Source organism: Schistocerca americana, chromosome 5 (genome assembly GCF_021461395.2).
Source record: "Schistocerca americana isolate TAMUIC-IGC-003095 chromosome 5, iqSchAmer2.1, whole genome shotgun sequence".
Classification (NCBI taxonomy): domain Eukaryota; kingdom Metazoa; phylum Arthropoda; class Insecta; order Orthoptera; family Acrididae; genus Schistocerca; species Schistocerca americana.
The window spans coordinates 559,485,025-559,629,203 of record NC_060123.1 but is presented as its reverse complement, the minus strand read 5'-3'; the positions used below and the strand labels follow the sequence as shown (position 1 = coordinate 559,629,203).

Genomic DNA, 144,179 nt, shown 5'->3' with positions numbered 1-144,179 from the left:
GATTGGAGAGTTACCCAGACGTTTCTTAACTACTCTATGCCTGATTAGAGGTTGACGAAAACCAGACTTTCTGACGGAAAGACAAAGATCAAATCCCTCCGCCTTTGAGTCTGTATCTTATGCTTCTTGTATACAGATTCTCACTGCAAACTGAAATTGATGAAGTTCCTCAGACGGATTCTAAGTAGACAATTTTAAAAGGAAAAGTGCAGTTAAACCAAGCTGTTAATTTTTTTTTTTTTTTTTTTTTGCTTTATGCATCACCCAACTCGAAACCCAGACCATTCAAAAGCCTTATACTGCCTGTTCAGAATATTTATGATAAAAGCGTAAAGTGGCCGAAAGTAACAGCATAATGACATTCCAATGAAAGTATTCTGCAAAACGGGCACTAATATATGATGCCCACTAAATTCAAAGCAGTTTAACACGTCGCAAAACAGAAAACGGAGAGAGAGAAACAAAAACATAACAACTTCCTTAGAGATTCAAACCATGTGCTGGAGTGGGAATCGAATCCGCGAAATTGATCTTATTACCAACCACAAAGCATAAAGCCTAGAAAACGGAACAAAAATTAGAAAATAGGTCCGTAGATGTAGATGAAGAATAGAAGCTTGTTAACATATTTAGTACCTTAATCGTTTCCGTTATGCAACTTTCCAGTGTGGCTAAAACAGGGAAGGGCTTTGACTCTCCTAACGACTGGTACCGCAGAAGATGTAGTAAACTATAGGCATTTATGGAAGACAATTTAAAATGATTTATCTCAATAAACACACCCTTCTAAGTGGGTCGCCGCTCATGTTCAGTACACAGTAAGCAAATCAGGATTTACAAAAGTGATACGTGACGCTCTTGACAAGGAACGAGGTGTCACAACGCTTTTGATAGTCACGACCGTAAGATGACCGCCCCGGGTAGCTCAGTTGTCAGCGTGACAGAATGTCAATCCTAAGCGCCCGGGTTCGATTCCCGGCTGGGTTGGAGATTTTTCTCCGCTCAGGGACAGGGTGTTCTGTTGCCCTAATCAACATCATTTCATCCGCATCGACGCGCAAGTCGCCGAACTGGCGTCAAATCGAGAGACTTCACCCGGCGAACGGTTTACCCGACGGGAGGCCCTAGTCACACGACCTTTCACCCCAAGATGTTACGAAAAGGCTAGGATCATAAAGAACTGAATCCGATCACACCTAGCAGATAGGGATAAATATAAGCGGTGATCAAAAAGTTTTCTTTCGAAGCCATTACAGTCCAGAATCAGTATGCCAATGAGACAAAATAGTCGTGAGCACTGAGATAATCATCCTACCGACGCACCAGATTGAAGAGAGCTGTTTGGTAAAACACTGTGTCCTGCTGCGTGAAGAACTCCGAAACTGCCTCGTCCAAGACGAATCGTCGACGGCGTCTTGTGTCGAATCACAATCAGTGTGGAACTTGGCGCACGATTCCACAACGGTGGTTTTGGACAGACATACGCCCTACACACATTCTTCATTCTCTGATGGATGTCTCCGATGTTTGTCCCTTGGAAGCCAAGAAAATAATAACAGCATGTTGCTCCTTTTTGGATGTATATGTTAGTAACATCACCTTATTTTGTGTTTCCACATTTACTGCATGCACTTCGGAAAAACACGAATGCCACACTAATCTCTTGGCTACATGTCGGTGCTTATATATCCGCATCGGACTCGTACTAAGTTGCATATACATTGTGTGATCAAAAGTATCCGGACACCCGGCTGAAAATGACTCATAAGTTCGTGGTGCCCTCCATCGGTAATGCTGGAATTCAGTGCGGTGTTGGCTCACGCTTAGCCTTGACGACAGCTTCCACTCTCGCAGACATACTTTCAGTCAGGTGCTGGAAGGCTTCTTGGGGAACGGCAGCCCCTTCTTCACGGAGTGCTGCACTGAGGAGAGGTACTGATGTCGATAGGTGAGGCCTGGCACCAAGTCGGCTTTCCAAAACATCCCAAAGGTGTTCTATAGGATTCAGGTCAGGACTCTGTGCAGTCCAGTCCACTACAGGGATGTTATTGTCGTGTAACCACTCCGCCGCAGGCCGTGCACTATCAACAGGAGTTAGATCATGTTGAAAGATGCAAACGCCATCCCCGAATTGCTCTTCAACAGTGGGAAGCAAGAAGCTGCTTAAAACATCAATGTAGGCCGGCGCTGTGGTAGTGTCACGCAAAACACCAAGGGTTACAAGTGCCCTCCATGGAAAACACGACCACACCACAACACCACCGCCTCCGAATTTTACTGTTGACACTACACACGGTGGCAGATGACGTTCACAGGGCATTCGCCATACCCACACCCTGGCATCGGATCGCCACATTGTGTACCATGATTCGTCACTCCACACAACGTTTTTACACTGTTCAATCGTCCAATGTTTACGCTCCTTACACCAAGCGAGGCGTCGTTTGGCATTTATCGGCTTGATGTGTGGCTTATGAGCAGCCGCTCGACCATGAAATCTAAGTTTTCTCACCTCCCGCCTAACTGTCATAGTACTTGCAGTGGATCCTCATGCAGTTTGAAATTGCTGTGTGATGGTTTGGATAGATGTCTGCCTAATCCACATTACGACCCTCTTTAACCGTTGGCAGTCTCCTGTCAGTCAACAGACGAGGTCGGCCTGTACTCTTTTGTGCTGTACGTGTCCCTTCACGTTTCCACTTCGCTATCACAACGGAAACGGTGAACCTAGGAATGTTTTGTGGAAATCTCGCGTACAGACGTATGACACAAGCGACATCCAATCACCTGACCACGTTCGAAGTTCGTCAGTTCTGCGGAGCTCCCCATGTTGCTCTCTCACGATGTCTAATGACTACTGAGGTCGCTGATATGGAGTACCTGGCAGTAGGTCGCAGCACAATGCACCTAAGATGAAAAACGTATGTTTTTGGGTGTGTCCGGATACTTTTGATCACATAGTGTACGTGCAGCAACCCCCTCTAACGGAAACTTTTTGATCGTCCCTTATGCAGCAGAAAGCTCAAATAAGGCTAAAGCCTCAGTGAAACATTTATCAGAAGCAAAATACATTAATTTAGAAATTCCTTAGGACAGAATATTAGGACCAAAACTGTTCCTGATGTATGTCAAGCTATTCCAGATGGTAATAGTCATAGGCAAAAAAATTCTTTTTGTGGATGACAGCAATATTATGCTCACTAAATACACGTACACACCCACCCACCCACCCACCCACCCCCCACCCACCCACACACACACACACACACGCACACACACACACACACACACACACACACACACACACACACACACACAAAAAGCAAATGAAACTTTCTAGAAAGTTTATGGTTGGTCAATCTGCAGTATCGGTGTCATTTAGTTACATACTATTAACACATGAACACAACTTTTAGCTTGCACAGATTGTCACCACAGTTGTCAAATTAGTGAAAAGAGTGGTAGAAATAAAAACCAAAAATAGTAATCGGATTCATTGCGAAGACGTGTTGAAGGCATTCGAGATTGTAACTACCCCATGTGACCGATCCAGGCTGCACTACGAGTGCATTTGCCAAGAAAAAATAAACAAAAAGCTCGAAACAGGATTCACAGTCAGGGAATATGTCGTACAATAACCTGCCAAAGAACATGGCGGAGAGCGCCCAAACCAACGTATTTACAAAGACACTTAAGCAATACAGTCTATACAGTGAAGGGCTGTTTACTTATCATAGAGGAAGTGTGTTGTAAAAAAATTTAACATAGGTAGATGATAATAAAACATATGTCACGTCACAGCTCTGTTTTAGGTTACTTTTTAAAATATCTTACACCAAATCTGCTAAAATGTTATCCTCTTGACAGCTCAACAATTCCTGTATTGTGGAAGAATCCTCGCTCAGTTTTCACCCGAGCTGCTGTATAAAAAATGGAAAGTAAACGTTATCGTCGCAGCTCCCACGCCTAACGATAGCGAGTGCTCATTGCCTGCATTAGATTTCAACATTATGAAATAAGCTCTTTGTAAGGATGTATAAACAATGCTGCATTTAGTACCAGAGACAAGCCGAACGACGTTGTGCTGTTGTTCACAAATTCTCCTTGTATTAACACCTGTAAGTATATAAACACCTGAACGTATTCTGAATTACATATCTTTTTATAATCTGTAATATTAGGAAGTGTCTAGTATCCTTGTAAACGTTTACATTAGTAGACAGTGCTCCAAACAGAAAAGCCGCCTTAGTGAACCAAATTGAAAAACTCGTCCTGATGGTGATGTTTATATTTAATTTATTTACTCTATTCAGTCTTTCGGTCTGCTATTTCCATCTCTTTTACACACGAATTAACTTTTCCTTTATTCATTTGCAATTCAGATTTACAGTCTTTATTGGAACAGCAAAATATGTACGTAAATGTATAAGTATGTGCTTGAACCAAAGTTATATTTGGATGTCAGTATTTATAGACATTACGTACGGTATGCTTATCACATTCAAGCAATCTTTTTATCTGTAAGCCTTAATTCACTTCCTTGCATTGTGTTATATGTTGTCTTATCTACCGCCATCCCAGTCGCACTTGTTATCTTGCCTGATACGATAAACGACTTCCTGTGGGGATTCATCAAGATTACGGGATCCCTCTCCAAGGAGACTACCCAGAAATATTTCTCCACACTTCTTTTGACTGTTTATGTTAAACAGTTTTCCGTCCAGTACCATTAATTTTATCGTCTGGTTCTAATATATATAGTTTGTTCGTGCTCGTGGTACTGATGTTATGAAACCAGAAATTGGAACTGATACATCAACACGAACGGTTAACAGATGTTTGCTGTACAGCAAAATCATCTCTTTAACGTAACTGTGTTACTCGGTTACTTAGTCATCATAATTTCTCAGAACATGAGGGTAACGGAAAAAATTTTTCTTCTCCTAGAACCTTAAAGATAGCTGGAATCGTACTTTCAGATTAGACTTGGACTTAAATGTCGGTCTAGCCAGCAAACTGACCTTAGATTAGATTATAAGAACGATCGTTTTCTGTTATTTTTGTATGTCACATCCTTCTCAGTTGCAATCACCCCTGTAGTAATGCAAGGATATTTTCCAGTAATAAGCTGCAGGTGTAGCAGTTTTGGTTGAGACTATTCCATGGGTTCCACACAATTTCGTATTTTTACCTCCCACCTCCGCTCCCACTACTACAAGTGTGTATTATATTCACGCTACACAATGAGGTGACAGAGGTCAAGGGATAGTGACATGCAAATATACAGGCGGCGGTAGTATCACGTACACAAGATAAAAGGGCAAAGCATTTGAGGAGCTGTCATTTTTACTCAGTTGATTTATGTGGAAAGGTTTCCGACGTGATTATGACCGCACGACGCGGAATGGTACTTCAGGCTAGACGCATGGGACATTCTATTTCGGAAAACGTTAGGGAATGCAATATTTCGAGGTCTACAGATGTGCCGGGAATACAAAATTTCAGGCATTACCTCTCACCATGAAAAAAGCAGTGACCGATGGCATTAACTTAACGACCGAGAGCAACAGTATTTGTGTAAAGTTGTCATTGCTAACAGTGAAGCAACAACGCGTGAAATAACGGCAGAACTCAATGTGGGACGTACGACGGACATTTCTGTTACGACAGTGAGGCGAAATCTGGTGTTAATGGACTATGGCAGCAGACGGCCGACGCGAGTGCCTTTGTTAACAGCATGATATCGCCAGCAGCACCTCCCATGGGCGCGTGACCATATCGGTTGGACCCTAGACGAATGAAAAACCGTGGCCTGGTCAGATTAGTTCCGATTCCAGTTGGTAACGCTGATGATAAGGTTATACTGTGCGCGGACCTCACGAAGCAATTTGTCAACAAGTTACTGTACAAGCTGGTGGTGGTACCATAATAGTATGGGCTGTATTTAAATGGAACGAACTGAGGTCTCTGTCCAATTGAACTCATCACTGACTAAAAATGGTTATTTTCGGCTACCTGAAGAGCATTTTCAGCCATTCATGGACTTCACGTTCCGAAACAAAAATGTCATGCCACCGGGCCACAATTGTTCATGATTGGTTAGAAGAATGTTCTGGATAACTCGAGCGAATGATTTGGCCACCCAATCGTCCGACATGATTCCAATCAAAGATTTATGAGACATAATCGAGAGGTCAGTTCATGCACAACATCCTGCACCGGCAAGACATTCACAGTTATGGACGGCTATAGAGGCAGCGTGGCTCCAACGACTTGTTGAGTCCATGCCACGTCTAGTTGCTGCTCTACGTCAGGTAAAAGGTAGCCCAACACCATATTTGGAGGTCTCCCATGACTTTTGTCACCTCAGTGCATAGTTATTATCCTATTGACATATCTGCAGTCCTGTTTGTTGATGTTGTTGTTGTTGTGTTCTTCAGGCCGAACACTGGTTTGATGCAGCTCTCCATGCTGCTCTATCCCGTGCAAACCTCTTCATATCTGAATAACTACTGTAACCTGCATCCATTTGAATCTGCTCACTGTATTCATGCCTTAGTCTCCATCTATAATTTTAGCTCCCACAAACAGCAGAACTCATCTACTACTTTTAATGTTTCATTTTCTAATCTAATTTCTTCATCATCACCCAGTTAATACGACTACATTCCATTACCCATTTTTTAACGTAGTTGACATTCTTCTCCTAAAATCTTTTCAAGCCACTATCCATTCCACACAACTGTCTCGCTTCCTTCTCAACCACTGTTTCCTTTTCATACACACCAACTCTTATAATTGCAGTCTGCTCTCTGCACAACTTTCAAATAACCTTCCACTCCCTCTATTTTATCACTGCTACTTTCAGAGTTTCAAAGCGTGTATTTCGATTAATATTGTCAAAAGTTATCTCTAAAGGTATAAATGCTGTAAATGTCGGTTTCACTTTCTTTATAGTATCTTCCAAGATAAAGTACTAATCAAAAGTATCATGACACGACTATGTAATTCAGAAATGACCTCTAGAAATTACGGGAGGCGGACCCGCCAGTGTAAATCTCGTGTTATCAGTAGAGATGCACTAACATCAGAATGTGTCCATCAGGAGAGCTCAGTGACTTTGAACGTGCACCACGTCACCTGAGTAGCAAATCCATCAGGAAAATTTCAACCTAAGTTGCCCAAGTCCCCTGCTGGTGATGTGATTGTGAAGTGGAAACGTGAAGGAACAACTACAGCTAAACCAAGACCAGAGAGACTTTATGTACCGACGTAGAGGGATCATTTTTCATTGAGAGAGTGATTCCAAAAAATAGCGTGGAATAAGCAGAAGGAATCACTCCTGCTACCAGCAGTCCAATTAGCACAGTACTGTTGGTAGGGAGTTAAAAGGAATGGGGTCCAGTGATCGAGCAGCCACATGTTTCTTAAGTCACTGTTAAACGAAACTTGAGGTGGTAGTACGGAAATTTGTTGTAAGATCTTATGGGACCTAACTGCTGAGGTCATCAGTCACTAAGCTTAAGCACTTCTCAATCTAAAAGTAACTTACGCTAAGGACAACACACACACCCATGCCCGAGAGAGGACTCGAACCTCCGACTGGGGGAACCGCGCGGAGCGTGACAAGGTGCCTTAGACCGCGCGGCTGCCCCGCGTGGCCTTGAGGTAGTCTTAAAGCGACGCTAGTGAACAATGGATGATGGAAAACCAGTGATTTTCAGTGATGAGTAACGCTATACCTTGTAGCAGTCCGTGTCTAGGTTTGGCGAAAGTCTGGAAACGTTGCCTGTAATCACGCAAAAAATATAGTAATCTCACAAAAGCCGGCCGTTGTGGCCGAGCGGTTCTAGGCGCTTCAGTGTGGAACAGCGCGACCGCTACGGTCGCAGGCTCGAATCCTGCCTCGGGCATGGATGTGTGTGATGTCCTTGGGTTACTTAGGTTTAAGTAGTTTTAAGTTCTAAGTTAAGTCCCATAGTGCTCAGAGCCATTTTGAATCTCACAAAAACGTGCAACAAACTGTACTTACTTTGCTTCATTTCGAGTCCTCAAATCCATATATTGATCTGTCTGTGTGAAAAAAGCTGTATATTTGGAAAGGTGCTGCGCCTTAATCTCCTTTCTTTGGCCATAAACATTCGAGACCGAGCACCTTGTGTGATGGTATGCGATGCCGTTCAGTGTTTGGCAGGATCACCTTTGGCTCTCATAGCCGGTAATTTGGACCACATCCGTTACATTTCTGACTTGTTAGTATCTGTGGCTGAGGCCTACGTTACAAGATACGTAAGATCACAAGTTTAAGGATAGCAGTTAACCAGTGAAATGGCTGACAGTTTTGAAATAAACAGTAAAAAGTGAAAAGATAATTAAGAGAGGTGTTTAGTAAGTAATGCAACACATTTATTTCTGAAAGCAGGTTGGTTTTATGCAGGATTCCAATACACAATATCATGCCCTACTCTTTTGGCTACAAACCCCCCTATTTCCTTAACATAATCTCCTTTCAATATGGCGGGCTTACACCACCTTTCTGGGGGTGCCCGTACGCCCGCCTTGTACCATTCTACTGTTCGGCGTTTTCCAGGACCCGGACCTCCGGCTGGTGAACCCGTCTTCTAACATAGAACACATCTTCGGACGTAATGCGTGGTTGGTCCACCTGCGAGCCCTATCCAGATGTGACTGTGGTGGGTCCGCCTCAGAAAATCGCTCTGGATGTATAAAGCGCGGCAGATCCACACTCGAACGCTAACTTTGATGTGGTATATTGTGGATCTGCAGCCCAACATCGCTCCGGATATAACGCGCGTCCAATCCACACTCTAATGCTAACTCGGGTCTACTGTGGATACTGGGAGCCATCCGCGACACATGCACAGACACAGACATACAGAAAACAGAGTAAACGCACTGCAAATGTAGAATATGTGAGTGGAGGTGACTGGATGCAATCGAGTTCAGCCGTCTGATCAGAAAAATAGTGCATTTGTGCTAGGTGTTGGCAGGTGTACTACATTTACGAGCAATTTCAGAACACGGAACGAGACGTGATGTCATGATCGCATGGATAAAAGTTACATAAAACCGATAAAGTTACAAAAAATGACGGAAAATCGTACAAATTGAGGAAAAATACACCGAAATGTGGAGAAATTGAGGACGTACTTGCGTGTCTGCTGGTCAGTGCAAAACAATTCTTGTACTTGCAAACGAGTATGCGACAGCAAGAGGAAAACAAATAAACGTTGACATGGAAGCTTCGGGAACCAGGGAAACAGTCATTTTTTTTCGTCGAGGCAGCATTCTACTGTATGTCTATTGAGGTAATAGTGATACATATGACTTGACTGCTGTCTTTGATGCTGTCCAGGAAAAACAGATCTGTCTCTAAACTTACTTGCACCTGCATTAAAGGATGACAGAGTGCGGGTGGAGAGATCAGTGGAGATGGAGTTGTAACAAGATACGATTTAATGGCAGACTCACGATGCATTCTAGAGAGAGAGATATTGCTGCAGGTCATTTGACCATTTTTTCCCGATGTTCTGTTGAGATGCCTCAATTGTGTGACAAAGCCTGCGGTCGACTCGTATACAACCACGTGTTCTGTGTGTGTCTTAGAGCACTGTCTACTTGCGATCGTTAACAGCAAACCTCTCGGTCATTAGAGGACTTCCATCTCATGTGTGATGAAACGTGACCATACTGTTTCGACACATTCCTCTAAACGAACGAAGACTTATGCGATGTACTCTGTTCCCCTGTCGCATCTTAGGTATAAAATCGAGACTTCAGTTTCATAACTAAGAAGATTCTAAGTTAGCGATCCGTGTTTGTGAGGCACTGCAATCCCCATGGTTGGTTCACATGGCTCTGAGCACTATGGGACTCAACTTCTGAGGTCATCAGTCCCCTAGAACTTAGAATTACTTAAACCTAACTAACCTAAGGACATCACACACATCCATGCCCGAGGTAGGATTCGAACCTGCGACCGTAGCGGTCTCGCGGTTCCAGACTGTAGCGCCTAGAACCGCACGGCCACTCCGGCCGGCCTGCAATCCCCATGTGTACATCTGCTTGGCAGATGTCCTGTTTACAGAGTTAGTGGCGGCATGACGTGTAATTTTACATGTCAAATGCCTCTGCTATGCGTTTATCTGTTTTCTTGTAAGAGGTATTCTCCGTTACTAACGATCCTTTTGCATAGGACTAATGTGGTTATAGTACAATTTCTTAACCGTGATCGGCTGTGAACAGTGGACGCTACACATTCCTGGGAAGCTATACTGTGAATGTATCACACAGAGCCGATGTTTTAAGCAAGTAGTTTTTTCATTTTACACGTTGTTACCATAGTTTATCGTAGAGAAACCTGCAAGAAGGATGTATGTCATGCGCTGGAAATATATTTCTTACACAGGAATATTGATAGCGCTGTATTCCATACAACTGGTAGGTTGCAAACTGAAGCGATCGAATATTATAGCCTGTTTTAAGTGCAGAATCGTGTAGCCTTAGGAGTGTGTTTATGTTGTCTCTTATCAGTACCTTCCCGGTACTGTTCCCAGACACTAGGACAATACTTTAGAATTGATAGCGTAGTTCATTTACATAAAAATGCTTTGAATTCCATCCGCCTGGAGTTCCATCACTCATAAAAATCTCCCGTTTCTTGTTCTTCTTAACCGCCTACTATTACATCACAACACGCTCAAATCTACTAATATACACTGATAAGGGGTTCTAACCTCCTCGACATGTGCGCATCTGTAGAAATCTTGTGCACTTGGATAGGTTCGGAACACCAGTTACAGACTTGGCGAGCTCCATTCATTCATGAGACGCGAAAGGTAGCGGTCTACTTCTGGTCAGCTGCAGATTAAATCGGTAACGGTGCTGCAAGGTGGGTTGATCAAAGACAGTGCAAGGGGGTCTTTCAGTCTCTAACTTTATCCTACGAACGCGAGAATGCCCTCTGACTCCCATCTGCATAGCGAATGACCGTAAATTACACACTATGCTCGAGGTGCTAGAAGTATGTAGATCGCTGTCTGGTATACTTTTGTGATGTATACGATCGAAAATTAACAATGAATGGAGTACTGCACAGTCATCTGACTACGTTCGCAATGGTACTCTCAAGTAGAGGAGGGGGCGGTTTAGCGATGATACTGAAACTGGGAAGCATGCTGTCGCATCATTGGTCAATGCTTAAATTACTGTAAAATTGCTAAAATTGTTTGCTCTATCAACTGTGATGCTTATTATTACATTACATCAACGGTGTCTTTTTCATCCCATCTGTCCACTGTTACGCTATTGGTTACCACATAATGATTGACTGACATCGCTTGTTTGAGATGAAAAAAGAGTTTTGTTGGAGGAGCAACATTTTCTGGGGATGGCTTGCACCGAAACAGCCATCGTGTACATGAATGGAATAGGAGGATTCAGTCGAAACGGAACACAGAGACATCAGCTATCCCATCACTGTGACAGATGAGTTTAAATGTAGAGGTCGTTAATCATTTACGAAGAGTAGTTTGGAAACGCTCCACAAAGCCGCCAGTCTCATCCAGTTTCCTTATGTTGTAACTGTCTTATTTAAAATCACCCAGTGTGCATGTGTCATGGTGGCAGCAGCAGCAGCAACAACATGAGTTACACCGTGTGACGTCTAGTTTTCTGTGAGAGGAAATGGATCAGAATATGTTAAAGTCAGTTTGGGACCTGACACAGACCTCGAAGTTGTAGCGGAAAAAACAAAATGTAGGGCAGTGTACAAAGCGTGTTACAGCAGAAAAAAAGAATGTTTCAAACAACAACAGAGGGTCACAGGGAGCATGTCTTGCGACTTATAGTACGGTTTGTGGGACACGGTCATCCTCCTAGAATACAGGCAATGGAACTTTACACTGGTTCGTGCAATGGATCAATACCTGTATATTTAATAGGATCGCCACATGTGCACGATGCTGGTACACAGATGGTATTTGTTTTTTATATATGTGGGAGGAGAGAGATGTGGTAAAAATCTTATCGAGTTTTCTATCGGATGAAGTTGGTGGAGCTTTTATAGTTCGTAATTTTTCTTTGTTGGATGACACAGAAAAACAATGATATGTTGGGGTGATGGACGTGAAAGGGCCCTGAAGGACACAGTTCTGCTTCGCACTGCAGTACCTGTAGGTACTTTGGAGATGCACCACAATGCAGTAGCAAAATCCTCGTCCTACTCTCAGTTCCCATACTGTCTTTTATACTACCTCGTGTTGCAGGAGTGGGTTTCGTTTGGCGCCGACCTTACACATCGTGAATGGTTAGTGGAGCTACGACAACATGTTTCCATTTCCATCGTTAGTTCTGTCACGCTAACTCAGCTTAGCCTGTTTCTACACAGACTGCAGAATGTGGCAGATATAGCTTGCTCTGACTTCTACTCAGTTCCGATTTAAATTGGAACGATCACCTGCGCAAGGCCGCAGGGACGGTTGTGGAGAGTCTGAGTGGCAGTTGCAAGATGCATAGGGACTACCTAAAACCATGTTGGAATTTTACTGTAGCAGATACGTTCGAAAAAGGTGGCTCGTTTCGAGATATGAGAGTGCCAGACATATGATTAACTAGTGGCTGTAATCGTTAAAAGACTTCTCCATAGGATCCAACACAGGTATGTGGTTGAATGGAAAGATAAATGGTTCAAATGGCTCTGAGCACTATGGGACTTAACATCTGTGGTCATCAGCCCCATAGAACTTAGAACTATTTAAACCTAACTAACCTAAGGACATCACACATCCATGCCCGAGGCAGGATTCGAATCTGCGACCGTAGCGGTCACGCGATTTCAGACTGAAGCGCCTAGAAGCGCACGGCCACACCGGCCGGCTGAATGGAAAGACTTTACCCAAATCGCAGACAGCATTTCTACTGGAAAGCGTGGCACTAGCGATCTGAAAAGCCTGTGTGCATTTCTTACAACCTCAATCAGCACACCATAAGCTCTTTGTGATCATTCTCAATCAACCATCGCCTATAACCCAGTTTATATATCGCAGAACCTCTGACGTGGCATCGAGACAGAATACTGGAGGAATATTTAGGGGCAGCATGAGGGAACTGCAAATACCGGCCGGCTAGGGTGGCCGAGCGGTTCTAGGCGCTACAGTCTGGAACTGCGCGACCACTACGGTCGCAGGTTCGAATCCTGCCTCGGGTATGGATGTATGTGATGTCCTTAGGTTAGTTAGGTTTAAGTAGTTCTAGGGGACTGATGACCTCAGAAGTTAAGTCCCATAGTGCTCAGAGCTATTTAAACGATTTTTTTTTTTTTTTTTACAAATACCGGCTTCAGACCATGTTCCTTAGCCCAGTCACTTTCTTAGTTTGGTGATTTTATTACTAGCTTGTATCGTTGGCGACGCGTAACCGCACTTTCGGTCTGTTAATATACACTCCAGCGATCATCGTCTATATTCGGCATCGCGGTATTTGTGTGGAAAAACCACTTCATTCGGAGGTAATGCCATACCATGATTTGTAAGGCTTCTTCAGTTGTTAACATGGATATCGTTAGTGATACTTGTGAGCAACTGTAGAACCAAGAACGCTTGTGACAGTAACATAGTCGTTGCGATTGTATTTTTAACATCTGGCGGCTTGTGAGATTATATTAAGTCTCTCTCTCTAACACACTGTGGTGCCACTCGCAAGAAAAACTTAAGAGACATGTCGACCCATCGCCGATTTTCGCTCAGTATTTTCTCGAATCGCCAGAAATCAGTTATTGGCGAAGTATTATACTTAGTAGTAGGGGATGTGTGATAGGTTTGCCTTGAGCGTCAGGCTTATAAAGTGTGTGTGTGTGTGTGTGTTCTGGTATGTACAAATAAAATGATTATGTCCTGTCGTAAGGGAAGATATGGATTTGACGTGGAATACTGCGATAGCCACAAAGCGAATAAAGCTTTTTTTTTTTTACTTCGAAAAGTATGTCAAGTCATATGAATGGTACAGATATCTCTATTTCCGGAGCCACAGTTGTCAGCAGGGAATGTCGCCCAATTGTGAACCGCAATTGTAATATTTAATTGTAAGTATAGCTATCAAACATGTGTGTGGCCGGTTTCCTAGGACGATTCTGTCTGGGAGCGCGTGGCACGCAGAGTCAGTCAGTGGCCTGTGGCGGGAATGATTCACGTTTCCAGCTAACGGCAGGAGCTGTCCGAATGGAAAGGCCTGTTAGGTACAAGAATCTACCTGACCTATCCACGTCGTCCTCTAGACGGCTGAATAGCGAACTAATACTCAGTATGTGTTGGGCAGCCTTCGTAATCGTGTGTGTTCTACGTGGAAATTTGAGAAGATTCAATATAGATGTGTGTTTGCACTGGACCCTTATTCCCTCCCATGTAAATCGTCCGGTTGACTGCATCTGCACATTTCCTGTCCTTATTTGGTTGCGAGAACGTTGATTGTGGTGTGTGTTGTGTGCATCTACCAGGTGAAAGATGGATGGAAGACACGTTTCCTGGTTCTCTAAACATGAGAAGCAGCTTAGTTTACTTTGTAAATTATAAGAATGATTTGGAATTTGTTACGTCACCTATTCGTAAGTGGAAATATCAGTTTACTCTTTTTTTTTTTTCATGTGAAGGTCTTCGCAGATGATATAAGTTTCTAGTTACTCAGTAGTTTACAGCACACACCACCTCGCAAAAGTTTTGGGTTTATAGAAAAATAATTTCCAGTCAATATCTTTGGAATCAAAGTGTGCAAGCTATAGGGAGCATACTGCTAAGTGCTTGATATCGAGACTTATAGCGAAACTGGTATGATATTATGGAAACCAATGCGAAAATAAATTTGTTGTTGTAATCCCAGAATCTGGAGATCGCTGCAGAAAGCAAACAAGCAAGCAGGTAGGGGCCAGAAACAGTAACACCATTGTGCCGAGGGGAACTGACCCGGCCTTTGTACAACAGTTTGGAGAGTAACCTCGGTCCGCTGAGGGCGCTCTGGTCACACGTCGGGCTAGTGTGTATGCAGGGCGGATGACTTGTGACTGTCGACTGCGATGCATGACGCCCGACCTCACAGGAAATATCTAGCGCTGCGAGGAGTATATACGGTGCAGGTGCTTATGCTGTCTGCCTTTGCGGTATATGTACGAGTGTCTGGGGGTCGATAGCTGTATGCAGGATGCAGAAGTGGCGATTCTGTATGGCGCAGGATACGAATTGTATTTTTACTACATCGATATGGTACGTGGAGATAGGTTTCACGCCGAAATATTCAAGCTTGCGTCGTCAGGGGCAGAGCAGTGTAAATGAGGAAGTGTCTTTCCGTATTTGACGATCTGTAGACCACATTTTCAGGGTTTAATTGTCAGTGCAATATGGCGATCTGTACAAAATAAGTTTTGCTGCTGCAAGTCTCGTCTGCAGAAAAGATTGCGGACACTGATCCCACACCGGCAGCAGTAACAGTTTAGCAGGTAAATTCAGTGGAATCCAATCAGAAAACTCCATTCATTCACAAGACATTCTTTGTGTTGGGACATAGGAGCCTCTACGGAGAGGTTCGAACAAGATGGGGGCAAGGTATCTATGAAAAGTTCTGAGAGTAACATGATGGTCAAGTGTTCAAAGACAAGTTGAAGCAGACCGTCCATATCTTGCAGGGTGCTGCCCTCATCCACCATTGTGGCATTAGGATATACCCAGACCAATAGCTGTAGGACACAGAAAATTCCAGCCTTTTTCTCTTCTGTTCCAGGAAGCATAGCACAGGACGCCTCTTTAGGACCGTCACAAAGGATGCATTCGGTGTTATCCTGGACTATTTTCGTAAATAGGTTCTGGTAGGGCGAGAATTTCCATGCAGACAATCTGAGACATCACGAAAGCTCCTACAACAACAAAAGCGGCCGTTAACTATTTCTGCGACACTACGATTTCCGAGAGGTAGACTTGGCCCTTATTTATATAGACATGTGATGTCAGTGCAACACTAACAACCTTTTAGCTGCACCTACGTGGGTGAGCCACTATGCAAACGTCTTGCTGAGGATGATCCACTATGCGAACATCTCACTGGACTGCAGGTACAAAGGCCATGTGTCATCGTGCCAGCAACAGTTCCTAGGTAGACATACACTCCTGGAAATTGAAATAAGAACACCGTGAATTCATTGTCCCAGGAAGGGGAAACTTTATTGACACATTCCTGGGGTCAGATACATCACATGATCACACTGACAGAACCACAGGCACATAGACACAGCCAACAGAGCATGCACAATGTCGGCACTAGTACAGTGTATATCCACCTTTCGCAGCAATGCAGGCTGCTATTCTCCCATGGAGACGATCGTAGAGATGCTGGATGTAGTCCTGTGGAACGGCTTGCCATGCCATTTCCACCTGGCGCCTCAGTTGGACCAGCGTTCGTGCTGGACGTGCAGACCGCGTGAGACGACGCTTCATCCAGTCCCAAACATGCTCAATGGGGGACAGATCCGGAGATCTTGCTGGCCAGGGTAGTTGACTTACACCTTCTAGAGCACGTTGGGTGGCACGGGATACATGCGGACGTGCATTGTCCTGTTGGAACAGCAAGTTCCCTTGCCGGTCTAGGAATGGTAGAACGATGGGTTCGATGACGGTTTGGATGTACCGTGCACTATTCAGTGTCCCCTCGACGATCACCAGTGGTGTACGGCCAGTGTAGGAGATCGCTCCCCACACCATGATGCCGGGTGTTGGCCCTGTGTGCCTCGGTCGTATGCAGTCCTGATTGTGGCGCTCACCTGCACGGCGCCAAACACGCATACGACCATCATTGGCACCAAGGCAGAAGCGACTCTCATCGCTGAAGACGACACGTCTCCATTCGTCCCTCCATTCACGCCTGTCGCGACACCACTGGAGGCGGGCTGCACGATGTTGGGGCGTGAGCGGAAGACGGCCTAACGGTGTGCGGGACCGTAGCCTTGCTTCATGGAGACGGTTGCGAATGGTCCTCGCCGATACCCCAGGAGCAACAGTGTCCCTAATTTGCTGGGAAGTGGCGGTGCGGTCCCCTACGGCACTGCGTAGGATCCTACGGTCTTGGCGTGCATCCGTGCGTCGCTGCGGTCCGGTCCCAGGTCGACGGGCACGTGCACCTTCCGCCGACCACTGGCGACAACATCGATGTACTGTGGAGACCTCACGCCCCACGTGTTGAGCAATTCGGCGGTACGTCCACCCGGCCTCCCGCATGCCCACTATACGCCCTCGCTCAAAGTCCGTCAACTGCACATACGGTTCACGTCCACGCTGTCGCGGCATGCTACCAGTGTTAAAGACTGCGATGGAGCTCCGTATGCCACGGCAAACTGGCTGACACTGACGGCAGCGGTGCACAAATGCTGCGCAGCTAGCGTCATTCGACGGCCAACACCGCGGTTCCTGGTGTGTCCGCTGTGCCGTGCGTGTGATCATTGCTTGTGCAGCCCTCTCGCAGTGTCCGGAGCAAGTATGGTGGGTCTGACACACCGGTGTCAATGTGTTCTTTTTTCCATTTCCAGGAGTGTATTTTTTGATAGGAATTTATCAGATATCGGTATGAATGGGATGCCGCCGCCTCATGTTTGCGGGACCCGAACTGACACCTGTGCATGGTTTGGCAGCTGACCGCCGCGTCTTCACTTTGCGGGGACCGCCAGTGCATCCCGACTCCTGGCAGCATGTGTGTTGGCGTTCTGTGCGGTCCAGTGGAGAGGGGATGGCGGGCAGTGCATGCTTCGCGATCGAAAGATTTTTCACTGTGTAACTACGTGTGTCGTGTGTTTCATGACAGTATTCCTTGCGCGATCGGAATAAAAAGAAGGGCAATCGATTTAATTACTTCTTACAAGACCTGCATCTTTCCAAACAGTAGAGAACGATGAGCAAGAGAAATTCAACCCCCACAAACTGAATTTTTTTTATGAATTTGGCCAGCTATGGACTGCATACAACTTAAGACTTATGGTGTCTTTTTCTTTCGTTCTTCCCAGTACTTCTTCATTTTCTCGCCAACTGCTCGTCTCTGCTCATCTGTCCACTATCTCTTGGGTCGAGGTTTTGGCTCGTCTTCTTCATAATTCTATCAGTAGCCTAAAGTGATTCCTGCCACGTATTATTTCTTCTTTAACACCTATTTTGTTGGCATCTTTATTTACTGCTTCTATCCATCCTACAGTTTTTTTCAGCTTACTAACGTAATTAAAAATTTTCTTTGTAATCTGTGTTTCTTCCATTCTTTTTAAATGTCCATAAAATTTTAGCCATCTCTTCCTCATTGTATCTGTGATCTTTTCTGTATTTTTGTATAACAGACGCAACAGTGATGTTTGATCTGTTACAGGTTCGAATCCTGCTTCGGGCATGGGTGTGTGTGATGTCCTTAGGTTAGTTAGGTTTAAGTAGTTCTAAGTTCTAGGGGACTGATGACCACAGCAGTTGAGTCCCATAGTGCTCAGAGCCATTTAATACAGAAAAGCTTATGAAAACAAAGTATGGAAAAATTAAAAGAGTTGATAGATTCAAATACCTGGGAGAGTGGATCCAAGCGAACAGACTGGATAACACAAGAAATAAAGAAAGAATAAAAAAGTTAGGATTTGCATATAAATTAACACAAAACTACTACAATAAGATTTTTTAATATAAATAAACAGTGTTGTTGTTGTTGTGGTCTTCAGTCCTGAGACTGGTTTGATGCAGCTCTCCATGCTACTCTATCCTGTGCAAGCTTTTTCATCTCCCAGTACCTACTGCAACCTACATCCTTCTGAATCTGCTTAGTGTATTCATCTCTTGGTCTCCCTCTACGATTTTTACCCTCCACGCTGCCCTCCAATACTAAATTGGTGATCCCTTGATGCCTCAGAACATGTCCTACCAACCGATCCCTTCTTCTGGTCAAGTTGTGCCACAAACTTCTCTTCTCCCCAATCCTATTCAATACTTCCTCATTAGTTATGTGATCTACCCATCTAATCTTTAGCATTCTTCTGTAGCACCACATTTCGAAAGCTTCTATTCTCTTCTTGTCCAAACTATTTATCGTCCATGTTTCACTTCCATACATGGCTACACTCCATACGAATACTTTCAGAAATGACTTCCTGACACTTAAATCAATACTGGATGTTAACAAATTTCTCTTCTTCAGAAACGCTTTCCTTGCCATTGCCAGTCTACATTTTATATCCTCTCTACTTCGACCATCATCAGTTATTTTGCTCCCCAAATAGCAAAGCTCCTTTACTACTTTAAGTGCCTCATTTCCTAATCTAATTCCCTCAGCATCACCCGACTTAATTAGACTACATTCCATTATCCTTGTTTTGCTTTTGTTGATGTTCATCTTATATCCTCCTTTCAAGACACTGTCCATTCCATTCAACTGCTCTTCCAAGTCCTTTGCTGTCTCTGACAGAATTACAATGTCATCAGCGAACCTCAAAGTTTTTATTTCTTCTCCACGAATTTTAATACCTACTCCGAATTTTTCTTTTGTTTCCTTTACTGCTTGCTCAATATACAGATTGAACAACATCGGGGAGAGGCTACAACCCTGTCTTACTCCCTTCCCAACCACTGCTTCCCTTTCATGCCCCTCGACTCTTATAACTGCCATCTGGTTTCTGTACAAATTGTAAATAGCCTTTCGCTCCCTGTATTTTACCCCTGCCACCTTTAGAATTTGAAAGAGAGTATTCCAGTCAACATTGTCAAAAGCTTTCTCTAAGTCTACAAATGCTAGAAACGTAGGTTTGCCTTTCCTTAATCTTTCTTCTAAGATAAGTCGTAAGGTCAGTATTGCCTCACGTGTTCCAGTGTTTCTACGGAATCCAAACTGATCTTCCCCGAGGTTGGCTTCTACTAGTTTTTCCATTCGTCTGTAAAGAATTCGTGTTAGTATTTTGCAGCTGTGACTTATTAAGCTGATAGTTCGGTAATTTTCACATCTGTCAACACCTGCTTTCTTTGGGATTGGAATTATTATATTCTTCTTGAAGTCTGAGGGTATTTCGCCTGTTTCATACATCTTGCTCACCAGATGGTAGAGTTTTGTCAGGACTGGCTCTCCCACGGCCGTCAGTAGTTCCAATGGAATATTGTCTACTGCCGGAGCCTTGTTTCGACTCAGGTCTTTCAGTGCTCTGTCAAACTCTTCACGCAGTATCATATCTCCCATTTCATCTTCATCTACATCCTCTTCGATTTCCATAATATTGTCCTCAAGTACGTCGCCCTTGTATAGACCCTCTATATACTCCTTCCACCTTTCTGCTTTCCCTTCTTTGCTTAGAACTGGGTTTCCATCTGAGCTCTTGATATTCATACAAGTCGTTCTCTTATCTCCAAAGGTCTCTTTAATTTTCCTGTAGGCGGTGTCTATCTTACCCCTAGTGAGATAGGCCTCTACATCCTTACATTTGTCCTCTAGCCATCCCTGCTTAGCCATTTTGCACTTCCTGTCGATCTCATTTTTGAGACGTTTGTATTCCTTTTTGCCTGTTTCACTTACTGCATTTTTATATTTTCTCCTTTCATCAATTAAATTCAATATTTCTTCTGTTACCCAAGGATTTCTACTAGCCCTCGTCTTTTTACCTACTTGATCCTCTGCTGCTGTCACTACTTCATCCCTCAAAGCTACCCATTCTTCTTCTACTGTATTTAATTCCCCCATTCCTGTCAATTGCTCCCTTATGCTCTCCCTGAATCTCTGTACAACCTCTGGTTCTTTTAGTTTATCCAGGTCCCATCTCCTTAAATTCCCACCTTTTTGCAGTTTCTTCAGTTTTAATCTACAGGTCATAACCAATAGATTGTGGTCAGAGTCCACATCTGCCCCTGGAAATGTCTTACAATTTAAAACCTGGTTCCTAAATCTCTGTCTTACCATTATATAATCTATCTGATACCTTTTAGTATCTCCAGGGTTCTTCCATGTATACAACCTTCTTTCATGATTCTTAAACCAAGTGTTAGCTATGATTATGTTGTGCTCTGTGCAAAATTCTACCAGGCGGCTGCCTCTTTCATTTCTGTCCCCCAATCCATATTCACCTACTATGTTTCCTTCTCTCCCTTTTCCTACACTCGAATTCCAGTCACCCATGACTATTAAATTTTCGTCTCCCTTCACAATCTGAATAATTTCTTTTATTTCATCATACATTTCTTCAATTTCTTCGTCATCTGCAGAGCTAGTTGGCATATAAACTTGTACTACTGTAGTAGGTGTGGGCTTCGTATCTATCTTGGCCACAATAATGCGTTCACTATGCTGTTTGTAGTAGCTTACCCGCATTCCTATTTTCCTATTCATTATTAAACCTACTCCTGCATTACCCCTATTTGATTTTGTGTTTATAACCCTGTAGTCACCTGACCAGAAGTCTTGTTCCTCCTGCCACCGAACTTCACTAATTCCCACTATATCTAACTTCAACCTATGCATTTCCCTTTTTAAATTTTCTAACCTACCTGCCCGATTAAGGGATCTGACATTCCACGCTCCGATCCGTAGAACGCCAGTTTTCTTTCTCCTGATAACGACATCCTCTTGAGTAGTCCCCGCCCGGAGATCCGAATGGGGGACTATTTTACCTCCGGAATATTTTACCCAAGAGGACGCCATCATCATGTAATCATACAGTAAAGCTGCATGCCCTCGGGAAAAATTACGGCTGTAGTTTCCCCTTGCTTTCAGCCGTTCGCAGTACCAGCACAGCAAGGCCGTTTTGGTTATTGTTACAAGGCCAGATCAGTCAATCATCCAGACTGTTGCCCTTGCAACTACTGAAAAGGCTGCTGCCCCTCTTCAGGAACCACACGTTTGTCTGGCCTCTCAACAGATACCCCTCCGTTGTGGTTGCACCTACGGTACGGCTATCTGTATCGCTGAGGCACGCAAGCCTCCCCACCAACGGCAAGGTCCATGGTTCATTGGGGGGGAAAATAAACAGTATACCCTTGAATTTCCCTTTGTGAGATCCTTACTCTCCACTGCAGAGCCGCCAATTGCCAGGTAGAGTAGGGGAGGGGGAGAGGGGGGGAGGGTCAGTGGCGGTGGGGGGGGGGGCTTTCGATTTCCTGAAAATGTTTTTAAATAAATAAATAAACTATATTCCATACTGTTGTGAATCCCCTAAATTGTTTAAATAAACAGTATTCCACACATTGTCTAAGTTGTTTAAACACTATTTCATACACTGCAATCGATTTCCCGACAAATTCTACTACATAAATAAACTATATTCCATACACTGCCATAAATAACTAAACAATATTCCATACATTATCTAAATTGTTTAAACAACATTCCATACACTGCAATCGAATTCCCTCCAAATGACTGATCAGCTGAGTCTTTTTCCCACCAATTTCTGGGAGGGACAAGGGGTGGGTTATTTACCAGAGGGAGAGAGATTAATTAATCGATCAGTTTAATTAAGTAGTCAATCAAAATCATTAGAGTGAGAGGAGCTATTCCAATAACTCAAACCTGGAAGTGTACCTGTACCAATGAGGTGGAGGTGGTGGGTTGGAGGTTTCCTGAGTGGTGGGGACGAGGAGTAGGGGGTGGGGGAACAATAGGTTAAGGACCTGTCAATCAAAAGGAAGGATCCTTTTAGCAGAAGAATAGGTTAATGACCCGTCAATCAATAGGAAGGACTCTTTTAGCAAAAGAGTAAAGGACCTGTAATCAAAGGAGAACGATAGGTTATGACCTGTCAGTCAAAGGAGAACAATATATTTGCTCCTGAGTGCAAACCTGCCCTTGATGTAGGCAACCCACACTAAAAAAACAAATGTGAGCATTATGCTTCTAGTGTGGACAGGTCTCTTCTCGAATTCATACTTCAGGTAACTGATTAAAATGAGAAGACGTGTGTACGTCCTGATAGATATTAATAATGCAGATAGTAAGTTTAAAACTATATGAGGTATTGTCAAATGGGAGACGGGACAACCAGTCAGTGTACAAAAAGCCATAACAATTAAAGTAAATGACAATGGTGTGACTGATAAGTCCGAGTTCTTTTAACAATCACTTTCTGGATGTAACAGAACAAATGGGATTAAATGATTCACTTGAAGCAGCGAGAGAGTGTGCTGAAAACCCCATTCCACAAACCTTTAAGCAACTAGAAGTAGCACCAACTTACTTCACTAAAATTAACAGAATTACAAAAATTGTAGAAATCAGATCTTATGGTGTTGATGGAATTTCAGACAGAATTCTTATAAGTTGTTCCAACTCAACAAGTAATGTCTTGAGTTATATATGTAATGCATCACTGGCACAGGCAGTTTTTCCAGACAGGTTAAAATGTGCAATTGTTAAACCTCTTGATAAGAAATGTCTCAAGAAAGACTTAAACATTTATGGTCCTATTTCCTTACTGACGTCTTTTTCCAAAGCATTCGAGAAGGAATGTGCTCAAGAGAAATCTCACACTTAAGTAGAAACAAATCACTTAGCATACCACAGTTTGGATTCCAGAAGAGTTGTTCGACTCAGAATGCTATTTATACAATCATTCATCAAATAGTAACAGCCTTAAATACTAAAATATCACCAGTGGGTATTTTTTGTGATTTTTCCAGGGCCAATTAATGGTTTCTACACAGCTGATCTGAAACATACTTAACAAAGACAATACAAAGAATTGTGCTGGATAATTAAAAAGATGGTGGAAGGGTAGAAAATTTTATTGGCTGGGGTGAAATCACAAAGGTAGTCCCACAGGATACAATTTTGAGTACACTCCTATTTTTTATGTGTGTGAATGGCGTTTCACTAAAAACTGAATAAGCAGAATTGATACTTTTTGCAGACGATACTAGTGTTACAACAAATTGCATTAGAGAGAAACTAACAGAAGAGATTGTAAATGATGTTTTCCAAAGAATTGTTAAATGGTTCTCGGATAATGCACTCTTACTAAATTTTGAAAGAACGTACTAAATTCAATTGTGCACAATAATTAAAACCATATCAAGATGCAGCACATGATCAGGAGTCAGTGAATAGGGTAGAATGCTCCAAATTTATGGGTGCACAGACTGGAAGAAGCATATTACTCAGCTTCTCAAAGAATTAATTTCACCTTATTTTGTTCTACGTATAATTGCTAATCTTGGAAACAAACCAATTAGCTTCTTGACGTATTTCGTATATTTCTACTGAATAATGTCTTATGGAATAATTTTCTGAGCTAACTGACCACTTAGAAAGAAAGTAATGACTGCACAAAGCGAGCAGTGAGAGTAAGTCGTGGTGTTTCATCCATGGTCGTGTTGTAAGTACCTCTTCAAGGAGCTAGGCATTTTCCCTGCACCGTTACAATACATATATTTGCCAATGAAATTCATCATAAATAATCTATCACAATTTGAGAAGAACAGGGGGGGGGGGCAACCACTTCGTTTTTAGTGCGGGTTCATCAGAAGGGCTAAAAAAATAATGAGTTAACACTAATGACATGTACATATCCTCTAAATCGACTCGTTCCACATCGTTTCTACAAAATAATCGTTCAAATGATCAATGGAACATGTAACTAACTGTCTACGCTTCTGAACATTGGAATCAACAGTGATATCATGGATCGCTGTTAATCTCGAGGTTTAATTTATAGCCATGGTGAATAGGCTTATCTACTTGTACAATATGAGGAACACTTGTGTTACCTGTATTGTAATACTGGGGCACCAAACCTTATGTTGACGTTTTGTTTGCCACCAGCAGAGGGACCCCTAACATAGTAAGTGATTCGATGCCGCATCATACGTTTCCTTGTAGATTTATACAACGACATAACATGCTGTGATACTGCCAAGGCACCTTTAAATGGACACATTATCACCATGTCTCTTGCTGTTTCGTGTATCTAGATTATCCCTTACGTATTAGATCGTTCGTCGGAACCACTCATCGATCTACAACGCGAACATTTTTTACGCATGTAATAAATGAGTTATGACACACATGGATAGTCGAGAGCGCTAACGAGTACACTTCTGGGACACAAGGAGGTGAGGAAGCCCCGGATTTAATCTGCCTCGCGGATTGAGGACGAGAGCTGTTGAGTCGGCTAGCCTGTATGTGGTTTTTAGGCCGTTTCCTACATCTATCTAGGTTAATACCGGGCTGGTACCCCTGGCCCCACCTCATATACACAGTGCGCAAACACTTAGACTACTTCATCTCGCGTGACCATGAGACCTAAATAAGATGCAGAGAAATGGGTACACAGGTTCCTTCCTGGGGGAGTGGTGGCCTTAGAAAGAGTATCTGGCCATCGAATACCACTAACACTGGATAGACTTATACATCAAAATGCCGAATCCGTGGAGAAACGGGGAAAGTCAAAAGGAAATGAAGAAGAAGAATTAAACAAGTCCTTCTGCTTTCACTTCATTGTGCAATGCCTCGTTGTCTTTTCGACAAATTCCCAGCGTCTGGATAGACAGGATACTGGTGTCATATAGTCGAACCTCTCGAGATATCACTTACCTTGAGATCAGGAATAAATTTGCCTGTCACTGCAATTTTATTCCTAATCTCAACTTATGATACGGCTGTATCCTTGCGCTCCATCACGATTTTAAATGTACCATTTATCTTATTTACTGCTTGGTTACAAGAGCTTTCAGTCAGGTAAAAATATTGAAACACCTTTGGTATTGATCGGAACCCAGAAGTATGTGCTTGTGGTTTGTTCCTGCATAATATTTCTCTGATAACTGTAATCGTCTACAAAAAGCCTTTAGGAAACTTTAAGCTATTAATGAGAATTCTACGATGGGCGTTCAATAAGTAATGTAACACTTTTTTATCTGAAGGCAGGTTGGTTTTATTCAGGATTCCAGTACACAGTACGCCTCTTTACGCCACCTGACTAGGAAGGTCTGTATGCCCGCTTGGTAACACACTACTGGTAGACGTCGGAACCTACGCTTTGATGCACCAATAACTTCCCCATGATCCACGTACTGGTTACGCACAGATGTCCTTCATTGCTCTCAATGCTGTTCTGCTAGGCAGTGCAGAACCCCAGCAGTCGCACCTTTGAGTACCCCAACTTCTATATGTGTCTGCACGCCCATTTAGGCAGCTAGATGTTTGATTGTGATTGGTTGATCATTTCGAATGAGAGTGTCCACGCGTTCCAACATTGCAGGAGCCACACCTGTGAGTGGCCGGCCGACACACGGGAGACCGGGCAGGTTTATGCGACCTTGTTGCGATGACAACAGGCGCCTCACCGAACGCCTCACGGTGCTTTTGTTCACTGTCAGACCTCCGTAGACGTTAAGGGCCTACAAGTATCTGCGATACTCTGGTTTTCCGCAAAAAAGGAAACGCAGTGCAGCTCTCTGCTTGGAACGCATCTCCATTACAAATTCCATTTTGAAGACTATGTATAGCGCCGGCTCCTATCGCAACTTCATTAACCTACAGAGGCGGAAACTGGAATATTCCACGATGTCCCACAATTTATCGTAGATCGCTTGAGCAACGAAAGGTACCTAACGACTGGAAAAAGGCGCGGGTCATTCCCGTTTTTACGAAAGGCCGTATGACAGATCTACGCAATTATAGACCTATATCGTTGGCGCCAATCTGTTGTAGAATTATGGAACATGTTTTACGCTCAAGAACTATGACGTTTTTGGAAAATGAACATCTCCTCTATAAATACCAACAAGGATTCCGCAAATAGAGAACCTGCGAAACTCAGCTCTCTTTGTTCCTCCATGAGATCTAAAGCGCAGTGGACAACGGCTCTCAGGTTGATGCCGTGTTTCTTGATATCAGTAAGGCATTTGACCCCGTCCCGCATTGCCGTTTAATGAAAACAATACGAGCTTCAGGATTCTCGGAGCAGACTTTGGTTCAAATGGTTCAAATGGCTCTGAGCACTATGGGACTTAACAGCTATGGTCATCAGTCCCCTAGAACTTAGAACTACTTAAACCTAACTAACCTAAGGACATCACACAACACCCAGTCATCACGAGGCAGAGAAAATCCCTGACCCCGCCGGGAATCGAACCCGGGAACCCGGGCGCGGGAAGCGAGAACGCTACCGCACGACCACGAGGTGCGGACGGAGCAGACTTTCGACTGGATTCAAGACTTTCTTGCAGATAGTACTCAACACGTCGCTCTCAACGGAACAAAATCGACAGATGTTAAGGCTATATCCGTATTACCACAGGGAAGTGTGATAGGACCGTTGCTCTTTACAATATATATAAGTGATCTAGTAGAACACATCGAATGCTCTTTAAGGCTATTCGCAGGTGATGCAGTCGTCTATTCCAAAGAAGCAACGCCAGAATATAGTAAGAATTTGCAGAACGACTTGCAGAGAATTGATGAATGGTACAGGCTCTGGCAGTCGACCCTGAACGTAAATAAATGTAACATATTGCGCATACGTAGAAAAGAACTCCACTACTGTACAGCTACACTATTTATGACAAACTTCTAGAGACAGCGTCTGCAGTAAAATGTCTAGGCGTAACTATCCAGAACGCCCTTACGTGGAATGACCACATAAAACAGATAGTGGGAAAAGCAGATACCAGACTCAGATTGCCAGCTGTGGTGGCCGAGCAGTTCTAGGCGCTGCAGTCCGGAACCGCGTGACTGCTACGGTCGCAGGTTCGAATCCTCCCTCGGGCATGGATGTGTGTGATGTCCTTAGGTTCGTTAGGCTTAAGTAGTTCTAAGTTCTAGGGGACTAATGACCTCCGATGTTAAGTCCCACAGTGCTCAGAGCCATCTGAGCCAGACTCAGATTCATCGGAAGAATATTAAGGAAATGTAACTCATCCACGAAAGAAGTACTAATAAGGCGCTTGTTCGCCGAATTCTTGAGTATTGTTCATCTATCTAGGATCCCTATCAGGTAGCACTGATAGAGGAGATAGAGAAGGTCCAACGAAGAGCGGTGCGTTTCGATACGGGACCGTTTAACTGGCGAGAGAGTATTACGGATATGCTAAAGAAACTACACTGGCACACGTTACAAGAGAGGCGTTGTGCATCACGGAGAGATTTCGGGACAGGAGGAGCTGGACAACATGTTACTTACCCTCACACACATCTCGTGTGTTCACCGCGAGGAGAAAATTCGAGAAACTAGAGTCAATGCAGAGGCATACCGACAATCGTTCTTCCCTCGCACTATTCGCGAGTGGAACACGTTTGGAGGGATCAGATAGTGGTACCGAAAGTATGCTCCGCCACACACCATTAGGTGGCTTGCGGCGTACGATGTACGTGTAGAAATTCTGCTTTTTTTCAACCGAAGTTGGCCGAGAAAAAGATGTATTACATTACTTATTAAAAGCCCATCGTAGATGCGTTATTGAACTATCTATAAGACAAGAAGAAACAACTAAGAATTTATGGAGATTGCGATGTAGGTTTCTTAAAAGAAAAATTAACTACTACCGTTATTTGATTGTGAGGCTTATAAATGAGAACATGATGCAATATTCTAAGAGTATATTAAAAAAGATGGTGTGGAATGAGGTACAAACTGTATAGAAAGATATGCTAATCCCTAATCCAATTATTTCCATAGTAAGTTTGGTAGTTCCTTTCCTAAAAAGATATCAAAAACTCAATTAAAAACAACTAAGTCGTGAATAACTAAGGAAACTGAAATCTCCTGCAAGAGGAAGAAGGAAATTTCTATAAAGGCCGGAATAAGTCAAGATCCTACATCACTTGCATGCTACAAAAAATGTTATAACATTTTAGAGAAAGTCATTAAAACGTCATGGAGTAGTTCTGGCAGAAATTAATAATGAAGATAATAAGATTAAAACTGTATGGGATATTGCCAAAGCCATGTCTCCGCAATATCCTTTCTTCTAGGAGTGCTAGTTCTGGAAGTTTCGCAGGAGAGCTTCTGTGATGTTTGGAAGGTAGTAGACGAGGTACTGGCGGAAGTGAAGCTGTGAGGAGGGGTCCTGAGTCGTGCTTGGGTAATTCAGATAGTAGAGCACTTGCCCGCGAAAGGCAAAGGTCTCGAATTCGAGTCTCGGTTCGGCACTCAGTTGTAATCTGCCAGGAAGACTCATACCAGCGCACACTCCGCTGCAGAGTGAGAATTTCATTCTGTAAGCAAGAGAATGTATTAAAATACCATTCCACTAAACCTTAAGCAACTAGACGTAGCACCAGCCTGCTTCACTGAAATTAATAGAATTACTAAAAATCTAAAAACCAAAAGCTGATGTTATGTTGACGGGATTTAAACAGAATTTTGAAAAGTTATTCCAGCTTAATAGGTATTGTGATATACGTAATACATCACTGGCATAGGAATATTTTTTCAGACAGCTTAAAATATACAACTGTAGAACCTTCTCATAGGAACGGTGACAAGATAGAGTTAAACAGTTATCATCCAGTTTCTTTACTGTTACCTTTTTCCAAAATACCCACAGAAGTAGAAACAATTTACTTAGCGCATCACATTTTGGATTCCAGAAGGGTTACTCGTCTGAGAATACAATTTCTACAATAAAAAAATGGTTCAAATGATTCTGAGCACTATGGGACTTAACAGCTGAGGTCATCAGTCCCCTAGAACTGAGAACTACTTAAACCTAACTAACCTAAGGACTTCACACACATCTATGCCCGAGGCAGGATTCGAACCTGCGACCATAGCGGTCGCGCGGTTTCAAACTGAAGCGCCTAGAACCGCTCGGCCACACCGGTCGGCCTTCTACATTAACTTATGAAATAGTACAAGAATTAAATAATAAGATATTGTCAGTTAATATCTTTTGATCTTTCCAAGGCTTTTGATTGTGTACATCATGTTACTCTCTTAGAAGAACTCAAGTTTTATGGATTGATGGCTTTACACACAGCTGATTTGAATCATACTTCAGAAATATAATGCAAAAAATTTTGCAGAATAATTTAACAATGTTGCAAGTGTAGAAAATTTTAGTGACTAGAGAGAAATCACAGAGGTACAATTTTGAGCCCATTCCTATACCTTATGTGTGTGAGTGGGCTTCCACTAAAAATTGAACAAGCAAAACTGGCATTTTTTGCAGACGATACTAGTGATATAACAAATAGCATTAGAGAGAAGCAAACGAAGAGATTGTAAATGATATTTTTCAAAGATTTATTAAGTGGTTCTCCGAAAATGTACTTTCTCTAAATTCAGAAAAAACAGACTATATTCAGTTCTGTACAGCAGAGTCATACCAGCAACTGAAGTACCACAGTGGCAGCAGTAAGTAAGCGTGATAGGATGATCCAAGTTCCTGGTTGTACATACTGATGAAAACTTAAAGTGGAAGAAAGAAATATTACTGTACTTCTCAAACAGTTAACATTAGCTGCGTTTGCTTTTCGTATAATTGCGAATCTTGGTCACAAACGAATTAACATATCTTGCTTGTTTACAGTGAATAACGTCTTACGGAATAATTTTATGGAGTAGCTCAACAGGCAGTCCAGAATGTTCATGACGCCCTTCTCCAGCTACAAGTGATGTGGAAGGGGGTGTCTTTCTGCTGGGTACGAGGGCGCATGGGTATTAAGGAAAACGGAATTGCAGATGTATTAGCCAAGGGCCTGTGTCACAAAATCAGATAGTTCAATGTGCCATCCCCCAACATGCTATCACCTCTATGTTGGGGTACAAAGTCATGTGTATGGGAACAAGAGTGGCTGGAAGTGACTGACAATTAGCGGCGTCTAAGAAAGTCAACATCTCGGCGTATCTCCTTCCAGGCACGCAGACGGAATGCCTTCCTTGTAACTTGGCTTCGCATGGGAAAAAGCCTGGGACGCATGGCTTCTTGTTCCGATGGGAAGAGCCTCCAAAGTGTGAAGCTTGGGGCATACAGATCGCAGGGTGCCACATTTTAGTTGACCGTGTTTTACATTCAGGCAGGAGGGCAGCAGCTGATTTGCCTATGGATTTTCTCTCTATTTCAACTGACAATAAGTTGAGTGTGATACAACTTTTAAGATTCTGAGAAATGTCCCACGTGTTCCCTAAAATTTTAGGGCTCATCCACGTTCTTTTCTTTTTTTTCTTTTTTTTTGTAAGTGATCAGTCAATTACATATCACTGTGTAATTATTTTAGCTTTCCTCTTGTATTACTCGTATTTTACTTGACAGTTTTAGACCATATGACAATTTTTACGGCATCTTACAGGATGTGACATAGCATGATTGAACGAGTGACTGTGTGTGAGACTTAAAAAGAATGAGTGTAATTTTAAGTCAGATTGCCTCTTACTTCTTTTATAACATTTTCGACGTTATAGCCCTTCCGCCCACTATATCTACATCTAACGGCTACTCTGCAAATCAGACCTAAGTCCCTGGCAGAGGGTTCATCGACCCATCTCCACAATAATTCTCTGTTATTACACTCTCAAATAGCTCGCGGAAAGAACGAACACCTTTATCTTTACGTGCGAGCTCTGATTTCCCTTATTTGAGTGTGATAAGCCGGCTGTTCTAGGCGCTACAGTCTGAACCGCGCGATAGCTACGGTCGCGGGATCGAATCCTGCTACGGGCATGGATGTGTGTGATGTCCTTAGGTTAGTTAGGTTTAAAAAGCTTTAAGTTCTAGGGGACTGATGACCTCAGAAGCTAAGTCCCATAGTGCTCAGAGCCATTTTATTTTTTGAGTGTGATAATCGTTTCTCCTTATGTGGGTCGGCGTAACAAATATTTTCGCATTTGGAGGAGACAGTTGGTGACTGAAATTTCTTGAAAAGATCTTCCCGCAACTAGAAACGCCTTTGCTTTAATGATGTCCACCTCAAATCCTGTGTCATGTCCGTGACACTCTCTCCCCTATTTCTCAATAATACAAAACGTGCTGCACTTCTTTGAACTTTCTCAGTGTACTCCATTAACGCTATTTGGTAAGGATCCCACGCCACGCAGCAGTACTCCTAAAGAGGACGGACAAGCGTAGTGTAGACAGTCTCTTTAGTAGATCTGCTGAATATTCCAAGTGTTCTGCCAAAAATCGCAATCATTGGTTTGCCTTCCCCACAACATGTTCTTTCCGATTTAAGTTGTTGCTAACTGTAATTCCTAGGTATTTCGTTAAATTTACGATATTTAGATTTGATTGATTTATCGCGTAACCGAAGTTCAACGGATTCCTTTTAGCACTCACACAGATATCTTTTTCTAAATCACTTTGCAATTTGTTTTGATCTTCTGATGACTTTACTAGACGATAAACCATAGTACCATCTGCAAAAAACTGAGACGGCTTCTCAGATTGTCTCCGAAATCGTTTAAACAGATAAGGCACAGCAGAGGGCCCTGTTTCACTCGATGACTTTCCGTCAATTGCTACGAACTGTGACCTCTCTGACACGATATGACGAATGCAGTTGTATAACTAAGATTGTGTCCCATAAGTACGCAATGTGATTACAAGCCGCTTGTGAGGTACGGTGTCAAAAACCTTCTGGAAATCTAGAAGTACGGAATCAATTTGAAATTCTTTGTCGATAGCACTCAACACTTCGTGAGAGTAAACAGCTCGTTTTCTATCACAAGAAAGATGTTTTCTAAATCCGTGTTGACTAAGTGTCAATAGACAGTTCTCTTCGAGGTAATTCATAATTTTCGAATACAATATACGTTTAAAACCTTTCTATGGGTCGACGTTAATGATATGGGCCTGTAATTTAGTTGATTACTAGTATAGACTTTCTTGAATATTGGTGTGACCTGTACTAGTTTCCAGTCTTTAGGTACTGATCTTTCGTGGAGCGAGTGATTGTATATGATTGTTAAGTATGGAGTTATTGCATCAGTATACTCTGAAAGGAACCTAATTGGTATACAATTTGGACCCGAAGACTTGTTTTTATTAATGGATTTAAGTTGCTTCACTACTCCGAGGATGTCTACTTCGAAGTAACTCTGTTGCAGATGTTCTTGTTCGAATTCTGGAATATTTATTTGGTCTTCTTTGCTGAAGCAATTGTTTAGTACCTCTGCTTTAGCAGCACTGTCATCGATAGTATTCGCATAACTTTCGTGCAGAGAAGACATTTACTGTGTCTTGCCGCTAGCGTACTTTCCATACAACCAGGATCTTTTTGGATTTTGTGGCAGGTTTCGAGACAAAGTTTCGTATGGAAACTATTATAAGCATCTCACACTGAAGTCTGCTCTAAATTTCGAGCTTCTGCAAACGATCGACAGTCTTGGGGATTTTGCGTTCGTTTGAATTTGGCACGCTTTTTTCGTTGTTTCTGCAAGTGTTCTGACCTGTTTTGTGAACAGTTGGGGATCAGCTCCATCGTTTGTTAATTTATGTGGTATAAATCTCTCAATTGCTGTCGATACTACAGGATGTATCAAACAGAATCGTCCGATTTGGCGCGTCTATATTTCTGAAACTAATAAACGTATACAATGAATTTTGTTTTTGATGGAGGATAATTTTTTTTCCATACCTTTTCATAGGTGTCCAATAGGCCTCTCTCGAGATGCGCGGCATATGTCAGTGCGGTATTCAAATTGTTCCCAGGCTGCAGCAAGTATGTCGATAGTTACAGCTTCGACAGCTGCTGCTTCGCGATGTCTCAGTCAATTCATTGTTGTTGGTAACGGAGGCACATACATAAACAGAGTCAAACTCCCAACAAGAAATAATCACTTACAGTCTGGTCCGGTGACAGTGGAGGCCAGTAATGTAGAGCTGAATCATTTGATTCAGAGCGACCGATCTATCGTTCAGTAATCCTTTGATTTAAAAATTCCAGTTGCCAGTGTGTTGGTGCCCCATCCTGTTGGTAAATGAAATCGTTCGAATCACCCACCAACTGTGGGAAAAGAAAGTTCTCAAGCATATCGAGATTTGTGGTTCCTGTAACAGTGTTCCCGGCAAAGAAAATGGACCATGTTCCTTTACCCACGAAACTACACAAAACACATTAAATTTTGGAGAGTCCCTATCCTGTTGTACGACTTCATGTGGTTATTCCGTACCCCGTGATCTCACATTATGACGGTAAAATGGAAATGAGCGTTTGGCGTCATTGGCCGGGAGGCCCCTCGCGGGGCAATTATGACGGTTCACCTTTCCATTTAAATGCAATTTTGCCTCGTCACTAAACACTAAACGTGGAAGAAAACTGTCATCCTCCAGCTTGACAAGAACGAAATTACAGAACCCAGCGGTGTTGTTTGTCACCTTCACGAAGAGCTTGCGGTAGCCGAATTTTGTATGGTTTCATGTGCAAACGTCAGCGCAACACACGCCAAACGCACATCGGGACATGTTAAGCTGTCGGGCTGCACGGCGAACGGATTTCTACGGACTCCTTGTGAAACTATGGCGGATTCGTTCGAAGTCTGTGTGAGACACTTGGGGACGGCCCGGCGATTTGCCTTTACGAAAACAACCTGTTTCTCGGAATTGTTCATGCCATCGTCTAATGCTCTGTGCTGTAGGAGGATCCACAGCATACCTAGTGCGAAAGTCACGCTGAACGGCTATTACTGACCCGCACTGCGCAAAACGTAGAACACAAAACGCTTTCTGTTGTACCGACACGATTTTTACTAGAACTGAAGTGGCGCACGCTACATAACGAGAACCATGTAAAACAGTACGTTGTTCACCCACATATCTAATATAACATAATAGTTATGATTTTTTTAATCGGATAATTCTTTTTGATACACCCTGCACTTCTTGATGCAACCTTTTTTGAATTCGACGATTGTTTTGTTAAGAACGCCTGTTCAACTTCTTCGTAATTCTGACAAGATTCGCATGAGTCGGTTGCCCATACTGCACCTCCTCCTTGATGTAACCTGAAACATAGCTTATCTTCTGTGCATCAGTCGAGTTCCTTGGAAAAGTTTCCGTGAAGCATCGCACGAACACAACGAGATTTGCCGTCCTCTTATCGGGATTAAAGATCTGAAACTGCCGATACTTGAGCATTTTATCTTCAATATTAGGTGTAGAATATATGTACTTGTGGCCTATGTGGGGGACTGTATTATGGCGAATACACGCTTGGATTTCCTTATCTGAATGCATCGCCCGAAATTGATATGCTTTGCTACCACTATTCACAGCCCCTCGAAACTCTTCTAGCTTTCGTTTGATGTTACTAATATACTCCTCGATTCGCTCTATTCGTTTCACAAAATCGGTGCCTAGCTGATTCTTAACATCTTCTAATCCTTTCTTAAAGAAATTCTCTTCCGACAGTTCATCCGGGGATAAGGATGAGATATCAGATTTTACACCATCTGTTTTCGCCTGATTCAGCTGCTGTTCCTTCCTCTTTGCCCAGTTAACGATCCCTCCGAAAAGTAACGCTTACATGGCTTAAAATTTTCTTTGATTTCATCTTCCTGTCCTGAGGAAATATCTTGCACTGTTTTGCTCAGGCTAGCAACTGTTTCTTCTACATTATTCTATCGATTCATAATTTCATTGACAGTAACCCCTATCTTTTCGACCTATATCGGACATTCTTTGAATTCAAGCCACATCCGATCTACAGCTATATTGTTAACTTGGAAGGAGTAGCGATTGTCTCTCGGGAAGGCGTCAAGCCAATTGTTCTCTGCTGGTTTGAGAAGATATACTTTTCGTTTATTTTTTGGTGGATATGAGAGTGACGAAATTCAGTCTCTCTACGACAACCCTGCGTTCACTAATCCTTATTTCCATTTTGATGGTCGTTATCAGCTTGGTATTTGTTGCTGAAAGGTCAAGTGTGTTTCCCCAACCGTTTATTGTTTGAGTTGGCTCATGAAATAACTGTTTAAAATAATTTTCTGAGACTGCGTTTAGCACAATTTCGGATGATATTTTATGCGTACCCCCGGATTTAAACATGTATTTTCGCCAACGTATCAAAGGTAAATTGAAGTCACCACCAACTATAATTGTATGACTCGGTTACTTCTTTGAAACTAGACTCAAGTTTTCTTTGAACCTTTCCGCAACTGATCATCTGAATTGGGAGGCTGGTGAAAGGACCCAATTATTACGACATCTGCCCATACTAACTCACAGGAACTATCTCCTTCAATTTCACCACAAGATAAACTACGTCTAACAGCTACTACACACCACTGTATTTAGCCTGTCATTTCTGGACAATGTTAGATCCTTCGCAAAAATTTCAGCTGAATCTGTCTCCCTCCGGCTTTAGCCACCTTTCAGTGCCTATAACGATTTGAGCGTCAGTGCTTCCTATTAGCGGTTGGAGCTCTGATACATTCCCAATACAGCTGTGACAATTTACAACGGTTATAAAAAGTGTGTGTGAATTCCTAAGGGACCAAACTGCTGAGATCACTGGTCCCTAGACTTACACACTACTCAAAGTACCGTAAACTAACTTATGCTAGGAACAACACACACACCCATGCCCGAGGGAGGACTCGAACCTCCGGCGGGAGGGGCCGCGCAATCCGTGACATGGCGCCTCAAACCACGCCTCCATTCCGCGTGGCACAACGCTATACCAGTGGTTTCTAGATCTACGTTCTTCCTGTGTTCGACGTGCTCTAAAGCATTTTCTGTGTTTTCCCGAGGCCCTCTAAACTATAAAACCGCCTCCACGTTATAAAGTCCTCGCTACCCGTGTAGCCGCCTCCTGCGTCGAACGAACTCCTGACCTATAAAGTGGAACCCGAAACCCCACCACCTCACAGCGCAAGTCGAGGAATCTGCAGCATACACATCTACATCTACATCTACATCCATACTCCGCAAGCCACCTGACGGTGTGTGGCGGAGGGTACCTTGAGTACCTCTATCGGTTCTCCCTTCTATTCCAGTCTCGTATTGTTGGTGGAGAGAAGGATTGTCGGTATGCCTCTGTGTGGGCTCTAAGCACTCTGATTTTATCCTCATGGTCTCTTCGCGAGATATACGTAGGAGGGAGCAATATACTGCTTGACTCTTCGGTGAAGGTATGTTCTCGAAACTTTAACAAAATCCCGTACCGAGCTACTGAGCGTCTCTCCTGCAGTGTCTTCCACTGGAGTTTATCTATCATCTCCGTACCGCTTTCGCGATTACTAAATGATCCTGTAACGAAGCGCGCTGCTCTCCGTTGGATCTTCTCTATCTCTTCTATCAACCCTATCTGGTACGGATCCCACACCGCTGAGCAGTATTCAAGCAGTGGGCGAACAAGCGTTCTGTAACCTACTTCCTTTGTTTTCGGATTGCATTGAAATTCAATTGCCATTCCCTGCACCATGCGTCAATTCGCTGCAGATCCTCCTGCATTTCAGTATAATTTTCCATTGTTACAACCTCTAGATATACCACAGCATCATCTGCAAAAAGCCTCAGTGAACTTCCGATGTCATCCACCAGGTCATTTATGTATATTGTGAATAGCAACGGTCCTATGACATTCCCCTGCGGCACACCTGAAATTACTCTTACTTCGGAAGACTTCTCTCCATTGAGAATGACATGCTGCGTTCTGTTGTCTAGGAACTCCTCAATCCAATCACACAATTGGTCTGATAGTCCATATGCTCTTACTTTGTTCATTAAACGACTGTGGGGAACTGTATCGAACGCCTTGCGGAAGTCAAGAAACACGATATCTACCTGTGAACCCGTGTCTATGGCCCTCTGAGTCTCGTGGACGAATAGCGCGAGCTGGGTTTCACACGACCGTCTTTTTCGAAACCCATGCTGATTCCTACAGAGTAGATTTCTAGTCTCCAGAAAAGTCATTATACTCGAACATAATACGTGTTCCAAAATTCTACAACTGATCGACGTTAGAGATATAGGTCTATAGTTCTGCACATCTGTTCGACGTCCCTTCTTGAAAACGGGGATGACCTGTGCTCTTTTCCAATCCTTTGGAACGCTTCGCTCTTCTAGAGACCTACGGTACACCGCTGCAAGAAGGGGGGCAAGTTCCTTCGCGTACTCTGTGTAAAATCGAACTGGTATCCCATCAGGTCCAGAGGCCTTTCCTCTTTTGAGATATTTAAATTGTTTCTCTATCCCCCTGTCGTCTATTTCGATATCTACCATTTTGTCATCTGTGCGACAATCTAGAGAAGGAACTACAGTGCAGTCTTCCTCTGTGAAACAACTTTGGAAAAAGACATTTAGTATTTCGGCCTTTAGTCTGTCATCCTCTGTTTCAGTACCATTTTGGTCACAGAGTGTCTGGACATTTTGTTTTGATCCACCTACCGCTTTGACATAAGACCAAAATTTCTTAGGATTTTCTGCCAAGTCAGTACATAGAACTTTACTTTCGAATTCATTGAACGCTTCTCGCATAGCCCTCCTCACACTACATTTTGCTTCGCGTAATTTTTGTTTGTCTGCAAGGCTTTGGCTATGTTTATTTTTGCTGTGAAGTTCCCTTTGCTTCCGCAGCAGTTTTCTAACTCGGTTGTTGTACCACGGTGGCTCTTTTCCATCTCTTACGATCTTGCTTGGCACATAATCATCTAACGTATAATGTATAATGGTTTTGAACTTTGTCCACTGATCCTCAACACTATCTGTACTTGAGACAAAACTTTTGTGTTGAGCCGTCAGGTACTCTGAAATCTGCTTTTTGTCACTTCTGCTAAACAGAAAAATCTTCCTACCATTTTTAATATCTCTATTTACGGCTGAAATCATCGATGCCGTAACCGCTTTATGATCGCTGATTCCCTGTTCTGCGTTAACTGTTTCAAATAGTTCGGGTCTGTTTGTCACCAGAAGGTCTAATATGTTATCGCCACGAGTCGCAAAACCGTCTAAACCTCTGATTCAGACCGTGTTGTTCTTAGCATAAGTACCAGAGGTCCGAAATCGGTCCTGTCGACTATGCTGTTAATGGTGAGCCCTGCTTTCATCTCGCAAGCAAGACTGGCAGCCTTTACCCTCCTGACAACTGCTCGAAACCAGAGAGAATCTCTTGGCAGCCGTGTCCATAAATGGTAACTTAATGAGCCTTGCATTGGAGCTCCCACCTACCACTAATCCCACCCTCTGTGATTGCCTGGATCTTGCAGGCTAGTGATGGGAACAACTGAGTGAAAACAATCGATTCATTCTGTTATTGAAAAACAATCGACTCATTCGGTTGTAGTTACACGTATCGGTTGAATTATTATTGCCGGCCGGAGTGGCCGTGCAGTTCTAGGCGCTGCAGTCTGAAGCCGAGCGACCACTACGGTCCCAGGTTCGAATCCTGCCTCGGGCATGGATGTATGTGATGTCCTTAGGTTAGTTAGGTTTAATTAGTTCTAAGTTCTAGGCGACTGATGACCTCAGAAGTTAAGTCGCGTGGTACTCAGAGCCATTTGAACCATTTTGAATTATTAATCATTCTTTTGAGTGAAACCAGTCTGCGCGAGCAACCGAATGAAAACAGTCGTTCTGTTGATTGGACTACTCATTCATTCTTTTGAATGAAACTAGCATGCGGGAACAATCGAATGGAAACAATCGTGTCAGTCGTTGTAGTTTCACAGGTCCTTTGGATTATTATTCATTTACTTTTTCCGAGTGAAAGCAGTCAGGGGCAGCAATCGAATGGAAAGATTCTGCATGCTTGTAGCTTTGCATATTGATCGAATTAATAATTCTTTCTTTTCAAGTGAAAACATCAGTAGTTTTTCTCTCGGTTGAACCACATCTTAACTATTTTAATAGAAAAACTCCTTCATGATGACCGAGCTACCCATTCATTCTTCTGAGTGAAACCGGCCTGCAATATTTTAATTAGTTGGACTAAACCAGTGCTACACTATACTAACAGATTGTGGTCCTAAGTGAAGACGTATCTCAGTGGTATGCCAAAGTTCAACTATGCAGGATACATCTTCATTTAATTATATACCGAATGGAGTAATTTTTCTTTTCATCACTGAAACCCGTTCACGTGTTGTTGTGGATTAAATTGTTTCAGGTGTCATTAGAGCCTAACTAATTAACCTGAGATATCGCTGGGGTAGGCCTGCCATCACTTAAAGTGCCGACGTCAGACGCAAACTTCGAAAACCCCGGACATTTGGGTCAAATCGGATTATTTTCCCGGACACAAACAGTCTGTAGACGATAAGTTGGTCGATGGCTACAATGTTGCGCAGGGAGTGGGGACATGCGAGGGGGAATGTTTTCTCCCTGGCGAAGCCAGATCACATTTAAGATATTCAGTTGTTTGGCGGGAGGGCCGCTGTCGCGGTATATGCGATCGCTCATTGTCGGCGGCTTCTCATTGTTTCAATAAAGTAGTATGGAAAATACAGGGTGTTCCAAAAATGTCTTTACGACTTTGATTACATGTGTCCCAGAAATGGGGATAGGTAGAAATGCCTGGTTTGCACCATAATGTTCATACATACCTAAGGCTCTAGTACCTGCTTAACAGAGTTTAGTGTGTTACGGTGACCATATTTTCTAGAGGCAAATTAGGGACACACTAAAACATTTTGATACTGCAAACAAAGTCTTATTTGAATGTAATGAATGAAAACTATCACTTTAGTTTTTTACGAAAAGTACATTAATTTATATATTATTAGTATCTTCTAAGATGAATGAGTGCGAGCAGACATACAGTATTCATCAGTGCTGTAAATTTTCTTCAGCCTGTCTGTATTTTTCAACAGCATTATGAAAACATTCAACTAAATTTTTCACCATAATTCACTCTAGTCACTAACATTGCTTTCGCAGTTTCTACAACAAATTCTGTTATGTCACTGTTCCATACATTACTTATTTGGGGAAATACCCTTTCAGTAACAGCATGCCGATACAGGTGAAATGAATATATAATTCGGGATGAATCGTTTCATAATTGTTAAATCCACGACAAATAGGTGTGCCGAATTACTTTCGAAGAAATTCTGAGCAGAGCTAGGAAAATTCTGACTGTCACGAAAAATAGGAGACGGGAGGATGGATGGTGACGTCAAATGTGTGTTCCGTCTGTAGCACGCAGGTTACCTAAGCGGTATTCCATTTCCATGTCCGGCCTAGGATGTCCTCGTTAAAGTGTGTTATTTGTATTCTGATGGGAGCTCACGGTTCATGCAAGTACTGCCCGAAGAAAGAAATGGGGTTCCGCATAACCTGGGTGTTAGATCTGGTCTGTACCAACCATTCCATCCACTGCGGCAGTTGCTGGAGGGCATCCAGTCAATAACTAACATGGGAAAACAAGAAACATCAGCTTTAGGTTTGTGTGAACATTATGCCGTAAACCTCGCCGTTCTACCTATCCAATTTCTAAACTATACGTGATCAAAGTTGTAAAGATCATTTTGGAACATGCTGCATGCGTATAGGAGAGCGTCTAAGCGTGCTTTCTGCTGCTTTTTTAATAGGCTAGAACGAAGAAACTATTTTTGGTTCGGTCCACCTTCAATGAATTTAACTAAGGTTTCTTACAATTTATTTCCAATCACAAATTTCCACAGACACGAAAAAAGGTTCAGGTTTACCCCGACAGTTGTACAAAAATCCTTCCAGCATGCCTCTTGACGCCCTCAAAATTAGGTCCGATCCGGAGAGATCCGGACGTATTGCAGACCTGATTGGAGATGCAAATATGAGAGAAATGGTTCCCTTTATGATATATGAAGAAGAAAGGAATCTTGCTTCGTTTTAGCGACGGTTCGCATTCCGTTTTATAGGCAATGTGTGATGATGTCCACAAATGCAAAATCATTCGAATATTCAGCCAATTATTTATGTGGGAGGTAAATATTTTGTACAGAAAACTACGTCACCAGCTACATACGTGCCCCCGACGTTCTCAGTTTTACAGTTAGTGTGATAGCTATTAAAAACTCACAATCACAAAATTTCAGGACTATCTGTGTGACGTTATGAATCTGCATGGGTCTAGGAGAGATTATTTAATATCTATTAGTCCGTTTTAAAACCGTTTTATATTAATAAGTTTCTCTATTTAAATAGTTCTTTTCTGCTTTTTGGTCTTACGTGTATAAAATCTTTCAACTGATTTAAAACATTTTGATGAACTTCGGGTTTATTTCAGCTTCTCTTCATCTGAGTCAGTCAATATAAAGATCGCGAATGTAAAAATGAGAGAGACTCGACTTCACACTTAGCAGTAATCGATCTAAACAGCAAAATATCCACGACGGCAAAAAAAAAGGGAAATAGCAGTCCTACACCAGGAACCTACTCTCCGCCACATACCAGAAGAGGAGGTGAGTTAATGTTGTACTGTCATCCAGTTCTGAGCACAGTTGCAAGTCTACAGACTATCGGGAAGCAGGTTTAAGGTTAATTGCAAAATTTATCCCGAACAGACAGACAGACTGAAAAACAACGTACCCTTCGCCACACACTAGACTCAAAAGCGAGTTAATAATATCACAGTCTCATCCAGATCTTACATCAAGTACCTACACTCCGCCACACACAAGAAAAGAAAGCGAGTTAATATTGCATTGTCATGCAGTTCTGGGTTAAGTCGAAACTTTCAAGTCTTTAGCTTATAGGGAAGCTAGTTTAAAATCAGTTGCAAAATTTGTACCGAACGAACAGACAGACAGACACACCGAAAAACAAAGTACCCTCTGCCACACAGCGGACTCGAAAGCGAGTTAATGTTACAGTGTCTTCTTTTGAGTTCTGAGCTATGTTGAAAGTTTCAAGTCTCTAGCTTATTGGGGAGCTAGTTTAAAATCAGTTACAAAATTTGGACCGAAAAAGCACAAACAAAAAACCGAACCAATAAAAACAAGCTAAAAAGTGATTGTTCATTTATATATATACAAATCTACAGTGCAGCACCACATACCAAACTTTTAAACCAACAAAAAACTGATATTTAATGCCACAAGTACAAAAATTCGTATTTCAGTAAGTAAATACGTACATTTTGAATATATTTTTATAAATCTACTTTTCATTCACATATTCTTGGAGTAAGATACTTTATTTGTCTTTAAAAAATTGTCAGTTCTAATCACGGTTCGTGTATAACTGAAAATGCTGAAAAAGATGTAAGCAAAATCACTCAAACACGGTGAGTGGGTGAAAACATTCGTACAACGGCCGCAACCGACGGAGACGTTGCTGTCGGTTGTCTCGCGTTGAGTGAAATCACTTAAACGTGGTGAGTGAGTGAAAACATTCATACTGCTGACAGGACCACATTCGGTTGTTTCATTCGACTGAGAAAACTGACTGAACGAAAATACAATTGACTGACCAATTGATTGTTACAATCAATTGTCGCAGCACCACTGCAGGCTGTGAGGTGTCCTCTGAAACAGGGCAAGCGATGACATTTGTCCAAGGGACATTGTCAGCCACAGATGGCAGCTGGAACTGTTTGTCAGACTAACCGACGAGGCTTTATGTTCGACCACCTGGGAAGTTTTTTGGAGCCTGCTATGCCCCGAGATGAGGGGTCAACTTGAATACAAGCAGTGGACTCGTGGGTCGCGCTGATGTCTGTTGGATTCTCACAGCTTGTCCACAACAGTGATACCCTTCCACTGCAGCCTCAAGCTGTGTAACCGAAGCCAACACAGCCTGGATCAGAGAGCAAAGTGTCACCAACTTAGCTCGTATCTGCACACAGCGATCATAGACCCATCCATACTAAAGACAGTGGGAAACTACACTACACTGACAAACAAACGACTATCCTCACGCGCTACGAAACTCTACTGTAGACACTGACGAAACGCAAAACTGTGTCTAGGTAATCAAATTAATACACGGAAATTCAAAAACTAAACTACAAAAGTACACAAGTGAGGCTAAGTAATTCGCTGGTTAGGATCTTGTAAAATGTTACAGAATCGGTTACATTCTCACACAAAAGTAAAAGCGAGAACTGCGTCTAATATATACTAAATGAAGAGGTAAAAATTCAAAAACTAAACTACCGAAGCATACAGATGAAACTATATAATTTGTTCCTGGTCAGGAAGTCGTCAAATTTCAGAAAATCATTTACTTTCATCTTGCTGCACTTTCTTGGCCGGTGGCTGCTGCCTACAAACTTTCGTAAGGTATGTTCTCGAAGCTTCAACAAAAGTCCATATCGAGCTACTGAGCGTCTCTATTGCAGAGTCTTGCACTGGAGTTTATCTATCATCTCCGTAACGCTTTCGCGATTACTAAATGATCCTGTAACGAAGCGCGCTGCTCTCTGTTGGATCTTCTCTATCTCTTCTACCAACCCTATCTGGTACGGACCCCACACTGCTGAGCAGTATTCAAGCAGTGGGCGAACAAGCGTACTGTAACCTACTTCCTTTGTTTACGGATTGCATTTCCTTGTGATTCTTCCAATGAATCTCAGTCTGGCATCTGCTTTACCGACGATCAACTTTATATGATCATTCCATTTCAAATCACTCATAATGCGTACTCCCAGATAATTTATGGAATTAACTGCTTGCAGCTGCTGACCTGCTGTATTGTAACTAAATGATAAAGGATCTTTCTTTCTATGTATTCGCAGCACATTACACTTGTCTACATTGACATTTAACTGCCATTCCCTGCACCATGTGTCAATTCGTTGCATATCCTCCTGCATTTCAGTACAATTTTTCATTGTTACAACCTCTCGATAAACTACAGCAGGACGCTTTTGTTCTTGCACGGTTCGCAGAGGGGGTGTTCGTTGATAAGCACGTCTCGCAGGAGCATCCCTGGAATTCCTTATGGGGTTTAGGTCCGAGGAGTACGCAGGCCATTCTACACATTCATTGTCTTCTCATTCCAGTGTGTCCGACTGGCTTCGCTTTTCAGTGTGTCTGACAACTCAGCGATACTGTGTGTGTGTGTGTGGGGGGGGGGGGGCATTGTCGCCCATGAAGTCTGGACCTACCGCACCCCTGAGTAAACGGACATGATTCAGAAAAATCCCTGCAGTATCGCTGTGCTGCAACTATACCTCGAACAAATATATGCTGCGGTTTCGACCATTTTTATAAGGCATGCCCACACCATGACGCCTAGGCTATAACAATGCCGTTCATGAATATTCTGTGTTGTGTAATGTGTTCCACTCTCTCTCTCTCTCTCTCTCTCTCTCCACTCTAGCTGATGGCGAGAATCACTAGCCACAATGAAGCGGGACTCGTCGGAGAACATCACTCTGGATCACTGTTACTACCCCCAGCCAACATGCTCCCCTAGACCAACGAACTTTTTCTCAATGATGGCGTGGTTGAAGTGGGAAGCAATTAACAGTCTTCCGAGCACGCAAACCAGCCTGATTTAAATGCCACCAAATGATTCTTGCAGAGATAGATGTACTGCTAGCGATTTCAAGGTCTACAGCGATCAGCCTAGGAGCGACATGTCTGTTCCTTTCCGCCTCTAGGGCTACGTATCGATCCTCTTACGGTGCGGTGGTCCGTCTACGACCATCGGCATGAATTTCCACTGTGGTGCCACTTTGACCGGTTTGGAGCCGCCTAGCTGCCCGTCCAGAATCGTAATGACGTCTTGCAAGATACTGCCGTGCCGCAAGGAATGTCGCACTTATCGGTTCCACAACAACCTTCGACAAACACCGTATTGCATGAACTGTCGAATGCATACAGAGCGTTCGTGCACAGGCTTTGCTGCAGTTAACACATCCTGCCCGTTACATTTCATTTTACTGTCATTGGTGGTGTGTTCCATACCAATTGTCGACTTTTCTGTAGCAATTAGAGGTTGTTTCTTAGCAAGCGTCCGTTGTTCCCTAACAGTTGTCAAGTAGAGTACCTTCTGGATTAAGAATAAGTTACGTTGCAGCTCAAAATAGGTAAATGATGTTCAGAAACGCAGCACGTTTTTAACATTTCAGTCTGTGAGGATTCCCTGTGGGATGAAGATAATAAATCGCACAGCGAATGTCGGCCAAAGCACTTCGTCGATCCGTTGATTTAAGTTTGAGAACTAACTCTTGTGTGTTAAAGCTAATACGTATGCTTTCAAGCTCAAATATCACAAAGAAAAGAAAAAGTTAAAAGGATTATGTAGTTTAGGAACAAGAATTCCTTGCTAGCAAATTATTCTGCTATTGTATGGATAGGGAATTCACCTCTTAGAGATGTAAGTCACTACAAATAAATCGGCATAAAGCGAAGTACTTGTATGTCGCAAAAGTGTAGACCTTCCAAAGAAACCGAACTCACGCACCACGGCGCTTAGATATCTTGTCGGCTTGACAGGAGGCTGATAGCGTTTTATCAAACTGTCATTACATATCACAGGTTTTGGAATACTTATAAGTGTCGTTGGTTCTTATTCATGCCCAAGTGAAGCAGATTGATTACTGACGTCGTCTTCAAACGAGCGGATGTAATCAGGTTGCTTGTGATAGCTGTTATGTGGTCACGTTTCAAAATAGACAGGAGAATTATTTTCATTTCTCTACTTTGTTCAACTTGTATGCCAATGAAATGACAAGGATGCCGTAGAAATCAAACGGAATTTGTAGGAAACATCTGCACTTGTACGAGGGGCATTCAGTAAGTAATGCAACACATTTTTTTATGAAAGCAGCTTGGTTTTATTCAGGATGTCAATACACTGTATTATTCCTCACTCTCTTGGATTCGAAACCCCGTATTTCAACATAATCTCCGTTCAATGCGACGGCCTTACTCAAGTTTACTGGGCAGGCCTGTATACCCGCATGGTACCACTCTATTGGTCGACTTTGGAGCCAACATCATGCTACTTCAATAAGCTCCCTGTCATCCACGTACTTTTTCCCGCAGAGTGCATTCTTCATTGGGTTAAGCAAATGGAAGTCGAAGTGTGCGAGATCCGTGCTGTAGGGTGAATGAGGAAGAACTGTCCAACGAAGTCTTGTGGGCTCCTCTCGTATGCGCAGACTTGCGTGAGGCCTTGTGATGGCATAGGGAAGGAGAATTTCGTCTGCATTTTTGTGGGGACGAACACACTGAGGGTAGCACAACACCCTTCAGCGTTGATTGTTGCCCCACGAGGGAGGACATCGGACAGAACATCCCGCTCAGAGTCCCACTTCGAATGAGAGAGTCCGCATTTTCCAGCATTGCTGGAGTCACAGCTGCATGCGGCCGGCCGGCACGCTGAAGAACGGACAGATTTGCGCAGCCTTGTTGCGATGGTGAGAGAGGGGCCTCGCACAACGACTCACTGTGCTTTTCTTTGTACCAGATCTTCGCAGACATTTTTCAAGCACCTATGAATATCTGCGATGTCCTTGTTTTCCGCCAAGAGGAACTCAATAACAACTGTCTACTTGGAACGCACATCGTTACAGACGCCACTCTGAAGTCTACGTATTGTGCCGCTTCCTAACAGAACTTCATTAAACTACAGAGGCGTAAGTGGGAATATTCCATGATGCCCACAACAAATTCCGCATTTTTTTCAACCGAATTTAGCCGAGATGAAAATGAGTAGCATTACTTATTGAACACCCATCGCATTGCATCCCTATATACTACTATAGCGTGCATGTGTGTTCACAAGACAAAATAGCACATATTATCATTGCCTGCCTTCCCTGATGGCAAACGAAAATAACTCATTAGTTAGTTGCTGTAAAAAGATAATCTCTGAATTGCATAGTAAGGCCGCAGGTTTGTCTTTCTGCTGTGAGTAATCTGAGCAAATATCATCTCAAGCAACTGCAGGTCCAGACAAGATACGGTACTTAGCACCCTATTAATTTATTTAAAAATCTTTGCCGTTCCTTGGGATTTAAACTCTTTAACTTAACGATAAATATTATAAGGCGTGATGGAACGTAATGACAAGGCTGTATGTGCTTATAACCCTCAACACAATTGTAATTTATTACTTTAAGAACGTATTTCCTTTAGTATCAACGAGTACAGTAAGCTACCAAGAACAGTAGCGAAGTGGGAATTTAGTATGTGTCCATAATGACTTTTATAATATTATTCATTGCCCTGCGAATCATATTATAAGCTGACAGAGATTCATATTTTGCGCTACAAGCTCCTACGTGCAATCCAGTTTCTTCTGCATTTGGTAAGAAGTTTTCCATCATATTTAGTTATTCGAAGCTTATAAATCTTTATCTGTCTCCTTGGGCTTTAGCAGCTTCATGAATAAGAACTCGTTTAATTGAAAATTGTTCAGGCATACATTATCGTTATGTAAGCATCCAAATAGATGCAAAATTCGGTACACTGTGATGAAAGAGTCAGTTTGTAGTCCGAATCAAAAGCATGGAGTTATTGATACATAGTGTAGGTAGAAAAATTAGTTACTACTTAGTGGGTAGCGTGAGTGATTACTAATTACAAGATCCCATATTTAAGGCTCTTTTCAAATATTTCAAATATTCATATCTATGGCAAACGAAAATTTTCAATATCAAACGTCGCTGTCAGTCGACGGGCTCCTTACAAGACAGCAGAAAATAGTCGCAACAGATTATTGTTATCAAATAAAAAAATTAATAAGATACCATGGCAAAATGGTTTTATTCTGTTACAATTATTACATATGATTTAAATGTAGCCCAGTTTTCGTACTAATGTTTGATATACAAAATTAGTGTGTTTCGATTTTAGTTTCTATTGAGAGGCTACTCTACATATATCTACTGTCAGAAATAAAAACTCTACAGTAGTTTATTAAAAAAAAATCGAAGAAGCGAACATTGAAAATTACTTCGCATGCATTGTTAAAATTCATTAGAATATTCTTAAAGTCTAAAATACCGACACTAAATGCGAGAAATATGAAATAACAGTTTAATCATTGATCTGCCCAAGCGAGTCAGCATTCAAATGATTAGACAGTAAATAAAAAAGTAAAAACTGAAAGACGTCTGATACCAGAACTAGTAAGTAAGTAACAGCCTCATTATTACTAATTACGAGAGGAAAAAAATTACATATCTTATAATAATTTCAAGAGCAATGCATTTTAATGATTATCTTAGAGTTAATGAGAAAACAAATTAAACTAAACTTATGGGAGAAACTACTATTAATCATTTTACCTCAGATGTTATCTGTTTGTATACGGTGTTGTTGTTTTAGAATAGCTGATGTCGGAGTAGTTGCTGAAGATACAAAGGGTAGTCATAGAGATTTAATTTTCACTTCCAAAAATAAAGCTACGTAATTAATTTTAGCTGATGCACGTCAATAGCTCTGGAAGACACATAGATTCTCGAGCTCAGTGAAACAGCACACCACTAGAGGAGGCCAAACAAAAAGGCACAGCGTACTTTCAGTTGTTTTCTGCGTTTGAAGGGAACAACGTTGAAACAGTTCATGGTAAGTTGGTGGAAGTGTGTGTGTGTGTGTGTGTGTGTGTGTGTGTGTGTGTGTGTGTGTGTGTGTGTGTGCATTGTGGCCTTCAGCCCGAAGACTGGTTTGATGGAGCCCTCTACGGTAGTCTATCCTGTGCAAGCCTTTTCATCTCAGAATTACTATCGCCAACCACGCCTTTGTATACCTGCTTACAGTATTTATTTCTTGGTCTGCCTCTAAAATTTTTACCCACAACAGTACCCTCCAGTACCAAATTGACGATTACGTGATGCTTCAGAATGTGTCCTATCAACCGATCCATTCTTCTACTCGAGTTGTGTCACACAATTCTTTTCTCACCAGTTCTGTTCAGTATCTCCTTATTAGTTATTCGATGCACCCATGTAAGCTTCTTCTGCATGATCGCATCTCAAAACCTTCTATTCTCTTATGGTCTGAACTATTTATCGCCCGCTTTTCACTTCTGGACATGGCTATGCTCCAGATGATTACCTTCAAGAAACATTTTCTGACACTTGCGGGCTTTCAAAAAAAAGAAATGTGGCCCTTAACTAGGTACCCTCAGTTGAAATATTAAAAGTTTTGGCTGCTTTCGTTGTCTAGGGGCTGGGATACGTTGCTGCCACGTTAAATGCCAAATACTGCTGAGTCTACAGTATACAATATGAATACACACATGAATCGAACGGTCAAAGGTTCCTGTCGCTCGGCAATTGAGAATCTTGAATGTAACATAGAAATTTATAAATGAAAGATTGCAAATAAATAAAATCTGCAGGTCCTATTTTAACGACTTTAAATGATGAGTACAATAGCAGAAATACTTTTAAGAATGCTGTTTATTTCTGCAAAACACTTATTGGTGTCGATGGTCCAGCAATTAAATAAAATGTAAGTTGAGTAACAGGGAAACAATGGATTCCTACTTCACGTAATTAGTTATGAACAACAACATAGTTCACGAGATATTCACTTCTAAACGCATACTACATCTTCACTGCAGAAGCCACGGACATCTCACAAGTGCACAAGTCGGCACTACGAAATATTTCTATCTCCCGCGACCACGCGCAAACTGCTCAACACTCTCCAAGTATTTCATTCGAACTTCCATCGCGCCTTCCCGTCCAGAACTCCTCTCGTGTCCTGGGTGACCCGATGTTCCTCCCCCACTTCCATACAGTCTCTCTCTTGACTTCAGTAGTCGCCTGCCGTAGTAACGAGCACTGTGATTGGCTAGAGCGCTCCCGCCATGTCTCCAAGCCAACGCACACTCACAAACGTATTGAAACACATACGAAATACTGGATTTAAATTTAAATAACTTGAAAGTAAAAAAAAATGTTCCTACGGCTGGATCATAAACACGCTCTAACACACATGATTAAATACATAAACAAATGAAATAAACCTAGATCAAAGGAATAGAAAGAAAAGTAGGCCAGTAGCCTAATGTCTCTGTGCTTTCTAAAACACAGTAAATATTTGACCAATTTCTTAATGAATAGTATACATCAATATAAAGAAAGACATAGACGAATAAATATATTTGTAAGCATGCTGCTACCGTTTCTTCGTGTAACTGTGGAGTACTTATGGCCTGATGCGATCAATAGTAATCGGCCACTTTTGACTTCCAAAATCTCATGTACTATTCAAGTTACATGCCTGTAATTCCTACCAATTTAGGTTTACACTAATAGCTTTCTAAAGACATATAGATCGACAAAATCGGATGAACCGTTTAGATGTTGGAAATTCGTTGCTGAGTGTTACTTGTATAATTCACAGTCATATACTAAACTTTAAACTAATAAAGATATTGAAAATCTGATTACACCATCAAAATCGCCTTGCAAATAATGGTAATGTACATGCTTCTTTTTGAGGTATCATGATTCCTCTGACTTCTATTAATTTCTGTGTGAACTGTGAAATGTCTGCCAGTATGGTTGCACAAAGTTCGCCATCTTTGGCACTCCCAACATACAAATCTCCTTCATTGACACAAAGGACAGTCCTTGACACAGCGTCAACATGGAATTCCCAGCCACGTGATTGGCCTGGACGACTCGCTGGGGCTGCCCTTCTCGCTCCGGCTAAAATTCGCCACCACGCGGTTGATGACGAGCTCCGGCTTGCCTAGCGGCCCGTGCGGCCACGCCATCTCCGAACACAGAATATTTTCAGGGCGCACAACACGCCCCTTACCTTACACACTTAAACTTATGTTAGAAGTTAGCAGAATCATGATTTTCACAAACACTTCCCTTTCTATAGCATGTGTGATTTTATATCCACTCTGATTTGTTGCCCAAACAGCAAAACGCATGTACTGCTTTTAGAGTCCTCGATCCTAATCCAATTCCCTCATCATAGCCCGATTTACCTCGACTACATTCCATTACTCTTTTCATACTTCTATCTACCTTTCAAGACGCAGTCCATTCCATTCAACTGCTTTTAAATTCGAGTCCTTCTCCCTGAACTTTAATTCCTTTTCCAAATTTCTTCTTGGTCTCCTTTATTGCTACCTAAACGTAAAGATTGAGTAACACCCGGAATAGGCTGCAGCCCTGTCTTACTCCTTCTCAAACATTGCTCCCATTCATGTTCCTCGACACTCATAACTGCGCTCTGGTTTCTGTAGAATTGCAAATAACTTTTTTCTCCCTCTAATTTATCCCTACTATCTTCAGAATTTGAAAGAGTGTATTTCAATCAACATTTTCAGAAAAATCTGCTTATGCTATACACGTAAGCTTGCCGTTCATTTGCTTATCTTCTCAGTCATAGAGCGAGTATTGCCTCACATGTTCCAGTATTTCTTCGGAACCCAAAGTAATCGTCCACGAAGTTGGCTGCTACCAGTTTTTCCATTTTTCCTTGAACAATTCCAGTCACTTTCTTTGGAATTCAAATTGTTAGACTCTTCTTGAAGCCCGAGAGCATTCCGCCTATCGCATATACGCTCTAAGGAAAAAAATTGCACAATGAAGAATTGTCTGAATGGACAGATATCGGTAAATGTGATGTACATGTACAGACAAACAAATGATTACAATTTCAGAAAAGTGGATGATTTACTCAAGACAAAGAGCTTCTTCACAGCCGGCCAGAGTGGCCGTGCGGCTCTAGGTGCTACAGTCCAGAGCCGAGCGACCGTTACGGTCGCAGGTTCGAATCCTGCCTCGGGCATGGATGTGTGTGATGTCTTTAGGTTAGTTAGGTTTAATTAGTTCTACGTTCTAGGGGACTGATGACCTCAGAAGTTAAGTCGCATAGTGCTCAGAGCCATTTGAACCATTTAGCTTCTTCACAAATCGAACAAGTCAATAATGCGTTGGTCTACCTGTGGCACTTATGAAAGTAGTTATTCGTCTTGGCATTGATTGATTGTTGGATGTTCTCCTGAGAGATACCATGCCAAATGCTGTCCAGCAGATGCGTAAGATCGTCAAAACCCCGAGTTGGAGAGTCCTGCCCATAATGCTCCAAACGTTCCCAGTCTGGTAGAGATACTGCACCCTTGCTGGCCAAGGTAGAGTTTGGCAAGCGCGAAACAAGGAATACAAACCCTAGCATTATTTTGCTGAAATGAAAGCCCAGGATAGCTTGCAATGAAGAGCAATAAAACGGGGTGTAGATATAGTCGACGTACCGCTATGCTGTAAGGATGCCGAGGATGACAAAGAGGTTCTGCTATGAAAAGAAATGCTAACTCAGCCCATCATTCCCTGTAGACGCGCCGTACAACGCACGACAGACACGTCTTCGCTGCTCATCGGGGCTCATTTCGAAGCGGGACTCATCACTGAAGACAGTTCTACGCCCATCAGTGAGATTCCAGACCGAAAACTACCTGCATGATGACGAATGTATAGTTAATACCATCTCCCAAACTCTCAGTATTATGAGGTGCATTCAAGTTCTAAGGCCTCCGATTTTTTTTCTCCGGACTGGAAAGAGATAGAAACATGTACATTGTCTTAAAATGAGGCCGTGTTCATTGTCAATACGTCCCAGAGATGGCAGCACCGTATGGCAGATGGAATTTTACCACCAGCGGCGAGAATGAGAACTGTTTTAAATACTTAAAATGGCGACGTTTTCCTTACTTGAACAGCTTGCAATCATTCGTTTTCTGAATTTTCGTGGTGTGAAACCAATTGAAATTCATCGACAGTTGAAGGAGACATGTGGTGATGGAGCTATGGATGTCTAAAGTGCGTTTGTGGGTGCGACAGTTTAATGAAGGCAGAACACCGTGTGACAACAAACCGAAACAACCTCGGGCTCCCACAAGCCGGTCTGACGACATGATCGAGAAAGTGGAGAGAATTGTTTTGGGGGATCGCCGAATGACTGTTGAACAGATCGCCTCCTGAGTTGGCATTTCTGTGGATTCTGTGCACACAATCCTGCATGACGACCTTAAAATGCGAAAAGTGTCATCCACGTGGGTGCCACGAATACTGACGAACGACCACATGGCTGCCCGTGTGGCATGTTGCCAAGCAATGTTGACGTGCAACGACAGCATGAATGGGAGTTTCCTTTTGTCGGTTGTGACAATGGATGAGACGTGGATGCCATTTTTCAATCCAGAAACAAAGCGCCAGTCAGCTCAATGGAAGCACACAGATTCACCGCCACCAACAAAATTTTGGGTAACCGCCAGTGCTGAAAAAATGATGGTGTCCATATTCTGGGACAGCGAGGGCGTAATCCTTACCCATTGCGTTCCAAAGGGCACTACGGTAAGAGGTGCATCCTACGAAAATGTTTTGAAGAACAAATTCCTTCCTGCACTGCAACAAAAACGTCCAGAAAGGGCTGCACGTGTGCTGTTTCACCAAGACAACACACCCGCACATCGAGCTAACGTTACGCAACAGCCGGCCGAAGTGGCCGTGCGGTTATAGGCGCTGCAGTCTGGAACCGCAAGACCGCTACGGTCGCAGGTTCGAATCCTGCCTCGGGCATGGATGTTTGTGATGTCCTTAGGTTAGTTAGGTTTAACTAGTTCTAAGTTCTAGGGGACTAATGACCTCAGCAGTTGAGTCCCATAGTGCTCAGAGACATTTGAACCATTTTTTGTTACGCAACAGTTTCTTCGTGATAACAACTTTGAAGTGATTCCTCATACTCCCTACTCACCTGACCTGGCTCCTAGTGACTTTTGGCTTTTTCCAACAATGAAAGACACTCTCCATGGTCGCACATTCACCAGCCGTGCTGCTATTGCCTCAGCGATTTTCCAGTGGTCAAAACAGACTCCTAAAGAAGCCTTCGCCGCTGCCATGGAATCATGGCGTCAGCGTTGTGTAAAATGTGTACGTCTGCAGGGCGATTACGTCGAGAAGTAACGCCAGTTTCATCGATTTCGGGTGAGTAGTTAATTAGAAAAGAAATCAGAGGCCTTAGAACTTGAATGCACCTCGTATGATAGCATAAAGGGGTCTCGGTGGCCAAGGAACGCGTCTTTAGATAAACCCATAAAGTTATGCTGAATAGGACACCTTGTGTAGGTCTATGTTTATGGTCTCTACCATTCAAATAACATTATTAATTAAATGTTTTTACCCCTAATATTGGCGTAGCATTGCAAAAAATGGTTCAAATGACTCTGAGCACTATGGGACTTAACATCTGAAGTCATCAGTCCCCTGGAACTTAGAACTAATTAAACCTAACTAACCTAAGGACAGCACACACATCCATGCCCGAGGCAGGATTCGAACCTGCGACCGTAGCAGTCTCGTGGTTCCGGACTTCGCGCCTAGAACCGCTCGGCTACCACGGCCGGCGTAGCATTGCACATTTCGTCCATAATCTGGTGCCTAACAAAAAATATAGCTATATGCTATAAAATAAAATAAAACCTATTGTGACTTCTCGTATTGTAGTAGCACGCTTGTTGTTTCCGATGTCCATTCTCGTTACCAGCTGTGTAGATTCAAACGATGCACAGAGCCTATAGAACACCCCGTGCAGATCGTTATGGATACGACACGTTAAAGAAAATGCCCTTAATTTATCATAACGAAAATATCCACTTGCCCCTGTCCGTCATACAATGATCAATACCGCAACCAATAAGCAAGCAAATCTTCGAATTTCGCTTATCTTTACAGGATATTATCTTCTCTGTCCAACTTGCCCCTTCCCGTCATACAGTGATCAATCACATCTTTATCACTAAACACCCAATTAAAAACCATAGATATCTCCGAAGTTCACGTATCTTCATCGTCCACAGAGAAAACAGCAAGAGACCCCAAATACATGGTGATTATAATTAAACATTCCCTACGTGAGCCAGTGTGCACGAAAAACTACACTCACGCTCTTAAATTAAGGATAATGATGATACATGGTGAACAACGCTCTGGTGGGCGGTTTGCGGGTTTAAATCACCTCGGGGTATGACCATGCGGTGCATCTGACCTGCGGTCTCGTCGCACGGTGGCGCTGGCAGCAGTCCACATACGCAGAGGTGTGTTGGTGCATGTCACAGTACGGTGCAGCGAGTAAGTGTGCAGACGTTTTCAGACGTGCTAATCGTGACTGTGTTGAAAATGGCTCAAAGAACACATATTGATGACGTTATTATGGGTAGAATACTACGGCGACTGGAGGCTGGCCAAACAGCAGGTCGTAGCACGGGCCCTCCATGTGCCACAAAGTGTGATCTCAAGATTATGGCAATGATTCCAGCAGACAGGAATCGTGTCCAGACGCTACAGTAAGGGACGTACACAGTGTACAACACCACAAGAAGACCGATATCTCACCATCAGTGCCCGCAGACGGCCACGGAGTACTGCAGGTAGCCTTGCTCGGGATCTTACTGCAGCCACTGGAAGAGTTGTCTCCAGACACACAGTCTACAGACGATGTGAGACTTGGTTTATTCTCCCGGAGACCTGCAAGGTGCATTCCACTTACCCCTGGTCACAAGAGAGCCCGTAAAGTCTGGTGTCAAGAACACAGTACATGGTCATGGGAACAGTGGTCCCAGGTTATGTTCACGGACGAGTCCAGGTATAGTCTGAACAGTGATTCTCGTCGGGTTTTCATCTGGCGTGAACCAGGAACCAATTACCAACTCCTTAATGTCCTTGAAAGGGACCTGTATGGAGCTCGTGGTTTGATAGTGTGGAGTGGGATTGTGATTGTTGCACGTACACCCCTGCATGTCTTTGACAGAGGAACTGTAACAGGTCAGGTGTATCGGGACGTCGTTTTTCTCCAGTATGTCCGCCTTTTCAGGGGTGCAATGGGTCCCACCTTCCTCCTGATGGATGATAACGTACGGTCCCACTGAGCTGCCATCGTGGAGGAGTACCTTGAAGCAGAAGATATCAGCCGAATGGGGTGGCCCGCCTGTTCTCCACACCTAAACCCCATCGAGCACGTCTGAGATGCTCTCGGTTGACGTATCACTGCACGTCTTCAAAGCCCTAGGAGCCACGAGGGATTAGTCGAGCGGTCTCGAGCGCTGCAGTCATGGACTGTGCGGCTGATCCCGGCGGAGGTTCGAGTCCTCCCTCGGGCGTGGGTGTGTCTGTTTGTCCTTAGGGTAATTTAGGTTACGTAGTGTGTAAGCTTAGGGACTGATGACCTTAGAAGTTAAGTCCCATAAGATTTCACACATATTTGAAGATTTGAAACCCCTAGGGCACTTCAGGAGCTCCGACAGGCACTGGTGCAAGAATGGGAGGCTATACCCCAGCAGCTGCTCGACCACCTGATCCAGAGTACGTCAACCCGTTGTGCGGCCTGTGTACGTGTGCATGGTGATCATATCCCATTTTGACGTCGGGGTACATGCACAGGAAACAGTGGCGTTTTGTAGCACATGCGATTCGAGACGGTTTTCTCAACTTATCACCAATACCGTGGACTTACAGATCTATGTAGTGTGTCTTCCCTACGTGCCAATGCTATTAGCGCCAGTTTTGTGTAGTGAAACATTGTGTGGCACCACATTCTGCAATTTTCCTTAATTTATGAGCATGAGTGTATTTACCGAACGGGTACACAACTTTATGAGAATTATGTTCAGACTGAGCCCTGCGGGATTTGCGTTGTTAACAGAGTTAATGTCGTCACTCGCCGTTAGGAGCCGGTAATGGTACGGCGACGTAGCGTTGACAGGCTAACAATAGTGTAGTGTAGTGTAGTGTGTCTTCCCTACGTGCCAATGCTATTAGCGCCAGTTTTGTGTAGTGAAACATTGTGTGGCACCACATTCTGCAATTATCCTTAATTTATGAGCATGAGTGTATTTACCGAACGGGTACACAACTTTATGAGAATTATGTTCAGACTGAGCCCTGCGGGATTTGCGTTGTTAACAGAGTTAATGTCGTCACTCGCCGTTAGGAGCCGGTAATGGTACGGCGACGTAGCGTTGACAGGCTAACAATAGTGTAGTGTAGTGTAGTGTGTCTTCCCTACGTGCCAATGCTATTAGCGCCAGTTTTGTGTAGTGAAACATTGTGTGGCACCACATTCTGCAATTATCCTTAATTTATGAGCATGAGTGTATTTACCGAATGGGTACACAACTTTATGAGAATTATGTTCAGACTGAGCCCTGCGGGATTTGCGTTGTTAACAGAGTTAATGTCGTCACTCGCCGTTAGGAGCCGGTAATGGTACGGCGACGTAGCGTTGACAGGCTAACAATAGTGTAGTGTAGTGTAGTGTGTCTTCCCTACGTGCCAATGCTATTAGCGCCAGTTTTGTGTAGTGAAACATTGTGTGGCACCACATTCTGCAATTATCATTAATTTATGAGCATGAGTGTATTTACCGAACGGGTACACAACTTTTTGAGAATTATGTTCAGACTGAGCCCTGCGGGATTTGCGTTGTTAACAGAGTTAATGTCGTCACTCGCCGTTAGGAGCCGGTAATGGTACGGCGACGTAGCGTTAACATGCTAACAATAGTGCGCATTACAGTTACAGACAGTCAACATGGGTCTGGACAAGGTAAGCAGGGCTTGAGTCGTAAAGCTGTTTTATCGAAACAACAGCAACAGTGCTGCTGCTCATCGCGAATATCGACCCATTAAAGGCACATGCAGAGATCAATTGCGCCACAAATTGGTGAAGAAGTTACCGCTGCAATGGGTGAGAATGCTGGATTAAATGTGCGACCTCCATGTATTGCACGAACTGTGCGACGTCAGTTGAACATTCCATGGGCTGCCGTTGTTTTGGGCAACAGTAGAACAATCTCTAGTGCTGTTCCAGGCTGTCGTGGCTGCAAATCGTCGTCACATTGAGCAATGTTTGTAGCCTGGAGCGTAAACATCCTACGTAATTAACGAATGTTACCCTCAAAATATGGAAATTAAAACGTTTTTTCTTCAATGGTTCATTCGTTAGTTCTCTTCCGTATGCCCTTGCAAATTTTTCCACACAACTTCATCGTCCTACTATCCTAGTTTTTCATGGGAGCCCGCTGAAGTAGCGGAAGTTTAATTATAACTAGCCTGTATATGAATCGACGTCCAGGGCACATCAACATATACTGTATAAGAGTTTGTGACTAACACACAGTCTAAATATGAAGTACATCAGTTAAAATTCATATATACACTAATACAATAAAGGTTTATTCTTAGTATTTGCTAGTTTTTTCATTGAGCAAGCTGCAGCCACTAACTTCTAGAACAAGGTAAGAATTAACTCTGTACTCGTTATTAATAATGATTAATTTAATAATGCTTTCCTGCACTTTCTCGTTGGATATATCAAGCGACTGTTAAGTGATGGTAAATTTTTCAAAGGTTTACAACGTTCGAAAGTCCTGTCTCATATAGTTGACAGATTACAACAATTACTCAGTATGCACACCACACATGTACATTGATGAGCGAAAACATTATGACCATCTACTTAATAGCTTGTATGTCCGTCTTTGGAACGAAATACAGGATGTCCATAAAGTCCTTTTACAACTTCAAAATTTTATTACAGCGGCAGTTGTTGAAATATTTTAACAAAATTTCTTTTACTGTAATCACTGTTTACGAAAGTTTATATATACCAAAATTTTGTGTTTCAGATACTCTGTTGATGGAAGGAACTGAAACTCTATAAAATGGCAGATCCTCAAGAGGAGGCGCAATGTGTGTCCTGGTTTATTCAGACAAAATCGGATGTTCAGACTCAACGAGACTTCAGAACGAAGTACGGAAGAGATGCACCATCGCGCCCTTCAGTCCGTCCATGGCACAAAAAATTTATGGAGACAGGGACAGTATTGGATAAAGGGAGGAGCGGGCGACAAAGAACATCCGAGGAAAACGTCGATCTCGTTTTAGACGTCTTCACTCGTTCATCTACGAAGTCCATCCGCACTGCTGCCAGGCAGTTGCAACTACCACGTTCAGCTGTGCATAAGGCCCTCCACAAGAACTTACGGTTGTACGCTTACAAAGTGCAACTGCTACAGAAAGTTGAGCCAAATGACAAGCCAAAATGGATAACGTTTGCACTCAACATGCTGGAATGCGTGTCGGAGGATGAAGCATTCCCCAAGCGAGTTTGTTTCAGTGACGAGAAATCTTTTCATGTTCCTGGATATTAAACACACAATGTGAGAATCTGGGGATCTGAACACCCCCACGTGACTAGAGAGCTTCACCGGGGTAGTCCAAAAGTGAATGTGTTGTGTGGAATCATGTGCAACCGAATAGTTGGTCCATTTTTCTTCAGCGAATCAAGAATTATTGTAGATGTTTATCTCGACCTTCTGACCGAATATGTAGCATCAACTACATTTTACAGCAAGATGGTGCACCACCACATTGGGGACTGCATGTTCGTCTGTTCCTCAATGAAGCATTTCCAGGCAGATGGATTGGGAGGGATGGGCCAATTCCTTGGCCACCACGTTCGCCAGATAGGACTACCTTGGACTTTTTTTTATGGGGGTATGTAAAAGATATCGTGTATCAAACACAGATACGGAACATTGCTGACTTGAAGCAAAGGATTCGTAATGCCATTGTCACCATTGATGAATCTATGCCACAGCGAACATGGCAAGAAATCTAGTACTGTCTTGACATGCTTCGTGCAACTAACGGCGCCCATATGGAGGTCTATTAAACACTGTCAAAAAACACTGATTACAATAAAAGAAATGTTGTTAAAATATTACAACAACTGCCGTTGTAATAAAATTTTGAAGTTGTAAGGGGTCTTTGTGGATAACCTGTACATCACTAATTCTGCGTATCAGAATTGTTGGTAGATTTGTGGAGGTGTGTAGCATTAGATATCTACGTACGGGTCATGTAATTCGCGTAATTAACGGGCCGCTGTTTTGTGTACGCAGTGATGGCGGCCGATAGCGATCCAGATGGGTTCCATAGGCTTTATATCAGGTGAATTTGGTCGCAGAGACATCCACGTAAGTTCACTACAATCCTCCTCAAACTATTGTCGCACAGTTCTGGCTCCAAGACACGGACAGTTGTACTGCTAAAAGATGACACCGCTGACGGGGAAGACATCAAGCATGAAGGCATGCAAGTGGTTCGCAGCTGTCAGCGTGTCTTCGATTACTACCACAGGTCCCATGCAAGCGCAGGAGAATGTCTCCCATAGCATAATACTGCTTCCACCAGCCTGCGTCCGTGGCCCGCTGCACATTTAGAGCCACTGTTCACCTCGATGACGGCGTTTGTGGAGACTACCATCGACCTAGTGCTGCAGAAACGTGATTCAGCCGAAGAGCCGACAAGTTTCCATTGATTGACGGTCGCCCCGATGCTCTCGTGTCCACTGCAATAGTAACTGACGATGTCGTTTAGTCAGCATGTGGACACTTGGGGATGGTCTGCCGCGGAGCTCCATGTTCAATGATGTACGATGAATCGTGTGGTCCGAAACACTTTGTGCGCACCAGCATTGTGCTCCTTCGGTAGAGATGCATCAGATCACCATCTATCCTACTTTACAGAGCAGAAAAGTATCCGAACCAAACGTTCTGTGAACAGTAGTGGACGTCCATCCATTAGACGCTTATCTCAATGGATTTCTCCACTTGCAGCCCATATCTGCCCTAGGGCTGATTCCCCGTCCGTGTCTGCTCCGCTTACATACTTTTGTTACGTGCCTGAAACGCCTCCAGGTGGCATCCAACGTCGCGGTGGGCAGTGGTCATAGTGTTTTGGCCTGTCAGTTTATATTACACTTGTAAATGAATTGATGATTTCCTAATGTCGTTAATTGTTTTCTTGCGTAAATAAACATGTTTCTAGGGCAAGCCCTGAGACGCATGTTGTTGTTGTTGTGGTCTTCAGTCCAGAGACTGGTTTGATGCAGCTCTCCGTGCTACTCTGTCCTGTGCAAACTTCTTCATCTCCCAGTACCTACTGCAACCTACATCCTTCTGAATCTGTTTAGTGTATTCATCTCTTGGTCTCTCTCTACCATTTTTACCCTCCACGCTGCCCTCCAATACTAAACTGGTGATCACTTGATGCCTCAGAATATGTCCTACCCTCCTTCTAGTCAAGTTGTGCCACAAATTTCTCTTCTCCCCAATTCTATTCAGTACCTCTTCATTAGTTCTACCCATCTAATCTTCAGCATTCTTCTGTAGCACCACATTTCGAAAGCTTCTATTCTCTTCTTGTCTAAACTATTTATCGTTCTGAGACGCATATTGTTTCAATAAATACAAATAGTGTGAGTAACAAAACTTTTCATGGCTGGTTTGTAAAATGATTTCCTTTTGGATTAACTGATGATTTTCTTTCGCTGCGTACCTGAAAGTATAATTCCTTTGAAGTCTCGTGGCACAAAAACTCCTCCACATACATAAAAGCAGTAAATACACACTCCCTCATTTATTTTGCCTTGTCTGTGTCCAATGCAGTCTTCTTCCTTGTTAACACACCACTAGAGTTTGACTGAAACGCTCAAACACTGTAGACAAAGAGTCGTATCCGCGTCCATACTATCGAAAGCTCTTCAGTGTATTCTTTCAGCCGGTCATTATTCCGGGTTTTCTCCCCATTCACTTCATCCTTAACTGTATGTCACACCAAGACATCAATTGTATTGAAACACGACGGAAGGGGTTTTTTTTTCTTTCTTTTTTAACTTGCGGTTGCTGCCCCATCACTCCTCGGCTGAATGCATCGTCAAGGTACAATTGAACCACCTCTCGTACGATGAAGAAGAATAGATCGATTCAAATCAGAGATAATTTCGATAAAATTACTGACGAGACAAAGGGAGCTATCTGTAAATAATTATTACTCTGAAACTGTTTGATTAGTCCTGCAACACTCTAGCTTCTCTGGCTTTATTGCGCAAAAATGGCAAAAAGCCACAGTTTTCCTATTTCATTTACACTACTGGCCATTAAAATTGCTACACCAAGAAGAAATGCAGATGATAAACGGGTATTCATTGGACAAATATATTATACTACAACTGACATGTGATTACATTTTCACGCAATTTGGGTGCATAGATCCTGAGAAATCAGTACCCAGAACAACCACGTCTGGCCGTAATAACGGCCTTGATACGCCTGGGCATTGAGTCAAACAGAGCTTGGATGGCGTGTGCAGGTACAGCTGCCCATGCAACTTCAACACAATACAACAGTTCATCAAGAGTAGTGACTGGTGTATTGTGACGAGCCAGTTGCTCGGCCAGCATTGACCAGACGTTTTCAATTGGTGAGAGATCTGGAGAATGTGCTGGTCAGGGCAGCAGTCGAACATTTTCTGTATCCAGAAAGGCCCGTATAGGATATGCAACATGCGGTCGTGCATTATCCTGCTGAAATGTAGGGTTTCGCAGGGATCGAATGAGGGGTACAGCCACGGGTCGTAACACATCTGAAATGTAACGTCCACTGTTGAAAATGCCGTCAATGCGAACAAGAGGTGACCGAGATGTGTAACCAATGGCACCCCATACCATCACGCCGGGTGATAACACGCCAGTATGGCGATGACGAATACACGCTTCCAATGTGCATTCACCGCGATGTCGCCAAACACGGATGCAACCACCATGATACTGTAATCAGAACCTGGATTCATCCGAAAATATGACGTTTTGCCATTCGTGTACCCAGGTTCGTCGTTGAGACAACCATCGCAGGCGCTCCTGTCTTGTGATGCAGCGTCAGGGGTAACCGCAGCCATGGTCTCCGAGCTGATAGTCCATGCTGCTGCAAACGTCGTCGAACTGTTCGTGCAGATGTTGTTGTCTTGCAAACGTTCCCATCTGTTGACTCAGGGATCGAGACGTGGCTGCACGATCCGTTACAGCCATGCGGATAAGATGCCTGTCATCTCGACTGCTAGTGATACGAGGGCGTTGGTATCCAGCACGGCGTTCCGTATTACCTCCTGAACCCACCGATTCCTTATTCTGCTAACAGGCAATGGATCTCGACCAACGCGAGCAACAGTGTCGCGATATACGATAAACCGCAATCGCGATAGGCTACAATCCGACCTTTATCGGAAACGTGATGGTACGCATTTCTTCTCGTTGCACGAGGCATCACATCAACGTTTCACCAGGCAACGCCGGTCAACTGCTGTTTGTGTACGAGAAATCGGTTGGAAACTTTCCTCATATCAGCACGTTGTAGGTGTCGCCACCGGCACGAACATTGTGGGAATGCTCTGAAAAGCTAATCATTTGCATATCACAGCATCTTTTTCCTGTCGGTTAAATTTTGCGTCTGTAGCACGTCTTCTTCGTGGTGTAGCAATTTTAATGGCCAGTAGAGTATGTACGAACATCGTCGCAACTCGTTAGATAGAATGCCCTGGAGAGTAATCGATATGCGAAAGCTCTTCATGTTCACGCATCAGAATTTAAATGTCACCATTACAAGTTGTGGAAAAAGCAGGTGGCCCACTAACGCAACTGCACCAGAATCGCCTGGCACAGTTGCGACTTAGTAATCACACAATCCACGTGTCCCGGTTCAGATAACATTCTTTATACACTATAGATACAGGCGCTCGGCTGCCACAGACCGCTTGTGACCTGTTTTTGCGGAAATTGTGGTCAGTTTCGTATCAGGAAGCTGCAGCAGAGCTTTCAGTCTGTGAGTAGGCTGCGCAGGCGTCGGTTCACCGATCACGTCTGTAAACGTTTCAGCCTCAGATGTGCAAATACGCGAAGGAGTAGAAGGTTGCATTAGAGCTACGGAGACGTGTGCGTTATTCTCCATGCAATTCTCCGTATTTCCTCTACCGATTACCAATCTCTACGAAGCTTCGCACTCGTAACGGTCAGTAGTCACAATAACGTGTATTATGCGTTTGAAGCTATGTCCTACAGTTGCTTGTGTGTTTGTCCGTGTGCTATGCTTATTGTTTGCTTTAGAGTTTATAATTATCATTATTATTAGTAGTAGATCATAATCATTTAGTTTACATAGTTATTGTTGTTGCTGTTGCTTTTTATGTCAACAGCCCACCGGGTTTTCTAAGGTGTGTGCGTTAGTAAATAAAAAGTTAAAGGCTGTGGTATGTTTGTCAGATTTACAGCCGGATCAGTCTGACACTAGATTAGATTAGCAGATGATGTCATTGACAAAGACAGTACACTGAGGTGACAAATGTCACGGGATAGCGATACGTGCATATACAGATGGCGGTAGTACCGCGAACACAAGGTATAAAAGCGCGGTGCATTGACAGAGCTGCCATGTTTACCCAGGTGATTCATGTGAAAAGTTTTCCGCACGACGGGAATTAACAGACTTTGATCCCATAGAACATTCCATGTCGGAAATCGTTAGGGAATTCAGTCTTCCGGAACCCACGATGTCACGGGTGTGCCGGGAATACCATATTTCGGTTATTACCCCACACCATGGAAAACGCAGTTTCTAACAGCCTTCACTTAGCGATCGAGAGCAGCGGCATTTGCGTAAAGTTGTCAGTGCTAACAGACAAGCAACACTGCTTGAAATAATAGCTGAAACCAAGGTGGGGCGCACGATGAACTATCCGTTAGGACAGTGCGGCGAAATTTGGCGTTAATGAACTGTGGCATCAGGCGAACGACGTGAGTGCCTCTGCTAACAGGACAACATCACCTGCAGCGCCTCTCCTGGACTCGTGACCACATCACATGTTGGCATCCAGCTGTAAGGTCATCTTAGGGGCCTGTGGACTAGATGGTTACGATGTCCAGTCTATGACCGTTTGTCATTGTGTATGGCTCTCCTGCACACGTGTCATTTGTGTTAAGGGTTCAAATGGATCTGAGCACTATGGGACTTAACTTCTGAGGTCATCAATCCCCTAGAACTTAGAACTACTTAAACCTAAAGACATCACACACATGCCCGAGGCAGGATTCGAACCTGCGACCATAGCGGTCGCGTGGTCTCAGACTGCAGTGCCTAGAACCGCTCGGCCACCCCGGCCGGCTTTGTGGTAAGAATGTGCCCCATACTAACGCGATGTTACGCTATGTTTCCGTATGTTACCTAGCCTGTTAGGTTATATAAGGGGCGACAACTGCGACAGATTTTGAGTGATCACTGTGGAAGTCGGGCAGCAGTAGAACAATCTCTCGTGGTGTTCCAGGCTGTCGTGGCTGCAGGTTGTCGTCACGTTGAGCAATGTTTGTAATCTGGAGCTTACACATCGTACGAAATTAACAAATGTTACCCCCAAAATATGGAAATTAAAATGTGTTTCCCTCAATGGATCATTCATTAGTACTCTTCCGCATGCCCTTGCAGATTTTTCCACAAAACTTCATTGTCCTACTATCACTGATTTTTCATGGGGTCTCTCTGCAGTATGAAAGTCTAACATAGGCTTCGAAACTATCTTGAATCCTAGAATTCACCGACAATGGTAGTCTGAAGCGCAGCATAAAAACAGAATTTGTTGTGTTTTCAGCTGTAGTCGGCGAATACGTGATAAATACTTGTACGACAAACAGAAAGACGTACAAACGGTTGCATGGGTAAAATTTGCATACTTTTATTTACAATATTTACAGACAGCGAAGCTGAAACAGGCAATAACAGTATTTGATTTCTGTTGGATTTACAACAGTCTTTCTCAGTGAATTCTCTCCTTGGTTCTGACTAATGACTGTAACTAATGACTGTAGTACAGGCGTCGAAAGCAGGCTTAAATATTTGGTGTGCCTTCTGACGGTTCTCTGCGAGCGTCGACTAATAAACAGGCACGTAAGGATGCAATTATTTGCCCCACTGAGAGTGTGGCCATTATCGGGGGCCGGCCGGAGTGGCCGTGCGGTTCTAGGCGCTACAGTCTGGAACCGCGTGACCGCTACGGTCGCAGGTTCGAATCCTGCCTCGGGCATGGATCTGTGTGATGTCCTTAGGTTAGTTAGGTTTAAGTAGTTCTAAGTTCTAGGGGACTGATGACCACAGCAGTTAAGTCCGATAGTGCTCAGAGCCATTATCGGGGACCACTATCTTGATACGTGGCGCCGCCTGTGTGCCTTGAGCCGAGTGACGGAGATTCCGGAGCGAGCGCTGCGCCTACTTGCGGTCAGCCTCGAGTTTCCTCACTCGGATGAATTCAGAGTGGGGCGTTTGCAGCGTCGTGTGCGGTTGGCAGGGACATTGCTAATACAGCAGACGTTATAATCAGCAGTAAGTTTGCGCTCCTACCTCCCACTGCTCATCTTCTAAGTTAATAGCAAAGAAAGGTCGGCTGCAAAGTCTTGAAGCTCTCAAATTCGTTCAAGATAGCTATGTCAAATGGTTTGTCTGTAAATAACTTTCCTGCTAGCCAGTCACGATCTTCTTTTATTTATATTTTACACGACGTGTTTCGGGAAACGATTCCCATTTTCAAGTCTTTTTTTGTACTGTGCCATTTCTACGTAATGTTTTTGGTTTGTGAGGTTCTGCTTTGTTCTGCTGATTTTACTCTAATACATTAAAATGGCGCAATTCTTTGTTCATTATCCATATTTTCGTATAGTCAGTGGCGAAATTTGTAAGAACTTGTATTACAAATTTCTTATGGTCCGTTTGTGCAGAGTGTTGCACATGCCAAACATGAGTCACATTTTTTTTCACACTAGCGAGAGTGGCTAACATACTCAAAAAGTTACAAAGTGGTTTCAGATGTGGTCGACACACAGGATCCGACTCCATGGGGCCTGAGGGGGCCCAAGCCACCTCAAAAATTAGTTTGGGAAGAGAGCTTCTGTAAAGTGTGGACGGTAGGACACGAGGTGCTGGCAGAAGTAGAGCTGTTTAAGGACGGGGCGTGAGTTGTGTTTGGGTAGCTCAGATGCTAGAGCACTTGCCCGCGAAAGGCAAAGTTCCCCGAGTTCGAGTCTCGGTCCGGCACACAGTTTTAATCTGCCAAGAAGTTTCATATCAGCACACACTCCGCTGTAGAGTGAAAATCTCATTCTGCAGTTTGCAATGGATAAATTTGTTACCAAAAAGGCGCGCTTCGAAGTTGACGATACTGCAAGTCAACCTCCAACAATTATTGTGTCGTCAATTGCTTCATCGTCTTCAGGCGAGAACCATTCACAGCCTAAACCTGAACAATCCGGCAAGGGAAGATCATTTCAGAAGCCTTGGTTGACCAGGTTGATCAAAATATGAAGCGTCTACTGAAAAAGTTTTTTGCAAAACCTACAAAGAGGTAGATGCTACAAATCTATTACAATTTTCTTCAAAAAAAAAAAAAAGAAGATAGATTTATTTCCATAGGGTTTTCTACCTGGAAAAAGGGTTTGGAAAAAATCTGTCTTCATGAAAATACGTTTACTCATACAGAAGGTGTACTGAAAGTAAATTCTATCACTATCCTAAGTGTGGCCTCCCAATTGAATGAACAGTTAGATAGTGATATGAAGAAAGGCCGTTTAGCTCTTGAGACAATTTTTAATACCGTGCAATTTCTATGGCGACAAGCACTAGTAATTAGAGGGCATGAAGATGTAAACTCAAATTTTTTCAATTGTTGGAACTCCAAAAGAATGACATACCTGAATTTAAAGATTGGTTAGGGCATTCGGGGTATAAGTGAACGTCCCTCGATATTTGAAATGAGATCATTGATCTACTAGGAAAGTCTGTAGTGAGAAAGGTATTGGCTTCAATGAAGAAGACTGAACATTTTTCTATTATAGTTGACAAAACAAGTGATTCTTCGCTTCACGAAAAAGTGTCATTTTGTATTCGTACTGTCGATGATTTCTTAATTATTAATGAAGACTTTATTGGGTTATACGAGACTCCTAACACTGATTCACAAATTCTGTTTAGTATTTTTAAAGACGTTTTTGCTAGTCTTGATTTGTCAATGGATAACTTAAGAGAACAGTGCTATGATGGTGTCTCGAATATGAGATGTAAGTTCAAAGGACTAAAAAAAGTCAGTTTTGGATATACAACCAAAAGCACGTTATGTGCACTGCGCTGCTCACAGTTTAGACTTCGCAGTTGTAGACAGTCTCCGCCATTTTACGTCTATGAGGCATGTTATGGTTTTAGCCAAGGACTTAATAAACACCGTAAGGGAATCCAACAAAATGATGGGACTTTTCAGAAGCATACGCTCTGGAAACGACCAAGCTGTTCTACGACCCCTATGCCCGACTCAGTGGATTATGCGAGCTTTTAGTATCCTGAGAATACTGAAAAACTTTGAAGAACTTCTAGAGTTTTTTGAAACATTTTCTGCAGAGGACAAAACAGAGGCAAATGTGAATGCAGGCTTTCTCAGCGAATTTCGTACACGAAGTTTTCACGGGTTGTCAGCCGAGTAGCGTCGTCATCTCGTAACAACGTTTCGATGGAATGTGTCTCCATCGTCTTCAGGCGAGACGCATTCCATCGAAACGTTGCTACGAGACGACGACGCTACTCTGCTGACAACCCGTGAAGACTTCATATATAAAATAACTGAGGTAGGTTACAAATGTGCAGGCTACCTTGAGTCAATGTTCCAGTTCAAGGCTTATTTCTTTTTACATCTTTATTGCCATGCAATGAACCCAATAGAGGATGTCAGTGAAAACATTCAATGCCTTCATCTAAGTGTTGCTGATCTGGAGAAAGTATATTAAGGCTTGATTTGTGCCGGCGGCTGTGGCCGAGCGGTTCGAGGCGCTTCAGTCTGGAACCGCGCGGCCGCTACGGTCACAGGTTCGAATCCTGCCTCTGGCATGGATGTGTGTGATGTCCTTAGGTTAGTTAGGTTTAAGTAGTGCTAAGTTCTAGGGGACTGATGACCTCAGATGTTAAGGCCCATAGTGCTCAGAGCTATTTGAGCTTGGTTTGTTTACTGAGTGGAAGGCGTCGTACTTTCGAAAACTTTTGGGAATTGTGTTTAAACGAAAATCCTTCCCAAGTTGATGAGCCTCCACTTCCTCGGAATCGAAGTATACCAGAGAAGTATGAAAATAACGAAGCCAGCTCACCGCGCACTTTCAAAACCCCAAAGTATTACTACAAAGCAATTTACATTGAAGTTTGTGAAACGGTGCAATCTTGCATTACTGAGAGGTTTGCTTCAACTGGACTCACACAGGTCATTAAAGTTGAACAAGAGTGCTTGCTTTAAGTAAACAGAGGTGAAACAAATTTGGAAAAATCAACCGAGCTTTTAAAAAATGGCCTAGACATTGAGAGACTGCGCTTACACTTGAATATGTTAGCCGATATCGCTAATAAAAAGCATACGTGATGTAATAAAGAACATTACACAAGAGCCTGCAGTTGGAGAAATGTTATGTGAAGTAGTGAAGTGCATTAAGCTTCTCCACGTAGTTACAGTCACGACAACAGCAGCAGAACGGTCATTTAGCGCCTTTAGACGTCTGATGCCTTCGATCATCAATGGGACAGAAGCGATTGAACAACTTGGTTGTTCTTCATGCACACCGAGAGGTTTTGGATGAATTGGATATCCGACCAGTCATCAAAGACTTCATATTCAGTAATCCAGTAAAACGGTTGACATCTGCACCTTTCTAAAGATACTCTTGCCTTAATAATGGCATTCAGGGCAATATTAAAAATCTTCATAAAATAGAGAATTAAATGCATACACAGTGTTAAATTTTCAGTTTCGAAACATTAGCACTAGTTTAGTACTGTATTACTATATTACTATAGTACTGTATAAGTAATTTTCAAATACATAAATATTTTTAGGTTGTAAGACCCAATTTAAACCCGCTTTTTGCATACTTTTTGACTGAAAGTATTAGGCATACTTTATTAACTGTATTAAAGTATTAACTTTGAGATACTGTTTTTATTTAATGAACACTGAGCCTTATTCAAAGTAAGCTTAAATTAGCTAATTCACTTATTAATCAAAGTGCTAGTACTGTGCGACAGCAACATTTTATGTTTTATTCTTTTAATGATAGCTTAGGATTTATTTAAATATAATTTCGCTATAATAGTCTGTAAGCATGATGATTACTGAAAATTAAATTAGCTTCTTACGAAAATACCGAGTATGTTTATGTTTTGTTTCTTTTTTCAAAGCCAAAAAATGTGTCAGGCTTGTCGAGTTTCCCAGAGTTTCGAGTTATCGAGAGTCCAGTTTTCGGGGTTGTAATGTTGGTCATGTGACTCTAAAATGCTTGAAAAAACTTTAAAACCCACTACTTTTTCTCTAAAATTAAGAAAATTTCCCGGGGCAAGACCCCCAGTATGGGCCCTCCCAATATCTGTTATAAGTCGGCGCCCCTGAGTCGACAGAGATAATGTTATAGGTCTCCTACAGAGCATGATATGTTTTTGTATAGAGGGTATTTATATTAACAATCTCGATCATATTTTGTTGATATTTATTTTATAACGGTAAGCATCATTGTAAAATAAGTATAAACAAAATATGATCGACATTGTTAATATTAGGTACCCTCTACACAAAAGCATATCATGCTCTGTGGAAGACCTATAACATTATCTCTGTCGACTACATCCGAAAACAACTTTGTAACTGTTTGAGTATGTTAGCTACTCTCGATATTGTGAACAAAAAAATGTGACTGATTTTAACATGCGCGAGACTCTGCACAAACGGACCATAAGAAAACTGCAGTTCACGTTCTTACAAATTTCGCCACTGACTACATATAAATACGGATAATGAACTACAAATTGCGCCCTTTTTATGTATTACAGTAAAATCAACAGGACAAAGCAGAACCTCACAAATCAAAAACATTCCGTAGAAGTGGCACAGTACTCTTGAAAATGGGAATCGTTTCCCGAAACGCATCGTGTAAAATATAAATAAAAGAAATCGTGACTGGTTAGCAGAAAAGTTATTTATAAATAAACCCATTGTTTTCACAGTCGCAGGTATACACAGACCATTTATAATGGATCAAATCAGACAGTTTATGACGGTGGAGCCGCGTATGGAGCCCTGTCACGATTCTCGATGAAGCGACAAGAACGAACTGGAAGACGCACTGACAATACACCCAAAGTGCTGCAGACACAGGTGCTGAACAATGAGGTAGACCCTGCTACAACTACAGGTGGGACTGCGAGCATTCGTGATAAGCATGTTGACAAGAGCGTCGCAAACAAATGAAGAAATATACTGATATTATTTATAGATGCAAAGTTGGACTGTATTTAGCAATTTATGCACATCTTACAAAACACTAATTAAAGGACATATTCGTCAATTTTTAGTGATTTACAATGGTGATTTTCATAGCAAACTTCCATTCCTCGTAGAATTTTGTATCGATCTGCGTCAAGCTAAGTATGTTCATATCAGTGGACTCTAAAACGTTTAAAAGTTCAGGGTTTCCACACGAACACTCCATGATTTTCAAATACAATTAAAAAACTACATGACATAGATACTTGTAACTTGCGGTAACATATAAAACAACGCCTACAGTTTTGTACAAATAATTAATATGCCACTACACGGGCACCTTTCGTAACCCTGAACATATCTTTACGATACCCTTTCTCGACCTATGAGTGCTGAAGCATGTCTGGGGAGATGGAGGCTATCACATCCATATTCCTTCTACGGACATCGCCAACGTCATGCGTAGGCGAGGCACATAACCCCACAGGAAGAAATCCAAATTGGTTATCTCCGGAGACCTCTGTAGGCATTTTGTCAGCCCATCACGTCCTTTTCACCGCTGCCAGAACCTGTCCGCCTGTTTATACTCCCGGTGGCTAGGAACCAAGCTTTAATCATTTTAACTTGTGGTGGTTACCTTCGAAATTCACGTCCGGAACTTCTTTAGACGGCAACGGAGGATTTCTTTACTGCATACAACATCACACTTTGGACCACCTCTTAATGTGCAGTGTTTCTGGCGATTATTCATCACCTGATACAAAAGAAAACGAATCGCTTGGAAAAAATCTACACAGAACTTTTTGAGTTGCTTTACATGATGGCGCAAAGCTGAAGTATCGATGTCTCACATCCAAATTCCATTTGGACCTCATGTAGGTTTCATGTGGACACCTGTTTTATCTGATGTCTCTTGAGTAATTATGCTCAGAACGCAGTTTTATTGCGGCGCAATAATTTTTGGTATCCATACGTAATATTGTGCTTTCCCTGTTTGTCTCAAGTTTACATGCGGTTGCTCTTTAATGAAACTGCCATCTATATAATTAAATTATTCATTGAAATGTGGCCTATGAAGTATTTCACACATGTAATAAACTCCAAGTTACGGTATAAAGTAAACATTTTCTCCTTTACAAAAATGGGTAGTAAGCGTATGTGACTGCCATGTGGAAGACCTTGTTTCGAATTCCAGTACTGTCAACGATGTTGTCCTTCGCGGGGGGACTGGAACGGGATGTACTTATACTCGTAAGTCTGGGAGAACGGCAGACTGTTCACATGCCGTTCCTACCGTAGCCAACGACGCCGTTGGCAGTGAATAGCACTGCAGTCGGTTGGAATCGCGTGCCCCTCTGTGTCTGATCGCAGAGTTAAGTTGGATTCTTTTCTTGTTGTAGCCTTCCAGGATGATCACAGAGAGCGCCCCGCTGGGCTCGTGGTCCACTACACTACTCGCCGCTGTTGTACTGGGTATTACTTCGTTCTCCTCATTTTTCGCTCTACGCTTCCGGTACTGGAAGAACAGAGGAGTGCCATATATACCGCCAAGCTTCCCTTTTGGAAATATGCGTCGCTGCTTCTTAGGAAAGATGTCAATGGGCATGAACATCGCAGAGATATACAAAAGGATGAAAAGTAAGTGTGACATAATGCTGTGCCTATTTTAACCTGTACATAACTTGGTCTCATAGTTTTCCAGGTGTTTATCTGCACCTCGTGGCAGGTTTAAGGCCCAAGCAACGCAAGCGGCCGCTCGAGGTGCCAAGTTCAACATTTGTATATGAAGTGTACCATAGCAGCAAACAACTGGCCTGTGTAAAGTATACGATAGTGGAACCAAAAACATTCCGGTGAAAATGTGGCCGCATACGAGCTGCTTGCGAGTTAATTGCTTGTGTGTGATTAGGTATCGTCCCTGACTTCAATCTCTGTATATATAAGGCAATGTCGTGACCGCCTGACTGACTGACTCATTATCGGCCAGCCCAAACCGCTAAGGATAAGAACTTGAAATTTGGAGAAAGAGTGAATCTTGTATTGTTGCCGTTGTTTAAGAAGGGATTTTTCGCAGTTAGAACCCTAAGGGGTTGAATTAGGGGATGAAGGTTTTTAGAAAAAAATCGCTATTAAGGTAATTTTGAAGCTATAACTTAGAAAACTGGTATTTGCTTTCTCGGTCAAAAACAAAGAAATACGTGTTTCAGCATTTTTGGAAGTTTAGCCCTTTTGGGGTGAAATAATGGGCGAAATCTTTTTTTGAAAATATGTCATTATTAAAGAACTACTAAAGTATTTTTAAACGTACATCCATGAACTCTGGTATCCCATTAAACGGTTACAAACAAAAGAAATACATAATGAGGTTTTCACTCTGCAGCGGAAATACTTTCATAAAAGATTTCACCCTCTATTTCATTCCATATGGGGTGAATTTCCAAAACCAGTGACATGCGTATGTTTTATGTCTTTCTAACAGAGGAGCCATATACTAATTTTCGTAGATTTAGTTTCAAAACTATTTGCATAATGAAATATTTCCATAAAAACTTTCGTCCCGGTTCTACCACCGTGGGGCTGAATTTCCAAAATCAGTGAAATAAGTATTTTCTTATTTCTAACGGAGGAGGCATATTTGCGGACAAGTGCTCTACCATATTTTTTTTCATTTTGTTCGTTTTTCTTCGTTGCGTTTTGTCTGGGCGAACGTCACAAGACATCCGTTCAAGTTGATCGTTGATTCCTTTTACTCAGTTTTTTATTACAGAGGGCGAGTAGCCCTCTGATTGAACTCGCTGAGCTACCGTGATGATGAAGGACACACAACACCCAGTCCCCTGCCGGGAATCGAACCCGGGCCCCCTCCGTGGTAGGCGACCATCTGAGCTACCCAAACACGACTCACCCCGTCCTCGCAGCTTCACTTCTGCCAGTCTCCTACCTTCCAAACTTTACAGAAGCCCTCCTGCGAACCTTGCTGAACTAGCACTCCTGAAAGAAAGAATATTGCGGAGACATGGCTTAGCCACAGCCTGGGGGATGTTTCCAGAACGAGATTTCCACTCTGCATCGCAGTGTGCGCTGACAAGAAAGGATCGCAGGAGAGTTTCTGTAAAGTTTGGAAGGTAGGAGATGAGGTACTGGCAGAAATGAAGCTGTGAGGATGGGGCGTGAGTCGTGCTTGGGTAGTTGAGCTGGATAGCCGGCACGGTAGCTCAGCGTGTTCGGTCAGAGAACTGGTTGGCCTTAGTAATAAAAAAACGAACTTGAACGGATGTCAGGTGACGTCCGCAACGACCAAACTCAACTATCAAAAACGAACAAAAAAAAAAAGAAAAAGATGATAGAGCACTTGCCCGCGAAAGGCAAAGGTCCCGAGTTCGAGACTCGGTCTGGCACACAGTTTTACTGCCAGAAAGTTTCTTAAAAGAAATACATGTTTTAGTGTTTTTCGAAACTCAACCCCTAAGGGAGTGAAGTAGGGGATGAGACTTTTTACGAAAATATTTTATTATGAAAGCATTTTAAAGCTAAATGTATGATAATTTAAATATGGCTTCTCCATTAGAAATAAGAAAATACTTATTTCACTGTTTTTGGAAATTCAGCCCCATGGTGGTAAAACGGGGATGAAAGTTTTTATGGAAATATTTCATTGTGCAAGTAGTTTTGAAATAAAATATACGAAAATTTGTATATGGCTTCTCTGTTAGAAAGAAATAAAACATACTCAAGTCACTTGTTTTGGAAATTCCACCCCTAAGGGATGAAATAGATGGTGAAATATTTTATGAAAATATTTCATTGCGAAAGCGTTTTTGAAGCTAAATCTCTGAAAACTGCTCTTGGTTTCTCGGTTAAAGATGAAAAAAATACGTGTTTCACTGTTTTTGGAAATTCAGCCACTAAGGGAGTGCAATAGGAAATGAAAGTTTTAAGTAAATATTTCGTTACATTAAGAAAAATTTAAACCTGAATTTATTAAAATCAGTATTTAACTTCTCGGTTAGTTACAAAGAAATATTCGTTACGGGATGAAATTTGCTATGGAAACATCTCCGCAAGAACATAAAACGCATGTTTAACAAAACCTTTGAACTCCAGCTACCAGAATCGCTTTTTGGTTAGAAGTACATTCGGAAAAGATCACGCTTATATGGCCTTAATTAGCGTGAAAAGCGTAAAGGGTGTTGCAGTTTGCGAACTAAAAAAATTTCGATGAAATGAAAACAAAATAATCTCTGCATGCCATACAGTCTACGTGAGCGAAGCAGCGGGTGCTAAGCTAGTATCAAATATTGTCCTAGTTAGTATGAACGTGCTTGAAACGTAAACTTTTCGATTATGTCCCGTCTAATTCGGGATAAGGAGAACCCTCTACTAAGCCAACGACCTTCTAGAGGGCGGATGAGCTGGTAGAGCAAGGGCACCCTCTTGTCCTTGGAGTGAGAAATCACTCCTAAAGACGGAAGAATCACCAAGGGTGGTCAACGGCATAGGATGCTGAAGGCAACGGGAAACCACAGCATTAAAGATCCAATGGATATCCCCAGGAAAACTCATCATGGCAGGGTTCAATGTCAAATTATCCGGAGTTTCAACTCCCCCACTCGGATCTCCGGGGGGGGAGAGCCTTGAACAATGCCACAAGTAAATACAAAAATAATGCAACAATAGCAACTTGGAATGTAAGATCATTATACCAACCAGGAAAAGTAAATAATGTTATACAAGAAATGAAACGCCTAAAAATTAACATTTTGGGTGTAAGTGAAACAAGATGGCCTGACTCAGGAGAAATGACCATTGACAACATGAAAGTATATTACTCGGGAAATTCTGATAGCCAGCACAGGAATGGGGTAGGAATAATTTTAGATGAGTATGCTAGTAAATCTGTCAAAAGCATTTTACCAATCTCAGATAGAGTAATCAGTCTACATTTACAAACGAAACAAACAAATATTAATTTAATCCAAATCTATGCTCCAACAACCGACAAAGACCAAGAAGAAATAGGAAAATTTTATGAAGAATTAACACAAGCAATAGGAACCTCAAAAAGCAGAGACATTATTATCATCATGGGAGATTTCAATGCCAAAATAGGTGAAGGAAGTGAAGGTGATCTTATTGGACCTTTTGGTTTAGGAACAAGACATGAAAGAGGAGATTTGCTGTCACAATTTTGCCAGGAAAACAATCTGTCTATTACAAACACATTTTTTAAACTCCCTAAACGAAGACTTTATACTTGGAAATCACCAAGAGACTGTAATGAAGAAGTTTGCAGAAATCAAATTGATTTCATACTTATAAACAAGAGGTACAAAAATTCTATTCATGGTGTGAAAACATATCCAGGAGCTGATATATTTTCTGATCATAACCTTTTAGTAGCAAAGTTCCATGTGAAACTGAAAGCCATACAAAAGAAACAAAAGAAGGACTATATAAATACAACTATTCTAAGAGACCCCTTGACTAAACAAAAGACTTCTGAAGAGATTAATAAGGAATTAGTTAGGATAAAGAATAATCAAACAGAAGACATTGATGGCAAATGGGAACTTATAAAAGACACATTAAATAATGCATGTAAAAACACAATGGCGACCAAACACGACAACATGAAAAAGAAGTGGATGACAGAGAAGATATTACAATTGATGGAACAAAGAAGAATACTTAAAAATAGAGATGAAAGTGAGTATAAAAGATTACATGCAGAAATACGAAAAGAAACACGGCGAGCAAAAGAAGAATGGTACAAGGAACAATGCTCTGAAATTGAGAGTTATGAAACAAGACATGATAGTTTCAACTTACACAAAAAAGTTAAAGATTTAGCTGGACTTAATAAAAAGAAAAGTACAAGTTTATTGTTAGATAAAAATGACAAAATAATTCCTGATGTTAAAGGTAAACTGGACAGGTGGACAGAATATGTCAAAGAACTATTTGAAGATACAAGAAAAGATCAAAAATTTTATGATAACATGATCGGAGAACGAGGACCAAGCATATCGAAAGAAGAAATATTACATGTTATCAACAAATCAAAGACAGGAAAAGCCCCTGGACCGGATAAGATACCAAATGACATCCTGAAACTCATAGGAATAGACCATATAGATCTATTTGTACAATTGTTTAATGATATTTATAATTCGGGAATTATTCCTAGGGATTGGTTGACATCTACCTTCGTTACATTACCCAAAAAGGCTAATGCCAAAACTTGTAATGATCACCGTACAATAAGCTTAATGAGTCACACCTTAAAGATATTTCTAAAAGTTATACACCAACGAATATACAAAAAAGTAGAAGAAGGTATAAGTGAAACACAATTCGGTTTTAGAATTTCCCTCGGTACAAGAGAAGCATTGTTTGCTTTTAACATATTAGCGCAACGATGTATGGAGGTTAACCAGCCACTATATGTGTGCTTCCTGGATTATAATAAGCATTTGACAAAGTTCGTCATGATCATCTCATAGAATTGTTAGAAAAGAAAACACTTGATAAGAAAGACATCCGCATTATATATAACCTCTACTACAATCAAACCACAACCGTGAAGGTAGAAAATGAGTTATTGAATGATATAGAAATAAAGAGGGGTGTGAGGCAAGGTTGCATTCTCTCACCCTTATTGTTTAATATGTATTCAGAAGACATAATCCAGGCAGCTCTATCAGATGAAATAGCTGGCATTAAAGTGAATGGGCTAAACATTAACAATGTTAGGTTTGCTGATGACACTGCACTACTAGCTGGAAACCTCAAAGATCTACAATTACTTCTTGACAAAGTCGCAGAAAAAAGTGAAGAATTTGGCTTGACTCTTAACGTAAGCAAGACTAAGTTCATGGTGATATCTAAAACACACCAACAAGAAAATCTTACAATCAATAGGGAAAGAGTCGATCAAGTACGTAAATTTAAATATCTCGGAACAATTGTAAATGAGGAGATTGAAAGCTCAGAAGAAATTAAATCGAGAATAGGACAGGCCAGAAGTATCTTTAATAAGATGGAAAATGCATTCTGTTCGAGTGACATTTGTTTAAACACAAAAATGAGGTTGCTAAGATGCTATGCATTCTCAAAATTATTATACGGCATGGAAGCGTGGACATTGAAAAAGAAGGACATGAACAGTTTAGAAGCTTTTGAAATGTGGGCATATAGAAGAATACTTAGAATTAGTTGGGTGTCGAGGATTACTAATCAAGATGTCCTAAGAAGAATGGGAAAGGAAAAAGAATTAATTAAAATTATTAAAGTAAGGAAGCTACAATATTTAGGCCATGTTATTAGGGGAGTAAATTACAAAATATTGCAAATAATACTAGAAGGGAAAATTTGTGGGAAGAGAACGAGGGGTAGAAGACGGACATCCTGGATTGACAATTTAAAAAATTGGTACAACTGTTCAACGTCAGAACTCCTTAGATCAGCCAAATCAAGATCAGAAATTGCCATGATGACAGCCAACCTTCTTAGAGGAGACGGCACATGAAGAAGAAGAAGAATTCGGCTTAAGTTTCATCAAGCGATGAAGACTTGATCTTGGAGGCCACTCCTTGTGATTTAAGTTCTCCAGAGAGCTCATCATCTTACATTAGAAAAATCAATTTTACTGACATATTTCCCATTATTTTTGCTAGCACATGATTCTCTTTACTGTAACTATATAATTAGTCAGTCATGAAATTAGTTATTCAAAATTCAGTACTACCTTAGGTCTATGATTTCTCAAGGACGATTGTGTGGTGTGCAAATTTAGTCACTGAAAATGATATCTTGAAATCAATATATTCAGATTCTATGTTGAAAGATTTTGCAAAGTTAAAACGTAGAAAAATGCTAATTTGTCTTTGTCCACGGGAAAAAATGTTTGTGCCTATTTTTAAGAATTGTAGAAATTATACATGACTTTATTAACAGAATATTTCTCATTTGTATCAGTCACAGACTGGTATTTTCATTTTCAGTTGCGTACATAGTAACTTTGATCACGTTTACCAACATTCAGTTGCTTTCACGGCAATTTTTCTTAGTTTAACTACTTCCTGCTGAATTTTTTGCACATGTAACACACAACTTACAAAGTCTTTTGTTAACACCTCAGTATAAAATTAAAATATACTTTTGCATTTCTGTTTCATTTTTCCCAATGGAAAGTAAAATAATTCTTAAGTTATAGAATTAAAAGTTTCCATTGTTAAACTATCACAAATTTTATATTTCCATTCTTTCCACTAAGATTACTATATGGATTATTTATTGAAGATAGTACCATACAATAGGTCTAGTTTTTTCTGCTTTCGCTAAAATTATTTAAAGATGTCAGGAATCATTTTAAATGCAAATGAATTTTTTCCCGTCTAACATTTAGAGCTCGAATGAGATGAAGAAATTTATTTCCATTACAGAGGAATGTCTATGCAGCACTAATTTCAAAAGAACAAGTAACTCATTTCCACGAGAACTAGATTTACATTCATTTTTAAATGTCTAACGAGAACTCAAGGAAAGGCAGCTTGTGCCTGGGATGGGAGGCGGGCAAAGAGGGGCTCCAAATGATATGTTGCTTCTGTGGAACAATACTCTTACATTGGCCCTACCTTGAAGACACATAATATGGTATGCATTGCTGTATTATCTGCAGACCTCTAAACATGCTCATAGATCTAATGATACCTGCTATGATTTGTATACTGATAAGCTCACTATTAAATTACACTTTGGGTAGGAAATCTACAAATAGTGAAATACTCAATACAATAAATATAAACGAGTATGTTTTTCATTTCAAGATTGGTAACACACAAAGCCGAAAGAATCGTTTTGTACTATCCATGTGTTAATTATAATTTCCCATCTGCGCGCTATTTTCTATGAACAATGCCAGACATAATGGTCTGCAGTTACCACAAGATTTTCTCTACTGTACTAATACGATGTTGTAAGCTTTGAACGTTGACACTTGCACTGCCATTAACGTACTCGTTCTAGATTGTGTATGAAGAACTTCACTCCGTTCGCTTCTAACGACGGACGAATTGATGAGGAAGACATTTGTAAATTTTTTGTCCATGAATACTACGTTTTACAACTTCATTGAATGTAAAGGAAATGCTTAATGAATAAAATACTTCCATTAACATGGCGTTTACTTTTTTGGCCAAGGAATCAGGTGGGCATCAACAGGAAATCAACCATGCCCCTGAAATAAAATTTGGGATTCTGAGCACAAAAAACAGGGGATAAGATGAACACCAAGAGAATTAAACAAGGACAATGGAATGTACTCAAATTATACCATTTCATTAGAAAATAAGACACTAAAAGTAGTTGACGAGTTTGGCTATTTGGGCAGAAAAATAATTAATGAAGTCCTAATTAGAGAGGATATAAAGTGCAAATTGTGCAACATCCATAAAACTATGCCTGAAAAGGTAAATTTGTTACCTTTGAATATAAATTTAATTTATAAGAAGATAGATTTGTAGGTATTTTTCGAGAGTTATCCCTCATTACAGATGTCGGACATTGCAGGCTAGGCAGATTAATAGAACAGGACAACCTTTAATGCTGGGGAGAGTACAAGTGTATCTGAACACACAGTGCACCGAACACTCCTAACGATGGAGCCCCACAGCCTACGATCCATGCATGTACCAATGTTAACACCATGACATCGGCAACTACGACTGAAATGGGCACATAACCACCGGTACTGGATGTTGGCGTAGTGTCAGAGCGTTGCATGGTCTGATGAATCCCGATACCTTCTTTTACACACCGATGGGAGCTCGTGGATCCGTCGTCTTACAGGAGAACAGCTCCGAACCACCTGTACTGTGGGACGAAGACAATCTGGCAGCGGCCATATTATGCTATGGGGAACATTCACATGGGCGTCCACGGTTCCAGCGGAGCTCGGTGCAAGGCACCATAACGGTCAACGAGTATCGTACACTGCTTGTAGACCATGTACACCCCTTCATGACCCTCATGTTTCCCGAGGGCAGTTGCATTTTTCACCATGATCAAGCGCAATGTCACAAGGCCAGGAATGTGATGGAACACAGTGGCCAATTTCAACTCCAACCTCCGCCAGTCGCCAGATCTGAACACGATCGAACACATCTGGAATATGACTGAACGTGGCGTCAGAGTTCATCGCCCCCTCCCCAAAATTTAAGTGAATTAAGCGATTTGTGTGTGCAGACGTTGTGCAGCTCCGTCCACGACCTACTAAGGCCTGATTGCTCCCATGTCGCGACGCGTCGCAGCTGTTATCCGCTTCAAAAGTCTGCATATCGAGTGTAAGGTAGGTGGTCATAATGTCTGACTGACATATTCACTCACTCATTGACTCGTCACGGGCCATTCCAAACCGCTAAGGATAAAAACTTGAAACTTGGAGAGGGTGTTGATGTTATACTGTACGTGTCGTTTAAGAAGGAAGGGGATGAAATGCCTTTTTCCAAATGTGTCGCTATTAAGGCAATTTTGAAGCCAGATCTCTGAAAATTTGTATATGGTTCAAATGGCTCTGAGCACTATGGGACTTAACATCTGAGGTCATCAGTACCCTAGAACTTAGAACTACTTAAACCTAACTACCCTAAGGACATCATACACATCCATGCCCGAGGCTGTATTCGAACCTGCGACCGTAGCGGTCGCTCGGTTCCAGACTGAAGCGCCTAGAACCGGTCGGCCACTCCGGCCGGCTTGTATTTGGTGTCTCGGTCAGAAATAAATACATGTTTTAGCATTTATGGAAATTTAACCCTTAGTTGGTTGAAATAGTGGGTGAAAGTTTTTTTGAAAACAATTCGTTATTAAAGAACTATTAAACTATTTTGAAGCTACATCTGTGAAAAGCGGTATTTGGCTTTTCGGTTACATATGAAGAACTACGTGTTTCAGTGTTTTTGGTAATTCAGTCCCTAAGGGGATGAAAACGAAAATGAAAATTATAATGAAATAGTTAATTATGAACGCATTTTCAAAGCTAAATCTATGAAAATTTGCATTTGGCTTCTCGCTTTGAAACAAAAAACTACATGTGGCCCTGTTTTTAGAAATTCAGCCCGTAAGGGGGTGGAATGGAGTACGAAAATTATCAAGAAAATATTTAGTTTCATTGAAAATTTTTAAAGCTAAATCTATGAAGATTGGTATTTAACTTCTCGGTTAGATATAAAGAAATATGTGGAAGGGTGTGAAAGTTTCCATGGAAATATCTCCAAACGAACGTAAAGGCGTGATTAGAAAAACCTTGGATTGTAGCTATCAGAATCGCAGTTTGATCAAGTACATTCGGAGAAGACCATGCGCCTATGGCCTTAACTAGCTTGAAAAGTTTAGAAGGTGTTGCAATTTGTGAACAACGTAAGAATTCGATGAAAAAAATATCTGAGCAGACCATACAGCTTACGAGAGCGAAGCAGTGGACGACAAGCCAGTTTACCACTATACTCAACAGTTTCAACGCAGGAAATGCAAAAATACTCCACGAATTCATACTTTTGTAAGGAGACTGTCCCCAGTTATTATCAGTTGTATGGCTTCATCTTCAAGCTTAATACAGTACTTTTTTCCCAGTGAGTGACAGACGAAATGAGTTGCTTTCTGCTAGGTGTCTGCTATTTGCTGCAATCCTGAGGTTAGTTATTCTGCATAGGTCATAGATTCGTGGGAATCTACGCTCTGCTCCGACCAGTTCTGGTCATTATCGACCCCATCCTGGTGCACTGCGTGCTGGTGAAGGATTTCCACATGTTTTACGACCGGGGCATGAACCTGGACGAAACAATGCCACTCAACAGGCAACTGTTCTGTCTCGCTGGCAACAACTGGAAGAGGCTGCGACTCAAGCTGGAACCAGCATTCGCTCCTAGTAAGCTCAAGATGATGTTTCCTGTAAGTACACACTATGTATATATCATGCACATTGTATATGTGGTTCTTTGAAGTATGTCCGTCGACATAAGTGTTTCAAACGATTCAACCTTTTTCACAAGACTATGTCGTCAACATGAATGAATGTAGAAACATGAGGTAATTTTGAACCTGTGCATCAAACTTACTACCTGTGGGGGGCTATCGTTCATTATCTAAAGTGTGCCGAGTCCACATGGCAGCAACACAGTAACAGAAGGCGTTTTGTGTTCTTCGCTCAAACATGTGTAATTCAGTTACAACTGCGCAGCGTGATTTTCTTCGAGTGTATGGCACTGTACCTCACATAGCTCAAACCATTCGACGATGACGCCAGCAGTTTTGAGGCACTGGTTGTTATTGCAAATCTACCTGTCGCTCCGTTGCGTTTGTTCAAGACGTGGAGCGCAAACGGCAATCTTTCACTCGTCATACCAGTTGAAAGACAGCCTTTCTTCATACGTCTCTTTGGCGTGTTTCACAGCAACATTTGTATTTAAAGCCATATGGTAGTCAGTCACTACAACCCCTTCATGATGGTGATAGACAATAATGCATAGAGTTTTGTGAATTCATACTAGCCCTGGAAATTCAAGGTCATGATTTGCTTTCAGCTGAGATTAGGAATAGATTTGACACTGAACTGGTATGCAGGTTGTTCAGAAAATCCCGCAACAATCTTCCGTGACTTGTAGAGGGGAGTGAGTACATAATACTTTGAATAGGAACCCATGTCCACCAATGTCATCCAACGACGCTACAGAGCTTCAAACATATAAGAGCCGACGTCTGTAAATATATGTATATACAGGGTGATTCCATGATCATTTACAAACTTACCAAGATGATGGAGAAGGTGATATGCATCAATTTGAGGTAAGGGTTCGCGTACCGGGAACGAACAAGTCGAAAGTTATAAGCAAAAGCCGTTCTGATATCTTGTAATGTGGCGCTGTCTCCTGACCTTCATTTCTTACATATTCCGTCCTCACAATTGTATTCTGCACATCAAGACGCTACATTTGAGCCCAAACTCGATAAGGTAGAGCCAATTTTTCATGAAATCATGTAAGTGATATGCAAATCTAATAAGTAAGTGGCAAGTGTGCACCGAGGTTGAAAAAAGTTGAGGCTGGCGTACACAACATGACAGCCACTGGAATTTTCGTTCTAAAGAGGAAACCAGCCCACTGGGAAGACCGTCCCTTCAGAGGGCTGGGTCAACAACATACCTACTTCGGCCAAAGCGCCCGCTCAGAGAGAAGACAGCTTTTGCTGGAGTGAAGGGATACCAACCCCCATGTTCGACTTAAAAGCAAATTCCGCTACATTGTGTGGGAGCGCCCAGAAGACACATTATTTCATGGACTGACTGCATAGTTACAGAGTTCTCACAGGACAGTATACGCCTAATGGAGATGCTACAGATTTCTGCATTGGTCGACTCAAACAAAACGTCATTCTCCCGTTTAAAAGAGCAATGCTGATTGGCGAAATATTTCTGATACAAAGAGCCAGAGAAGTGAGGGAAGACAGCGAATGATATACCCTTGCAACTTTTCCAGAAAAAGGGGCCATTCCGTTGTCGCTCTTGGAGTGGGAACACGTAACGAGAGCAAGTGCGCTCGTAAGTGTACACAAAGAGCGAGGAACAAAGTCTCTCCTCAGTACTTCACTGGGAGAGCACCTCTGTCGTTAGCGAATCGGAGTGACACTCTATATTGAGTCGCTCGTGATAAGCGTTGTTCAATGTGTTGGCCGCCACACTTATTGTGCGGTGTAAACATGGACAGAGTACTAGTTAAATTCCTGCGAGCGAATATTGAGTGGCATTGCGGTGGACTGGTTATCTGACCAATGTACCACACCTGTAGTTAGACTAGGGGCGGATAGGAGTCCTTGACTTCATCAAGGTGTAGGGAGAGTTTGATTGGTGAAGGTCAATCCAGATAGGAAGAGATAGGTGTGTTATTTGTCAGCAGTGAGCGACGCAGGCAGCAGTCGTCGCAGCTCACGGTATAGTCCGCTACAACATATGCGAGCCCCATCTGTCCTCCATAACAGTACACTCCATTACATTTCTCATGCAACAGCCTTGACCATACCTAGAAAAGTTATTCAAGTTGTGTAGGCGTGGCTCTCAGCCATTCTGCCGAGTAAATAACGTTCTTAAAGAAAAGGGAGAAAAGAACCTTTCCATACTTTGTGAAATAATAGCATTCCTATCCGTAAGAGGCAATCTACTGCTCTGAAAAGAACCCCAAAATTTACTATTATTTTATAAGAAAATGTTTCACTTGATTTCTCAGAATTTTTTGTAATAAATAATATTTTTCATTCATTTAATGTTTTCCTTACACTGACTAGCAATACTCCCAAACCCAACCATTCCACTAGTTATGTAAGAATATATAGAATATTTTTGTGTCTTTTCCTTACAGCGGACAGCTCCAGAAGATAATTGTTGCTGAATGTTTTTCAACCAGTTCTTGTTGGTACATAAGGAGCGTCTGTCTGACTTCTGTAGTAGTGTGAGGTGTAAATTGTTTCTTGAAGAAGCCAAAGGGTACTTGTTGGATCAATCTATTGCACGACTGACAAAATAAAACCCACACACTCACAACATCTGGCAGTAGAATACATGTAGTGGTACCATTGTTGCTAAGATTGTAGGGCAGGCAACATTCAGAGGAGGTAGTATTGACCAATACAAGAAAAAATGTCCAGTAAATGTGTGCTCGAAAATGCGTACCTTAAAAGCTATGAGCACTTGTTCAATAGAAGAGATGTGTATCAAGCAGCGAAGATGAACAAATGCTCCTAACTCCTCAGGTATGCATGTTAGAGCCCATGTATACTAGACATTTCTTTCCTTGTTTTGGTCCATATTACCACCTCTGAAGGTTGCCTACCCTACAATCTTAGCAACAACAGTGCTACTACACGTATTACGCTGTCAGAGGTTTCAGAACGGTTTTCGCTTATAGTTTTCGACTCGTTTGTTTCCGATACGGGAAACCTTACCTCAGACTGATACAATTCTCCATCGTCCTAGAATCATGGAATCGCCCTGTATAAACATACATTTGTAGTCGCCAGCGCCTATAGCTTTGACACTCTGTAGTGTCGTTGGATGACGCTCCTGGGCATGGGTTCCCTTCCAAAATATTATGTACTCACTCCCCTCTACAATTTCTATAAGTTTGTAACCGGATTTCCCGAACACGCTCTACATAAATCCTCGTATAGATACCAGGTGCATCTGAGTATGAGGCAATAAAAACAAACTGGCAGGGCTTGGCAAATGACCCCACAATGTAAACAAATGCATCGCATTGCTTATAAGTAGGTGGAAATATCTGTATAATTACGCAATCGTCGAACAAGTACTGGAAGCAGTCACACCCATTTAATATCTGGGACTATGCGTATGGAGTTATTTAATATGGAACGACCATATAAAACTGATCATAGGCAAGTTAGTTGGTAGACTGAGATTCGTTGAATGAAAACTCAGCAAGCGTAGTCCACCTATGAAAGAAGTAGGTAACAAAACCCTCGTGTGAATGATACTTTAACAGTGCTTGACAATTTTACAGGGTAGGGTTTGTTGAGGAAGTAGGTAAGATCCCCAGAATAGGAGCGCCCTTCGTCACATATTGATATAGTAAACGCGAAAACGACAAGGAGACATACAATAAAGTAGCTTGTGAGGTATAGATGTTGACGTAAATTTCGTTAATGACCGCAGCATGTGAATTCTTGATGTTCGTTGCTGTTCCGAAACACTGTTTCTCAGCCACTTAGCCATAAAAATTACGTCAGGGTAAAGGAGCAAGTTTACCTTTCTTTCCCATGGAGATAAATATATATTTACGTATTTCTTCGTGTTACACACGCCATCTACGTGACATTTACATTGTCATTTCCACAGCAGATGATTTGTCATAATATTCTGGCTGATCAGTGCGTACGTTTAATTAATACCAGTGTGGCTTACAAGCACAACAGATACAAAAAAGAGACAAGATGTGACGAATTTTACTGTTCCCGTGTCCATCGTTAAATATGGGACATAGCTATACCAACAGAGGGCGCCACAAGCCACATAATTATGACACGATGCCATTGCGGAGTCCATTGTTAAGTATGGCACACAGCTAAACTACAGTTGCAGACCGTGTTCTGGATGTCTGTGTAGTACAGACGTCACGATCTACGCGTTGTGCATGCAGTGGTGGCCGACCGAACATCATCCAGAGAAGAAATCCGTGCACATGCTGTGCGTGGCGTGTCATCAAGGAGCATTGGGAACCGTCTGCTTACTACAGAATTACGATCACTCGTGCCTTTGGCCAGGCTACCACCGACAAGACGACATCGCCAAGCACGGATACTCTGATGTAGTGAAAGAGTCGACTGGAGAACAGAATGGCGCTCTTCTGTCTTTAGTGATGCTAGTAGGTTCAGTCTGTAAGCGAGTGATGAACAAACACGCGTTCGGTGTAGAACTGGTGAGCGGCATCTTATGGAGTGCATCTGCCCACGAGACACATCTGCCACCAGCTTTATGGTGAGGGAGGGGGAGGGGGGGGGGGGCTACAGGCGGTACAACTCGCGGTCATATTTGGTGCTTCTGCAGAATGAAGTAACCAGAGCTCTGTCTGATTCTTCTCGCAGTGTCATATATCCCATATCATCTTCATCTACGTCCACTTCCCTTCCACAATATTGCTTTCAAGTTCATCTCCCTTGTATAAATCCTCTATAAAATCCTTCCACCTTTCAGCTTTTCCTTCTTTGTTTAGGATTGGTTTCCCATCTGAGTTTCTAATGGTCATACGGCTGCTTCTCTTTCTCAAAAGGCCTCTTTAATTTTCCTGTAGGTGGTATCTATCTTTACCCAACTGAAATGTGCTTTTAAATCCTTACATTTGGTCTCTAGCCATTCCTGCTCAGCCATTTTGCACTTCCAGTGAAACTTATTTTTTTAAACGTTTGTATTCCATTTCGTCTCCGTCACTGGCTGAATTTTTAAATGTTCTCCTTGCATCAGTTAAATTCAATATCTCTATTATTATCCAAGGATTTCTACTAGGCCTTACCTTTTTATCTGTTTGATTCTCTGCTACCTTCATTATTTCATCTCTTAAAGCTGCCCTGTATTCCTTTCCCTGGTCTAGTCAGCCGTTGCCCAATGCTCCCTCTGAAACTCTGGTTCAAATGGCTCTGAGCACTATGGGATTTAACTTCTGAGGTCATCAGTCCCCTAGAACTTAGAACTACTTAAACCTAACTAACCTAAGGACAGCACACACATCCATGCCCAAGGCAGGATTCGAACCTGCGACCGTAGCGGTCGCGCGGTTCCAGACTGTAGCGCCTAGAGCCGCTCGGCCACCCCGGCCGGCTCTGAAACTCTCAACACTCTAGTTCTTTCAGTTTATCCAGGTCCCATCTCCTTAAATTTCTACCTTTTTCCAGTTTCTTCAGTTTTAATCTACATTTCATAACCAATAAATTGTGGCCAGAGTGCGCATCTGCCCCTGGGTATGTCTTACAATTTAAAATTTGGTTCCGAACTCTCAGTCTTAGCATTACATAATCAATCTGAAACCTTTTTCGGTGTCTCCAGGTCTCTTCCAGAGATTGATTCTATAACAAACATAGGGTGGGCGACATAATGAGAATTCATTAATAATAATTTTTTTGAAAAAAATGTACAAGATAAAATACTCAACTTAGTGTGATGAACGAGTGTGGCACTGAAGCAAAAGTTATCAACACTGGTGTAATCTAACACAACGTACATTAGCTTCATAATCTGATAGTTGTTCAGTCCGGACTGCTCTCAGACAGTTTATGGTTCATAAACACTTTGACGCACAGCATTGACTATCCGATTATAATCAGCCGTTGATAGCTGATGGGGTATAACTGCAGCACTGCAGATAACTTCTCGGTAACTGCTGACCTCCTACAACTGCTGACCGAGTAAAGCTGTGCGTCTGCATTTACCTGCCAAGGGCGTAAGGATGTCCATCTGTGATCTACACTGCCGGAAAATAAAGATGCATTTACCTCAAGGACAAAGTCATTTTATTGACAATTGATGTGACGGGTAGTTTCAGTAACGGACGGAGGCCCAAACAGTAGCATTAACGTATCTTCTGGTAAACCTTCCGGGATGTAAGGTCGTGGTCCATGAAACTCTTCAGCTCCTAACGTTTCGTCCAGAGCTGCGCTGGACATCTTCAGAGGGGTGTTTCTCCTCCGGTGAGTCTTGCCGGCAAGACTCACCGGAGGAGAAACACCCCTCTGAAGATGTCCAGCGCAGCTCTGGACGAAACGTTAGGAGCTGAAGAGTTTCATGGACCACGACCTTACATCCCGGAAGGTTTACCAGAAGATATGTCATCCGGTCGTGAAAGCCTTCATACTATGAGTAGCATTAACGCACAGCGGACCCCTCTCTGGCGCATGTATTCTCGCATGCAAACGGTGATAAAGGTGCCGAATGGCATTCTGCAATAGATTGTCCGAAGCGTCTTGGGCCTTTTGTTGCAAACGGCGTTGTTTCTTGCAGACCAAGTTCCCGCTTCATCATGTCCCATATTTCTTCAATTGGCGAGAGATCGGGTGATCTGATGGCCAGGCAGGTGTTATACACCACGAAGAGCACGTTGCGTCATAGTATCCGTTACGTAGGCAATCAATGTCCTGCTGAAAACGCACATCGCCTTCCTGTCAAGTAAGTGCGTTAGTGCGGGCGTAACGACCTGTGCAATGTAGCGGCTGCTGTATTTTACGTACTATAAGATGCCCTTTCTTCTTCCAAAAACTGACTCCAAAATCCATGTTCGTCTTATACTCGGAATTAATATAAAAATTTCCAGTCTTTAATTTATAATCTCCGCACGTCTTATACTTCACAATTGCTGCCTCTCGATGTCTCAATAAACAAACCATTTAAAGTGTATATGAGACAGGAATGGAACAAATGGCTGATGGATGAAACCCAATATGAGTTCACGCCGAAGGGAGATTTAAAACAATGGATAAAACAGTCGTGATCTAGAGAGAAGACATTATTGCTAAATCTTTCATCAGGTACAGCATTTTGCGGACTATAAGACACACTTTAATTTTTAAGCAATTTTATTAAAAAGTAACATCTTTACCACTTTTATTATTGTATTGCAAAGCCAGACTAAAAAAATTTCTTAGTTTATAAAACTGAACTGACCTTTAAAATCCCTGAAAACATGCTGTAGATGTCAGTGTAGACCATCTTATATATGAAGAGGACTACGATAATGAGGAAGAAGAAGAAGAAAGTGCAGATGACGATTTTCACATGTTTTGAAGGTCAGTTCGGTTTGATAAAGCAAGAATTTTTTTAGTCGGGTAGTCTGGCTTTACAATCTAATAATAAATATGGTAAAGATGTTATATTTTAACAAAATTGCTTAAAAATTTAGGTGTGTCTTATAGTCCGTAAAATTCGGTACTGGTTACTTTATTCTGCAGAAGCACCAAATATGACCGCGAATTGTAGCTGAAGCTCGCCTGCCCCCCAGCCTCCCCCCCCCCCCCCCTCACCATAAAGCTTTGGGGTGGTGGGGTGGCAGATGTGTCTCATGGGCAGATACACTCCATAAGAGGCCACTCACCAGTTCTACATCGCACGCGCGTATGTTCATCACTCGCTTACAGACAGAACCTATTCACATCACTGAAGACAGAAGAGTGCCATTCTGTTCTCCAGTCGACTCTTTCACCATACCAGAGTATCCGTGCTTCGCGATGTCGTCTTGTCCGTGGTAACCTCGCTAAAGGCACGAGTGATCTTAACGAGTGATCTTAATTCTGCAGTAAGCAGATGGTTCCCAATGCTCCTTGATGACACGCCACGTACAACATGTGCACGGATTTCTTCTCTGGATGATGTTCGGTCGGCCACCACTGCTTGCCCAAGGCGTATAGATCTTAATGTCTGTACTACGCAGACATCCAGAACCTGGTCTACAACTTCGAGAATGTTCCACAGACCACTGCTGAGAGCAACGACCCACCAGCGATACACAGTGCCCAACATGTTATTATCCACTCGGCTTCCCGTAGGCCCCGTTCAAATGGAGTCCGTACGGGTCAGTGGGGTATAGGATGAATGTTGCAAACACTGCTCACCTCTAAGCTCTGCACAGTTACTGCCCCAAGAATAAAAATAGAGGGCGCACAAACGGGCCTCCCGAGCGCTATCTGACCTCCGATGACCGTGACAAATGAATCACCAGCACTACAACATCTCAGTATCCACCTGCTGTCGCTGAATACTGTCCTTGGAGATGGCGGATGCAGAAAGTAGTCCCTGGTGTCAGTGCCGTCTGTGGCGGCGGAAACAACTTTCGGCGGAATGAGCGGGCTATTTGTAAGTCTTGTGGTGGAAGCAGAATGAGGCCCATCTGTATGGCGTCGTATCATAATTATTTTGGCTTGTGGCGCTTTCTGTTGTATAGCTGTGTGCCACATTTAACGATGGATACGGTAACAATAAAATTCGTCACATCTTGTCTCTTTTCTGTATCTGTTGTGCTTGTACGCCACACTGTTATTAATTAGACGTACGTACTCATCAACCAGAATATTATGACAAATCATCTTCTATGGAAATGACAGTGTAAATGTCACATATATGACGCGTGTAACTCGAAGAAATACGTAAATACATATTTATCTACATGGGAAAGAAAGGTAAACTTGCTCGTTTACCCTGACGTAATTTTTATGGCTACGTGGCTGAGAAACAGTGTTTCGGAACAGCAACGAACATCAAGTATTTTGCAGTGAACACATAGTGCGTAGTGGTGCGATCACTCTGTTGTAGAAGTAATTCAAAAGCCAAGATCGCTTATGGGGACCACACTCTGCTTCTCTAACCCATCTTAATTTAGGTAAGTATTTGATCCATTTCTGAAAAACCTATTTGATGCAGGACCTTAATATTTTTACTGTGTGTAACATGATGCTAATAGAGTAAACAGTACTAAAATCTACTTTATCCATTTTATAGTTTTTAAGAAATACTTTTATAAATTTATTAACAAAAATATTAATGTTTTTCTGCAGAAAATATTTTGTTGTGAACTTCCTAATCGGGGAATATTAATGAATGTAGTACCAGAGATGGATTTTTATGTTATGCAGAGTCTCTGAAATTTTCATTCATTTATCTATGATAGTTTCTGATATGATTGGGCATATGTACTGAAAATTTTAGTTTACGGGAAATTGACTTTAAACAAAAAACTTTTGAAATTTGTTACTTACAATTAATGAAAACTGTCCTGCTGCATATGATGACCAATCTTTGGCCTGTAACAGGTCTTCCAGCTTCTTTTTCACCTTCCTGGATGTTTGTCTTGCTTTCTTGGCAATATTAGATGCAGACCTGTCTGCATCGGCTATCCTCATTTTGTCGCAATGTTGCAGCCCAGTGATCATATTTTCACAAGGATTAATTCCCAGCTTTTTCAGTGCCCAACACTTTCCAATATTACCACAATTGAATGTAATAACAGCATCATGAACTCCTAGTTTCATTGTATGCATGTCTACAAATACAGCTTTAGGAAGACGGTTCCAAATTATGCTGTTGAAACATTCATTTGCTTTCTGTATCTGCCCACGCAGACATTTCCTTAAAAGGACAGGATGAGTCACGTCTCTGAAATTATGTTTAATTGCTGTAATAACAACAGCAGGGAGAGAATGTTGGTGAGAATAAGATTCTCCAGTTGCCTGAGACCTATTGTATTTGCTTGCATTTGCACCACGAATTTTCTCCTGATGGACACAATCCATGACATGGCTTATCATCAGTAGATGACTTATGGAAGAATATGGCCCAAACATCTCTCTTCATTGCCTCCAAATTTTCTTTATTTCTCCTAATTGCCTGCCTATAGTATACCTGCAAGTTTTCTATTTCAGTTTTTGTTAACCGACCCTGTCCGGTCAACAATTTTCCATCTTCTAATTTTATTCCCTCCCGTATCAACAGTTAGTTTCCTCAGCCTTGTACCCAAACGTATTTGAACTTGGCCTACAAATTCTATTTTGCTAATAATGGCATCTCCATATGGCTTAGAGATCACCGCATTGCTGTATGCCTTACTGTCACAATCGCACAAATATTTGGTGTACCATACGCCTCTTGTTTCTATGGAGCGATGAAATATTTGTTGTACTCCATGGACTTCCATACCACCACTTGTTCCTCTAAAATTAGCCACACAGTTGTGTTCTTTATGTTCATTGACTTTACAACATTTGCAATATTTAGACATAATCTCCACATCTAACACTTTATCGGTGTCTACACTCGTGGCGTTCACTACTCCATTCAGAGAAGTATGTCCTCTTTTCTGCCAACTTCCATCAAGTGCAACTGCAATATCCGAACATCCATCATTTTCTTCCACTGCTTCCCTAGCAGCCAGTTTCATTCTTTCCTCACTGTCCTCACATACAGCTTTCTCTAATATTGCAGTCAGTTTTTCAAATTTATTTGGTGGTTGATGTAAGTTCTTTACTGAACGAAATGTTCTCCCTGCATCCATACCCTTGCCAATTGATCGTAAGGCATAAACTAATCTAGTATTGATTTCAATAGGGGCCACTTGCATCTGGTTTTGAAGAATTCATAAATGAAATCACAGCTGAGCATTTAGTGCAAATTAAATCCAAAGCAATTGCTAGGCCTTTTCTCCCACTGGCACTCTCACAAATTTTTACACTCTGTGACTCACCACAATGTCTAGATCAGGGATTCCCAAAGTGGTCGATATCGACCCCTTGGGGTCGATATCGGTTTCCTAGGGGTCGACATAAACGAAAACTGATTTTGGGGTTCGACGAGGTATAAAAATCGACCCCTATTAAATTCACACAAGTTCTTATTTAAAACTTAAAGCATTGCTAATTCTCACTCTGTCTTCTTCTATTGACATAAGTCAGAATGAAAAATAACACTCTGTAGCAGCTGTTTTAAGTTAGCGGACCGTTATGAATAAGGGGGTTGATCTTAAAAGTAGGTAATTTGGCCATGGGGGTCTGAGGTAACAGTTCATTTTGGAAAAAGGGGTCACTTGTCCAAAATAGTTTGGGGATCCCTGGTCTAGATTGTACAAGTTTAGAACCCCTTGTCACTTACAGAAAATTCATTGTAACTCTCTTAAAATGGTGAGAGCTTCTTTGATGATGCACTTGTTGAAGAATTACAATAAGAAACATCGTTCCCAGGCGGTATAACCTAAACTTGTTTCCTCTAAATTGTCGTTTCTTGAAAATGCCTTTACGTTTCGTCATCTTCAATAAACACAACAAAACACACGTAAACAAGCACTGCAAACGTAATTATAACAACTATTCGCAATCAGCGTGTTGTTTACAAACAGCAGAAAGGAAAGGATACCGACCGTTGCATTCCAAGGATAGCCAACACACTCTGGAGTAAAAAAAAAGTCCCTAACGTGCAATGTAGGGGATATAAAGACCTAAAATATATGCAGAAAAGTGGGTGACAGAAAAGTGGGCGTGGCATATAAACACACGTGGTAGCAAAGTGCTCTTCAAATGATCGAAAAAAAAAATTTTTTTTCAGCAAAATCCTTTTCAGAATACTTAATCTATCGAAATATGATGAAAACCGAAAATCGATTTTTTTTCGACTTGAACCATGGAGTGGTCCCCTTAAATACTGTTTACTGGATAACCGGTTTCAATACACTAAAGGTGCCATCATCGGATCTGAATGTAGATTAACATTTATAAGCCATTTGGACATAACGATACATGAGGCAGACCAGCTGATATAAAATCATTGTCACAAAAAATGAAAAACAACTGCTCTCATGGTCATTCTTTTCCATATCTTATGGAAAAGTCACCCCTTCAGGGAGAAGAGACTTCTCGAGTGCGAAATGCGAATTCTCAGTCCCCCAAATGCATCAAGTTTGCTTCGTTGCTTAACCAAACCAACTAATACCCATCATGACCCGCGGCCAACCGTGTAGTTTGAACGTCCATACGCAAACTGTACAGAAATTATGACGATTTTATTTCATATAGTTCAATAATTGTCTCCCCTTATGAGATCTGAATAACCTTTATTGACATTAAAACATTTAAATACAGCACACCCTGCAGAATAAGTCATTTGCCTTCTGTTACCGGGCGTTCGCAGGCGATGCGGAAGTATGCTGTCGACCTCTGTGAAGTGCTCGAGTCGGCGGCGGCAACTGGCGATATCGCCGACATGCACGAACTGGCGGCACGGTTCACCACTGACGTCATCGCCTCTCTAGCGTTTGGCGTGCAGGCCAACTCCCTGCGGAACCCCGACTCGGAGTTTCGCCAGTGGGTACGCAGGATCTTCATGACGTCGTTCACCAGGATGCTCTCGGTTGTGGCACTCTTCCTTAGCCCAACGTTATTCAAAATTCTCAAGTAAGCTATAACCCTCCTACGCCTTTTTAAGTTACATCTGAGTAAATAATTGCTTCCACAGGCTTCAGTACCAATGCCCTGAAAGTATTCCGCTCCTGTACAAAATTTTTAGCCATGAATGAACATTGACGAGTTGTGACTTCTTTCTACGAGATTTTTTGGACTCACGAATGACCTTCATTGCCAACGATAATGTCCAGAAAAATGTAGACACTCTTTGATAGTTAATATCTCTGGAACAGAATGACATATCGCTGCAGTTTTGCGCAGTAGCGTAGTCCATTGTTTTCTCAATAGATCTTGGTGTGCGTTTTCCAGCAACTGACAGTGCAGCAATGAATGAAGTAAGATTGTCGATTGAGCAACGCAAGGCTATATTGAAGTGGTACTGGAGGTACGAATACGTGATGGAGGTACAACGACAACGGCGTAATGTGTACGGAACTCAGCCACCAACAGGTACATCAATTTATCGTATACCAGATAAATTTGAAGCCGATGGTACTGTTCAGGATGTGCGTAAGGAAAGGTCTGGCAGATCGATAACATCGACAAGTCCAGCTTCCAGCGCTGCTGTGTTGCAACATTTTACTACGTCACCTCAAAAATCTGTGATGCAGGGAGCGTGCGAAGGAGGGGTAAGTCGATCAAGCGTGCGACGAATTCTGAAGGGTACAACGAAGTGGAAAATGTACATTCCAAGATCGCTGCACGCTGTGACAGAGGACAATCTGGATCGGACAGAGTACTGCGAATGGTTTGATGGCGTACTTCACGAAGACGAACGGTTTGCATTGATGGTTATCTGGTCTGACGAGGCGAAATTCAAACTGAAAGGTACTGCAAACCGCCACAAAAGCGTGTACTAGGCTCCTGAAAATTCTCTAGTTCACGTGGGCAAATATGTTAATTTACCGAGTGTGTGGTGTGGTCTGTCACCGCGCGGTTTGATTGGCCCATTCTTCTTTGAAGATACCCTAACTGGTGAGGAGTATCTTCATATGCTGCAAACAACCGTTTTACCTGCCGTCCGATTTCACCTACAACAAGATGACGCTCCGGTTCACTACCACAGAGATGTCAGAGTCTATTTGGATGAAAATTTGCCTGGACGTTAGATAGGTCGAAGAGGAGCTTTTGAGTACCCGCCACGGTCTCCAGACCTTACACCTCTTGACTTCTACGTGTGATTGACCCTGAAAAGTGAATTTTATCAACAGAAGCCAGCTACACTGAACGAGCTACGAGAAACCATCGAGGAATCCTGTCGCCTATCACACCAGCAAGACTGACAGCCGTAGTTCGGTCAACAGTTCAGGGGCATCGACGTTGTTTGGCTGCTAATGGGAAGAATTGTAACGCTATGTCATTTTGTTCCTTTGATACTGACTATCAATGAGGGTCTACTTTTCTGGACCCCTCTGCATAAGAGATCTTGTATATATGTTTGAATAATACATGATGACGACCAATACACCCAAACCTGTTAACACAACCTGAAAGCGTACTGCATCCTCCTTTATAGAGAGGGTGTGTGCAGTGGAGATGTTCATTTCATGTTCTATAGCGTCATAAAAAGTGTCGATCACGGTAGTCCCTCTCAGCATACTCAAAATCAACACGTGGCTCGAATTTCTCAGCAGCTCATTTATCCCTTGTTCTTGCTGCAATATGTATGCTACCATGCAGTATAACTATATAATCTGCTGATGGCAACTTGTCTAGATAACGATTCCACTGAAGCCAGAAAGTATTTATTTAAGTGTGTTCATGTGAGCTACGACTTTAAAGAAAAAGTAAATGAGCACGTGGCAGCGACCTTGAAAGCGTGATAAAATGTAAGTGGCTTCCCGACCAGAATAAATTGAAGAGGAATTAGAATAATTATTGATCGTTGCTGAAGAAAACCAACCCGATAGCTCAGCAATAAGATTTCAAATGTTCTCTATGGGACCACGTGGGACACTGTTACCAACAATCGTCAACTTAGAAAAAAGGAACCCCAATAATTTTTAATCCCGTACTAATACTAAACAGTGGGATAGTAACATGTGCCATTACCCATATTCACCAGTCAGCTACTGAAAGACCGATACTGATCCTTGAACATGGTATGAAGACTCTCACTCTGAACAACAGATATAACCTTGGTCACAAAGAAAGCACTAATACAAAGCTGAAAGTTATGGGAATAAGATATTGCGCCAAAGCACGCTACCAAGCAACGTTCTCGCCACGCATGCCTGTATGTTGCAGCGCAGAAATGGCCATCGAAATGAAACATTAGACAAAGAATTTGAACCGATAGAATCATGAAAAGCGAGGGCAGCGTCCTCTCGATGCCACTACCCCGGCCTCCGGCAGAAACGTGTATGCTTGGTCTCTCAGTTCCACATGGTCACCTTAACTCAAATTTCCGACGCCTGGTCAGTCAGGTGTCGCCACCAAAGTACAGCGTATAGATATGGTTTCACTATACAGCCAAAGACTGTCGCATTCCTAACAGACGAAACCGTGCATGGACTGACTTTGCGCCTGGCCAGCGATTTGTATTTCGCATAAAGATAAATGAGATAAAAAAGTTTTCTAACAGAAAGCTTGCCAAGTAAGCAGTTATAGCTAAATGTCCATGTAGAACTAGAGCCCTAATACGATAGTGATCAGTTACGGATATGTATATAGAAATGGAAATATAAAGCTCGAAAAAGGAATAGCCCTATTTATCCTCACCGAAACCGACGAAATTGTCAATATATCGGCAGTAAGGTGAAATCTAATTGGCGCGAAAAGAGCACGTTAGAACACCATGCACGTGGAGCAAACAGTGCGCATTATTCACCTCCCATATGATATTATCAGCTAATAATTAAAACAAATTGACTTGTGCTGGTGTGCATTGGTGTAGTTTTCCAATATTTCAATGGAAGAACATCACTATGCGTGGATCAGTTGCGACCATTAGGTACCTATTGTTTGACTCCCTTTGGTATCCATTACCATTGCAAATATTGCACCCATTGATTTACAGAAGTCGATGCCACTTAAAATGCATTCGGAGCAAAGACATTTCATTCTGAGAATTGCGTACACAAGACAGTACATGATCAATTGCGAAACGATTTTTGAACTGTGTGAGTGCAGTACTTTCACATTTATATAATATTTATTTATTTTTTAATATGGTCCATATAAGTTTGAATAGCCCTGTTATTTTGTATAACCTGAATACCTGAAATACCTACTGCAGCATTTTTTTCATTCTCTGCATGGAGTATTTCAGTTTCCACATAAAAAAAATGTGTTTTGATAAATCGTTTGTCACGCTGCTTTCTTAGCCACTTTTCATGACTGTGTGACAACCCACTGAAAAAACGTAACTTAAAAATCTTATTCTTCCTAGAAGGTTTGTCTGAAACGATTATATTATTATTACTAATTCTTCCTGGCCACGCGTTGGAGGGGCTCAATATGTTTCAGTTGAAAAGAAAAAAAAAGAGAGGAAGCACACGTTTCTAACATGTAATATGCATGGGAATTGGATGTACGTGCTAATCTCTTCCTCCTTCTCCCTGTCTTTGTCCATCTCGTCCTCCTGCTCTCCTTGTCCATCTCCATATACTCCCTCTCTCTCTGTCTATCTTCTCCTCCCCTCCCCCTCCCTCTCCCTCTTTTCCTGCCCCACTGTCTCCGCCCCACTCTGTACATCAACTCTTCCTTCCCCCACTGTCCACCGCCTCATGCCCCCTTTCTCTCTCAATCTCCTCCTCTCCCTTCTCTCTCCATCTCATCCTAGTCTTTCTCTCTGTCTACCTTTTCCTTTCCGCTTTCTAAGTCCATTTCCTCCCACCCCTCTGTCCATCTCCCCCCCCCCCACTCTGACCTAGTTTGTTGTTATTTTAAAATAGGTTCTGTAATAATATTGTAATCATAATCCAATAAGCCATAAATACAAATTTTCTGTTTGATAAGACCGTTTCGTTGTTGTATATTTCCTATAAGTATGTAGATATTATATATGTTAAAAAATATGTAACCCATATGTGTCCAAGCGTTTATTCGGGAACGTATAAAAATTTGATGTAAATCGGCCGAGTACTTTTTGAGATTTTCGGTGACAATGTAGCCCCTTTCTGTATTGCATATATATTTATATACTATACATATTAATATATATAGCCTATGCTGTCCCAATGTTCATTAGAATACTGTGTAAAAATTTGAATTAAACTGGTCAATAACTTTTTGAGAGCTTTGGCAGCAACTTTTCCACTTCATCCATTATATATTTACTGATATATTATATATTTCTAAAAGTAGATGTAATAAAAACACATGCGTATTCGAGTGGGACGTTCTGTCAAAATTTCGAAGCAGTCGGCAAAGAACTTTCGCAGATTTAAGATTTTGAACAAACGAACATTTACATTTAGATTTTCCCTGTAATTATTACATATATATTTATGTATTATATGTGTCGTTCCAGTAGGGACATAGAAGAAATACTGATGTATTCCAATGCAACGTTGTTTCAAAATGTCAAAGCATTCGGTGAAAAACCTTCGTAGACTTGTGAATTTGAACAAACGAACATTTACATTTTTATTTGTATATATCTCTCATTTGCCACAAGATACGAGTTTGATATATGTTTTTGTGACAGCGTCAGTTACGTTTGTTCATCTGATTTGGTACAGGCTGATAGGCGAAAAAAATCCCACATCACAATACTTCATAAAACTGGCGAGGTATACAATCACCTTCAGGGAATCGAACAATGTCACCAAGAATGATTACATGCAGCTACTTATACAGTTGAGGAATGTGGGGACTCTGGACGATGACAGGGGGAGGAACGGCGTTGAAGATGTGGGGGTTATTCGTTGGAGTAAGTATTATGATATTCTTTGAATGTAGTCAGTAATTTGTGACGTCTGTTACAATGTTTGTAGGTCCAAAAATGAGCAATTTAGTTAGCAACTCATACCTAATAATGTGTCTAGCATCAGTCTCATTTGAAGACCTCGGCTGCAAACAATTAACGTTGTTGGTTGGTTTCAGAAACTGCGCAGTAAAGTTGCAATAAAATCGCATAAATAAGATTTTTCAAGTACCTGCAATGTAATGTTTTTTTTTTCAGATACGTCACTGTTTTCAAATACATGGTGGTCAGAATCAGTCTTAAATGTTTGTGAGGCTGTTGCTCAAGAGAGGTTGTATTGAGAAATAATTCTTGGAAAAAGTTCGTTACGTTGCCCCTTTTACGATTTAATTAGCATTGAAGTTTGACATTCAGGTCGCTGCGCGTGCAAATTCAAGCAACTGCAAACGCTAAAATACGGTAATGCACAGACATATGAGCGACCCGGAGATGCTAATTACCAGTTCAAATGTACCGTTTTCGGATGTGATAAATTTAAATTATGTGAGCAAAAGCTACGTTTGTTCGGATCGAGGAAACCAAAGGAAGAACGCAGTTGGCGATACTCTCTGGCAGGCTACTTGAATCTGCGCGGGCAACGGCCTGACTGGTTAACTTCAATGCTAGTTAAATCGGAGATAGCACGACGTTTCGAATTTTCTTCTTAGACATTATTTATCAACACAACCTGCACTGCAACACCCTTATAAGCTTATCAGGCTGTTTCTGACCGCCCTGTATATCAGAGTAACGACCAATTTGAAGTGGTAAATTCTATCTAAAATTTTATTCTTAAAAAATCGTCATTGGATATTTATTATTGTTTACTTTTAAACTCGATGCACTTAATGTGGGTTAATATGACCTTAACATTGTTTACTTGCTGGGCAAATTAACGAAACTTTTCAGTGAAACCTCTAAAAAATACAAATTTCAAACACCCAACTTGCAATCACAGCTTTTGCAGTAATGAAAAATAACAACCTCTAAAATTAAGGGGAGTCGTACCTTCCTATCTCGACAATGTTAAATTGGCTATATAAATGCCCCGTTTTTTGAGGAACTGTTGAGTATATAAATGTGGTGTTTTTATCACATGTTCTCCCATGTTTTTTGACTCTATTGCTCTACAATCACTTTAAAAGAACAACTGGAAAAAAGTTTGATTTTTTTCCCTAAACATATAATTTTTTGGTGTAAATTTTCACAATTTTAATTTCTTGAATTTTAACTATTACAGTAAATACTACAAAACTAGAGCTACAACATCATTGTACTATCTATGTTATGTGCTAAATAATTCATTGATGTAGATTCAGAAGTTTCTGAGGAAAAGGGGCTTTTATACTGAAAAATGTCATGTTGAGAAAATTGCGTTTAAAAACAAATTTTAATATACAGCCAACTGATACCTAAAAAATATGTTAGACTCCTCCTGGATGGTAGTCCTCATCTCCTCCTTCAACTTCCTCACCCAGTGCTGCCCTCCTTCTCTTGGATCTGGCTTCTTTTGACATATTGTTTGTTGCAATCTCTGCCTTCATGATTCGCAGTTGGTCCAAGTCCATCACACTTTTAGTGGTGTTGTAGCCGTTATGAACGCCAAGATATTCCAAAACCTATAGTCTTCCAGAATAGCCATCATTAAAAGTAAGAACAGCAACCAAAACACCAAGTTCAAAGACTGACCTTCCAACAAACACGTTTTTTGGTGTTCTTGACCATACAACATTGTTAAATGATTCATTCGCATTTTGTGTTTTGCCCTTGAGACATTTCTTCAACAGCTCTGGTTGGGTAAGATCCTGAAACACAGGTTTCACCGCAAGCATAACAGCATTTGGTATAGTAATTTTGTGAGAGAAAGTGCCTACTTTACCCTCCTCTTTTGCCTTGAAGTGTTTACACCATTCAGTGGAACACAGGCTGTGTATTGGTTCAGCATCTGTAGGCAGCTTGTGAAAATAAATTGCCCAAACAGATCTCTTCATACCATCTAAATTATCTCTGTTACTTCTAAAGCCATACCATAATATTGTGTAATCTGATCAATTTGTTTATCAGTCAGTCGACGTCTTATACTTAGACCATCAGATAACTTGGTATGATTCTTCAATTTCTCCAGGCGTATTTTATGACGAAATAAATCTCAGGTGAACAGCCTGGCATGAGTGTGCATGCACACTCATACCAGGCTGCCCATCCGAGGTTTATTTCGTCAGATAACTTGGTACTTCCCAACTGCTGTTAGAGCCTACGTGGTATTGTGCCCATCCTCTTTTGCACATGATTAATGCGCTCTAGTTTTGTAATTGACAAATCACCATAGGCTTTACTCTCCACCACTGCCTTATACAATCGTGAGTCCCCATCCCCAAGAAAACTCATGTAGCGAACAGCACGGTCATGCTAGGGACGTTGGAACATTTTCACTGCAGAAGCAAGCTCCATCCCTCCACTAGTTCCTTCATAGTTTCTTTGAAAATTCATTTCATGCTTAGTTTGCTTTTCAGTACTCTTGCCTGCTTGCCTACAACCCTGACAGTACATAGTCAACACATCAGCATCCAACACTTTCCCATTGTCGATGCTGATAATAGATGCACATGAATTCTTTGACTGGAAACCCCTTTTTTGCCAGGATCCATCGAATGATATTGCTATGTCAGAACTACCATTTTCTGCTACAGCCTGCTATGTGGCTGTAGTCATAGACTCCATAGCACACACCTTGATACTACTTCTTACTATGGAGTTGTATTTGATAGATTCTGTAGGGGGACTAGGGAGGTTCAGCAAGCCACGAAGAACCTTACCAGTGTAATGGCCTTTTCCTATGCATCTAAGTCCATAGACGTATCTTAGATCAGTGTCAAAAAGTCCATTCTTTACACTTACTTCTGAAGTCTTGAAAGTTTTTTCGCTTTTACAGTCCAAACACATTATTTGCAAAGTGCACACCAGACCATTGCGTTGAGATAGCTTTTCAGAAATTCCAATTTCCCCTCCACATATACTACAACACACTGTTTCACACAAAGCTGAATTAAGTATATGGGGATTACTGGTGATATTGCAGTTTGTTTCACTGTCTGGAGCTGTGTTGTATTTTACATCATTACCCAGCAATTTTTTCTTGGAAGCACTCGGAGGAGTAGAAGGACTGTCACTATTTACAACCAAATTACGCCCTTCGGCGCTAACCACTCTTACTGCTGCTATCTTTGTTCTGTAGCATCTGTTCCCTTTGTTTCATATTTTTTTAAACACTCCTTTTGGTTTATTCATGACTAAAACTATCACAGGAAACACAGAAACTAAAACGCGGCTAGTGGATAACTGTTGTTGTCAAACACCAACAAAAGTACAGTTCAAAGAGTTTACTGCGAAGTACCGCCAGTGTAGACAACTTATGAAACGGACAGTTCTCTACAAAACAAGAAAAAAGCACAGCCTTCTAGACTATATAGTTCCAGAGAAAAATGCCAATATGCGAAATGATGGAAAACAAAATTCTCGGAAATGTCACTGCATGATTATTTTCAAATATTTATTTAAAATAGTGAATAATCGAAGGATACAAGACAGGGATACAGTCTTTCGCCGTATTGTTCAACCTAAACGGTCTTCATTAAAAGTGACACTTTTTAAAATTTGAAATTAAAAAGGCTCTCAACATATGAAAGAACATTGAGCTTTACTTTGAAGCTTACATATTGCAGTTGTGTTCTGAACTAAAATCTTTCAAATATTCGCCATTGGCTTGAACGTACTGACGCACACGATGGTTCCTTACGTCTGCGATAGCCTGACGAATTTTTTCCTCCAAACGTTCCGAAGTTTGTGGCTTGTTAACATATTCCTGGACTATGATATAGCCCCAAAGAAAAAAAAATCGTGGGTGTTAAGTCACACGACTGCGGCGGCCAATTTACAGATCTATGTCCTTACATAACAGGGTCGCCAAACTTCTCCCTTAGAAAATCTACTGAAGCATCAGCTGTGTGTCACGTGACGCCACATGTTTTCAGTACCTATGGTCTCAAGTTGTTGCCACATAAAATCGTGCAAATTGGGTGTTAAATGGTCTCCATTGACGTAAAGGTTCTTCTCTCATCATCTTTAACGAAATAAGGCCACGTCATAAACAGCACCACACAGTGAGTTTTTCTGAAATGAGTGTCGCCTAACGGACCATTTGTAGTTTCCTCCTTCACCAACAACGACAATTTTCCGTATTGACGGAGACAATAAGACAAAAATGTACCTCCTCTGAGAAGATGATTTTTTTATTGTAATCAAATTCAGATTTCAACTGCTGTACAGTTCAATCAGCGAACCCACGTCGCTGTCTGTGATCGTTTGGCTGCAAGTGTTGAGTCAGTACAACTTTTTATGGGTGCAGGACTCAACCCTTTCGCAAGATACGCAGAGTTGATTTGTCAGATAGCCACAACCGTGGAGATCGTCTTCAAACTGACGCATTCGGTTCTTCCTCAATATTCGCCGCTACTACAGCGAAATTGTCCTTACTTCGCACTTTACGTTGTTGTCTGGTCGTGTAGAGTGAAGTTTCGCTCAGACTTGGCACATTGAGGTGTATAGCCTGAACAGAGAAACGATGACGGCGGGCCAATCTGAACAAATGACGAGCATCCACATCTGAGCTGCCACTTTGGTAAAATGTTTTAATGATTTCTAAACGTACGGGAAGCGTGAGTCGTTGCATGATGAAACTGCAAATTGTACTGGATATTTTCACACCTGAAAGCACACAAACAATGTATTAGAAACTGGAGATTTCGATTTTAAAAAGTATCACTCTCATTGAAAAACCCCATATTTTAATGGCTGGCTCTGAGCACTATGGGACTCAACTGCTGTGGTCATAAGTCCCCTAGAACTTAGAACTACTTAAACCTAACTAACCTAAGGACAGCACACAACACCCAGCCATCACGAGGCAGAGAAAATCCCTGACCCCGCCGGGAATCGAACCCGGGAACCCGAGCGTGGGAAGCGAGAACGCTACCGCACGACCACGAGATGCGGGCCATCCATATTTTAATGGCCAGGGGTGAGTGGCCACTGCTGTTTGGTCGGCTACAGTCTGATCCGCTTCCATGGCCCCTAGCTTTAGCCGTGTCAGAGTCACTATTTTATTTAGTAGCGCCAAAAAATAGTGGTGGCGCTACACAACTCATCTAAGACAACAATGATGTTAATAAAATAAAGGTTCAAGAATAGTATTAAAATTTAAAATGAAAGAATATCAGTGCTAAGACTCTCTGATGATGTCGCTATCCTCAATGAAAGTGAAGAAGATTTGCAGGATCTATTGAACAGAATAATCTGTCTAGTGAGTATAGAATACGGAGAGATAGTAAACCGAACAAAGATGAACGTTATGAGGGGTAGCAGAAAAGATATTAAGGATAAACCTAATCTCAAAATTGGGGACACTGAAGTAGACGAGGCCGGCCGGAGTGGCCGTGCGGTTCTACGCGCCACAGTCTGGAACCGCGAGACCACTACAGTCGCAGGTTCGAATCCTGCCTCCGTCATGGATGTGTGTGATGTCCTTAGGTTAGTTAGGTTTAAGTAGTTCTAAGTTCTGGGGGACTGATGACCTCAGAGGTTGAGTCCCATAGTGCTCAGAGCCATTTGAACCATTTTAAGTAGACGAAGTTAGGAACTGTTCTATCCTGGAGGGAAAAAGAATGTGACGGCCGAAGAAAAGAGGACATAAAAGCAGAGGAGCACAAACAACGACGGTGTGGATGGATAAAGGACGTCTATTAATATCAGACATAGGCCTCAACCTGAGGAAGAAATTTCTGAGAACATACGTTAGGATACAACATTGTAATTCATGAGGTAACGATATACAGATAGTGGCAGCACTGCGTACACAAGGTGCACAAGGCAGCGCATTGACGGAGCTGTCATTTGCAGTCAGGGGATGCATGAGAAAAGGTGTCCGACGTGATTACGGCACACGACGGGAACTAACAGACTTTGAGCACGGAATGGTAGTTGGAGCTAAAGTGCGCATCATTTATGTTGGCGACTGAGTTTAGGTTCGTTCTGCGCATCTGACGTCACAAAACACAGTCAGCCAATGAACAGAGAACGACGTTGTCAGATCTCGACTGCAGTGCATAGCATGGACGAGTGTCTTCAGTTTTAGAAACGTTCAGTCATAAATAAAGTAATTGAACAAAAGCAATGTTGATAGCAGACTTTCTTTTATAGAAAGTTTGGAAAAAGCGTTCTTTATACCAATTGCTTCATATTCTATTAATTAATTAAACCAAACAAGCAATAAGACTCCTAATTCAGGCGATAGCAAGGAAAGGTGTTTGTATCAATCTCACGAACTGCTTTTTCGCACTAAAGAAGAGCGGTAATTGTTTATTTCCTATTGTACTTCGACGAAGCGCGAGTAATTCATAGTCATACCGAAAGTGCTTATCAGTACTTTGTGTGACATATTAAAGTCCTCACTGTGTTCTTTTTGGCAGACTATCTGCGTTAGCGTAATGGTTCAGGTGTTGGGTTTCTATGTGATAGGTTATGAGCTCAAACCTTGTGCGGTGTTTAATATTTTAATTATTTAAAAACAATATCGAAGTGCCTTACTTCGTGAATTATATTCGTTTGAACGCTATTTTTTGAAATTTCTGGTGCTTTGTCTCTTCATTAACCCTTTCGCTGCTGCAGACACGTGCTTCCCGCATTCCGCGCAGTGCGCTATTTTGTCATCACTGCACTGCTCGCCTGTGCAGACACATGGTGTTCCCACTGCTTTGACACACTTATCATTCGATTGCACAAAAACTATTTGGCCCAAAAATTTGATTTTTACACTTCTTCTTGACTGATACCTTCCCCCCATAAATGACTTACTTTTGTTTCGATGTTCGACGCAGTTATTATGCAGCATTAAATGTAGTAAACCATTGACGAAATTTTCAAGAGTTTGCAGAGGTAGAAGTCCATAGCGTATACTTTCCGTATGGTCGATTATAGTTGCCACAATCTTGAGAATGAAATGTGGACAAGATACCTAAATTTCATATAAAATTTACTGTATAACAATATCTCATTTAAGTACCACATAGGTGTTGTATGTAATATTGAGAAATATTCTGTCTTTCGCGACTGTAACAAAAGTTTCATTTACACCGGACGCGTTTGGCTTTATTTTAAAGCACTTCAATCAATGAAAGGTATGGCACATACACAATGGTACTCATGTTATCTTTCTTGTTTTTGTTCCACAGTCGCAGTTTTACCAATGGTACTGAAATACACTCCTGGAAATTGAAATAAGAACACCGTGAATTCATTGTCCCAGGAAGGGGAAATATTGACACATTCCTGGGGTCAGATACATCACATGATCACACTGACAGAACCACAGGCACATAGACACAGGCAACAGAGCATGCACAATGTCGGCACTAGTACAGTGTATATCCACCTTTCGCAGCAATGCAGGCTGCTATTCTCCCATGGAGACGATCGTAGAGATGCTGGATGTAGTCCTGTGGAACGGCTTGCCATGCCATTTCCACCTGGCGCCTCAGTTGGACCAGCGTTCGTGCTGGACGTGCAGACCGCGTGAGACGACGCTTCATCCAGTCCCAAACATGCTCAATGGGGGACAGATCCGGAGATCTTGCTGGCCAGGGTAGTTGACTTACACCTTCTAGAGCACGTTGGGTGGCACGGGATACATGCGGACGTACATTGTCCTGTTGGAACAGCAAGTTCCTTTGCCGGTCTAGGAATGGTAGAACGATGGGTTCGATGACGGTTTGGATGTACCGTGCACTATTCAGTGTCCCCTCGACGATCACCAGTGGTATACGGCCAGTGTAGGAGATCGCTCCCCACACCATGATGCCGGGTGTTGGTCCTGTGTGCCTCGGTCGTATGCAGTCCTGATTGTGGCGCTCACCTGCACGGCGCCAAACACGCATACGACCATCATTGGCCCCAAGGCAGAAGCGACTCTCATCGCTGAAGTCGACACGTCTCCATTCGTCCCTCCATTCACGCCTGTCGCGACACCACTGGAGGCGGGCTGCACGATGTTGGGGCGTGAGCGGAAGACGGCCCAACGGTGTGCGGGACCGTAGCCCAGCTTCATGGAGACGGTTGCGAATGGTCGTCGCCGATACCCCAGGAGCAACAGTGTCCCTAATTTGCTGGGAAGTGGCGGTGCGGTCCCCTACGGCACTGCGTAGGATCCTACGGTCTTGGCGTGCATCCGTGCGTCGCTGCGGTCCGGTCCCAGGTCGACGGGCACGTGCACCTTCCGCCGACCACTGGCGACAACATCGATGTACTGTGGAGACCTCACGCCCCACGTGTTGAGCAATTCGGCGGTACGTACACCCGGCCTCCCGCATGCCCACTATACGCGCCGGCCGAAGTGGCCGTGCGGTTAAAGGCGCTACAGTCTGGAACCGCGAGACCGCTACGGTCGCAGGTTCGAATCCTGCCTCGGGCATGGATGTTTGTGATGTCCTTAGGTTAGTTAGGTTCAACTAGTTCTAAGTTCTAGGGGACTAATGACCTCAGCAGTTGAGTCCCATAGTACTCAGAGCCATTTTTTGAACCCACTATACGCCCTCGCTCAAAGTCCGTCAACTGCACATACGGTTCACGTCCACGCTGTCGCGGCATGCTACCAGTGTTAAAGACTGCGATGGAGCTCCGTATGGCACGGCAAACTGGCTGACACTGACGGCGGCGGTGCACAAATGCTGCGCAGCTAGCGCCATTCGACGGCCAACACCGCGGTTCCTGGTGTGTCCGCTGTGCCGTGCGTGTGATCATTGCTTGTACAGCCCTCTCGCAGTGTCCGGAGCAAGTATGGTGGGTCTGACACACCGGTGTCAATGTGTTCTTTTTTCCATTTCCAGGAGTATATATTCTTCTTCTGCAACTGTAATAAGCGACTTATTTAGACGAGATGCGTTTCTCTCTTTTGAAGCATCTTCAGTGGACAGTGTTTTCTCTCCTCCATTGCCAAGTCACCTTTCGTAGTTTTGTGCTGCGGTAACACAACATTCAACGTTTGTGTTGGCTGATCAGTGTTTTAGCAAATAAATGATGTTTGTGTGTGCCACACACAAAAATTATATTTGACATAGTTCAGAGCACTTCACTGATAGACGGTATATTCAAGTCCTAATGTTTTTGTAAGTCCACAGTTTTGTTTAATGTATTTTGTCTACTTCCTTTTGATTCATTGAAGTGCTTCAAAATAAAGCCAAACGTGCTCAGTGTAAATAAAACTTTTGTTACAGTCGTGAAAGACGGAATATTTCCCAATATTACATACAACACCTATGTGGTACTTAAATGAGATATTGTTATACAGTAAATGTTATATGAAATTTAGGTATCTTGTCCACATTTCATTCTCACGATTGTGGCAACTAAAATCGACCATACGGAAATATACGGTTTACTACATTTAATGCTGCATAATAACTGCGTTGAACATCGAAACAAAATTAAGTCATTTATGGGGGGGAAGGTATCAGTCAAGAAGACATGTAAAAATCTAATTTTTGGGCCAAATAGTTTTTGTGGAATCGAATGATAAGCGTGTCAAAGCAGTGGAAACACCATGTGTCTGGACAGGCGAGCAGTGCGGTGACAAAATCGCGCACAGCGCGGAATGCAGGGAGCACGTCTTTGTAACAGCGAAAGGGTTAATGCGGCCGTGGTGGCTTCACTTCATGAACTGCGCGCTCCCCCCTAAACGTAGGCTTGCGAACTAGCTATAGTATGGCGCTGCTTCAATTGGCGCGTGCGTCGTGTGCAACTGGCAACGCAGCAATCTCCCGCGTCTGGGCGGGCATGCGCGAGCCGCCAAGATAAAAGAATTGAACTATAGACGCATGGGACATTCCATTTCGGAAATCGTTATGGAATTCAGTCTTGCGAGTATCCACAGTGTCAAAAGTATGCCGATAATACCAAATTTCACTGGCATTACCTCTCGCCAAGGACAGCGCCGTGCCGATAGCCTTCACTTAACGACCGAGTAAAGGAAACAAAAGAAAAATTGGGAGTAGGTATTAAAATCCATGGAGAAGAAATAAAAACTTTGAGGTTCGCCGATGACATTGTAATTCTGGCAGAGACAGCAAAGGACTTGGAAGAGCAGTTGAACGGAATGGATGGTGTCTTGAAGGGAGGATAAAGGTGAACATCAACAAAAGCAAAACGAGGATAATGGAATGTAGTCGAGTTAATTCGGGTGATGCTGAGGGTATTAGATTAGGAAATGAGACACTTAAAGTAGTAAAGGAGTTTTGCTATTTGGGGAGCAAAATAATTGATGATGGACGAAGTAGACTGGCAATGGCAAGGAAAGCGTTTCTGAAGAAGAGAAATTTGTTAACATCGAGTATAGATTTAAGTGTCAGGAAGTTATTTCTGAAAGTATTTGTATGGAGTGTAGCCATGTATGGAAGTGAAACATGGATGGTAAATAGTTTGGACAAGAAGAGAATAGAAGCTTTTGAAATGTGGTGCTACAGAAGAATGCTGAAGATTAGATGGGTAGATCACATAACTAATGAGGAAGTATTGAATAGGATTGGGGAGAGGAGAAGTTTGTGGCACAACTTGACCAGAAGAAGGGATCGGTTGGTAGGACATGTTCTGAGGCATCAAGAGATCACCAATTTAGTATTGGAGGGCAGCGTGGAGGGTAAAAATCCTAGAGGGAGACCAAGAGATGAATACACTAAGCAGATTCAGAAGGATGTAGGTTGCAGTAGGTACTGGGAGATGAAGAAGCTTGCGCAGGATAGGGTAGCATGGAGAGCTGCATCAAACCAGTCTCAGGACTGAAGACCACAACAACAACAACAACGACCGAGAGCAATAGCGTTTGTATAGAGTTGCCAGTGTCAACAGACAAACAAGACTGCGTGAAATAATCGCAGAAATCAATGTGGAACGTACGACGAACGAGTCCATTAGGACAGTGCGGCGAAATTTGGCGTTAACGGACTGTGGCAGCAGACGATCGATGGGAATGCCTTTGCTAACAGCACGACGTCACCTGCAGCGCCTCTCCTGGACTCGTGACCATGCCGGTTGGACCCTAGACGACTGGTAATACGTGACCTGATCAGATGAGGCCTGATTCCAATTGGTAAGTGCTGATGGTAATGGTTCGAGTGTGGCGGTAATTCCACAAAGCCATGGAGCCAAGTTGTAAACAAGACATTGTGAGAGTTGACGATGGCTCCATAATGTTGTGGACAGTGTTTACATGGAATGTACTGTGTCCTCTGGTCCAACTTAACAAACCATGGGCTGTAACTGGTTATGTTCGGCTACTTAGAGATCATTTGCAGCCATTTATGGACTTCATATTGCCAAGCTTCTTGCCACAATTATTCGCAATTGGTTGAAGAACTTCCTGGACAGTTAGAGCGAGTGATCTGGCCACCTTGATCGATCGACATGAATCCCATCGAACATTTATGGGACATAATAGAGAGGTCAGTTAGTGCACGATATCCTGTACAGACAACACTTTCGCAATTATGGACTGCTATAGAAGCAGCAAGGCTCAATATTTCTGCATGGAACCTCCAACGAATTGTTGAGTCCATGTCACGTCGAGTTGCTGCACTACGTCGGGAAAAACGGGGTCGGACACGATGTTAGGAGGTTCCCCATCACTTTTGTCACATCAGTGTATACCAGTGAATCATGGACTTTGCGAAACAGGAAAAGAAAGGAATCGAAGAGTTTGAGATGCCCTGTTATGTCTTGTAAAATTACATGGTTCTTGGAAAACAAAAAAGACTTTGGATGCACATGTGCAAGTTGAAATGTATTCCAAATTTCTATCATGAGCCACGTAGAAAATGCAGTGGAATGTTTTTGGAATAAACTATGTGTTATGTATGTTAATGAATAGTTGATCATTAGCAGCAGCGCAGAAGAAGTTGGCCTCCAAAAACTATGCTACTTCCATTGTTTTTCCAGTATTCTGTGTGTAGCAGCATCAGCTTTAGAAAGGCCAAATGTCTATAGGTAGACTTAACCAGACGGATCTTAAGTGAAAAACGAATAAGGTTTCGTTTGGAAGTATTCGCCGTAAGGTGCAATTCAAAATTAAACCGGAATTTTTGTTCTACGAGTCTTTTTGTAAAAGGAGAACGGCGCAATCTCTGCTCTCTTTAGCTTTAGTTTCCACTGATGTTCAGCACGATTCTTTAGTCAGAATCGCAATGTCAGAGCAAGAGGGAACCGTCATCTGTTGTGCAAAGCATTATAGTCAAGTTTCTCACTATCCAAAATTTTCAAAAGACTTGCGGCACAGTTGGAGGACAATACCCTGAGAAAGACTCAAGTGTGCGCAGGGCAGAAACAGTTTTTACGAGAACGAGAAACAGTTCAGAAGGCAGCTCACCTATGTAGCCGGAGGACCAGCATGGCTGAGGAGAATATTCCTGCTGTTAAGCAGCTTATTGGAGACAATCGGCGAACAACAGTCGGTGAAATTGATGCTCTCAAGATGAGGACATTGATGCCACGGCCGGAGTAAAAGACAGTACATTGCACGGTGTTGTACAACAGGGGACGTTTCGCAAGGACTGAGAGCGTTCCTTTAGGTGACGCTAGGTGGGGCGTCATGCCCAGAGGCTATTGTGTTTCCAAGTTCTACTTTTATGTCTTGGGCTATAACTGGTTGCGTGTAAGTTTGCTTCTGTCGTGTCAGGTGGTTATTGGAAGCGGAGGGCAAGAGATGGGATATTGTGCTCGTGTCTCAATCGACATATGGCATCCCTCCCTCAATAAACCACCTATGAAGCTATATCCCACAACCCCACCAGCCAATTTTCTCCTACCAGCCCGTGCTTCTCTCTTCTTTCCTCACGTCTGGATACTCTCAAACACCACTTACAACTACAGCGGCACATTCGAAATCTCCGACAGGCAAGGAAAACTCGTGAAAGAAGTGCACAAAACACGAGCCAGACTTCAACACATTATAGAAATGACAAGAGCCGTGACATTCGTATAGACTGTGGGAATAGCAACCTGCGAATGTCGAACAACGCTGCTTCCGTGGAACAATATCCAGCACATAAAATTCCCACCGAACTCGTAAATAACTCCTCTTAGACACCAACAGGGAACACGACCAGAATTCTACGCTTATCCAAAATGGAAGTCACACAATTACCTTCAGAATCCCTTTCTCCTCTCCAGCCAATCTCAGCGGAGTATTAAAATGAGCAGCCAATCAGAATGAAGTTTCAATGTTGTTGTTGCTGAGGTCTTCAGTCAGAAGGCTGATTTTATGCAGCTTTCCACGCTACTCTATCCTGTGCTAGTCTCTGCATCTCCGAATAACTACTGCAACCTACATCCTTCTGAATCTGCTTACTATATTCATCTCTTGGTTTCCCTCTACAATTGGCGCTCCTCAAAAGCCTCTAAATTCTAAATTGGTGAGCCATGATATCTCAGAATGTGTCCTACCAACCGGTCCCTTCTTTTACTCAAGTTACGCCACAGATTTCTTTTCTTCCCAATTCCATCCAATACCTCCTCATCAATTACGTGATCTACCCACCTAGTCTTAAGCAGTCGTCTGTAGCAACACATTTCAAAAGCTTCTGTTCCCATCTTGTCTGAACCGTTAATCATCCACGTTCCTCTTCCGTACAAGACTACAATCCAGACAAATATCTTCAGAAAAGACTTTCTGATTCATAACTCTATACTCACTCTCAGCGTATTGCTCTTCTTCAGAAACACTTTTCTTGCAGTTGCCATTCTGTATGTTATATCCTTTCTACTTCAGCCACCATCAGTTGTTTTACTGCTCAAAAAGCAAAACTCTTGTACTACCCTCAAAGTCTCGTTTCCTGATCTGATTCCCTCAGCACAGCCTGATTCAGTTCGACTACATTCCATTACCCTTCTTTTGATTTGTTAATATTCATCTTTCACCCTCCTTTCAAGACACTATCCATTCCGTTGAACTGCTCTCTTCCAAGTCACAGACCTAAAAGTTTTTATTTCTTCTACCTGAGATTTAATTTATTCTCCATTTTTTTTTTTTTTTTTTTTTTTTTTTTTTTTTTTTTTGCATTCCTTTAGTGCTTACTCAGTATACAGATTGGATATCTTTGGCGATAGACAACACCCATATCTCACTTCCTTCTCAGTCACTCCATCCTTTTCATGCCCCTCGTGTCTTATAAATGCCGCCTGGTTTCTGTAGAAGTTATGTATAAAATTTCACTCCCTGTATTTTACACCTACTACCTTCAGAATTTTAATGAATGTATTCCAGTCAAAATTGCCAAAAAATTTCTCCAAACCTACAAAAGCTATAAACTCAGGTTTATCTTTCTTTAATCTATCTTCTAAGATGAGACGTAGCGTCAGTATTGCCTCGCGTGCTCCAACAGTTCTTCCATTCTTCTCTAAATAATATGTGTCATTGTTTTGCAACCAGAATTTATCAAGCTGATAGATCGATAATATTCACAATTATCAGTACCTGTGTTAACATCTATCAGCACCTTTGTTATTTGCACTGGAATTACTTTATTCGTCTCGAAGTCTGATGGTACTCATACATCTTGCACACCAGGCAGAAGAGTACAGTCACGGACGGCTTTTCCAGGGCTATCAGTAGTTCTGACGGAATATTGTCTACTCCAGGGGCCTTTTTCCGGCTTAGATCTTTCAGAACTTGACACTGTGAAGATTACATACCCTTTTTTTGCATATCTTGAACTTGATATTTTTACATTTTATGTGAATGGGTTGGAGAAAGGGGGTTACAAAGCATAACTGTGCTAGCAGAATTTTTTAAAAGTTTATTTGATTTATTTACGGAAAGTACAGCTGTAGTTTTAGTACATAAATAAAAAAATCCAACTAGCACAGCTGTGCTTTGTAGCTCCCCCTCCCTTCCACCTCCACTCCAGTGAACCACAGCGTAGTATTAAAATTATATGTAAAATATCAAGACATGCAGAAAAAGTTACACCAATGAGGCAAAAGATTATGACCACTGCCCACTGCGAGGCTGTGTGCTGCTTGGTGACTCTTAGGGCACGTGACGCGGTAAAAGAAGTTTATGAGCGAAGCAAAGACGAAAAAGGAATCATTCTAGCGACTATAAGTAGCGCAAGTGCGGAAATCAGCCGACTTAAGCTACTTTAACAAAGCCAGATTGTTGTGGCCCAGTTTCTGGCAGCGAGCATCTCGGAAACGGCGAAGCTGGTCGGCTGTCCGCGTGCTACTGTCGTGGGCGTTTATGGAAGGTGCTTGAAGAATGCTGAAACTGCGAGTAGGCGACAAGAAGTTCGACGTCCGTACCTCATCACAGAACATAGGGATACGAGGCTTTCCCGCTCTCTAAAGCAGGCGGTCTGTGGCAGATCTGACGACAGAGTACAGTGCTGGTGCAGGCGTAAGTGTTTTGGAACACACTCTTCAGCGCACAGTGTTGGACATGGTGTTCCGCAGCAGAGGACCCCTGCGTGTCGCCATGTTGACCTAGCAACATCGTCAATTTTGATAGCAGTGGACTCGGATCAATGGAATCTTGTCGTCTGGTCGGACGAATCCAGTTTATTGTTAAAACAGGTCGATGGTCGATCCAGATTCAGCGTCATCTAGACGAACAGTTGCTCGAAACATGCAGTGCACCACAGGGGCAGGCCGGTGGGAGAAGTATTATGTTATGGGGGACATTCAACTGAGCTGCCATGGGGCCTGCGGTGGTAATCGAAGGCGCCATGACATCTGTGGACTACGTGAAAACTGTCAAGCACCACCTGTAACCACTCATGCTTGATGTCTTCCTCAACAGCGACGGCATCTTCCAAGAGGATAACTGTCCGTGTCAAAAGGCCAGAATCGTGCTGCAATGGTTTGAGTAGCATGATAGTGTACTCACGTTGATGCCTTGGCCATCAAATTCGGTTTATCTGAATCCAAGGAAACCCAACTGGGACGCTATCATGGGCCAGCTCTGCGACTACAAACCAACCGCCCATAAATGACAGGAAGTGTGTGACCCGTGCTTCGGTATCTGGTGCTACAAACCTCTGGAAACGTATCAAGTACTTGTCGAATCCACGGCGCTCAGAATCACTGTTAATTTGCGTTTCGGAAATGGACCAACACGCTTTTAACTAGGTGGTCATAATGTTTTGGCTCATCAGTATGTGCAACCTTCACAGTCGCCAGCCATCTGTAATTCAGAACTAATATTGGTTCGTTGAGGCACGGGGAATACGATTTATGCTGTGGCTTGCCTCGAGTGGTGCCAAAGCTGGAACTTGGCAGCTTTGCACAGAAGTACCGCACCTTCTCTGTGTTTTCCCTCGTTTGTGGATCGCTCAATGTTTAGACCAAAGTCACGCATTTACGACGCTGCAGTCAGTATTTTTCTGACTAGGCAGTATTTTTTCATAACAAATACTTTATCTGTGCAATATAAATGTGAAACTGAAAAGAAAACGAGTAAATTTTTCAGAGCTTCCGCTACAGGATGTAGAAGCTACAGCACTGATGTTTCTCCTATCTGGCTTTGAGACATCGTCTGCAACTCTGAGCTTTGCTCTCCATGAGCTGGCTGTAAATCAGGATATCCAGAGGAAGTTGCAGGATGAGACAGACAGAACGTGGGCCTTCACGTGCGACTCCGTCCTGCAAATGAGGTACCTCGATAAAGTAGTGAAAGGTAAGTCTCTCAGCTACATTTACCGTCATATCGTAAAATATACTCTCACTGACGCCAGTTCGTTAACAGCCACATTTTTTTCAAGGAAATACCTATCATTTCTGTGTTTATACAATGCGCAGCACAATTATAGGATCACAGTTTCGAAACCCCGTAATTTTCACCCACTGAGACGCATAACTCGGAGATTTGTGTCAAAGGTGTCTACAAACTTCCTCTATAACGGTGCTAGGCGACACTTCGAACAGCTAGGTGTCGGCGTATGTGGAAGGAAAGGTCAGGGCTCAGGTGTTCATTTGAGGTGTTTGGTAGGTTAATGATGTCACATTGGCACCAAATTTCAGCACAACTCTACCCAACGCCACCATGGACGTTTCGCTCTCACCCACATTTCATCTCTTTGCTGGTGCCTCTGCGATGGACGTCAGAACTGCGATGTCTAGCATTGAAATCACGCGGATTTCCTTTGGGTGGCAGAATCGATACAAAAACGCCTCAGGATGTGGCATAAAGAGCGTCAATGAACAGTGCGATCAACAACAGGACGACGTTATTGACAAATTTTGTCACTGCTGCCACCCCTCTATTCGACCCGATTTGATCAGATTTGTATATGATCCGAAACAGAAAAGGGTTTTGTCCTAATTCATCCCTCTTAAGACCCCCGGCTGGGCAACACCATCGGTACCACCTGTGCACCTCTGTTGGGCACTTTAAAATTGTCTCTATACAGACATCCATCTACCGATCTCTAGCCGCCTGTCACGTAGGCAACCCTTTCGACACCCCTCTGCTTTCGTTTGCGGCCAGCAGGCGCTGTTGTGAAGTGAGTAACTCGTTCCGACTACAGGTAGGGATTGTGAGTGAGCATCTTTGTACATGGATATTTATAAAGTGCCCAACAAAGGCGCTCGAGTGGGACCAAGGGTGCTGCAAAACCGGGGAGTCTAAGAGGCAGCCTTTGCCATTTCATTCACTTACATGTCAATATCGCACACCTCCGTGCACATTCCACAGAAGGGCGCAGTAAAGGAGATATGATAAAGCACAAATACCCTTTCCGTTGCCGATCACGTACAGATTTCGTCGAATAGTTTTGAACGGTCGCTAGTGGTTCCACCCTGAATACCAAATCAAAACTTGCCATCACAGTACACTACAAAGGTACGATATCACGTTCAATGAGGCTGCAGCCCGCCAATGTTCTTAGAAAACGGGAATGGCAGCAGTTGCAAAATTTGTCAATAACGTCGTCTTGTTGTACATAGCACTGCAAATTGTCGTTTTAGAGCGAGTAATGTGTGAAAATGAACGCCCCTAGGGAACGGGTGGTTTCATTGACGCCCTTTATGCCACATCCTGAGGCGTTTTCGTGTCGATTCTGCCCCCTGTAGGAAACACGCGCGATTTGAATGCTAGACTTCGTGGTTCTGACCTCCATCGCAGAGGCGTCGAACGAAGCGGTGAAATTTTGGTAAGAGCGGGCGTGACAGCCTCCCCAACGGGTTACACATCCACGGTGGCGTTGGGTAGAGTAATGGAGACATATAGCGTCAGTGTGATATCATTAACTCACCTTTCAGATCACGTGAACTTCTGAGTTCTGGGCTTTCATTTTGAATGTTGCTGTTTGAAGTTGCCGAGTTCGAGGGTCACAGAGCTCCACGCTTTTGCACCGTTACAGAGGAAGTTTGGAGGCAACTGTGAGTCAAAGTTGAAACTTCTACGTCGCAGTGGTAGACAGTTACGAGGTTTTCCTGAAGGTTATCCTTCAATTGTGTTCTGCAATATATTTCCCACAACTTGCCGAGCTCAGTGCTATCTAGTAACAGCAACAGTGAAATACGTTATTTGAGGGTATGAAAGTGGCATTGATATAAGTGAACTTGAGTTTTCCATATTTTGGTACATGATACGCAATAAGGTTAAGTCTCAATTCCAAGTTAGTATCTTTTGCTTAGACTGCTGTCTAAAGTAATTGTATTGTGTACTTTTAATTCAAATGATTAAACTGAAATATTATGCTGGTATAAAATTTCATCTTTTGGACGGCTTTAACGCGAAAAAATAGTTATTCAACTTTGGCAGAAATTTGTAAACCTGCTTCTTCGTTTGTGACGACTGAGAAACGGGAAGCTAAATCCAACGTGTCTATATTTTTCTTATGTTAATCCATGTGAAGGACATTCCATACACCATCAACGTGTGTTTTTCATGAGCAATAAAAAGGGCGGAAATGATGTTTATGTTGATCTCTATTCCAATTTTCTGTACAGGTTCGGGAACTCTCGGAACCGAGGTGATGCAAAACTTTTTTTGATGTGAGTAGTTGATACAGACATGTGGGTCGCTTTGGCTCAATTAATACAATACCATACTAGCAAAGTTAGTAGTAGATTCAATATATTCAAACAGTAGACCCCATGATGAATTCAGAATGCAAAAGGTTCCCAACTAAATGTAGGACTCTCAGCCAGCAGTACCATATCGACCACACGCCCTTTTGGCACCCTTCTTTTAACAAACGTCGATTTTTGCTGCAGTCATGCCTTGGTGTGATACCGATGCAGATGCAAAGTTAAACTGCAGCCATTCTTCGTATAAACAGCCTGTGGTCTAATGTCCGGGCTGGCACTGCATTTGTACACGCTCATTCACATATATTACAAATGTTTTATGTTGTATTGTTGTTGTTGTTGTGGTCTTCAGTCCTGAGACTGGTTTGATGCAGCTCTCCATGCTACTCTATCCTGTGCAAGCTTCTTCATCTCCCAGTACCTACTGCAACCTACATCCTTCTGAATCTGCTTAGTGTATTGATCTCTTGGTCTCCCTCTACGATTTTTACCCTCCACGCTGCCCTCCAATGATAAATTTGTGATCCCTTGATGCCTCAAAACATGTCCTACCAACTGATCCCTTCTTCTAGTCAAGTTGTGCCACAAACTTCTCTTCTCCCCAATCCTATTCAATACCTTCTCATGTTGTATATAGGCCATATAATATTTTCTGCAGATTTATATCTACTGCGCGCAGAGTCGCAGCTTTGGATGCACACTGATTCCCTAGCAGGTTTACTGCTTAACGACTGTACTGTTTGGCTTGTAGCTTAGCTTGTAGCTGCACTGGGTAGTAGAAACTACTTCGCTGAACGATCATTCGGCGCGAAGCCGATAACACACGAGGTGATTCAGCTCTACTTCGTTACTCAGTTAGTTTCCAAAAAGTGATGCTTCAACGAAGTTTTGACTATGTGGCGACAGCGTAGTATTGCGAGGTTTTCCCCATCACTGCAAACAAAATATGAATTACACTGCAGTAACAAATAATGAAATAATAATTGAAAATGTGAGTTTCGGCGCTTTGGCAGGAGAGTAATCCCTCCACAGTCTATCACAGTGGCCAGACTATATTCAGTCCACACAGTTTCTCAGGTATGCTCGTATCGCCATTTGTTGTCCGTGCCTCACTTCTCTTTATGACGTGAGGCATCAACTATTGTATCTTCGTTAAACTGAGACGTGAAGCTTCGGAATAAATCTTGCAGCTCACAGAACTGGAAATGCTTCATTAAACAAGGCAAGAGGCTGCTGTAAAACGTTTTATGCGGCGTTTATCGCCGGCCGCTGTGGCCGAGCGGTTCTAGGCGCTTCAGTCTGGAACCGCGCGACCGCTACGGTTGTAGGTTCGAATCCTGCCTCGGGCATGGATGTGTGTGATGTCCTTAGGTTAGTTAGGTTTAAGTAGTTCTGTGTTCAACGGGACTAATGACATCTGCTGATAAGTCCCATAGTGCTCAGAGCCATTTGAACCATTCGAAGCGTTTATCTCGCGTAATGACTATGAAGGTAAAATGAAAATAAAATGTGGGCCTGTACAGAGGATGTACTAATCTGTTAGCATTGACGGTGAAGAGTGAGGAGCAAAAAGTCGTGGCCTGTACAAGCAAACATGGTCAGAGGAAGGATTTTTAAGATTTTTGTTATGTGATATGGAGAAACCCATTTGTGTAAAATTGTTTGGGGGGCCTTTTGTGCGGTATAAGAAACAGTCAAATTAATACGAGACGTGTGGAAAAAAGTAAGTAAACCATCTATTATTTCCAAAGTAATCGACATAACTGTTAATACACTTGTCCCACTTCCTGAGACAATACGGTCAATGCCTTCATGGAAAAATGTTAGAAGTTGCCGACGGGACCATGATTGTACCCAGGCGTGCAGTTCTTCGTCCGAAGCAAATCAAATGTCTTTCTTCAGGGCTCCAAAGATAGGGAAATCTCATTGGGAGGGATCGGTACTATACGGATGATGTGGGCGAGCCCATATGTTGCCAAGTTTGTATCGATTACGCTGCAGAAGTTTCGCTGGGAAGCCGTTACACGTCCTCCACACAGTCTCCATCACTCCCCAAGCGATTTCCATATGTTTTGAGCACAGGAGAAAGACATTCGTGGCCGCCGCATTGCTTCGGACCTAGATGTGCACGCCTGGGTACAGTCATGGTTCCCTAGGCAACCGCAAACATTTTTCCATAAAGGACTGATCGCCTTGTCTCACATGCATTAACAGTTATGGCGATTGGTTTTGAAATAATAAACAGTTCACTTACTTTTTCTTCCCATCTGTTTCGCTTTTATTTTACTGTCCCTTACGCTGTGTCTGTCGCCCCGGTAGCTGAATGGTCAGCGCGCAGGCTTTTCACGCCAAGGGGCCCGGGTTCGATTCCCGGCTGGGTGGGAGATTTTTCTCCGCTCAGGGAGTGGGTGTTGTGTTGTCCTCATTATCATTTCATCATCACCAGTGGAAGGCAACGGGAAACCACCACTGGAATCACTTCCCTAGACGCTCATGCGGTGGACGTCTCTGACGAGGCTCCCCCATGACAAGACCTGGCGTAAGGCAGAAAACAAAGTTAGTTATATTGTGTCTGCTGGTCGAGAACCACTCATTTGCTTGCGATTTAATGACTTCGGTCATAAAGGTGGCATACAGCACAGCAGGTTGCAAGAAGTGAAAATTTATTTTATTGATTAAGTAAGTTTCCTTTCTGATACCTATAATTTTTGATTGCAGAGACACTGAGGAAGTACCCCGTAGTGCCAGTCCTGAACCGTAAAGCTTGTGTGGACTACAAGATACCAGACAGCGACGTCGCGATTCAGAAGGGCACACCGGTGATGATCTCTGTGTACGGGTTGCACCGCGACCCTGTGTTCTTTCCAGACCCTGAGCGCTTCGACCCTGAGAGGTTCTCGAAGAAGATCAAGATACACCCGTGGGCCTACCTTCCTTTTGGGGACGGCCCGAGAAACTGCATAGGTCAGTACGTATTGTGTTTTCTTGACCTGGAATCTCGTTCACTAATTCTGTATAGTTCCTCAGATTATCTCCTTCAGAAGTCCGCCCCGATAGCTGAGGATAGAAAAAAAAAAGAAAGAAAAAAAGTGTTCAGCGTGGCGGTCTGCCACGCCGAGGAAGCCAGGTCCGTTTCCTGGCTGGGTCGGATATTTTCTCCGCTCAGGGAGTGGGTGTTGTGCTGTCGTCATTATCATTTTATCATCATCAGTGGAAAGCAACGAGAAACTTCCACTGGAACCACTTCCCTAGAAGCTCATGCGGTGAATCTCTCTGACGAGGCTTGGTCCATGACAAGACCTGCCGTAAGGCAGAACACAAAGTTTTAGTTTTTATCTTCAAAACGAGTTCTGTGTTCACTTTACTCATAATCCGGGACTTCACAAAGTAGTACGTATACTGTCCCCCAACACTAATGGTCGACAGCACTAGCCTCGGTCAAGAAGCAAGATAACCAAAGTCCCTTGATCACGGTTAAAAGGAAATAATGTTTAAAATGTCTCTGAGATACATCAAAGTTAATTGCCAGTCAGCAAACCATCGCCAGCCAACCGTGCATTTGCCCGTGGTTAACACCATGTGTTGCAACGGAAAGCGCCCTGAAGATGCAAAGACATGAATTTGCAAACGGCCACCTATAGACATAAGTTTTCTAGACAATCACTGGTGAGTGGCGTCCCTCATGCTCTCACTTTTATCAACAAAGAGAAGTGTGTTTATACTTCGCTGCCAGTTCTTTAGTTTATATTTACTGAAACGGAAAACAACAGATGATCACCAAAGTTTCCGAAGTACGAGATGAAGGTACTTCTCAAATTGATTGGTGCGAATGCATTAGTTCTTGATAACAAAAGAACTGACGTCTGTAGCACAAAAGAAGAAATGTACAGAGTCTCGCTTCGGTCATTATCTCCTTCGTTTTTTTGCCGTTCAGTTCGAATAAGTACGTCATTTAAATATAAAATTCATCAAGTATATGCTAATTAACACAGCTAATAGACATTTTGATGAAAAATTCTAAGAAACATAAAAATATGATCAACAAAATTTTAGTTTCTAAGCGGGTGTGTAGCGTCGCAGCTATTATGCGACTGCAGATTTTTGCTGTAAGTTTGTTACGTTATGGCAAGGTGTTTAGGGAATCCTGCAGTATAGCAGCCTTCGGTGGCGGCCGGCGTGTGGCCTGCTGTATGTGTCATAGCCCCACCTGTCGCTAAAGCGGACCGTGAGAATGCTCACTAAAATCACTTATTCACCTCACCTACGAAACTAAATAACTACGTTAAATATTAGCTGTTTTATTCTAAATTTGGTACATGACCTTTTGTTATTCAGACGGGCTTTGTGTCGAAATTTGATACCGTTGTCTATAACAGTTTCAAAGATATAAGAAACCTATTAAAAAGTACTTAACCAACACTTAAGAAAATAAATTCAGATAGTAATTATTTGAAAACAGTAATATCACTCTTAGAGTGCAGATTTATTTTATAAAGAATTTCAGTTATTCACCTCACCTAAGAAACTAAATAACTGCCGGCCGAAGTGGCCGTGCGGTTAAAGGCGCTGCAGTCTGGAACCGCAAGACCGCTACGGTCGCAGGTTCGAATCCTGCCTCGGGCATGGCTGTATGTGATGTCCTTAGGTTAGTTAGGTTTAACTAGTTCTAAGTTCTAGGGGACTAATGACCTCAGCAGTTGAGTCCCATAGTGCTCAGAGCCATTTGAACCATTTTTTTTGAACTAAATAACTACGATAAATATTAGCTGTTTGATTCCAAATTTGGTACATGGCCTTTTGTTATTCAGACGAGCTTTGGGTCGAAATTTGATACCGTTGCCTATAACAGTTTCAGAGATATAAAAAACCTATTAAAAAGTACTTAACCAACACTTAAGAAAATAAATTCAGATAGTAGTTATTTGAAAACAGTTATATCACTCTTAGTGCAGATTTATTTTATAAAGAATTTCAGTTCTGAACTTTCGATAATTTTTCATTCGTAATGGAAATAACAGTTTAATAGTTAATATTTGTATTTTGTGTTAGGGTGAGAGTAAATGAGAGTGAATGTGAGTGTGTATGTGGGACATACGTCAAATTTCAATTCTATATTGTATTACACGTTACGTAACTAGCAAGTGTTACGCCTTCAGGATGTCATGAAAAACTGAATCCCCCTAACTGGCGGATGACGTATGTCTATGAGCGTTTGCTTTTGTAATAATGCAGCCAGAAAAGTAGTAAGAGGATAATTAGTTTTAAAGTATCTTTCAAGCATAGTTTTCTCTTAGTTTTCGTTTGGTTTGGTTCGGTGGAACGTTTTGTTAACACATGCAGCGTGAAATGACGTAGATGCATCTGCGAAGGTTGATTGGAGTAAAGCAGATTGAGCGCCAATATGATCATGAAAGATTAATCTGATTGGCTGTTCGTTTTGATCAACCAATGAGAGTAAAGTCTTTCCCGCGCATTGGGATGAGTTATATGCCCCGAAAGCAACGGCATTCAGGCAGTAGTGGACTAGCTGCCGGACGAGAAGGTCATGTTAGACGTCTCCGAAAAAATTATTTGTAAAATGAAGAAAAGACTGTTATATCGCCTTCGGTTTGTATTGCCGTGCAAGCACATGCAGTTATAGACAGTTCTGTGAAGTTTGGGAGATTTTGGAGTGTTTGTTGTAGAGAAAACCGCGCGTGAAACTATCGGCCTTTGTAAAGAATTCTGCGTGGCGTGCTCAATATGCATTTAGAGAACATTTTTGGCGAGCACCTTCATTTGAAGAATCCACTGAAAAGGACCGAGTGTGAAACTCATTTCGTAGCAGAGTATTGACTGTATTGATCTTGTAATATTTCGGGTTGGACTTAGCACATTTCTGGCTGTCTTGCGTGTGACATAAGCTTCACGATCTAGTAGTGGATATGCTATCGACGAAAATGTGGGCTTGTTGACACCATAGCTAAAAGACAATAAAAACATTAGTATCGATAAGCGAATATTTTCAATGAAGGAAGGAAGCATCCTCTTATGCCCGTTATTACTAGAGATTTGCAGGTTTATTTTGTTACCTGAGTTACGCGAACTATGCTGCTTTTAACATCGCCTGTGTAAGTACCTACGAATGCAGAGCAACGGATGGTGAACGAACGCTATACTGAGATAGGTGAACATTAATTTTGCAGCTTGCTTCACTCACTGCTAGCGATCATAGAGTGACAAACCGCCCCGCCGCACCTCGTCCTCCAAGCAAAGCGCGAGCATATCACCCAGCTGCACTGATTGAGGGGAAAATAGAGGAAAAAAAGTGTAGAAGTCAATGTTAGTCGATAGTTTTTGAGAGTTGCATCGAAGTGCTTTTGCGAGGCGTAAGTTCGAGTTTTGATCTTCTCGTGCCATAAATATAAAAAAATTACAAAGATCCGATTGTCATGTGGTCCGCTTGTTAGAGAAAAACAGGCAGTATGATCACATGTGAATGACCAATTTAATTCTACTCCTGGTTTGTTTCATTCATAAACTAATAAACTTTCTGGGTTCATCTCAGTTGAAGGGTATTGATTACGATGCCTTGAGTCTGTCTCTGTAAATCGCAGCACTCCGCCATCTTAATACCGTACTCTTATAAGACCCTAGTCGTCTCGAGAGTGCCACTCAGGAGTCACCGTCAAATTTAAATGCGGTCAATTCTCTTGTTTAACTTTGATGGAGGTGGGCGCACCAAAATTTTGCGTTGAATGGGGCTGAACGCCGACTACACCGCGATTAAATTTTGATCGTGGTTGGTGCACCCGGCCGTAAGACCATCACCCGACACGAGTGGCGCAATTTACAAGGGTGTACATGCTGCGAGTTTCCTGCAGATACAGATCTGCTATGGCACGGATAACAGATGAAGCACAGTGTGCGATTGTACTGGAACAGCAACTGGAAAGGCACTCCAAAGTTGAAGCACACGTTGCAGTACGATTCTTGTGCTCAAAACATCTAAACTGCACACAGATTCAATGTGAAATTCTAAAGATATGTGAGCCAAACGCAATGTCTCGTGTAGCCACTGTGCTAACCATTTGACCAAGGCCGCACAGACGTGGGTGGTGCCGATCTGGATGCTCAGATCTTGCACCACGCGATTTCCATCTTTTCGGCAAGCAACATCTGCTGGGAAAAAGAATTCCCAACGATGAAGACGTTCACACTGCGGCTCTCGGATGGCTTCATGACCGTGAAATCATGGAACATATTTTGTGTTCAGGCATAATGACCTTTCCAGACTCTGAGAAGCTCATATGCAGAAACCACCACGGTTATAGGAAACAGCGCCCGTGCGAGGCACAGCTGGCCCTCTTTGTGCACAATATAGAACAGGCTCTAGATACCGGCTCCCAGATTGATGCCATATTTCTCGACTTTCGAAAGGCGTTCGACTCAGTTCCGCACTGTCACTTGCTCCAAAAAGTGCGCGTTTACGTCCTATCCAATGACATATGCGGTTGGATAGAAAGTTTTCTAACAGACAGAGAGCAGTATGTCGTCATGAATGGGGTGACTTCAACAGAAACAAGCGTAACTTCAGGTGTGCCCCGGGGCAGCGTAATAGGTCCGCTGCTTTTTACGATTTACATGAACGATCTGGTTGATGGTATTGACAGCGGCATTAGACTGTTTGCCGATGATGCTGTAGTCTACAGGAAAGTAGTATCACTCGAAAGTTGTGAACAAATCAATGAGGATTTGCAGAAAATAAATTCGTGGTGAAATGACTGGCAGTTATCTCTCAATATTAGTAAGTGTAACCTACTGCGTATAACAAGGCGAAAATTCCCATTAACGTACAAGTACAAAATAAATGCCCAGTCTTTGGAAGCGGTAACTTCCGTCAAGTATCTGGGCCTGACTATTCGAAATGATCTCAAATGGAATGATCAGATTACAGAAGTAACGGGCCAGGCGAACTCTAGATTGCGGTTTATTGGTAGAATCACGAAGCGATGCAGTCCTTCAACAAAGGAAATTGCTTGCAATACTTTAGTTCGTCCGGTCTTAGAGTATTGTTCGTCTGTATGGGACCCTTACCAGTTGGGTCTGACTCAAGAGATTGAGAAGGTCCAACGAAGAGCGGCAAGATTCGTGACTGGTACACGTTTAGCCATCGCGAGAGCGGTACAAATCTCATAGAAAGTTTGAAGTGGGACACACCTCCAGATAGACGGCGCACTAAACTGAAGGGGCTGCTCACTAAATTCCGAAATCCGATCTTCGCCGAGGATGTAGGGCATATATTTTTACCACCAACTTTCAAATCGCGCGATGATCACCATTCAAAGATAAGGGAAATTAGGGCTCGTACTGAGACGTTCAGACAGTCGTTTTTCCCTCTCGCGATCCACGAGTGGAACAGCGGAGGGGGGGGGGGGGGGGGTTGGAAATACGAGATTGGCGCGAACTGTGCCCTCCGCCACCCGCCACTCACCGCTGATGGCTAGCTGAGTATATATGTAGTTGCAGATGAAACAGATTTCCATCGGTTAGGTACCGTTGCTTAGAGAAAATACATAAATGATTTGGCGGACAGGGTGGGCAGCAACCTGAGGTTGGTTGCTGATGACGCCGTGGTCTACGGTAAGGTGTCGAAGTTGACTGACTGTAGGAACATATAAGGCGACTAGACAAAATTTCCAGTTGTTGTGATGAATGACAGCTAGCCCTGAATGTGGTAAAAGGTAAGTTGATGCGGATGAGTTGGAAGAACAAACCTGTAATGTTCTGATACAGTATTACTAGTGTCCTGCTTGACACAGTCAAGTCGTGTAAATGTCTGTGCGTAACGTTGCAAAGCGATATGAGGTGGAACGAGCATGTGAAAACTACGGTAGGGAAGGCAAATGGTTATTGGGAGAATTTTGGTAAAGAGTGGTTCATTTGTAAAGCAGGCCGCATATGGGACGCTGGTGCGACCTATTCATGAGTACTACTGGAGTGTTTGGGATCCGTACCAAGTCGGATTCAAGGAAGGCATCGCAGAATTCAGAGGCGGGCGGCTACATTTGTTACCGGTAGGTTCGAATGACACGTAAGTGTTATGATGGTGATTCTTCGGGAACTCAAATAGGAATCCCTGGAGGGAAGGCGACGTTCTTTTCTAGAAACACTATTGAGAAAATTTAGAGGGCCGGCATCTGAAGTTGACTGCCGAACGATTCTGCTGCCGCCAACATACATAGCGCGTAAGGACCACGAAGATAAGATAGGAGAAATTATGGCTCATATGGAGGGTACAGACAGTCGTTTTTCCCTCGCTCTATCTGCGAGTAGAACAGGAAGGGAAACGACAAGTAGTGGTATAAAGTACCCTACGCCGCGCACCGTACAGTGGCTTAGGGAGTATCTATGTAGATGTACACTCGACAGCAAAAAAAGTGGCTCATGCCTGAATTCCAACGTGTAGGCTGCACCTGAATGTATGCAACCAACATAGCATATCTGTGTTGCACATCGTCGCAACCCTCCACAGTCGTTGTAAGATACACTATGGGTACCGCTAGAGGCTACTAGAGAGCACCGGTCTTTATGAAAGTCCGTCCAGATGTAAAGTAACACCACAATAATACAGAAGAGACCAGACAGTCCTTAACGTTTGTAAACTAAACTTAATTACAATAAGTGACATTTCAAACGTTATGGGAAACTAATTTTGTCACATAAATCGCTCAGTAATCCTTAGGCCCAATTAAATATTTGAGACAGTATATGGATTTATAAAGTTGTTTAGCAATTGGAAACAAGTTCTTTGCTGTCTAAAAGGTTTACCCAACACATGCTGAACGTCGTTCAACGTTCAACGGGGAGTGGTTTCGCATCAACTTTATGTAATACTAAGCAGTTAAAAGAAAACGTGATTAACGGCGGCAAGCACTCTACGGAAATCCCAACATTAACAGCGAATCACAAGTAATATCATTGTTCACATTACTCATCAACGGTTACTTGTACACAAAGTTGTAGTTTAAATGGCATGACCAACGTCTTCGTTCTGGATATGGATGCAAACCCAGAACGAAAAGCCATTGTTAACCAAGCAAAGCTTTGTGCCTTATCGAGACTCGATCGCTAGGCAGATGGAGACGTCAAATATTGACGTTTGCACCAGTATCAGTTATCAGTTCTCAACTCGAACGTAAATGACGATAATGTTTGTATGAAATCAGGAACCCTAATATGACAATTACTTTCTTGGTAATTAACTTCGAAAGACGTTGTATATTGTTGCATTGTCAAGGAACAAAGGATGCACATGTTTAAAATTGATATGCCATCATGTAATGCTGGTGACAAGGATGCGAACCCGGCACCTAATCGTATTGTTGAATATGTACGTAAAATCAGAATGTAGATATCACAGTTTGTCACCAGTAGTGAGGTTCGAACCTAAAATGACGACGGAAGTCGTATTGCCTGACCGGGATTTGAAACCGGCGCCTACCACCGTCGTTGTCTAACCAGGAACAGACGAGAAATGTCCAATGTTGGTCCACCATTAGCGAGACGAGCGCACGTATAACTAGAAATAAGGCGACGAAAACGTCTATACTGACTGAGAGTCGAACGCCGCACACATGATTATGAAGACACGTTAATAATCAAATTCTTATTCAGTAGTAGCTAGGAGTAGCACGTTTAATTGCAAACCTTACGGCCTTTCGCATCCCTAGTAACGTGTTGCCTAATATCTGCAATATCATGGTGTTATTTTACAAGTGGTTTGACTGCCGTAAAGAGCAATGTTCTCTAGTAGTCGTGTATCATTGAGATGTAAATGAAGTGCCTCAGCAAAAAGTAATTTCCGTCGTGCAGCACGTATTGTTTCAGAGAGACTGAGCACATGTTATAAGTGCACAAAACGTGTATTATATACTACGTATATACTATTATTTGGATGGCCGAGCGGTTCTAGGCGCTACGGTCTGGAACCGCGCGACCGCTGCGGTCGCAGGTTTGAAACCTGCCTCGGGCATGGATGTGTGTGATGTCCTTAGGTTAGTTAGGTTTAAGTAGTTCTAAGTTCTAGGGGACTGATGACCTCAGCAGTTAAGTCCCATAGTGCTCAGAGCCATTTGAACCATTTTATTATTTGGAGTAGCTGCCGCCAAACCTGTTTACTTTTACATTCCGCTTAGTTGTCGTGATTTCCTTAAGGCTACATCTAATGCAGAGCGCTTACAAGAAAGAATAGTTTCCTGCGTCATGCTAGGTGAAATATTTTGTGGTATCTATGTTTAAAATGAATGTATTTTTGAACGTATTGTTCATCAAATATTTGAATGAATCGTCAACTGTAAGTGTGCCTGCACATGTTATAGCATAATAGCTGTAGCTGCGTTAGTTTATACTACAGACTTGGGTAGGTTAGGTGTAACTTTTGATCCTTCAAGGGGTGATCGTGGCCTTGCGGCCCGGGTCTATATTAGCCGCGGCTCGCGAGCTACGGGCCAGCCAGGATGGCTGAGGCGAGACGGAAGTGAGCGAGCTGGCGGTGGCGTTGGTGGGCCAACAGCCCGGGGCGAGCCAGCACGGGTGCACCGCATGCCTCTGCCTCTGCCGCTCCGTTTGACGTAAATATGTTTACCTCCTCTCCTGGCTTCAGTATAAGAGCGGCAAGCAGAAATACACATCAGGCTGTCTGCCGTAATGGCTCACTGGGAGAGGTCTATTCGAGATAGAGCAGTCGCTCTCATTGAAGAAGGAGGATGTTTCATCAGAGAAGCTGGCAGCCGATATGGCGTACGACACACCACTGCAACGAGATTGTGGATGATTTGCCTTGAAAGAGGCACCACCAACAGGGCTCCTGGCTCAGGCAGGAAGAGAGTGAGCTTACGGCAGGAAGACAGGGACCTAGTGTCTAGGAGCAGAGAAAATCCCTTTCTGAATGCGAAGCAGTTGCGGCGGGAGACCAACTTCCCCGGCTCCAGTGAAACGATTCGCCGAAGGCTGAGGGACGCTGGAATGCATCCACGACGATCCGCCGTGAAACAAGAGCTCAGCGAAGAGAACGTTTTTTACCGGCTAGCATTTGCGGAGCTCCATCTGAGGGCGTCGTGGGACAACGTCATTTTCACTGAAGAGAAGGTGTTTTCCATCAGTAACGACGGTCCACGAATCGTTTAAGGCCGCAATGGACTCGCCATCGACGCGAATATGTAACTACGACGAGAAGTAGTGGCCGGCTGTCTGTTACCTGCTGGGGTTGGATTTCTGCCAGAGGGGCGGGAATTCTTCACAGGATAGAAGGAACTCTGGACAGCGCGCATTATGCCCACATATTGGAAAATGTGATGCTTCCGTCAGTGCTAATGCTGTAGGCAGAAGCGGACGTCACATTGCAAGAGGACCATTCTCCCATTCACAAGTCTGCATTTGTTCAGCAGCAGCTCTCCACGATTGGCGTCAACGTCATGTACTGGCTGCCACGGGCGGCTGATATGAACCCCATGGAAAACATGTGGGCTGAGGTCGCCAGAACATTAACAGAGAACTGACCACGAAACCAACCAACTACTGCGGACGCTCTTTGAGACTGCCTTCTGGAAGCCTGGGAGGAAGTTGCTTCTTCAGGCTGTTATGTCCGACGGCTTATACATTCTATGCCAAGACGCATGATAGAAGTGCAAAATAATGAAGGATTCTGGATAAAATATTAGAGTTCTTAAAATGTTTTGTTATGTCTCCTTTTTCGTCATTTTTCCTCATTGGGAGCTAATGGAACATCGCGTGGCAACAGAAAAGATACATTCATATTATGTTTAACGTTGTTAATATCTCCTCTATTCTCTCTCACACTCCCTCTCTCTCTCTCTTGCACTATCGCCGCAAGTGCCCTTCTATTCCATTCCCCCAAAACTTTATAAACAAATATAGCGGTTTCCATTGACGCTACATTTTCTCTTTTAAATGGTGCTGTCTTAACTCTCTATCATTCCTCTCAACATCTATGAAATCGTATTCTTTGATCTCCCCTTCCCTATAACCCATTCTTCGTTCTGAAAACAGTCCTCCCTTATCTCTCGGTCCTAAGATAAAACGAACTGTTGCACACATCTAAGTAAGCAATACTTTCCAAGCATTTCACGCTTATATTTTGCACTTTTGCACTTCTATCCATTCCCAGATACCGCCCTCCTTCCTGTTACCCGTCCCTTGACATCTGCATCTACATCTAAATAAATGCTCTGCAATTCATAATTATGTGCTTGGCAGGGGGTTCTGTGGTCTGGTGGATTAATCTTGTATTGATGCGTAAAACGTGTAGGTTCACATCTCACGTCAGGCGTAGATTTTTAACACACACAAGTAACTCTCCTTCGCCCCTAATAACGCCAAGTGCAGAACGCCAGTAAACTCCGTAGTTCAATATCCGCAGTAAAGATAACATCCCTTCGCTGCCGACTGGGGCAGAGCGGCATTCGTTTGAGCTGTGACAGATGGAGAAACCCCGGAAGGCAGAGACTCTGTCACCAGCAAGCCGTCATAAACTAGAAAACGTATTTCATTTAATGAACCAATGGCCATGTAAGTTCACAAGGCTCTTACTTTATTTGAAACTGAGACGTTGAAAATTGTGGTGCTGGACTGGGATACGAATTCGATTTCACTGTGTTCCCCAAGATTGCAAACTCTTCTAGGCCTCCTCGAAAGGCACTTACCTGGTTCCGAATCCTGATCAGCACAAAATATTCATTATTTCATTTCAAACCCTAGCCTGTGCACTCCGAACTACTAGTGAAAAATAGTTGCATTTTCAACGTCTCTTCGTGCGCTGTCAGCTGTAACGTGTTCGTTTCAGCTCACAGCCACATGATGAGCTCTTTATCACAACATTACAAGATCAAACGTTTCCTTACATCTTTCCAAGTTCAAACATTCCCCTCCACCGAACTGGCGAAAACGGATTTGGGTTTGACGTCGTGTTCGTTGTGATCACCAATGACGATATGTTGTGGATTCAACATCTAGTCAGCAGAGTATTTTGTATCACATCATTGAAAGTACAAACATGCCACTCCTAGCTATGATTGGAAAAGAATTTGGTAGTTAAAGTGTCTTCATGACCACATGTGCGGTGTTTGAATTCCATACAGTACAGAACTTTTCGTCGCCTGATGTCTAGCTAAACATGCGCACATCTCGCTACTGGTGAACCAACAATAGCTGTTTATCGTCTGTTCCTGGCTAGAAAACGACGGCGCTAGATACTGGGTTCGAATCCCAGTCAGGCAAAAACAAGTCTATCGTCATTTAAGGTTCCAACATCTCGCTATTGGTGAAAACATTTGATATTTAACTTCCGATTTTACGTACTTCGTTAACAACCCGATTAGGTGCTGGGTTCGCATCCCTGTCACAAGCTTTACATGATGGTATTTCAATTTTAAACATGAGCATACCTTGTTCCTTGTGAATGACACCATATTAAACGTCGTTGGGGGTAGTTCCCAGGAAGGTAACTGTTATGACAGGATTCCCAGTTCAGTACAGACATTTTCGTCATTTATTTTCAGGGTCTGAATTGATAACTGATACTGGTGCAAACGTCTATACTTCATGTCTCTTTATGCCTAGTGATCAGGTTTCAATAAGGCACAAACAAAGCTTAGCTTAGTTAGCAATAGCTATAGGTGCTGGGTTTGAATCCACGTCCAGAACGACGACGTTAGTCATGTCATTTAAATTTCAAATTTGTGTACACGTAGCTGCTGATGTGTTACGAGAACAATGATATTACTGGTGATTCTCTGTTAATGTTGAGATTTCCGTAGAGTGCTTATTGCCGTTAATCGCGTTTTTTTACTGGTTCGCCCAATATCCAATTTCCAGAGCCACTCGCCGTTGAGCGACGTTCAGCACGTGGATGGAATACCTTTTCGAGAGCGAAAAAGTTTTTCCAATTGCTGTACAGCTTTGTAACTCCATATATTGTCTCAAGTATTTAATTTTGACTAAGGATTACTATACGATATACGTAAAATAAACCGTTTTCTCAGAACTTTTGGAATGTCACTTGTTGTAATTACGGTTAGTTTATGAGTGTTATGGGGTGTCTCATCGCTAAGAACGTGTTTTCCAACATGTTTTGTATGACGATATTAGTTGACGCTTAGACTGACTGCCATAAAGACCTTTGATCTCTAGTAGTCTAAAAATGGCTCTGAGCACTATGGGACTTAACATCTGTGGTCATCAGTCCCCTAAAACTTAGAACTACTTAAACCTAACTAACCTAAAGACATCACACACATCCATGGCCGCGGCAGGATTAGAACCTGCGACCGTAGCAGTCGCGCGGTTCCGGACTGAGCGCCTAGAACCGCGAGACTCTAGTAGTCTATTGCGGCACCCATTGTGTAGTGAAACGACTGTACCCCACGGGGTTTTGGTGTTTAGAGGACCTGCAAAGAGCTACGTTATGTTGGTTGGAGCTGGGACCGTCCGGGAGGGAGTGGGACGAGGGAAATTAGTCATTCCTTCCTACCGTTTAACCCAGAACGAGAGTTTAGCGCTCCTGTCACTAGACCATCTCGGCCGCGTAGGAAAAGAGCACACTACTTTTTCTGCATGGTGAGTTTCAGTTGTACGAAATTCATCAAAATTCGTTCCACACATACTCTCGAATTATTGATCCTTCACGTTTTCTATGAAAAAAAATTAGCTACGAGTTTATAGGTTTGCAGCCGAGCTCTCATTTTGTCTTTACACGACATCTCGTGTCTTTTCATAGTTGTCTGCATCCTGTGTCACGTGTAGATTTCGTTCTTACCTGTTTTGCAACCATACCGAAAACACGACACAATAAGCGCTTCCTTTCGTGGTACTTAGCCTACATTTTTAAATACATCTTCCACTGTTGCCAAAATAGACATTGTGCAAGTAATAATCATAAACGTAGATATTACAACTTTACAAGCATTTCCATAAATGGCATCCTATTCAGTGATATTTGTGCATAGTGTTGGGCAATTGAGAGAGAGAGAGGTATGAAATGAAATCATCATGTACACTGACAGAGAAAAGTCACAACTCTAAGAAGGAGTTGTGCGACATGAACGAAAGTTGGCAGGCGTGTTTCTGCATCTGAAAGATGGCGTCTGCTCAGATCTCGCGCCAGTTGTATAAGAGCGGCGGTAGTAGCTCCATTATGAAGATGGAAGTCAGGTTTGCTTTAAATACACGCTGTAACTGCCGTGAGCTTAGTTACCTTTGAGATTGGACGTGGTGAGATGATGATAGTCAAGAGTGCCTTTAAGGCGTCAAAGACGTCATGATCAGCACTTCACTCAGTTTGAGGTCGTGTAACAGCGCTACGAGAAGCTGGATGTTCCTGTCGCAGTACTGTAGAAGGGTTTGGCTGGAATGTAGCTAATGTACATGGTAGCTGGCACCTGAGGCCACGAGAACGTATGATCGGAAAAGACCGGGCTCCGGGTAGCCAAAGTGAAACTACCGAGAGGGAAGACCATAGCGGTTCTAGGCGCTACAGTCTGTAACCACGTGACCGCTACGGTCGCAGGTTCGAATCCTGCCTCGGGCATGGATGTGTGTGATGTCCTTAGGTTTAAGTAGTTCTAAGTTCTAGGGGACTGATAACCACAGCTGCTAAGTCCCATAGTGCTCAGAACCATTTGAACCTTTTTTTTTTTTTTAAGACTGTCGTGTTCAGCGCATGGCTGTGGCACACCGTATAGCATCTGCAACAGCAATCTGACCAGCAATTGGCACCACAGTGACACAACGAAGCAAGACCGGTGACGTCAAGGACATTTCCGAGCCAGACGCTCTGTAGCGTGCATTGTACTCATTCAAAACCACCGCCATTTGCGGCTTCAGTGGTATCAAGCGAGAGTTCATTGGAGGGCCGGGTGGAGGTCTGTTGTGGTTCCTGACGAAAGCTGGTTCTGCCTCGATGTTAGTGATGGCCGTGTGTTGGTTAGAAAGAGGCCACTTGAGGGCCTGCAAACAACCTGTCTGCGTGCTAGACACACTGGACCTACACCTGGGGTTATAGTCTCGCGTGCGGTTGCGTATGACAGCAGGAGCACTCTCATGGTTATCCCACGCACCCTGACTACAAATCTGTGCGTCAGTCTGGTGACTCGATGTCTAGTGCTGCCATCCATAAACAACATTCCAGGGGTTGTTTTCCAACAGGATAACGCTCGCCTGCATGCCGCTTATGTCACCCAACAGGCTCTACAGAGTGCCGATATGTTGCCTTGGCCTGCTAGAGCACTAGATCTGACTCCAGTCGAGCACATGGTACATCCTCGGACGACGATTCTACCGTCGTCCACAAAAAACATTAACCGTACCTGTATTGATTGGCCAAGTGCAACAGGCATTGAACTCCATCTTACAAACTGCAATCCGGCACCTGTACAACACAGCGCAAGCATGTCTGCGTCCTTGCATTGACCATTCCATAGGTTCATACTGATTGTTAATGTACCACCACTTCACCTCTGCAATGGCGTTTCTCGTGTTCGCAGTAACCTGTGATCTTGCAATGTCAATCACTTTCATATGTTACCTAGAGAAATTTACTCCCGAAATTTCATTGCCGGCCTTTGTGGCCGAGCGGTTCTAGGCGCTTCAGTCCGGAACCGCGCGACCGCTACGACCGCAGGTTCGAATCCTGCCTCGGGCATGGATGTGTGTGATGTCCTTAGGTTAGTTAGGTTTAAGTAGTTCTAAGTTCTAGGGTACTGATAACCACAGCTGTTAAGTCCCATAGTGCTCAGAACCATCTGAATCATTTTAAAATTTCATTACTCTATGTTAATTATTTTTTGGTGCTGCGGCTATTTTCTATCAGCATGTAGTATTTCTCAAGTCAACATAACTTTTTCTGAACACATACTAATCGTACAGAACTTAATGCGGTATCATTAGAAACGTTTTTTTAACTAGCTTCTGACACTGATTATGCGCTAAAACTTACTATTTGTGGAAAATTTCAACATAAAAGTGACTTTTAACCATCACAACCAAAAGGGCATCATGGATGCCCAGCTTCATACTTACATTTTATGAAGCTAGCTTACTTATCACGAATAAGAGACTGCCTTTTAATATTTTCTTATTACAAATGCCATTTCATTTTGTTTACAGAATTTATTAATTGAATAATTTCTATACAGCATTGCCATACATATTAACTGTGACTGCTGTAGTCCATTACCTCTGCCCGTCGTACAGGTTTTCCGAAACGAGAAACACATTTGTCATTGTCGCCTTGAATTGTGCTTTGCCTATTGTTACTACGGCCTAAAGTGCTTACTGTAACTGAAAATGTTTGTCGAATTACATTATAGGTTATGCCGACCTACTGACAGTGCCTGACTCCTGCCCATCGAACAAACCGGGACAAACATTTCGAATGCAAAACACATTTTTGACGCATGGGGATGTATATACAACAATGTATCATAAATTTATGAATATAATTTCTCGTCGTTTGGCTCATTTTTGAAGATGGTTTCTCTTCATTCCCATAATTACCCCTCTCCCAACGACTACACTTATTCCAAATATTATCATTATTTAAAATTATCAAAATGCGGAAGTTTCGCACGGGTCCCTTGATTTTGTATGTATTACACCAGATTACTAACACATAGTTATAAAAGAAGGGAGCAGGCTTTTATCTAGTTTTAGTGGAAAAAGTCTGGATTACTGAGTGATCTGGCGTTGAAAGATTAGCGAAATTATTTTGGTACTGAGAATAATTGAAAAACAAACAGAAATTTGGTAAGGAATTAAAGTTCGCAGAGAACAAATAGAAGCTATAAGATTAATCGAGGACATAATTCTGTCTGAGATAGCAAGGGAGTTAAAAGATTAGTTGCACGGAATGGATGAAGAAGGTAAGGTAAAATCCCGCATTCCTCTGTCGATGGCGTCCACGGATGCGGTATGGAAAGGTCAGCACACAGCTCACCCGGTCGTTGTTGGGTTTCTTTACCTTGGAACCTCTACTATTCGGTCAAGCAGCTCCTCAGTTGATTTCACGAGGCGCAGTGCACCCCATACCACTCCTACCACCAAAGAAAAATCTTTGGTAATAGTTGAATCGAACCCAGGTCCCTCTCATGGCTATCGACCGCGCTGTCCACTCACCTACGAAGGCGATCGAACTGAATGGATAGTCTCTTGTAAAGAAGTTATAAGATGATTATCAACAGAAGTAAATCAAAGTAATGGAGTGTAATCCAACTACACTGCGCAACAGAATTAAAGGACCACTTTTACGAAACTACGTAACTGTGTCCCATTTCAAAGCATGTTTTAAATTTGGTTCAAATGTGCGTAAAATATTCGTCTGCAAGATGCAAAAGCGTGGCGCGCTGCGACGTCGCACTGGGGTTCGACGACTCTTCAAAGAAAGGTTTCGATACTTGCGAAAAACAAGGCAAGAGCTCAGGTGTAAAGTGGGTTAATGATGCCACATTGGCACCAAATTTCACCATAATTCTGCCCAACGGCATCGTGGACCTCCTGTGCGATAGAAGCGTTGCAATCACGCTGATTTCTTATGGTTGCCCGAGGAAAGTATGCCAGACGTATCACCGCTCAGAATTGACACCAAAAGCCCTCAGGGTGTGGTATAAAGACCCTCAACGAAACGACTCCTTGGGGCGTTGAGCTCTACACATATCCCGGCTGAAAACAACCGTTCGTAGTGCAGCAGGAGAATGTTTGTGCTTTTTCAGCCCTCCTGTTTCGGTCCTTTCTGTGGCGTGATCACGGGGAGGGGGAAGGCGGAGGTGCATCACTAACATGTGCGTCAATAAGACGGCAAAGGGTCCCACTAAGAACACCAAGTCGGCAACACCTTCAGTACCACCCACGCATCGTTGTTGAGCACCTGTCAGCCTCACGACTCCTGTAACGCCTGAAGGTTAGTCAACCCCTTCAACACCCCTTAGGTGCGGTTTGACTGCCTTCAGGCGCTAGAACAGCCGCAAGGCTGAATGGTTGTCGAAGTTTCTGACAGGTTCATTTTTCGAGTATAATGACTTTTCTGGAGACTAGAAATCTACTCTGTAGGAATCAGAATGGGTTTCGAAAAAGACGATCGTGTGAAACCCAGCTCGCGCTATTCGTCCACGAGACTCAGAGGGCCATAGACATGGGTTCCCAGGTTGATGCCGTGTTTCTTGATTTCCGCAAGGCGTTCGATACAGTTCCCCACAGTCGTTTAATGAACAGAGTAAGAGCACATGGACTATCAGACCAATTGTGTGATTGGATTGAAGAGTTCCTAGATAACACAACGCAGCATGTCATTGTCAATGGAGAAAAGTCTTTCGAAGTAAGAGTGAATTCAGGTGTGCCGCAGAGGAGAATCGTAGGACCGTTGTTATTCACAATATAAATAAATGACCTTGTGGATGACATCGGAAGTTAACTGAGGCTTTTTCGGATGATGCTGTGGTATATCGAGAGGTTGTAACAATGGAAAATTGTACTGAAATGCAGGATGATCTGCAGCGAATTGACGCATTCTGCAGGGAATGGCAATTGAATCTCAATGTAGACAAGTGTAATGTGCTGCGAATACATAGAAAGAAAGATGCCTTATCATTCAGCTACAATATAGCAGGCCAGCAACTGGAAGCAGTTAATTCCATAAATTATCTGGGAGTACGCATTAGGAGTGATTTAAAGTGGAATGATCATATAAAAGTTGATCGTCGGTAAAGCAGATGCCAGACAGAGATTCATTGGAAGAATCCTAAGGAAATGCAATCCGAAAACAAAGGAAGTAGGTTACAGTACACTTGTGGTTGATAGAAGAGATAGAGAAGATCCAACGGAGAGCAGCGCGCTTCGTTACAGTATCATTTAGTAATCGCGAAAGCGGTACGGAGATGATAGATAGACTCCAGTGGAAGACTCTGCAGGAGAGAGGCTCAGTAACTAGGTAAGGTCTTTTTGTTGAAGTTTCGAGAACATACCTTCACCGAGGAGTCAAGCAGTATATTGCTCCCTCCTACGTATATCTCGCGAAGAGACCATGAGGATAAAATCGGAGAGATTAGAGCCCACACAGAATCATACCGACAATCCTTCTTTCCACGAACAATACGAGACTGGAATAGTAGAGAGAACCGATAGAGGTACTCAAGGTACCCTCCGCCACACACCGTCAGGTGGCTTGTGGAGTATGGATGTAGATGTAGATGTAGATGTAAAGTGCTCAACAAAGACGCGTGGGTGGCACCAAGGGTCTTGCCGAACTGCAAGCTCTTACAGGGACCATTCGCCATTTACGTTGCACTCTCCTCGTGATCACGCGACCTGAGGGCTGAAAAGGCACAAACACTCTTTGCTGCTTCAGATCACGATCGGGTTTCGTCGAACGGTTTTGAACGGTGGTTCCACCTTGCGTACAGGAGGAAAAATTGGGGTCGTACTACACTCCAAAGGTGTACGATCACGTTCGGTGGGGTTGCAGTCCTACGATGTCTTTAGAGTCGGGTTGAAACAGCGAGTGGGTGGCAGCAGTGTCGGAAGTTATCAAGAACGTCGTCCTTTGGCTTATCGCACTGCAAACTATCGTTTTCGATAACGAAATGTGTGGGAATCGACGCCCCAAGAAAGGGTGGTTTCATGGTTTCATAGAAACCCATCATGCCATACCTCCCCCCCCCCCCCCCCCCCTCGAAGCCTTTTCGTGTCGATTCTCAGCAGCGATGAGCGATGTATCTGAAATGTTTTCCTCGGCTACCCACAAGATAACCGCGTGATTTCAACGTTGGGTGTAGCGGTTCGGACCTTAATCGCAGAGGCGTCGAAAGTAGGAGTGAAATTTGGGTAAGAAGGGGTGTGACGACCTTCCCAGCGTACACACGTCCACGGAGGAGTTGGGGAAAATCATGGTGAAATTTGGTGCCAGTATGACATCATTAACCTACCTTATACCTCACATGAATTTCTGAGTTGTGACCTTTTCTCCGCATATGCAGGCACTTTACTGTCTGAAGCCATACCGAGCTCGAGGGTGACGCCGCAGGGCGCTAAGCTTCTGCATCATTACAGAGGAAACTTATAGACAACTTAAAGCCAAATTTCAAACTCACGCGCTGCAATGAGAGACAATCATGTGAATGCGAAAACTTAATCTTTAGTTTTGTTGCATAGTGTACAATGGATTCGCTCGTATTCGGGAATAGGGGGGTTCAGCTCCCCATCTGGCCACCCAGACTTTTTTCTGCAATTTCCGAAAATTTCTCAAGGAAATAGCAGAATGGGTACATTGAAAGGGACCATCCGAATTCCTTCCTGTCCTTTTCCAATCCGAGATTTTGCTCCGCCTCTAATGACCTCGCCATCAGTGGAATGTTAAGCCACAGTCTTCCTTCTTAGCTTCCTTCCTTCTTTTTTCAGTTTCCTCGTCGTTATCGCACCTCGAAACAACCACATCTCTCTTCCTTCTTTCTTTATGTACAGTGCTATCTATAGCTTATATTATAGCATTATTTCAATGTTAACTGTAAAATCTTAAGTTTATGGATATGGTTTTTGGCTGGACTTCAACTGGTGGAAAAATTATTGCTGTTATTGGTGTAAACTGCCAATTACTTTATCTTTTCTTATTCTTATTCTTATATTCATTTTGACCACCTGTGCACCGCCTTAAGTGCAATCAGTTTCATTTCTTTCCGCTTTATCCTTGTTCTGTATGCCCACATTTTGCAACCTTCTCGCTCCTCTGTCAATAATCTTTTCGTCCTGGATCTAATTCTGTCCTGGAAACCTGTGACAGCGCGCTTTTCGATATGGAAGTTACCTTGTTGTAAATTTCTGTTACCAGTATTTCAACTGTTTCCAGCTCTCATTGTAACTGCTATAGTCGTCGCACTTTGGTGTTATCGCTCACACGAACTTATAGCATCCTATGTTTAAATCACCCCTCCTCCGTTCTACAAATGCGCACCAAGAACTAAGTCCTTTTCTTGGTAGTGTCCGAGATATTTACGGTCTGTTCATATTGTTTTCATTACTTTATCTTTGCTAATCAAGGAATTGTTTTTCATTTCAGGAATGGACTTCGCTCTTCTACAAGTTAAGTTGGGTCTTGTACACATATTGTCGAAGTTTAACGTCGACATCTGCGATAGGACGAAAACCGGACTCCAGTTTTCTGCAAAATCGTTCATACTCGCGCCTGATGGAGGAGTTCCTCTGCGATTGTCGAAAAGGAAATCAAGGAGAGAAGATTAAATTAGAGTTGTGCGACGAGGACAGTTACATTTGAAACGTTGTTGCATTAATTTGATCTGCAAGCGGTGCTGCTATTCAAGACCATAAAAGTGGGTTAAAAGCTGTGAGCTGTCTGGAGAAGTTAACCTTGCATTACTGAGCAACTGTTTCACCAGGTATCCAGTCTAGCTTACCAAATTCCCAACCAGACTAACATTAATTATAATATTTTAATAGTCATACGACAACCGGTGAAATGTATACAAAAAAGACAATTTAAATAAAAAGAAATAAATCAGTTTATATTTGTAAATTTATTTTAACATTGATCATTGAAATTTCAGCATATTAAACTTGATTCCTAACTAAACTGGTGCCTTATTTAGGATTGTGAAAATGTGAGACTGTAATCTTAC

General features: G+C 42.6%; 1 protein-coding gene across 1 annotated transcript; it reads left to right on the top strand.

Annotated features, from left to right (window-relative positions):
• The first annotated feature begins 64,506 nt into the window (after positions 1-64,506).
• LOC124616007 (cytochrome P450 6k1-like) lies at positions 64,507-143,923 on the top strand. Its single transcript, XM_047144218.1, has 8 exons — positions 64,507-64,672; positions 73,385-73,622; positions 83,695-83,933; positions 96,199-96,461; positions 101,156-101,346; positions 117,941-118,147; positions 123,223-123,468; positions 143,603-143,923. The coding sequence occupies exons 2-8, from the start codon at positions 73,394-73,396 to the stop codon at positions 143,782-143,784; spliced, it is 1,557 nt and encodes a 518-aa protein (XP_047000174.1). The 5' UTR covers positions 64,507-64,672; positions 73,385-73,393; the 3' UTR covers positions 143,785-143,923.
• Positions 143,924-144,179: the final 256 nt, after the last annotated feature.

What these genes read in the sequence shown, in the direction of transcription:
- LOC124616007 (XM_047144218.1), top strand. Translation starts at nt 73,394, where the DNA reads ATGATCACAGAGAGCGCCCCGCTGGGCTCGTGGTCCACTACACTACTC. An exon ending in AGCTCAAGATGATGTTTCCT is followed by an intron (nt 83,934 to 96,198) that starts GTAAGTACACAC and finishes GGGCGTTCGCAG; the next exon opens with GCGATGCGGAAGTATGCTGT. An exon ending in CCTCGATAAAGTAGTGAAAG is followed by an intron (nt 118,148 to 123,222) that starts GTAAGTCTCTCA and finishes TTTTGATTGCAG; the next exon opens with AGACACTGAGGAAGTACCCC.